General features: G+C 31.7%; 7 protein-coding genes across 8 annotated transcripts in view; 5 read left to right on the top strand and 2 right to left on the bottom strand.

Moving 5' to 3' along the window:
- Positions 1-2,388, top strand: part of LOC135960771 (uncharacterized) — a 10,973-nt gene extending 8,585 nt beyond the window's left edge. The window contains exon 4 of the mRNA XM_065512155.1: positions 1,839-2,388. Within this exon, the coding sequence (XP_065368227.1) occupies positions 1,839-2,373 (535 nt within the window). The 3' untranslated portion in view covers positions 2,374-2,388. The remainder of the gene's footprint in view (positions 1-1,838) is intronic.
- A 14,583-nt stretch (positions 2,389-16,971) lies between these two features.
- On the bottom strand, positions 16,972-18,519 carry calypso (ubiquitin carboxyl-terminal hydrolase calypso). The gene is made up of 2 exons (XM_065512534.1): positions 17,325-18,519; positions 16,972-17,263 (listed from the first exon to the last, which is right to left on the bottom strand). Exons 1-2 carry the CDS (start codon positions 18,426-18,428, stop codon positions 17,000-17,002), a joined length of 1,368 nt encoding a protein of 455 aa, XP_065368606.1. The 5' UTR covers positions 18,429-18,519; the 3' UTR covers positions 16,972-16,999.
- Positions 18,520-23,791: 5,272 nt separating this feature from the next.
- Positions 23,792-24,337, top strand: LOC135959877 (alpha-ketoglutarate dehydrogenase component 4). 2 transcript variants are annotated; one of them, XR_010576560.1, is made up of 2 exons: positions 23,792-24,009; positions 24,157-24,337. XR_010576560.1 is itself a non-coding variant. In XM_065510993.1 (2 exons), the coding sequence occupies exons 1-2, from the start codon at positions 23,896-23,898 to the stop codon at positions 24,256-24,258; spliced, it is 258 nt and encodes an 85-aa protein (XP_065367065.1). In that variant the 5' UTR covers positions 23,813-23,895; the 3' UTR covers positions 24,259-24,337. The 2 variants fall into 2 exon arrangements, 1 of the variants encoding a protein (XP_065367065.1); XM_065510993.1 differs by having other exon boundaries at positions 23,813-24,051.
- A 37,100-nt stretch (positions 24,338-61,437) lies between these two features.
- On the top strand, positions 61,438-62,502 carry LOC135961189 (chloride channel protein E-like). Its single transcript, XM_065512687.1, has one exon. The coding sequence runs from the start codon at positions 61,438-61,440 to the stop codon at positions 62,500-62,502; it is 1,065 nt and encodes a 354-aa protein (XP_065368759.1).
- A 5,656-nt stretch (positions 62,503-68,158) lies between these two features.
- LOC135962441 (uncharacterized) lies at positions 68,159-68,582 on the top strand. The gene has a single exon (XM_065514368.1). It carries the CDS (start codon positions 68,354-68,356, stop codon positions 68,546-68,548), a length of 195 nt encoding a protein of 64 aa, XP_065370440.1. The 5' UTR covers positions 68,159-68,353; the 3' UTR covers positions 68,549-68,582.
- A 145-nt stretch (positions 68,583-68,727) lies between these two features.
- Positions 68,728-78,807, top strand: Lipt1 (Lipoyltransferase 1). Its single transcript, XM_065514366.1, has 4 exons — positions 68,728-70,017; positions 74,188-74,295; positions 74,360-74,716; positions 78,412-78,807. The coding sequence occupies exons 1-4, from the start codon at positions 69,403-69,405 to the stop codon at positions 78,574-78,576; spliced, it is 1,245 nt and encodes a 414-aa protein (XP_065370438.1). The 5' UTR covers positions 68,728-69,402; the 3' UTR covers positions 78,577-78,807.
- Positions 78,808-83,643: 4,836 nt separating this feature from the next.
- Shark (SH2 ankyrin repeat kinase) lies at positions 83,644-123,810 on the bottom strand. Its single transcript, XM_065514371.1, has 7 exons — positions 123,571-123,810; positions 123,007-123,497; positions 122,411-122,944; positions 91,023-91,777; positions 90,278-90,948; positions 90,051-90,222; positions 83,644-84,226 (listed from the first exon to the last, which is right to left on the bottom strand). The coding sequence occupies exons 1-7, from the start codon at positions 123,644-123,646 to the stop codon at positions 83,902-83,904; spliced, it is 3,024 nt and encodes a 1,007-aa protein (XP_065370443.1). The 5' UTR covers positions 123,647-123,810; the 3' UTR covers positions 83,644-83,901.
- Between the last annotated feature and the right edge of the window lie 20,369 nt (positions 123,811-144,179).

Here is a 144,179-nt window from a genome sequence, read left to right as displayed (position 1 = left end):
TCCCAGGCTATTTTAACGGCTTGGAATAAATCATGAAAATTTCCGATCCTTATTTCGGCAAATTTCACGTTTTATTTTCATATTAACATTATCCCTCAAGTTCTCAATAGGATTTTTATTGGGAGATTCAGGAGTTCAATGAATAACTTGAATTTTATTGCTCTGTAGCGAAGTCTTACAAATTTTGGAGGTGCGCTTAGGATCTTTATCCTGTTGGAAGCTCCCTTTAAGTGGCATCTCTTCACTGGCATAAGGCAACATTACATCTTTCATTATATCACGGTAAATGAAATGATCCATAATCCCATTAATTTTATGAATTGGCCCAATTCCTTGACCAGAAAAGACACCCCAGACCATTACATTGCCTTCTCCAAGTTTAGTTGTTCCTTTGCAATACTTAGGATTCAGTCTTTCTCCTTTTATTCCATCGGAACTTTTTAAGTTGTATTTGGATTAATCAGTGAACAGTACTGTCTTCCATTTTTGGACACTCTAGTCGATGTGCGCTTTGGCAAACTTCAGTCTAGCTTTCTTGTTCTTAGCTGATATAATGGGTTTTTTTGCTGGTCGACAACTGAATAATCCGACTTCTACTGCTTTTCAACGGATTGTTATTTCGCTAACGCATAATCATAAACTTGTTCATACTTGACTAGATTATGCTGTAGGATATTTTTGAATTACTCTTTTGATCAAGGAATCATAATATCGTGTTTTATTTCGCGGACGTCCTCCAGAATGCACCGTTGATATGAGACCAGTCTGCAAAAACTTTGAAATGAGCTTGAAAAAAAATGATCTGTTAATTGAATAATATCATGTCGTGATAAATCCGTCTTCCGGTCTTCAATAACTTTAATCTTAAATTCACTGGCGTACGTTTTCCATCCCATTGTTTTTATTGCAATAAACTGCATAAAACTTAAATTATACACACTACGTCTTTCTTTATTTTTATCTTCTGGAATTTTTAAATCCATTCGTTGTCAGTCCCGTCAATTCACAATGCACATATACAGTAGCGTAGTCAAATTTTTAAACATCTTATAAGGGGGTGCTTTTGTTTTGTCCGTTGCGTTTTGTGGTTTTATATGATTTATCATTTTAAATTAATTGATCATAAAATTATTTTTTACTAAATGAATGTTATATGAACATTAACAATATAAGTTAATAAAATATATGCAAATCAGAATTCAAAAAAGCATTTTTTATCAAAAAAATTATGTTTTGAAAAATTCTATTGAGGGGGTGCTTTAGTTATGGCCAATACTGTATGTTTTGAAGTATGAATTTCTATATGGTAAAACAATTGAGATATACATATGTAATTTAGTAAAGCAGTAAAATATTAAAACAAAATTAACGAAAATATGATTCAACATTTTTTCAACTTCTGGCGCTACTGTCTAGAAAACGAAACGTCCAATTGATAAACCCATTTGTATTGGAGGAGAGCAGATTGTCAGTTTCAGAAAAAACTTCGATTTTCCAAATTCTGAAGATACCTATTTTCATAATTTTGTCCACCTAGATTTTGATTTGGAACCACAGTGCATTGGCTACCCTCAAATATGAACTTAATGTGCGAAAGCTTTAAAATATGATCAAATTATTTTCTGTAAACACCTTAAACAAACTGATCAATATCATTATTATAAATATGTATATTTACTACCAGTTTCTATATCCCATGGGAATACTTTGAATGAACATTTTAAATAAATTTTGTTTTTGTTACAACAACAAAACACGTTAAATTTCCACCCAAAGTATGTACTTGCTTGAGAAACAGGAGCTTAATTTTTTTAAATTTTACAATTTCTTTTTTTCAGTTATATCTATTGCGAAAAAGTTGGTGATGATGTACATGCACTTCTCATGAAATGTTCAAACGGTTTTTACGATGTTAATCTTAATAAGTGTGTCACACAACAACCGGAAGGATGTGATGCTAATTCGAGTTCACCAGTGGAGTCAACTACTGTACCAGTCGAGTCAACTACTGTACGAGTCGAGCCAACTACTGTACCAGTCGAGTCATCTACTGTACCAGTCGAATCAACTACTATATCTGTCGAGTCAACTACTGTACCAGTCCAGTCAACTACTGTACCAGTCGAGTCAACTACTGTACCAGTCCAGTCAACTACTGTACCAGTCGAATCAACTACTATATCTGTCGAGTCAACTACTATACCAGTCGAGTCAACTACTATACCAGTCGAGTCAACTACTGTACCAGTCCAGTCAACTACTGTACCAGTCGAATCAACTACTATACCAGTCGAATCAACTACTATACCTGTCGAGTCAACTAGTATACCAGTCGAGTCAACTACAGTACCAGTCGAATCAACTAACAAATAAATATTGTTACCTTTTAAAAACGTTGGTTTATTTCCTTTAAATAAAACTGATTATTTTAAATTGCAATAAAAGCGCCAAGTAGTTTTAAATGTGATGTCTTCACAAATCGCAAATTTTTTCAAACGAAAACCATACAGGTCAGAATGTAGTGTTAGCATCAAATCGTGACCTTTTAATAACATAAAGTTTAATGAAACTCCATTCACGTTGGCGGCTACATCCCAAACCAATCGAACTTTATTTCGATTTGAAAGATACCAAGTAACTCCATTAGAGTGTCCAAAAAACCGGCAAATGAAAAACCAGTTTCCGGTTTAACCGAAAAAGTGTGTTTTTGAAAAAACCGTTTTTGATTATTGTCTTTTAAAAAAGCCGGTTAAACGGTTTCGGTTTTTGACTACAAAAAAACCGGTAAACCGGTTTATATTAAATTTTTATTTAATATGAAGTAGGGCTCCTTAAATTTATTTTTATTTGTGGACGCTAATAGGAAATGTGTTAAGAATTGTGTACTAATGCCATGTTTCCACGGCAGTCTGAATTACCTAATTCGCGTTTTGAATTACGATTGCGACAACATTCGTAATTCAGTTTGACATTTATTTATTTCTTCTTCTTGTTTTTTTCTTCTGTTTACATGTTTTGTTTTTTTATTTTTTTTGTTTGTTTGGTGTGAATTTTAAATTTGTAATTTGGCAATGGATAAAAAAGGTAAGTAAAAACATAAAATTGTAGCATTATTAATTAAACAAATATAATTTAATTATTATTTTCATTATTAGAAAAAAGAAAAAGTGCAAGCAAGTGGGACCAGGGCAGCGATCGGGCTTTATTAGAGGTGTGGACTGAAAAAATGGCAGAGCTGCTTGGCTTTAACTTTAATCAGACTTTTTATTTCTTTTAATTTATTTATTTAATACAAAAATCTTTTTCTTTATTTTGTTTTGTTTTGACATTTTTGTTTGGACAGCTGATTTTGATACATAAATAATCGATAAAAATTAGAGATGACAGTCATTCGTTCGTAATTCAAACTGAATTACGTACGAACAAGGTAATTCGCACTTGAAATTTTGTATGGCGAATCATGTAATTCAGTTCGTAATTGGGGGTTGAATGACGAATGAGAGCGTGAATGACGAATAATGCCGTCGTGTAAACATGGTATAAATCTTCGGAAATTTAACATTTTATATCTTTTACAAAATATTGTCAAATACTATAATTTTCTATAAAATAAATCAATATTTTTAAAAATGGTATCAAAGTTTTTCATAAATATATTGGAATGAGCTTTTGAACATACATATATTTCATTAAAACCGGTTAACCGTCTTACAAAAACCGGTTTGTCAAAAAACCGAAAAGTTAAAAAAAACCGAAACCGGTGGAATTTACAAAGATGAAAAAACCGGTTGCCCGGTTTTCGGTTTTGGATACTCTAAACGCCATTTGTTTTATTAACTTTTTTTTACCAACTCATCTCATTTGTTGTGTAATAATTGGAATATGCTCAGGATTAGCCTTTTTCTCAAGGCATTAAACTCGTTTCATTGGCATTGGAAAAGTGTTTGGTACTTTTGTTATGTCTTCTTTCCAAATCTCTCGTTTAGTGGATGTTTGAAGTAAGAATTTGGCACGTTTTTCTTCTGGTGAGGATAAATCGTACTTTCGTCCAACGTATCTTTAATTTTTCCATAGGGTAACAATTGAAGCATCATCCAAAAATACAAAAATTTCTACGGAAACATCTTATTTTTATACCCATCACCATGAGTGGCAAGGGTAAATATAAGTTTGTCATTCCGTTTGTAATTTCTACATTTTTCATTTGCGACCCCATAAAGTATATATATTCTGGATCGTTATAGATAGCGGAGTCGATATAGCCATGTCCGTCTGTGTGTTAAAATCAACTTTCCAAATCCCCTAAATAACTTACAAACATGATTGATACATCAAAATCTCCGGAATTCTTCCAGCTCGGTTGCTATTTAAAATCGAGAAAATTGGTCCACAAATGGCCGAGATATAAGCAAAAAACCCATGTATTTTGTTAGTGTTTCATGAAATCATGTACATATATAATAGCATAATAAAAAGAAAACAAAAGTTTAGTTGTGTGTATATATATATAATATATAATTTGAATTTAACGGTTTGCAACATTTATCATGTTTATCAACATTTCGGATAGACTTGATGGTCTTGTAAGCTACGCAGTTTCAGTTCAAAATCTTTGATATGCCCTAGAAGCATCTGGTTTAGAAGCTCATATAAACAATGCCTTACTTCTTCAAGAACTCGTAGACAAGTTACCAGCTTAGACAAAACTCAATTGGGCTATGTACATTAGACATGCCCTTAAAAGAAAGATAATTTTCTGTAGAAGCTTAGGTTTATTGAAAATGTTTAAAAAAAAGTATTCAAATATGAAATTTTTTTAAGATATCGGAAAAAGTACCATTATTTACCCAATCTTACAACTTTCAATCGATTTCCGGCACGTGTTCTAGCTATCCGTTTTCACTTAAATTTAGCAGTAGTTAGTTTTAGCTACTAACGAACGAAATAAGACCCATCCAAAGCAAATCTATTTTTTAAGGACATGTCTAATGTACATATATTGCATTTAAAGATGCCGACATATCAGTAGGCATCTTTAAATAAGGTCAGGCCATCAATTATTTCATACAAAACAAGTGGTAATGTACATGAACATGAGATCGAGAAACCAATAGAAATTCAATAATGTGTTACAGTAATTTGACTTACCTGCACAACCAACTTTGCACGATATTTTGAACAGGTAAGATAAAAATGCAGTTAACCTTAATACACTCACGTGCTCATTGATGCTGGTAAGTGCATTTAAGTTTACTGCCCAAAAAAGCAGCTAACGGAAAATAATTTACATGAAGCTTTGTGATTTTTCCGTCTAAACATAACGACAAATTTGTTATTTTAGCTACGTTTCAAATTATTAAGAAGTTGCAAACTTCTCATTTTTTCCAAATCGTATTTTCCTTATTTTGTTTTGATTTAATTTTGCATTAGGCAGCTAAATGGAATTTTTTTCATGAAAAGCAGTTATAGCTTCCAAAAGTATTATGCATTTATCTTAAATGTGCAGGTATAAACAATGCACTTAAATTAACGAATTTATATGGAGTTTGGTAAATAATTACACAAAGCACAAGTTTTGTGCACTTACATATATGCAAAATGCTCTTAAGTAAAAGGCAGGTAAGTCAAAACTACTGTATTATTATTATTATTTAACTTATCGACATTAAAGTTAGCTGATATGTATTTGAGTGAAGCTAGAGATAGATTTGAAGAAGTTTGTACCATAAGAAGTACACTTCCACTCGGAGACCTATAAGATCCATTGTGATACCTTTTAGAAATATAACTGGGTGTGAACTAGACGTGAATAGAAGAAAATAAATTGGAAAGAAAAGAATGAAGTAAGGTGATATACATAAAAAGAAATAAAGTGAAAACCCAGTCCAAAACGGACAGGAAATAAGTATAGACTTATAACACAGAATATATTCCACTGTTTCTAATTCCTCAATATCCTCGCACATCCTAGAAAAGCTCTGTGCGCCCATGTATCATTTACCAACTACACCAGAAGATCAACATATAGTAGTGGCATATAGGAAGTTTAATCTCCCAGTCCCTAATATAGTCCAGATCAGAATCCTGTCTGGCCAGTTCATCTTTTTTTTAAATAATTGTTTTTTTTTTAAAAAACAAACACAAACTGCGAAGCGTGTTGCTTGTCTGCATCTACACCCAGAGTCTCTGGCGGGAATCGAACCCGCAACCCTCAGATTAATAGTCCAGCACACTATCGACTAGTCTATCAGCGCACCCTGCTACCTTATTTCCCAGTATGTTACAGCGCAATCTGTGTAGTTCCAATAACGCATCTAAAGCCATCTAACAGTTCAACACTATGCTGGAGTGTACTATATGGCATTTCAAAACCCTCAGTGATGCCTGACTATCTACATAAATTGTCACTACAGACCTTTTTATGATGTGTGCCCTGTATCAAGACCGTGGCTTTCCAGATCGCTAGGATCTCTGCCTGGAAGACGCTACATTCGTCTGGGAGTCTTTATGACACTTTGATGTCCTCATCTACTACTCCGACTCCAGTGCCAGATTTAATTTTGCACCCATCAGTGAAAACTGCAGACCCTTCAAATAGCTGTCCAGATCCAACCCACTCGTCTCTACTCGTCCTAGGGATTCTAGCCTTACCAATTAGACCTACCTCGTACAAAATTTTTGTGTGACCTACCAGAGAAGAATCTAAGCTGTCAGACTTGCCACATAGTTCTCAATTGGCAGTAAGTTAAGGATTATATCCAATGCTGCCTGAGGTATGCTACCGATAGCCCCAGTTATGCCAATGGATGAACATTACTAAGCATCTTCTAACAACTACTTTTTCTCATTGACTCCCTCCAAACCGTGCAAACATAAGTAATAATGAACCTTACATCCGGTGTGCAAATCCATTTTACCATGCCTGGTCGTAGTCCTCAATTCTTACCAATAGAATTCCTGCATATGTAGTAGGCATTGAGATCGCATTTAAGCCTTTCCTTTGAGTATTCTTCTTCCATGATAATTTGTTATCAAATACCTGGATCCCTCTGATAAAGTCAGCTCAACGTCGTCTATTTCCGGCAAATTAAAACTCCCTACCCTAGTTTTCCTATTTTTATTGGGTTTACACCCAGCCCATTTGCCTTGGACAAGGTTTCGCTGATTGTCGAAAAAATCCTTCCCTTGATCAGAAAACGTCCTACGCATAGACAACTATCTTCCTACCTTTATATTCAAAGATCTGTAGAATATTTCAACGCTATTAACCGTAACAGGGGGGACAATACTCCTTATTGCAACACATAACTTTATGGTAGGTAGGCGTGCTGATCGTTGCTAATAAGTTGAGTATCTATATTGCTTCTAATATAATGATATATCAGTCGCTTAAGAGTCTTCAAAAGAAAAGACGACAGGCTGATAGGTCTAAAATCCTTTGACTTGGATGGATGGCTTAATGGATGGATGGCTTAATACATTTTTGTGCAAAAATTATAAGGAGAGTTATTAACTCAACATTTTAATTAAATTAAAAAATATTCCCATGACAGCCGCGAATACACCATAGTAAGTAAATTCCATTTAAAAATATATTTACATTGTTTTTCTTTTAAATTTTTTAAATTATTGCAAAAAGTATCTATTTTTTGAGTTAATACCATTTTTCTGAAAAAATGTGAACAATTTTACTATAAAAAGAGTCACATTTCGAATAAAACAAATTTTGTCAACGAAACAGTATCAACTCAAAATACAACCAAATTTTAATAAAACAATTTGATTATTTTGAACATGAATACGTTGATATTTTTACAGTAGATAGATATTGATGTTGTTAGTCGATTTCTTACAAAAAGTGAATAGGAATATGTCCATACACTGGACATATTCCTATAACCCACACTATTTTTTTTTTTTAAAAAAATTTTAAAAATTAAACAGGAACATATTTGGGGTGTTACAAATTTGTTTATTTAATTAGTTAAGACTTAACTTAAAATATTGTTTACAAAAAAAAATTCATTTGTACTTTATTTTTTTTTTTTACTTAATTTTCGAGATTAAGAGCCATTTTTAAGGGAATTTTCCTATAAACGCACTTTAATTTATGAGCCACTGTAGCATTATTAATAATGTGTGGATGCTCCTTTGTTATGGATTGTTTCAAAAATACGGTCTGGCATTGATTCCACTAATTTTTTAAGCAGATCGAAATCAATTTCCTCCCAGACTTGTTTAATTTTTAGTTTCAGCTCTGTCACAGTCATTATGCTTTCATTCTGGGCATTATTTACATAAACTTTACGGGCCATGTATCCCCACAAGTTCTCCATTGGTTTAAGTCCGGACTACAAGCCGGCCAGTCCAACAGAGGAATGCTATGTTCATTAAACCAAGATTTCGATTGCTTAGAAACTTCGATTGCAGCATTATCTTGTTGGAATATGCAACCTTCATCCATTTTTTTCATCCATAAATGATAGAAGAGCATCTTCCAACAGTTCGTTATAAATCGCACTATTCATTTTTGTCGGAACAAAACATATTTTCGTCTTGCCAACTGCAGAAAACGCTGCACAGTGGGGCAAAAGATAATTTTAGAAATAAATCTGGCATTTCTAAACAGCGACGCTATGGGGGCTCAAAGTAGGGTACCTTCGACATGTAAAATTTTTAAACACGTGCCATTTTTCCCATCTGATTTCAAAGAATTTTATATTTTTGGAAAGCGCTCGGCTAGATCTTGAAAAAATTTTTAGTATGGAAAAGTGCAATATTTTTGAAGGACGGAGTTTTAAAGTGGCATATTTTTGAATCTTATTGAGATATTGACTTGAAATTTTTTTTGTAAGACCAAAAATTAACTTATCTAAACAAAAAATATAGCTCGGAATAAATGTGGATCAAATTGTTCCTAATATTTGCAATCCTATTAAAATTTTGATATAAATTTTAGTTTTAGAAACTCATATGTAATAAAATATTTATTTATTAGCGAAACTCAATGAAATTTTCAGCGTTTTTTAAGTTTCTCATTCTAAATAACAAGATGTAAAAAAAATTTGTCAAAAGGTCAAAGGGAAACCCGCAATTCCTAAAAATTGGAGCGAAAATCCCAAAAATGGTATTTTTTATAATTTTGCCTATAGGGTCCACATTTCCTTCGGGGCTGGGAAAATACTTTAGGGATAAATAGGGAACACATCAGGGTTTCCAAAACTGCTTTCCGTTTTCTGATCCCAGCTTTGGGATTTTAGAACATGTGGCCCAAAGTTTAAATTTTGATAAAAAAAAATAGGTCAATTTCCAAAGGACGTAGGGCCAACATGTTCGAAAAATAGGACATGTTTTTTATACCAAAATGTTCTCCGTAAAGAAACTTTATAGAAAAACATAAAATTGTTATATTTTCTTAAAGAAAGATGTTTTTTAATAAAAAAAGAGTTAAGTCACCTTTTTATCCAAAAATATACTATTTTTGAATTTTTAAATTTGAAAATCAAGCTATCAAGTTGCTAATTTACTGACATCAATTAAAAAATCATTATCTAATAATGATGTTTTATAATGTAATATGTTTGAGTTTAAGTTTTGACTTTGTTCAATTTTATTTATAATATTTATTTAATTTATATCATAATTATTTAATTTATTTTATATTTAAATTTTTTAATGTAAACTATTTTTTTAAGTAGAAATTTATAACCGATTATGGCCAATAGGCTAGGCTGTTGAAAATAAATAATAATAAAAAAAATAGGTTATTTTTGGATTCGTAATCGATATTGCTCTAAAGTCTTTTGTATGTTATTGGTAATTTAGTTGTCTAACTAACAAAAAAAATTCGAGTCCATTCGGTCCAAAAGTGCGACCTATATTTTTAAAAAAGCGGAAAAAGGTATGGCAAAATTTCAATTTTGAAATGCCTATAACTAGGAAATTATAAGAGGTAAATAGGACATGTAAGCAACCTAGCCGAGCGCTTTCCAAAAATATAAAATTCTTTGAAATCGGATGGGAAACAAAAAAAGGGACGTGTTTAAAAATTTTACATGTCGAAGGTACCTTACTTTGCCCATAGCGTACCCCTGAAGCATTTGTAGGGCCCATTTTAATAACTTAAACTCTAATACTCCTTGGCTAAGCCCAATTCAAATTTTATCCCGACCGGACCAGCCGTTTATAAATTCCAGATTTATTTCCAAAAAATTTCGATTATGCCCCACTGTGCGCTGCCCAAACCATAACACTGCAACCACCGAAATTACGTTTTGACATCCGAACATCGTTTGATCTCAAATCGTGCCAATAGCATGAGTCAGGACCGTCTAAATTAATTTTTTTTTCCTCAGAGAAAATAACTTTTTTCCACTCATCTGTCCATTTAATATTTTTTCTTGCGAATTTTAGACGATTTTCTTTATGGTGCTTTTAAGCATTGGTTTACATTTCGGCTTTTTCCATTTTATGTTTTCATCGTTTCGTAAAATGTTTGCAACGTGTTTGGAAGTCACTGGGAGATTCAATTTATTCTTTATTTGTGTGGTATTAAATTTGTTGCGGGTTGCTTCTTGTTTTATTAAATTAAATTAAATTCTCTTCTTGTTAGTTTTGTATTTCCCTTTGTAGGTTTGCGAACTCCATAATGTTTACCTTTTTAATTTGAATCTTTTCTTGATCGGACAAAAAAGTTCCCTTGGGCATCTTTAAAAGTGATGGAATTTATTGATTCAAATATAAAAAGGTGCAGTAAATTGAGATTTTACTATTAGAAACGTACCTTTGGTTGAAAAAAACTAGTTTATTTTTGGTAACTTTTTTAAAAACAAATTTCACGTCTGCGTTTATACGAATCTTCCACTTAAAATAGCACCAAGAACATTTGGTCGCATAATTAAGGCAAATAACAAGAATAAGAAAAAAAAACTTGTTTACTTTCAAAAAGTACCGTTATGTTGTCTCTCATTAAAAAAGTTAAATTTTGCTTTTGGATGAGAACAACAAAGATATAACAAAAATACAGAAACAAATTAAGTGCGTTTATAGGAGTATGCACCAGTGTATTTGCTGAAACAAAAGAACAAAGCATGTCGAGTTTCAATAAAATCGGTCACACCCACCACCCATGAAACCCATACATAGGTAAGAATTTTTTGATATTTCGTTTATCATTCGACAGCAAATTTTAAGTTTTCATCCTGTTTCGAAAACTTCCGAAAACATAATCGAAAGAAGACTCTTCCACCTCTCATTTTATTAAAACACTAGCTGACCCGGTGCGCTTCGCCACCCCAATTAGAAGAAAGAAATAGTACTATCAAGTCTCACTTTGTGAATCTAATTGTAAATGTCTAATTTCATATTTCTGGGTCCATTATTATAGAAAATGCAAAATGTGTTCCTAATTTTAAATTTTTAGGTTTATTATTATAAAATATTCAAAAAGTACCATTGCAATAAGGAAATAGTACCATTGATTATCAAGTTTGAATTTTAGATTTGTATATCATTTCCTATATTATCAACTAATTTTGTTTCTATAATACTTAAGATTTAATAAATTATCACAAAACCGAAACCGATCGGTTTTTAATTTTTTAAAACCGAAACCGCGGCTTTGGAAACTCTAGGTCCATTATTATAGGAAATCCAAAAAAGTACCCTTAGAATATATAAAAAGTACCAAAAATCCCCCACTCACTCGGGTCCATATAAGCTTAATTTCATGGCTTTAGGTTCATTGGTGTAGAAATTACAAAAAGTACCATTCGAATAAAGAAAAAGTACCAAAAAGTCTCCCCTAGAATTCTAACTCACTTAGGACCATGTATGTTTAATTTCATGTTTTTAAGTCCATTGCTATAGAAAATTAAAAAAAAAGTACCATTAGAACAAATAAGAGGTACCATGAGGTATCCGCTTGAATTTTCAGTCACTTAGGACCATATACGCTTAATTTCATATTTCTAGGTCCATTATGTTATAGAAAATTCAAAAAGTACCATTAGAATATAGAAAAAGTACCAAAAAGCACCCACTTGTAGTTGCTCACCCACTCGGGTCCGTATAACCTTTATTTAATGTTTCTAGGTTCATTGGTGAAGAAATTACAAAAAGTACCATTTGAATAAAGAATAAGTACCAAAAAGTCTCCCCCTAGACTTCTTACTCACTTAGGACCATATATGTTTAATTTCGTATTTCTAAGTTCATTGTTATAGAAAATTCAAAAAATTCAAAAATTCAAAGTACTAAAAAGTATACACTTGTGGTTTTCCAGTCACTCGGGTTCATATAAGCTTTATTTCATGATTCTAGGTTCATTGGTGAAGAAATTACAAAAAGTACCATTCGAATAAAGAAAAAGTACCAAAAAGTCTCCCCTTAGAATTCTCACTCACTTAGGACCATATATGTTTAATTTCATGTTTATAAGTCCATTGCTATAGAAAATTAAAAAAAAGTACCATTAGAATAAACAAAAGGTACCATGAGGTATCCGCTTGAATTTTCAATCACTTAGGACCATATACGCTTAATTTCATATTTCTAGGTCCATTATATTATAGAAAATTCAAAAAGTACCATTAGAATATAGAAAAAGTACCAAAAAGCACCCACTTGTAGTTTCCCACTCACTCGGTTCCATATAAGCTTTATTTCATGTTTCTAGGTTAATTGGTGAAGAAATTACAAAAAGTACCAATCGAATAAAGAAAAAGTACCACAAAGTCTCCCCATAGAATTCTCACTTACTTAGGACCATATATGCTTAATTTCATGTTTCTAAGTCCATAGTTATAGAAAATTCAAAAAAGTACTATTAGAATAAACAAAAAGTACCAAAAAGTCTCCCCCTAGAATTCTCACTCACTTAGGACCATATATGCTTAACTTCATATTTCTATGTTCATTATTACAGAAAATTCAAAAAGTACCATTCGAATATAGAAAAAGTACAAAAAGCATTCACTTGTAGATTCCCACTCACTCCGGTCTTAATTTCATGTTTTTAGGTTCATTGGTGAAGAAATTACAAAAAGTACCATTCGAATAAAGAAAAAGTAAAAAAAGTCTCCCCCTAGAATTCTTACTCACTTAGGACCATATATGCTTAATTTCATGTCTCTAAGTCCATTGTTAAAGAAAATTCAAAAAAGTACCATTAGAATATAGAAAAAGGACCAAAAAGCCCACACTTGTGGTTTCCCACTCACTCGGTTCCATATAAGCTTTATTTCATGTTTCTAGGTTCATTGGTGAAGAAATTACAAAAAGTACCAATCGAATAAAGAAAAAGTACCAAAAAGTCTCCCCCTAGAATTATCACTTACCTAGGACCATATATGCTTAATTTCATGTTTCTAAGTCCATAGTTATAGAAAATTCAAAAAGTACCATTAGAATAAAGAAAAAGTACCAAAAAGTCTCCCCCTAGAATTCTCACTCACTTATGACCATATATGCTTAATTTCATGTTTCTAAGTCCATAGTTATAGAAAATTCAAAAAAGTACCATTAGAATATAGAAAAAGTACCAAAAAACCCACACTTGTGGTTTTCCACTCACTCGGTTTATATATAAGCTTTATTTCATGTTTCTAGGTTCATTGGTGAAGAAATTACAAAAAGTACCATTCCAATAAAGAAAAAGTACCAAAAAGTCTCCCCCTAGAATTCTCACTCACTTAGGACCATATATGTTTAATTTCATGTTTCTAAGTCCATTATTATAGAAATTTCAAAAAAGTACCATTAGATGAACAAAAAAGTACCTATAGTTCAGTTGACACATTTTGGTACCTAAATATTATCCCCTATTCCTAACACTAACTTCACTCAAATACATATCAGCTAACTTTAATGTCGATAACTGAAATAATTTAAAATTTTAAAAAAGTACCATTAGGAGAAAAGTACAAATTTCCCTTTTCTTACTTGAACACCCCTCAAGTTTGAAATTTAAAAATATTCCATTTTGCCAAAATTGTTTATGCTACAGGCATGTATCAAAATATTAAAATCTGTGTTAATGTGCCCAAGAATAAATATGTTTTAAAAAAAGTACCAAACTGTTTACCCGGATTTGGCCCAATATACACCTTGGTACTCGAGTTCCAAATAACACCCTGTTAGTTAATTTTTGTATGAATCCAGGAACCAACGTTAAAAAAAATTATCAAAATTGGCTTAATAATTTCAAATATAATGTATTTTCCCGATTTTATCCCCTTTTTGGTACCTTTTTTATCGCCATTGAGGTGGTACAATTTCATTCAAATAAATTTCTGTAACGTGGTGGGAGCTCATAATAAAATATTTGTATGTCTATGTCAAATTATAGAAAAACATATTTTATGAAAAAGTACCAAAAATTATCACAATTTTTATCCCTTAAAGGTTCGAATTTCCAAAAAGTACCAAACTTATATTTTTTATTTTTTCTTAATTAAAGAATACGATTTAAAATTTGTTTCTATGTTTATTGGTTTAAAAGATACATAGGGTGCAAAAAAAGTACCAAAATACAGTTTTTACCCGTTTTCTCCCCTAAAAGTTTCGAATTTCCAAAAAGTACGAAACACCTGTCAGCTTATTTTTTAAATGGAGTAACATGCTATTTTAAGTTTTTTTGTATCTTTATTAGTTTTGAAGATATAAGGTTACCGAATTTACCCGTTTTTACCCCCTAAACGTTCGAATTTCCAAAAATCCCTTCTTATCGGATCGTTTTGGGGAGGGAGGAACCCACAGTTAAAATTTCGTGATTCTAGCTTCAGCCGTTTGGGCTGTGCGATGATGAATCAGTCAGTCAGTCAGTCATTCAGTCAGTCAGTCAGTCAGTCAGTAACGTTACTCTTTTATATATATAGATTAGCTTGGTAGAAAGTGGGGCTACATTATTTTTTCCTCATGGAAAATCAAAAATTAAATAATTTTTAGAGGCTTATAGTTTTGCATATCTTAACGGTTTATGATATCTCCATTTTATTTTTTTTATTTATGGTGAAATGCTATATTTTTCAAAAATGTTAAAGGTAAATGGTATTATCGGGAATATTATAAATGAAATAATGTCGTGAAAATTATACATGAAATAATGAACGTGAAATAATGTCGTGAAAATATAAGTAAATTTTTGCTTAACACCCTTGCATGGACTTTACTTAAGTTTTTTAAAAATAATTTATTATTTTTTTCTTTAAAAATTTCTCTACAATACTGCATCATTTGATTTTTGAAATTGAGTGGTCGAAAAATAGGGTTTGTGTCACCAACGTTTTTCTGTGGTGCATCTCGGTCAGATAGACAAATTTGTCCATTTTGCCATCGATAAAATGCAAATTGCATACTTCGGCACTCAATATGCAGCTCCAAATCATAAACAAAATATAAGATTTTTGGGACAAAGTAATAAATTTGTTAGTAAACCACCGTAAAGCGCATTTTTATTGATAGTTGCCATTATTTTAAGCATTTAATCACTGACGGAAGTAAAATTATTGTACATGGATCAGACTACATGCTGTTGCCGAATTCTATTATAAAAACACAAAAGCCACTGTTACGCATGGAGTAGGCTCTGTTATAGTTTGGGCTACATATTGAGTGCCGGAGTATGCAATTTGCATTTTATCGATGGCAAAATGGACAAATTTGTCTATCTCAACATAGACAAATTTGTCCAAAATATAGAGCAAAGTGCGAAATAGTGGGTACAGAAAACATCTTTTCCTTTTATCAAGACTACGATCCATAGCTCACATCAGGTGTGGCAAATATTTGGTTGATCCATAACTGTCCCAAACTTATAGAAACTCATGCACAGAACCCAGACTTTAATGCAATTAAAGGAGAGTCCAGCAAGGAGAGTCCATCAAATAAAATTTAACACGTTAGTTCAGATAAAAGAGTCCTTACTGGAAGCATGGACCCCAATAGAGCCGGAAGTATGCCAAAATATGGTAAAATCAATTCAAAAGCGATTACAGGTCATTCGAGACAACAAAGGATATGCAACTAAATATTTATCGCCTTGAATACCTATTTTACTCTGTCCAATTTTGTGTTTGGCGCAAGAAATTGTGTTATTTTGATTTTTATGCAAAACTTTACATTTTAAATTATGCAATTTTTAGTTTTTGTTATTTTATAAAGATATAAATATGTGGAGTGTAAATAGAAGCGAAAAAAACAATTTTTTTGGTACATCCTTTTATGTTTAGAGCACATTTATATCACTGTATATACGAAATTCATGTCACCAAATTTTATAAAAAAAAGTTTTTTTTTCTTTTCACTCAACCGTCCAAATAATTGCTCTTAAGTCCCGGTACACACTGTGAAACATTTGCTTCAAAACATTTTTAAATTCTCCTTTGAAACTGCATTCGTGGCCACACAGTGCAGTTTTTGCTTTTCAGTTTTTAACATTTCTGTACAGAACGAATATGAACGAATAAATGTGGATGACATACTCAACAAAAACTTCATGTACATGAAACAGAGTACCCTTTGCAAAGGAAATCCTTTCTTCAACAATCTCAAATGTTTTACAGCAAATGTTTCACAGTATGGATGGAGACTAAGTAATCTGCACAATTTTTCATCAAAAACAATTGAAAGCAGTACTGGCCAAAGTTTATTTAAAAATGTTGGAGCAATATAACAATTTGGAATCTGAATAAATTCCTGCCACGTTTCTTATGGTAATTTTCCATATAAACATTTTACAATTCTTTTCTGAAGTATTTTAGTTTGATTTACTTTTTTTTACATGAACACGAGTTTGTCCTAATTAAAATTTACAGTAATATACAAAATATCAACAATAAAGTCCTAACTAAAATATCATCATAAAAAGTAAAAAAATACCAATTGCCAATGATTATATGTTAATAAACAGAATGCAACACTCAAATAGTAGAGTACATATGTAGTTAGTATATCATTAAACTTGAAAAACTCTTCTTAGAAGATATTTATAAATATGTATTTATTTACGTTTTTTACATTTATTTCGACCTTTTCTTCGCCGCCCTGGTGTTTTTGGTGATTTTCCATTCTTTTGTTTGGGTGCAACTGCATTGTTATTAGACGTTTGTTTGCTAATGCGATTAACCGCACTTTGACCACCAATTTTCTTTGAAGGCAGCAAATGCTGACTGACCAACTCTCCCAATACTCCCTGATGAGCCAACATAGAAAGAAATGTACATATAAATTCATCATAATTATGTGTACGTCGACAGTCGTCCACCTATTGAAAAAAATGTTTTAAATAATATCAAGATGAAAAGTGTTGAACAAATAAAACCAACCTTAAACATGTAGCGTCGATCATTTTCATCATTTAAATGTTGTTCATTAATTGCAATTTCAGAATCAAGATTTTTCAACAGAGACTGTAAATCTCTTACGGTGAAGGCGTTCGAAGCATCCAAAAGAGGTGAAGGCGAAACACTACGTTGTTGTTGGTTTAACTGTGAAGATGATGTAGATGAAGACGATGATTGATCTGTTCCGTTCTCTTCAGATTTTAATGTGGTCAAAGCTCCACTGTCTGAGGCATTAGCAACAGCTTCATTGGCCTTCAGAAGTTTTTGTAAGGTTCCAGAAACTATGGCCTGATTGGTGCGCAACATTTTCAATTTGTGCGTTATAGCTATGCGACGATCTGGAACTACGGCCATTAAATTGAAACGAATGTCTTGTTCGCCGGTGGCAATACCAAGTCGTTCTGCCATAACACGTCTGAATTTGTCCGTCCAATCCTCACATTCCTCCCAGCCACCATGATCCATTGGATACGGCTTCAAACCATCCAATTCAAATAGGTGACCATTTATAGGAACAAAACTTACAAAATGAAAAGCTTCTCCGGTAAATCGTCCCGTAGATACACCTGAACCAGCATTTCTTTCCAATAGTCGTCTGGCCTGAGGCATAGCGTGTGAATTGTGTGCACATGCGAGCTCTGGTGTATTGCCAATAGCCCAGCCCTTATTTTCGGGAGACATGCCTTTGGTGTGACTTTTAAGTCGGCTTAAAGTGTCTCCCAAGTGTAAGTCTGCCTCACTGCAATTCAAAAGTACCGATAGTAATGCATGAGTAGCGCAGCTGTTTGGAACAACTTGCTGAGCAAAGAATATATTTGCTACAGCTTCATCGTCTTTTACAAAGATTTCAGCTGTGGTTTCTACAATTTTTCTGCGTGCTCTTCTTTCCTCTATCCAACGGAATAGAAAAATGAATCCATATACTGGACCCTCTATAGGTTTTTGAAGATCATATACTTCCTCAACTTGTACTCCATGAACACCGAAATCCTCAAGCAATAGTGTGAAAAGTCCTGGGTCTGATTCTAATTCCAACCAACCTTCAGTAAGACGATTAATGTCTACAGGCATTTTATTAGCCGACATAATAAATAAAATATTTTATTTTAAACCTAATTTTTTATAACTAAATTGCATTATTTCGGTGAATAGTAAACAAAAAAATATGAGATGCTTTTATTATATTTGTTTTTGAAAATTATTGCCATATGTTTGTTCAGAAATTATATATGTATATGAAAGCTGAATGTTTTTTTAAGATTAAAAAAAGGTGGCAATTTCGTTCACAAAGTTTAAACAAGTGTTGCCACTTAATGTGTAATTACAATTTTGTATTTGTATTACAATTTTGAATAAATAATAAATAAAGAAATAATAGCGCATATTCAGAAATTATAACTAATTGTTATAATTGTGATTGTTTTCAATAATACGCGACAAATTTAAAGTTTTTTACTATTTATTTTTTACTATTTTATTTTTTACTATTTCATTGACATTTTATTAGTGGCGACACTGAAATAGTGGAGATGACATTAAAATCATCGGAAGATGTTAGGTGGAACAACATGAGCAAGGAACATACTGTATTCTTTCAATTACGAAATCAGTATTCATGGTACTATAAATTAACTTACAAATAGGATTGTAATCTACTTACAAATAGGATTGTAATCTACATTCATTACATTCTAATTTGCAAGTCTTTATAGGCGTATCATCAAGTTCGCTTAGAACTCCGCTTTTAATGTAAATTAAATTGTAATGACACCTAATGATATTGTGGTTTACATTCTAAGCGAGAGCACACCGATTACCTGGCGTTTACACATGCAAGTAACAATAAAAGTAATTGAACACATTTATACGTTTGCACTAACGCAATCACTATGCATGTGTAAATTTACACAATTGTGTGCAAAAGTATGAATGTGTTGAGTTTTTGCAACTGTTGCATGTGTAAACGCTAGCTTAGACAGCCTATAACTTATGTCAAATCTAAGTGGGAAAATATGCGAAAGAATCATCAATGACTGCAACGAAATATAGCTTATAGGGTTCTTACACCAGCGCACATCTAACATCAATTTGCAAAGATGTTAACATCTTCCCATAAGAAATATACAGAGCAAAAAAGCGTCATCTTTCATCATCTTCACAAGATGTTCCTATCTCATTTTGTTCCAATCATCATCTTTCGATAATTTTAGTGCAGTCACGAGCAAAATTGGGATTCTAATGCACGCGTGCATAGGCCAAAAAATTCTGCTGACGCTTTGTTGATACACCTACACTATAAGCTTGTGTGTATTAGTGTGTCTGTGTTTTACTGAAATGACCACTTGTTTGTTGCTTTGTTACGATCTCTGAGATCAAAATCGAATCAGTTGCTGTTTAGCATTTGTAGAAGCAAGTTTATGTTGCGGATTTTTTTATGTTTATGATTTTCTCTCTTTTATTACAGTCAGTGCAGTCAGTCATCTCTCTGCTGCTTAACGCACACAAATATACTCATGGTGGTATGTGTTTGCCCATGACTGTTTTAGTGTCATCACTAAAAGAATGACATTTGTTTATATGTATAAAAAAATTAAACGTCACAAAATGAGCGGGACTGAACAAAGTAATAAAGTCATTGTCCATAATAACATCAAGCAGATCTATATATTGTTTTAATAATTGATTTTGCTCTTCAAGTGCAATTATTAATCCGATAATTGAAGAATTTTCCATTTTATTTTTTTTCATTAATTATAAGCAGATTTTATGTATTTAAAATGAAAGATGAGAGATGATACAAGTGTAAACAACTTTTTTCATTTTCATCATCTTCCACTCATTCCTCTAAGATGACGCTTATAGGGTTTTTACACTAGCACACATCTAACATCTACCATCAATTTGCAAAGATGTTAACATCTTCCCATAAGAATTGCACAGGACTGAGTGCTAACATCTTTCTACATCTTTAAAAAATGTTCCTATCTCATTTCGTTCCACCTAACATCTTTCGATTATTTTAGTGTCACCACTAATAAAATGGCGCTAGTGTAAAAACCCTATTAGTGTAAAAAGGCTATAAAAACCCTATTACAAAGTGTTCTTATCTCATTTCGTTGCACCTAACATCTTTCGATTATTTTAGTGTCACCACTTTAAATGGCATTTAAATTAAAAAAAAGTATTAAAATGAGGGGACATTTCATTTGTTTGAAATGTGTTTATGAAATTATTTTCTTATTTAATTTTATAGTACAAAAAAGAAAACCAGTCTAAATTCATTTTGTTTCATTCAAAACAATAGGATTTTTAATATTTTGACAATTTTGCTGATGGTAGATGTTCCAAGTGTGAACAAATTTTTCAATTTTATTATTTGATCACATGTGCCAAAACATTTTCTACAAGATCTAATCAGGTGACAGTTTTTTAATCCTTTATGTTTACATACTCTGCTTGTCAAAAATTTAGGTTATGTTGGCAGGAGCTGTCAAAGTTTGCCATTTGTTTTTGTGGTTTTTAGGTTTGTTGTGGTATTCACAACAACAAACATTAGTGAATTGGACTGCTTGAGCCACTAAACAAATGAAGAAAAAAATAATCAGTTGTGCTATCGACAACACCTTATAGTGAATTCGCTATGAAATGAACGTTTGGCTTGGTTTTGTAAGCAGCTGTTTTTGACAAGCTCAGTATAGTTTTACACAAACAAAATAAGGTATCGTCGGGAGCAAGGCGAATTCATATAAGGTGTCCTCATTAGCCAAGGCGAATCTAATAAGGTGACCTCACGAGAACAGCTGATTACAGAACTAACACGCGATAATGTCAAACTGCATATATAAAAAATATTCGCCGGAACGCCATTATGTCAAACTCCATATATAAAAAATAAGTGAATTCGCCTGTATTTATTTCAATTCGCCACAGCTGTCACCTTGTTAAATACGCCTTGTCATTAGCCTAGCTGATCATCAGCTGTTTTATGCGAACTGTCAAACTTTATGTTTGTGTTGGTGCGCGCCATATATATGTGCAAGGCGTATTTAACAAGGTGACAGCAGTGGCGAATTGAAATAAATACAGGCGAATTCACTTATTTTTTATATATAGAGTTTAACATACGGGCGTACGGGCGAATATTTTTTATATATATGTAGTTTGACATTTGTGCGTGCTATTTCTATAATCAGCTGTGCTGCCGATGGCACCTTATTAAATGCACCTTGTATATGTGTGTGTTTTTAATGCGTCCACTATTTTCAATTTCTTCTGTCTCTCCACGCGTTGAAGCAAAATAAATATACAGTGAGTGTCACTCAAAATCGTACAAGATATTTTTTTAAATATTATGAAATTATACAGGCAATAATAGGTGATTATCGCTGCGTTTACACATGCAAGTAGATTGATGAAAGTTGATAATACGTATTATTATCGAAAATGTCGAAAATACATCGAAATGTCTACAAGTTGCTTGAGCGTTTACACATGCAAGTAAAAGTTCATTTTGTAACCTAGCGTTTACACATGCAAGTAACAGTTCGAAAAACACAATACATACATACTTTTGCACTAACACAATCACACATGCAGCCACTTGCAGCTCACTGCCTACTGAATTTAGGTGGACAGTGATTTTCGACACTTTCATACAAGTGATGACAAATAGAGTTGCCAATAAATAGCTTTTAAAAAATTTATCAGAAGGTGGTAAAATAATAATTATATTTTTAACTTATTTTATGTATTTTTGTAAAAGAAAATAGTACAAATGACCACTAATGCTTATCGTTTTCGTAAAAATAGCAATTTCATTAGTTTTAATAAATAAAATTGTTACTAAATCTATAAAAATTGTTAACCTAACATTTTCCCCAGAAATTTTTATATTTGAATATCATGGTAACACTTTATTGTTATGAATAAAAATAATAAAATTTGGTTTCAAGCCGCAAATGGACTTAAAAATAACAAATGCTGATATATAAAAGGTTTATTTATCGAATTAGCTGTAATATTCTTATATTTGTGGCATTTTGAAGACATCATTCTCCTTCGCTAACATTTACGCTGCGTTTACACATGCAAGTAGATTGATGAAAGTTGATAATACGTATTATTATCGAAAATGTCGAAAATACATCGAAATGTCTACAAGTTGCTTGAGCGTTTACACATGCAAGTAAAAGTTCATTTTGTAAATGTTAGCGAAGGAGAATGATGTCTTCAAAATGCCACAAATATAAGAATATTACAGCTAATTCGATAAATAAACCTTTTATATATCAGCATTTGTTATTTTTAAGTCCATTTGCGGCTTGAAACCAAATTTTATTATTTTTATTCATAACAATAAAGTGTTACCATGATATTCAAATATAAAAATTTCTGGGGAAAATGTTAGGTTAACAATTTTTATAGATATTAGTAACAATTTTATTTATTAAAACTAATGAAATTGCTATTTTTACGAAAACGATAAGCATTAGTGGTCATTTGTACTATTTTCTTTTACAAAAATACATAAAATAAGTTAAAAATATAATTATTATTTTACCACCTTCTGATAAATTTTTTAAAAGCTATTTATTGGCAACTCTATTTGTCATCACTTGTATGAAAGTGTCGAAAATCACTGTCCACCTAAATTCAGTAGGCAGTGAGCTGCAAGTGGCTGCATGTGTGATTGTGTTAGTGCAAAAGTATGTATGTATTGTGTTTTTCGAACTGTTACTTGCATGTGTAAACGCTAGGTATATAAAAAATTAAAAGTCATTTTATTAATTGGAACAAAAAATATGTATTTCAGCAAAAAAGTAAACAAAGCCTCAATTCCTTAAAAAAATATTGATGAAAATTAAAGAACATCACAAAATTCATATTTCACTTAAATTCGTACACTTATATTAAATTACAAAACTTTTAAAATTAAAAAAAAAGTTAATATTAAAAATCCTAATACTTTGTAGGGTATCCTTTGCTATTTTTTAGTGCCTGTAGGATTTTAAATGAAGTGTTGATATTCTGGGCACTGACAGTGTTACCCAATTTTTTTATTTGTAGATAACTTGGGGGTTACACGATCAAGTTTTGCCTTTCAAGTTTTAATACACTCACACTTTTTTACTAATACACTCACACTTTTAAGAATTGAAACGAACTTGCATTCAATTTCACATTCAAGTTGGTGTTCAATTTTTCATTCAAGAAAACAGCTGATTACATTTTTATGTCCAATTTGTACTAAAATTGTTTTCAAGTTGCGCGCTGCCTACGTCACCGCTTTCAATTTTTATAAATTTTGACAAACAGTATATGTAAAAGACTATCAAGAAAAACTTGATCGTGTGGCTGCAGTGTAAGTGTGCCCGTCAGCTATTCTTTCTTCGAAATCGCAGGATTTTGTGAGAAAATCGATTAATTGCCAACACTGATTAAAACTGACAGTCATCTGTTTCAATAAAAAATATATATGTAATTTATTTTAGAAAACTTTCGATTTCTTCTATATTATTACATATCGTTAAATTAATTTTTAAGAAAGAATATCATGGTATTTCGTACATTAATTGCTCAAGTTGGAGCTAAACGGGTTCCATTAATTAAATTCCGTAAAGGCGGTTATGAGACGAGTGCCGTCACAGGCTCAACTGGAACAAATCAGGCGAGTTATTATGTTCATCCAAGTTCAGTGGTCAAAGAAAATGTAATCGCACTAATCTAACAAACATTCATCATTGAATACTTATTACGAATTGTTAACAACAAAAGTGTACTATTTTAATGAAATGTTTACTATTTGACTCAACAGAATTCTAACGCTATTGAGGATTGGGAATTGCCTCCGCGTTTTGCCAGAAAGCCTATTAGTCCCGAAGAAATGGAATATATAAACCGTGGTGGTCCCGCTTAATCTATTTGGTGAAAGCGAACTTGAACACATCAATTAAAATTATAATATCGAAGTAAATAAATTTATGACAAAACTTTAATTTTTGAACTTTTTATTGTTCTTGTTACGCAATATTTGGGAAAATATTTATATTGTTTTAAAGATGAACACATATAAACACAAGAATATATCGATATGTGACCTGCAGAAAATGTCAATAGTAAAACTGTACTGACTTACTATTGACCAGTACTAGTTACTTAGTATACCCCAGACAATGCTGGGGATTGCGAATGATGATTTGGAAAATATACGAAGATGGTGTAATATTAATTATATTATGTTGAATGTCCTTGGTGACATTCCGCTTGTTTCATATTTGTGGTCTTTGGGATTTTATATTGACAAAGAATTGTCCTTTAGTCAACACATTAATTGTATGACTCATCGAGTTTTACTTACATTACAATACTTTTTACTTGTATCACTTGTAACAGTGACCATAGTTTTTTAAAAAAATGTATTGCAGTGATGTAAAGTGTACCCTGATAAATATTTACAAGTGGTCATTTTCAAAGATTAAACATTAAATATAAAATTATTCGCAAATTAAATGAAATGTCGATATCGTATGTAGAGTTTTGCGACTAAGTGTATATGTTTTCTATAAGTGTAAATATGTATTAATTATGTTTAAAATAATAAAAATATAAAATTTAAGAATTAGCTATTTTACTATCTTCGTGTCTTAATATATCTTATTTTTTAAGCTGTCAAAAAACAAACTTTACAAAATAACGTTACACTACCCCAAGAAAAGGAGAACTAGGGAAATAATAATTAGTAGCTGCAGGAGGGACATCAACACATAAAATAAACATTAAAGCACATTTTAATATTATTTAGTAAATTGACAATTCAGTTAAATATTAAGGAATGTCTACGTTACGTATATGTTAAAATATAGATATGTTTTGTATTGTTAACAAAAAAACAGTACAAAGCATAGTAGAAAAATAGAAGGTAGTTTCATTCTCTTATTATTTTTTAAAATTCTACGTCTGACATGCTTAAGGATTTTGACGTTTTCGTTAAAATAGTAATACCATATTAATTAAAAATTTCCCCATATATTCTTTGAAGTTTGTGAAAAAATTAATACATAATTTTCATTAATTTGAAAAAATTTTACCCCAATTAATCAAATACCAATAGATGATGAAGAACAAATTGAGGCAAATAACTTTTGATCGTATTTTATACTTATGTATATTTATATGATTATTTTTATAGATTACAGAATGTCAATAAACTGAGCATAATCATAACACCCAAATCAGTACGCAAGTGTACTTTTTATCACACTTTGTACCATGATAAAAATATAGAAGGTAGTTTCAATCAAAATTTTTTTTTTCAAATAAGGTTTTTTGAAGTTTCCTTATTTTGTGAGCATTATAAAAAGCGTTGCCACATTCCTAAAAATGATTTTTATTTTAGAGAAATTTTTTACAAAAAATGTTTAATTTATAATTTAGTATTTAAATAAAAATGTATTAAGTATGTTGTGTTGGAAGTTAATGATTCAATTCCTAACATTCGCTTACTTATAATTAAAACACGTTGACTATTTTTATAGGTATATTAAGTAAGAATTTTTTCATTTTTTTATTACTATGAACATATTTTGTATCTTTTAAATGGCGGTTTAAAACCCGAATTCGAAAATATGTTCTCCCAAGATAAAACTTTTTAAAATTTTTTTTATCCAAATTTACATTAGTTGAATTTAAAAAATTTAACATATAATTTTCATTAAATTTTAAAAAAAAATTTAATTTGAACGTTCCAAAAGGCTTAAAAAACTGGTGTTTGGTTTGTATAATCCACCCTCTGACAATAAATTTGTATATGTATAATTTTCATCTTTTCCTTCCGATGTTCTGAATCCAAATTCGGTAAGACCCATTTTTGAAATAATGTAACCGGCAAAATTTTCGAAACCGTCAAATTCTATATCATTTAATTTATAAATATTGTCCAAAAACTGCTCAGTTTATTGACATTCTGTAATCTATAAAAATAATCATATAAATATACATAAGTATAAAATACGATCAAAAGTTATTTGCCTCAATTTGTTCTTCATCATCTATTGGTATTTGATTAATTGGGGTAAAAATTTTTCAAATTAATGAAAATTATGTATTAATTTTTTCACAAACTTCAAAGAATATATGGGAAAATTTTTAATTAATATGGTATTACTATTTTAACGAAAACGTCAAAATCCTTAAGCATGTCAGAAGTAGAATTTTAAAAAATAATGAGAGAATGAAACTACCTTCTATTTTTCTACTATGATTAAAACAGTGCAATTGAAAAAATCAGTACATACATGTACTGTTAAAAATATATAAGCTGGACGTCAACTTCTGCGGCTGCCTTGCGGGTTCCACTCAATAGCAGTTCTAGCAATATCTGAGCTTGGCTTTCGTATGGTGTGACCTATCCAGTTCCATTTTCTCCTTTGTATTTCATCGGTTATAGGTAACAGGTTCGTTAGATGCCATAATCTGCTGTTTGATATAGTTTGTGGCCAAAAAAACTCTAAGGATTCATCTAAGGCATTTGTTTGTAAAAACTTGAAGGGCATTCATATCACGGGGGGCAGCATTCCACGTTTCGCAGCCATAAAGTAATGTAGATCGAACATTTGAGTTAAATAGATTCAGTTTGACACGGCGAGAGAGAATTCGAGTGTTTCATATCTTATTGAGTTGGCCATAGTCTTGCGACGACCTTTTTATTCGATTGGCAATATCTGCACCTGAGCCACCAGATGTTGTGATAATAGCTCCAAGACAACAGAATGAATCAACCGACATCTGTGTTAATTTGCATCACTTTAGTTTTGCCAATATTTATCTTGAGACCAGCGCACTTAGCAAGTTCTGTGAGTCGTTGTAGTTTGATGGTCATATCAGAGTACCGACGAGAAAGATATTGCAGATCATCTAACCGATCCCGAAGTGCCCATCCGATCCCTCTATTATCTGACATATCCTGGGTCATAACAATAGCTTTGTTCAATAGCTAAAAGTTGTTACTAGTTAGTAACAATTGTTACTGGAAAAGCGTTCATTAACTCAAAAAACTTGCAAGCAGAGAAAAAATCAAGAGCGTATAAATTTTAGAGAGTGTTCTCATGTTGCAAACTATTACAAGTTATATTTTGAACTCGTAATAGTTAGCAGCTTATATTTCAAATGTTTTGTGTTATTGTTTATTTATTTACAATTTTATTTTTGTGGTGAAAAAATGTCGAAAAAACGAATTTTCAATAAAATTTAAAAAAATTTGAGTATTTATACATTTTAAAAAGAATTAAATAAGAAAATTGTATGTATAAAACAATTGTTACTGGAAAAGCGTTCATTTACTTTTTACTATTTTTGAGAATTTAAGAGAGTAATTTTGTAAATTTTGATTTTATTCTCTCGTTGCAAGTATTTACTGGGAAAGTAAATGAACAGACCTAATATCTAACACAATATTAAATAACAGTGGTGACATCACACAACCTTGTAGTACCCCTGTATCAATTTTTCTAAGCTTTCCTTTGTGCTGAATGCGACAGCTTGCATTAATGTACATACTCTTAATGAGCCGAATAATTTTTTGTGGGACTCCTTTATATTCAAGGGCTTTCCAAATCACATTATGATTGAGAGTATCGAATGCTTTCTCGAAGTCAATGAATATGAGATATAGAGGCGATCGCCTTTCGACAGACTGTTTGTTCCACTATGATTCTAAGTGGGTTATTATTTTGTTCACCATGCTGAGTAGGGTGATACCTTGCCAGTTGTTACCAATAGTTAAATCTCATTTTTTCGGTAGAGTTACTATTATTCCATCTTTAAGTTCTTCGATAATATCTTATACTAAGGGACAAAGGATTTGTGCACTTGTAGAAAAATCTATTTTGAGGAGTTCTGGAGATATGTTATTATTTCCAGGGTTTTTGTTGTTTTTGAGAGACTTGATTACGCATTCAATATCAAATAACGAAGGTGTGGTGGTGGATATATTTAATACGTTCTTCTTGGGGGAGGGCATTAAGAATAATCTTTGGATGTTTTAAGTATACCATCGTCATTTCTTATTGGTCTTCCAGCTACGCTTGGATTGTTCATGATCCATACAGAATCTTCCTTGGTATCTCCATTCCCTCAAAATCAGGTAACCGATCTTATTTTTTAAAATTAAATTTTAATTTCCAATTTCCAATTCCAATTCTTCCATAATCATCAAAAGTATTACAATGTGGGCTTTTATGTTTTCAAATTTTAATTTTCTACGTCGATCTGTTAAAAGAGTTTTGTATAAAGAGAAGCTTCGTTCTACAATGTTCTCAACGTTCTCAACCTCCGTCGATGTAGAATCTACATGTGCAAATTTAAATTTGAGAATTTCATTCGAGGATAAACATTTTACATATTCATCTTTTGGAAATGTATTTTATTTCCAAAAACTGCTGATATTCGGGATTTCTTTTTAATATTGCCTCAAATTTCTTTTTATATTGTTGCATAGTCCGTCAAAAACAGTTAGTGCTCTCTGAAATTAATAATCCCGCAGTTTGCAATTTTTTCAAATAAACAAAAATGTATTTTAGAAATTCAAGTTGAGAACTTAGTTCGGAGTTTTTAAATATTTTTTTGGCTTGCACAATTGACTGTCAAGTTCTAAAACAACGGCTTTAACTTCTTCAAGATGTTCAGCGTAGTACATTGCTGCTTCTAACCAAGTACCCCAATGAGTTGGGCATGGAGGCGGTGGAAATCCCAGATTAGGATACATTTTTAGAAACAGTTGTTTTCTCCATGGTGCCTGGTAAACATATGTTTTTAACAAAACTTTCTAAAAACATATAGTCGCATTAAATAGCACTATTTACCTTTAAGAAAATATTTTTAACACTGGAAATCAATTTATTGACTTTTTCAAAGTTTGTTCATTCATACATTGCCTTTAGAGAAGATATTCCACTCAATATATACATATGCAGCTGCATCCGTTACTATAAGTAACACTTTCATATTTTATGCCGAAATACTAGGGTATTCAATCGATTAACCGTTAATCGGTTAACCGATTAATTTTGGACGGTTAACTGTTCGAATAATTTAAAATTGCCGATTTTCAAATAACAAATAAACCGATTAATTTGTGTCGATTAACCGATTAACCGAAATTCCTTTTTTTTGCACTTTAACACATTTTTGAATTTATTTTTCCGTTTCAATTCAAATACAAATTTCAAATTAAAATTACATACATATTTTTTCGAACATCCAAGAATCGTGTTTAGTGAGTATAATAACTGACATATTTAATTTACATGTATTTCAAACTTTGTTTGTATTTACATGTATAGACGAAACTTTTTTTGAAATTAGTCTTTTATCAGAAATTAACGAAACTATTAAAAGTATTCAAAATCTAAAACAATCCAAAAAGGACTCCAATGGTATAACGAACGATTTTATATGCTTAGAAAAAACTAAAAAAAGAACTTTTATATTGAATATTCTTTATCATGCTTTCTATTTCTCCAACATCTACAATCAGCGAGATAGTTTTTCCAAGTCAAGTTTTATTAAATCTAAAGAAAAAAACGTTTAAAAGGCAAACATTTAAATTATATTCTTTTTTTAAAAGATTATTTCAGAAAATCTCACTAAAATCCTATAAAACTCACATGTGTATACAAAAAGGATCTAAAATACCACATTTGCTATTATTTTTTGGTTGAATTGTTATGTTTTGTTTGTTTTTTTTTATGTTTTTGTACACAAAATTCGTGGTTGTATTTTCAATTTGAAATTAAAATAGATATTATTCGGTTAATCGAATAATTTTAAATTAACCGATTTTTAACCGAATAAATCTAAACCCCGATTAATTATTTGCTCGATTAACCGATTAAACCAGAAACCCGATTAATTGAATAGCCTACTAAATACAGAAAATTAATATCAAATCTAAACTCTATTTCTTTTCTACTTTACCATCAGGCCACAATATTTGTAGCGAATCATTACAAAATGCTGCAATAAATGCTCCATCTGCCGTTTCAAATACTTGCATGTTCAATAAATGAGATTTATTGTCTTTTAAATCTTCTAAGAATCCAAAAATAAAATTTGCAACATATCTCTGTTCGCTTTCATCTACAGAAATCCATATACAGTAGCCCAAGAAAGTCTACATACAGGAAAAATTATTATGTTACTTTAATTTAAAGCAGTTTTTTTAGTTTATAATAATAAATGTATTATGTCGATTTTAGCAAAAAAAAATTCAAATAACTCCCAAAAGTTCACCGTTATTAGAGTTATTGATTCTGAGTAAAATAACGAAAAATTTATTCTCGGTCACGCCTACTTTTGGGTGGGCGGGACTATTAAGTTTCATAATATTTTGAACATTAAAGCCAAAAAAACCAAAAAAAAAAATTCGTTATTTGACTCAGTATCAAAAAATTTAATAACGGTGAAATTTTGGAAGTGATAGGAAATGTTGCTAAACCCGACTTAAGTGATGTTGTTTTTAGTGTGAAGTGTGAATTTATTTTTTTAACAAATATATTTCACTACTTTTAACTTACAAATACAGCTTTCAACGAAAGAAATTTAATTTGAATTCCTGTATGTAGACTTTATTGGGCTACTGTATATGTCTTTGGCTGCTTCACGAATTTTTTCTATAGATTCCCAATACAATTCCGGTATGTATTTCTGACGAATGGAAGTTTCAGACGGAACCGACATTTGAGAATATTTCTCAATAAAATTTTTAAAATTCGGACAACTAACTACTAACTTTTTAAAAGGTATATTGGATTCTGTGGACGGTTCTCTTGTTTAGAAGACGCCAATTGGTGTTTCTCACATCTTATATGTTGATCCACATTAAACTTTTTCGAACTATTTATTTTGCAGCAGCATATATTCCAAAAGAGCCCGTTTTCTTAAATTTTTTTTAACTTTTTTATTTCTATTTTTAACAGCCTACTATGATTTCACCCTATAAGAACAGTGACAGTCATTTGATGCATCATCTGATGGGTAGTGCTGATGGGTTTATACATCAGTAGTTCCCATCATTTTATTAAGGGCAATATGACAAAACTGATGTAAATATTCGTGTACGTGTGACATGTTTTCTCTTTCTAACTATAGTTTTCTCTTTCCAACTTGTGCCGTTTAATGTATGTGTTGGTAAATAAATTGCTAGTGTGTTAGTTTCCATCAGCCATTTCTTGTAGGGTAGTTAATAGTACTTAACTACCCTACAATAGTTTTTAACTGCCCTAAAAATGGGAATTTTAAACAAAAATCCCCAAAATAGGAATAAAGCAAAAAAGCACCAACATTGAAAAAGAAGCAAAAAACAGCATGTTTCATAAAAAAACAGCAAAAAAGCATTTTAGTCTTCTCTGATCATAATACAATTTCATCGTTTAAACAAAACGATTTTTTTGACTTACGGTCGGTATTCAAAATTTGTTTAAAACAATTCAAAAACTTTTTATTTTCATACGTATTGGGTATGTATTTATAAATACAAATAAGGCAAACAAAAATGTCAAGAAAATATAAAATAAAAATAAAGTTTGCAGAAAAATATCAATCAACAAAGAAATAAAATATTTGTAATACTATTGTGTAAATAAGAAATGTTTTTTCGAAACGATTTCTTGATATACCGAATGAATTCAATAATATTTTAAATTTGAAAAGTATTAATACTCAGTATTGTCGTCTAAGATATTCCGAATTAAATTTTACCGATTATTTTCGTTAAAAATAGCCGGTAGATAACGACATGTATCGGTAGTTTAACGACAAATAAAATGTTTTAGTTAAGCCATAACGATAATTGTTTAAGCTGTTCTTTGAAAGTACGATTGGTCAACCTGTTGTTGGAGTTTTAAATATAAACATTAACATGCCTTAATTATCCTTTTAAGATAAATTTGGATATAGATTACACAGTACACAGTGGGGCAGAATCAACATTTTTTGGAAATAAATCTGGCATTTCCAAACGGCTGGTCCGATCGGTATAAAATTTGACGTGGGAGTAGACAAAGAGTATTCGAGTTATTAAAATGGGTCCTACAAATGATCCAGGGCGGCTCAATGTAGGGTAACTTCGACATGTACAATTTTTAAACATGTGCAATTTTTTTGTTTCCATCCGATTTATGTTATAGGCATTTCAAAATTGAAATTTTGCCATATCTTGGTCCGCTTTTTTTAAAATATGGGCCTTTTCGGAAATGCATCACTGCGCTGCATTTGATGCGCATCTGTGATTAGTTTGCGATGCTGATGCTGATGCGCCATTTTGGTGATGCTTGTTTGATGGGTTTTTGCGCATCATCTGTTTCACTGTTGCTTTTTAGAACACAAGACATTTGCAGTGCTGGCAACTTTTGCATTTTAGAATGTACTGCGCATCAGATGCGGCGCAGTGATGCATTTCCGAAAAGGCCCTATTTGTCGTACTTTTGGACCGAATGGACTCTAATTTTTTTTTGTTAGTTAGACAATTAAATTACCAATAACATACAAAAGATTTCAGAGCAATATCAATTATGCATCCAAAAATAAACGATTTTCAATTTAAATATTAAAAAAATAGTAGATTTTTGCTGTTTTTTGGGCGAAAAGGTGACTCTTTCGGTCCAAAAGTGCCACCTATATTTTTAAAAAAGCGCATATTTAAACATTTTACATGTCGAAGGTACCCTACTTTGAGCCCCCCATGACCAGCCGTTTAGATTGCCAGATTTATTTCTAAAAAAATTTGATTGTTCCAAACTGTGCAGTGCAACATTGTTCAAGTCGTTGATTTGGGACTCAATTCTGACAATTGCACTTGAAAGTAGCCCAAAAAATAAGAACTTCTGCATGATTAGTTTTGTCAAGTTGGCTGCATTAATAATTTAATGGCCATACGAATTTTTTTGCTCATGGTGGATTTTTATCATACGAAATATCTCTTTTATGTTTGAAGCAAAGTTGTAGATATTGAATAGGAGAAAAAGCGGAACGTACCTACCCGAAAAAAGTCCATGCTGTGAATAAAAAATCGCAAAAATGCCCTTTATTAATTTTTTTCCACCATTTTTCACCTTTTTTTGTTCAATAACTGGATTACAAATCCACAAATATGCTGTTTTTTTTCTTTATAAACTTAACTTTCCAAGAAAATAAAAATTCCGATTCATATTACAGCTACTCTTACACAGAAAATATGAGACTTTTATTGGTTATCTATGCATGGAAACAAAATTTAGAACATTTTCAATTATTGTCAATTTCCATCCTCGTTGAAGTGGACGTTTGTGATTCCGATGATCTTGTTTTCTTCGTAGGTTGTTCTTATTCATGTTGTGAGTCTGTATGATCATCCGAGTTAGACCTAATTTTCAAGGGCATTTTTTCTTTAGTGTATCCACCAATTTCAGTGTCATCTTCGTCTTTGTTGCTTTTATCTTTAAACTGCATAATTTTAGAAATCCACAAATAAACCTCTGCAAGCAATGGAGAGAGGTGGAACCTGCAAAAACTTATCAAGGTGGAAATGCATGAAATGTAATTTTAACGTCATTCAAAATAATAAAGCAACTTGTCCATTCGTGCCTTTATGTCATCTCGCTGTACACGGTTCTTTCCTAAAACGCCTTCTATGACTTGTTTCAATATTCCCATGTACGTAGGTGGTTATAATGGTTCGAAAGGATATTTTTAAATGATTAGCTTTTCATTAATTTTCGTATATACGGTCCATTCAGAGTACCTGTTTGAAATAAAAAAAAACATTGCGAAAAAATTATTGGTAATGCGAATATATCGAAGTGAACAAATTTAGATATAACAATATTTAAATACGTACCTTTTCTAATTTTAGCTTCACTCAGTTTTGGAAAGATGGATTTCAAACAGTCATAGACGTCTTCAATATTATTGACTACCACTTTAACGAATTTCCCAGCTATTCCTAATTTCATGTGGAGCGATGGCAACAAAATAGTTGGCTAGTTCTTGCTTTCCAATCTTTACATTGATATTGATTCCCTGCGTATCGCGAATCCCAATCACAAAGGAGGCAGAAGTATTTTGAAAACCGCCCTTTAATATACAGTGGTTGGCAAAACAAATATTCCATATGTACCCCAAATTTTAAAATATATTTTTAAAATAAATTTTTTTTTTATATAAAATAACTGACAAAAAAACAACATAATTAATTATATTCTGAAAAAAGGGAACAAAATTAAAAATATTCACTATTTCGCTACTGACAAAACAATGGAAACTTTTAAACTTCTGCAAGAAAGAAGTGTAAAACGAAAATAATATTTAAAAGAACGATGTAAAAAGCATCCTGTTTACAGTTATTTAATTTTATTTTTAAATTCTGGTAATTTTTCACAATTTCTTTTTCTAAGTTTTTCGCATAATTGCTTTTTTTCAAAGTTAACGAAAATGGCTAAAGTTAAGAATTGTGAAGACTTAAAAAATAAAATAATTAACGATTTTAAAGCTGGTTTAAAACAAAAAAGTATCAGTGACAAATATTCAATAAATAAATCAGCAGTTTCAAAAATTATAAAGAAATTTCGTGAGACCGTTTCTGTAAAAACTCAACATTTAGGTGGAAGACCTCGTAAGACTACTCCTAGACAAGACCAGTTCTGCTCGTCTACAATTTGCCAGAGATCATTTAAACTGGTCGATACAGAAATGGAATACTGTCCTCTTTTCCGACGAATCCAAATACAATTTAAGAGGTAGTGATGGGAGAACATTTGTAAGACGATCAAAGGGAAAAAAGATTTGATCAAAGTACACAAATAAGACTGTAAAGTTTGGCGGCGGCAATATTATGGTATGGGGATGTTTTTCAGGGCAAGGTATGGGCCCAATTCATATTATAAAAGATAGTATAGTATACAGAACCATATTAAACGATGTTATGTATCCATACGCTGAGGCAAATATGCCCCTAGTTTGGGTATTCCAACACGACAACGACCCGAAACACACTAAGGGATACCCAACAAAATATTGAGTTATTGCAAAGTTTAGACCATATTTGTTAAAATAATACCTAAGTTTCCATTGTTTTTTTAATGCCGTAATAAAGAAATCTTTTAATTTTGTTTTCTCATTTTTAGAATTTAATTAATTGTCCTTTGTTTTTTGTTAAATTAAGTTAATAAAAGTATACAAATAAAATACTACAAAAATGTTAAAACTTTTTAAAAAATTATTTCAGATTTTTGGCCACTAATGAAATATTTGGAAAAGTTTCCATTGTTTTTTCAACCACTGTATTAACTTGTATTATGTTGACAACCTTTAGATTACAACAAATCATCCATTTGTGTACATTGTATTTGATTTTCCCCAAAATTTCGTCCAATGTTTCATACGTTGCCTTCATAGTTGTACTGAATCCCAATGGTTTTTTGTTTGTTTTGGGCAACAGCACAGCCTTCAAACTTGAAACTGAACCGTCGATGAATAAACACAAGTCGCCAGCGATATAATCCATTCAAATTTTGTTCACTAAACCTGGGATATCATGGCAGTAAGTGAACGTATTTGCTTCGTCAACGTAATAAAATTTCAGAAATTCAGCTTGCTTTTTCGGTATTCTGAATTTTTTTTGTGATAGTCCCATCTTAGCCACCATATAATCCATTTCGATTTGTGTTAGCGGTTGTGGTGCATTATTTTCAATATCGGGTGTCCAATCTGCATCATTCATATTGGTGGGATTGGTGTAAACTGTTTCGGCTTGAAAGGACACAGTATCCACAATCGGCTCTAAGTCCATATTTTAAAATTTTACAGGAGAGACAAAAAACATTCAAAAATTTTTTCCGTAAATATTTTTCGTAATTCTCTAAACGCAATTTTGTCATTCCGTTTGTAATTTATAGATTGTGTCAAAAACAAAAAAAAATATTTTTTAAGCCGAATTTTTTCATCAAAAACACCAAAACTGTGCTAAAGTCCAATTTTTCAAATGCAAATATTGCACTTTTTTTAATGCCATTTTGTAACCAATACTCCAAATTAACTAAGTCAGCTTTTTGTTTTTGGTAAATATTAAATTCCGTTTGACAACACGCAGTCAAAGACATTGCATTATAATCACTTAATAAATTTTGTTGAAAAGCCTGTATTGCTTTCAAAGTTTCAGTTGCATGTTTAAATAATTTCGCGAGTTATAAAGAAGAAAGTGAAAATGGGGAACAATAATATAAGTAAGTAAGTAAGGTTTTTTGTTAAAAAATGTGATAAAAATGTTTAGCTTGCTTGAAATAAAGCCACTTTTTTAACATAACCTTAAGAGTGCTGCGACTGTTTTCAAAATGTAACTTCGTGGAAGCTTTTAAAATTTCGTCAAAGCTCGGCAGTTAAAATGCAAACAGAAATGAATATATTGAAATGTTATAAACCCATTTTCATTTATATTCAATAGCCATCTTTAGCCGTTTTCGAATAATACTATATTTTTTAGGTTATTGTTTGAAATTTGGCTTAATGAAAATTTTAAAAAAGAAAAATTTTATGTCGTTTTCAAACATGTAGTGGACAAAATTGAAGTTAACAAATTTTCAGATGAAGTGGAGAAGCATATGACCCAAACAATGCATTTTTAATATCCTACACCACCATAGTGGGGAGGGTATTATGCGTTTGTGCAGATGTTTGTAATGTACAAGAATATTAGTCTAAGACCCACCTTAATATGGTACATATAATTTTTTCTGCCCAAGGACGAAGCCTATTGAAACTGGCTGAAATCGGTCCATTATTTCACCTAGCCCCCATACAAATGTCCTCCCGTAATTGGACTTCATCAGTCATAAATGTTTAATTTATATAGGTATCTACACAAATTTAGCTCCAAATAAGTTTTATATATACGGAATTCAGGTCACCTAATTTTATGATGATCGGTCCTAAATTAGTCATAGCTCCCGCTTCCGAAAATCACTTTAACGTGCATAAATCACTTAAAATTGTTGGTATACACATAAAATTCAACTCTAATAAATAAATTAATCACACGACCTAATTTCATGACGATCGGCCCATAATTTCTCATAACTCCCATATAACCCATTTCCGAAAATCACTCACGAATATAGATTATTGAAATTTTAAAAGAAAAATTATAAAAGCAAATGAGACTCTTACCAAAGTTTCTTTGCAATCTATTTTACTGCATATTGCTGACAAATTTTTTGAGATGCAAAAATACGCTGTAATGGAGGCGGAGAAGACAGATTTTTTAAGCTCCGAATTAATATTAAGCTGTACCTTAGATCCATTAATTTCCACATCATTTTTATATAGGCGCTTACAAAATCAGAAAAGTTCCACACTTCCACCTGAAGTAATTCACTATACCCACCAAGACGATGAAATTAATGAAAGTTAAGAGGACCTTTTTGATTTAAATTTACAAAATGAATTAGATTTAAGCAATTACTAAAAGTTTTAGTATAATTAAAATAAATTAATGTATTAAGTTTGCATTAATGATTGCAAAAGGGTTAATTTTTGGTCGTTAGTGGGTTAAATTCCATATTTTTTAATAGAATTATTCTTACTTATGAAATTCTTTAAGGTTTTGGTTTGAATACCATGATTTTGTAGTAGTCATTAATTTTGCACAGAAAAAGTAGTCATTTAACCTATAGTGCGTTGGTTGATCCATTTAATGGATTATGACGCTAAAATTGAATACATTAAAGGCAATGAAAATCATATTGCAGACTTTTTAAGTCATATCGATGTTAATGGAAAAGGAAACCATTTTTGGGGCGAAAGGATGCGTTAATGCAAGGGAAGATCTGTCACATGATGATGACTCTTCTTCATTGGAGGTAGATACAATACACTCTCAAGATGATCACTTGGGTGATGACTTCTCTATTTTGGACACAGTTGTTAATAGATTTAAAACACAGATAATAATAAAAGACAATAAGACTCAGGAAGCGGTACAATTGTTCGGTAAAAACAGAATATACATATATAAATAGGGCAGATTTGAACTCTCGAAATATCGTTAATATACTGTATAATCATTCGTGTAGCAATCTTCTCGGAGGTTGACGAAAGAACTTATTATCAGTTCCAGAATGCAATCTAGAAAACTTTTCAAAACAGGCCTGATTTTAAGTTTGTAAAATGCTTTAATTTTGCGAAGGATATAGTGGATCAGGAGGTCATTCGGGAATGGTTCCGACTTATGAAGGAATCAAATACAAACAACAATACTATTTTTCTACAATTAAATGTACTCCTTTCGAAGTTGAACAACATAATTGAATGTATGTAGGTCATTGAAAAAGCGAAATAAGAACCGCGAAAATTATATAGAACATAGACAAGAGGGATACATTAAAAATTACAGGAGTGTACGACATGAAGAAAACCAAAATTCAGGCTTCATACCAATACCGATAACACTAAGACAAATCCTATTAATGATGACGATGATATTGACTTTGAATATTTGTTCAAACGCTTAGAAAATCTCAAAAGACGCTTTAGAAACTGAAACGGCCCAAATTTGAAAAATACAAATTCAATAATAAAACCGTATGGTATTCAAATTATTCGATTTTTATCTTGTTCGAATAAAACGAATAATTCGAATAAGAGATTTTAACTTGTTCGAATAATTCAATCACACGTTTAAAATTAATAAAATTATTTAAATTTGTTTAAAACAGTACCCTGTAGGAAATCAAACTAATTTATAAGTAACTTAAAACTGGTTTTTTAATAAGCACATCTAGTTGATTAAGTGACTATTTTCCTTGTCGCCGACACATTATTTTAACATAGGCATGTCATAGGCGGTAGTCAATTGGCCATCTCTGCATGACTTTTAAATTGACTACAAATTACTTATTTTTCAACCAATTTGTAGTGAATTAGAATATAGTTAATTAAATATTTGTTTATACGAAATTATTTAAAAACCACTTTTTTTAAAATTCAATTATAAACAGTTTTATTTATGTTAATTTTTGGAAAAATATATTACTATAATAAAAAATACAAAATTAAGGTATACCTTTATAAGGTGTTTGATGAGATTAAATTAATAAAATCAAGTACATTTCATGACTTAAAAGTAGGAATGAAAACAAGTATAATGAAAAATAATGAAAATTTGTACTGGTGGAAAATTTGGTATAAAAATATTGAAATTATTTAGTTTTTTTTTCAACACAAACGTTATGAAAATGACGTTTTTTAATAATAGCTAAGGCGTTGCGTAATTCCTTATCTGGGTCTTCACAGAGAGGACGAATCGCATCCATCAATGCATCAAAAACTTTTTCATAATCCTTCAAGCGTTTTTTGCCATGAGTGCCATCAATATTTATAGCGAGAATCAATTGCAAAGATAGAATAGTTGTTAAAGTTTTTGGCAGTTTCCCTTTCAGCGATAATTTCATGGCATTAGTCTGTTAAAAAAAAGAAAATTTTGAAAAATTATAAAATTATGAAAGAATAAGAATAATACTCACGTAAATTTGCTGATTTTCCTCAATTATGGAGTCATTGAGCGTTTTCAACTCCTCGAGGGTGTTTATTGGGAAAACAGACTTAATTGCTATGTTGCTTTTTTCTTGTCTAACAAGGCTTTCGGTTACCACTTTTTGGGTAGACAATGCTGCCATTATAGTCTCATTCTGAGTTTGGATTATCTCCTTAAGCTCTTTAATTTGGTCTTGAAATATAAATGTTTATATAAAAACCGTGATATTTTTATAGACAATAAATTTTTTCTTACCTGTAATTTCAGAAAATTTGGCAAGGCGCCTTATTGTCATTTTCTTTTCCGTTATCTGTTGGAATATAATATAAGTAAATATGCATATTTTTATGATTGTACAAGATACTTACCAATAGTGCTCAGACAAATGCGCTTCATAATTGGTATATTTTTTAAGATTTCTCTTTTAATATTTTATAATTTTTGTTTTTATTTATATATTTTTGTTTTTTGTTTATATATTTTTGTTTTTTATTTATTTCTATTAGATATATGTATATTTATTATTTTATTTCTTTTATATTTAATTATGTATATAGTCATATTGTTAGCATATAAAACGTTTTTATATTCTTAAATTTTAATAGCACCCGTGCAATAATGGAAGCAAAACTATTTTTTCACCTCTAGGTAAACCAACGAGCTTGCATTCAATTTTATTTTCTTCAAATATTTCTTCATCGCCTAGGCAGCTCGGATCAACAACACATGTTCCCAAAATCGAAAAGGAATCAAATGGCTCACTGAAATAGCTTTCGATTGCTTTAAATTTTTTTCCTACAATAAACCCAGTCTCAATAAAACCTGTTATTAAAATAGGAACAAATGGGTGAATGGCACATAAATTATTAGGAGCTTTTTTGGAAAAGAAGTATTGTTTCGTTGTAAGACTCACTATTTCATCACGTTTTCGATTATACATTACTTCCTTTTCTTTAATAATCATATTTTCAAATTTCAAATTATTGGATATTTGTTGCAAAATTTTTGATGGTTTTTTTACATACTTCTTTAAAGTTTGAAGATAGTTTTCAAACGGTTCAATAAGAACTGCCTGAACTCAGATGCCTTCCAATGAAATATTTCATCTAATCCTCTGGGAGTGCGAGAAAATTCCTTTGGAATATATTTTTTAAGGTCATTCAAATAATCAGAAATTTCGTTTTTAGTACCTTCAGTTATTTTAAAAATACATTTATTTGTAATCATAAAATTTTTTTTGATGGTGTCCTAAATATTTTCTGCATGCAAAATCACTGTCAGAAATAAGCACCCCTGATTTCGCAGAATAAGTTAAAACGCCATCAACTTTTTCTGCAATTTGATTGCATTTTGTGCATCCATGGCGACTGGTGTGGCTTACGATGCCACACGCGAAAGCTCTTGCCGGGGTATCACAAATTATTGCCCTAATTTTCAATGCAATAGCTTGTTCCCCGAATTTTAGTCCATTACTCATCAAACTGTATAGTTCGTGAATAAACTCTTGGAGGAATTCTTCAATATTGTTAGGTTTACTTCGGCCTACAAAAACTCCTACCAGAAAAACAGACAAGCTTGTAATATTGACGACCTTCATCAAAATTGGCCATAATTGCATTTTTGAGCTTTTGAACAATGGAAGGCCGTCAATATTAATGTCAACCAATATTTCGTCACAATCTTTCAATAAATGCGAAACCCTTTCTAATTGTTTGGAAATTCCAAAATGGGAATATAACCCAGGGGAGATTTGAGAAACGATTAAACAATCACTTTTCTTGCAAAATGCATTAGCACTTAATGGCACATCTATCCCTTCTCCTTTTAAAATTGCCAAGAGTTCATCAAAACTTTTACGCGATGGCTTATTTCTATGATACCACTCTCCTAATTGTTCACGTAAGGTTTTCTTTTTGGCATTACTAAAATAATTAATTTCCACATCTTCACAAAAATTAGTTTCACTTGAATCTTCTACCACTTCCATTATTGCAGGATCACTTTTTTCAGAATTTTTTTTTCTTAATTTCTGTAAATATTTTTCTTTTTCTGCTTTTAATTTTCGCATTAAGTGCCTTTTACTATACATTTTTTTAATTAACTATTTTATATGTAACAATATCACTTTTATGAATTTTATAACAAACTTTTAGTATTTAATAGGTTTTTTTCGTTATTTTTATTAAAATTGAGCACTACCTAAAAGACGTTGTTGGCTTTATTGACATTTGATTTCATGACATGCTTCTTTTGTTTTCATTTTGTTTTTATTTTTTTTATTTTCTTATTTTGCTTTTATTTATTTCTTATGTTTATTTCTAAGCAATACGTTTGGTTGATATCTGCATGAGATTTAAACCAATTTGTAGTCACTTGAAAAATAGTTAATTTATAATTAGCGTTTTTAACAACCGACTATTTTATTTCCTACAGGGTAAAGAATGAGGTTTTGATGTAAGTTTTTTTTAATATTTCATTGTTAAAGAAAAACAAAAAATAACGTTAAAGTTAACAATACAAGTATTAATAATGTTAAAAAACATTCGAAAACAAAGGCCATCATTAAATTTTCATCAGAAATATTCTGATCAGATTCCCCCCAGAACAATCTTTCCATTTTGGAGCTATGCTCTAAAAAATTTGAGCTAGTTGGAAATGATCCTGAATTCAAGTACAATATAAAAGTATTTAGAATAAGAACTTTTTTATGTCGTTCATTAATTCTGGGTTTAAAATAAGAAACTAATTCTTTACTTAAATTGGCCAAGTTTGGATAGGTCTGGGGGGTGTACAGTGGTACACAGTTCACAGCTTATTTCGTGCATATGATTTTTTATAAATTATTTCGTTATATTTTTATAATTATCATACATATTAAAAAGTCCCCTTTTACAATGCAGAAATTGAAAGGCAGACATTTTTCTCATTCTATTTTGAACTAACCTAAACCTGTGTAAAACACACTCTACCTCTTCCACTCCTCGCCCACAAACTTCGTCTGTCTGCCTTTCAATTTCTGCATTGTAAAAGGGGACAAAAAGAACACTGACAAATATTTGAAAATATGGTATTATTATTTTTTTTTATTTAGAAAAAAATTAAAAACAATTCATTTATTAAAAATATTTAACATAAAAACAAAATTTCAAGAAAAATAACCTCACAGCTTATTTCGTGCACATATTAAATTACTAAATTAATTTATTACAAACAGTAAATTTAAACAATTTTATTCATATTTTAAAGAAAATTAATATTTTGTGGGATATCCCTTTTGTTTTAAAACTGATTTAAGTCTAGATTGGATAGAGTTAACCAGTTTTTGTGTATATTCCGTCGTTATCTTCTGCCATTCATGTTGGAGTGCATTTTTTAAGTCCTACTTATTATTTATCTGATGTTTTCTAATATTTCTCTCAAGAAAACTCCACAAATTCTCAATAACATTGATATTTGGTGGTTACATGGGAGTTTTAAAGATGTGGGTATAGTTACAAATAAGCCATGTTCGTACAAGTTGCGACGTATGCTTTGAGTCATTGTCCTGTTAAATCCAAAAATCGTCTCATATACCCAATTTCTCAGCACTTTGCAATAAATTATATTTCAATAAGTACGCTTAAGTGAGTAAAATTTTTCTTTACACGCTTTTGCATTAAGTTATCTTTCCGGATCATATACAAATTCTATATAGTCCAAAGAAATTTTTTTTTTACAAAAGAATACGTATTATTTTTGGGAAAAAACGTAAAAAATACGGTCATTTTTACAAATTCCAAATTTGGATGCGTATATCTTTTTATAGGGAAGAGATAACTGTTAGCAAGTTGCTTTTATTTTATTTAGCCCGCCAAGTCTAAAAAACCATAAAAAGATCGAGCAAAATTAAAAAAATAAATCAATAATCGTCAATTTAAAAAAAAATCGTCAAGACAAAAATATGTTAAAAATACCAAAAACGTTTTTTTATTAACTTTTTAACCCCCATTTTCTCAATATCTGGTTATCGTTTTTCGTAACGATAAACCTCCAATTAACACTTTTTCTGTAAGAGAACTGTCAGTTTATCGTCACGATAAAAAATAACCAGAGATTGAGAAAATGGGGGTAAATATTTTTATTTTATTTACATGTAAATAAAGTTATTATTTTATAAAAAAAATAATAAATTTAATTTTGGTATTATGTGACTTTACTCTGGTACATTTCTGTGTGACATTTTTTTAATCTTATTTTAGATTATTATATTTAAATAAGTGGAAAACCAACGTATTTTTTATATAAAATTTATTTATTAAAAAATATTTAATTTAAGGAAATTTGTTTGCACGTCTCAGTATATTTTTCGACTAACAATTATTTCAAATATATAAAAAACTAGTGTATAAATAGTATGGTATTCAAATTATTCGATTTTTATCTTGTTCGAATAAAACAAATAATTCGAATAAGAGATTTTAACTTGTTCGAATAATTCAATCACACGTTTAAAATTAATCCGGTAGCATTTACTAATGTTAGTTATTCAAGTTTTTCTGTTCTTATTTATTTGCAAATAAAATATCTAAATTTGTACTGCATACTTTAGGGAGCTTTTAAATTTCGAATCGAATAAAAAAAAAATCAGCCAAATCGCTCCAGTCGTTCTCACGTGATGCCATTACATATATGGACCATTTAATTTTTATATATGGGGGATTTCATGTCAAGTGAACCAACTTTTGAAATCGATGTCTTCCGATCGGGATGAAATTTGCACCAAGGTTAGCTCTATTGGATAGTAACTCAGACACAATTTTTCAACAACATCGGTCGAGAACTCTCTGAGTTATAGGGGGTAAAATTTTGACAATTTGGTCAAACAGGGGTTTTTTCTTATCCATGTAACTTATTACCTATTGTTCTTAGCAAAATGTGTCCCAAATAGTATAGATAGCTATTTCTTCGATCTTTCGAAAAAAAATATTTAAAAAAAAAAATAAAAAATTTTTAATATTTTTTTTCCGAAATCAAAAACTTTTTTGACTTTTTTTTAAAATACGCTATTTTTTTTTATTTTTTTTTTTTCTTAAAATAAAGTTTAGATATTTTCCTTGAACACCTACTTGGTCGCTTAGTGGGATGCGAGTGGGATATCTATCAAAATAAATATTTTGTAACTCAAAACATAAAATTTTTGACTTTTTTTGCAAAATCAAAAACTTTGTTGACTTTTTTTTTTCAAAATGGACCCTTTTTTTATCTTTTTTTTTAGGTCAAACAAAAGCTTAGATATTATCCTTGAAGACCCTTTTGGTCGCTTAGTGGGATGCGAGTGGGATATCTATCAAAATAAATATTTTTTAACTCAAGACTTACAATTTTTGACTTTTTTTTTTGCAAATACGATTTTTTTTCCAAATGGGCCCTTTTTTTAAAATTTTTTTTGTAGTCAAAAGAAAGCTTAGGTCCATTCCTTTAAGATATGTTTAGTCCCTTAGTGGGATGCGAGTAGGATATCTATCAAAATAAATATTTTGTAACGCAAGACATACAATTTTTTAATTTTTTTTTGCAAAATCAAAATTTTTTTCCAATATGGGCCCTTTTTTAATTTTTTTTTTTTGCTCAAAAGAAAGCTTAGGTCCATTCCTTTAAGATATTTTTAGTCCCTTAGTGGGATGCGAGTGGGATATCTATCAAAATAAATATTTTGTAACGCAAGACATACAATTTTTTAATTTTTTTTTGCAAAATCGAAATTTTTTTCCAATATGGGACTTTTTTTTAAAAATTTTTTTTGCTCAAAAGAAAGCTTAGGTCTTTTCCTTTAAGACCTATTTTGTCACTTAGGAAGATGTGAGTAGGATATCTATTAAAATAAAAATGTTGTAACTCAAGACATTCAATTATTGACTTTTTTTTTGCAAATTCGAATTTTTTTTCAAAATGGGCCCTTTTTTAAAAATTTTTTTTTAGTCAAAAGAAAGCTTAGGTCCATTCCTTTAAGATATTTTAGGTCCCTTAGTGGGATACGAGTGGGATATCTATCAAAATAAATATTTTGTAACTCAAGATATACAATTTTTGATTTTTTGGCAAAATCAAAAACTTTTTTGACTTTTTTTTAAAATGGGCCCTTTTTGTAATTTTTTTTTTTGCTATAAAGAAAGCTTAGGCCTATTCCTTTAAGATGGTTTTGATCGCTTAGTGGGATGCGAGTGGGATATATATCAAAATAAATGTTTTGTAACTCAAGACATACAATTTTTGTGTTAAAACATTTATTTTGATAGATATCCCACTCGCATCCCACTAAGGGACTAAAAATATCTTAAAGGAATGGACCTAGGCTTTCTTTTGAGCAAAAAAAAAAATTAAAAAAGGGCCCATATTGGAAAAAAATTTTGATTTTGCAAAAAAAAATTAAAAAATTGTATGTCTTGCGTTACAAAATATTTATTTTGATAGATATCCTACTCGCATCCCACTAAGGGACTAAAAATATCTTAAAGGAATGGACCTAAGCTTTCTTTTGACTACAAAAAAATTTTAAAAAAAGGGCCCATTTGGAAAAAAAATCGTATTTGCAAAAAAAAAAGTCAAAAATTGTAAGTCTTGAGTTAAAAAATATTTATTTTGATAGATATCCCACTCGCATCCCACTAAGCGACCAAAAGGGTCTTCAAGGATAATATCTAAGCTTTTGTTTGACCTAAAAAAAAAGATTAAAAAAGGGTCCATTTTGAAAAAAAAAAGTCAACAAAGTTTTTGATTTTGCAAAAAAAGTCAAAAATTTTATGTTTTGAGTTACAAAATATTTATTTTGATAGATATCCCACTCGCATCCCACTAAGCGACCAAGTAGGTGTTCAAGGAAAATATCTAAACTTTATTTTAAGAAAAAAAAAAAAATAAAAAAAAATAGCGTATTTTAAAAAAAAGTCAAAAAAGTTTTTGATTTCGGAAAAAAAATATTAAAAATTTTTTATTTTTTTTTTTAAATATTTTTTTTCGAAAGATCGAAGAAATAGCTATCTATACTATTTGGAACACATTTTGCTAAGAACAATAGGTAATAAGTTACATGGATAAGAAAAAACCCCTGTTTGACCAAATTGTCAAAATTTTACCCCCTATAACTCAGAGAGTTCTCGACCGATGTAGTTGAAAAATTGTGTCTGAGTTACTATCCAATAGAGCTAACCTTGGTGCAAATTTCATCCCGATCGGAAGACATCGATTTCAAAAGTTGGTTCACTTGACATGAAATCCCCCATATATAGATATCAAATTCAAACACAAACAAAATATGTACAAGAGAGTGTTTACAGTGAACAACAAAATATATTACAAAACTCCCTCTCAATTAGATAATTTTAACAAATCTCTAATTGCAACAAAATTAAATTTTTATAACGCTTTTGTAAATACATCAGCAACTTGATTCTTTGTGGAAATATGTTGAATACTAAGATGACCCTTTAATACGTGATCTCGAATGAAATGATGCTTAATGTCAATGTGTTTTGACCTTTTAGATTCAGCATTTTTGGCCATAGCAATGCACCCAGCGTTATCCTCATAAAGTAAGATTGGTTGTTCAGTTGTTGTAACCTTCATGTCATCTAAAATGCCTTTCAACCATAAGCCTTCAGAGGTATCCAAGCTTATATCCACATACTCAGCCTCGCTTGATGAAGTAGCTACTGTTGTTTGTTTTTACTACATCAAGATACTGGACATCCATACACATAATAAATATATCCACTGGTTGATTTTCGGTCATCTGTATTAGAAGCCCAATCAGCATCTACGTAACCAACTAGAATATCTTCACTTTTAAAAGTTTTGTCAAATTTTAATTGGTTCTTTAACTTGGTTCCTTTTATGTATCTTAGGATTCGTTTAAGAGTTGACCAATGTATTTCACCAAAATTTTCTTGATACCGACACATGTATCCCACAGCGTAGCAGATATCAGGACGTACGCACAGCATCAGATACATCAAACTTCCTAAGAGTTCTCGACAAGGTTTTTCACAAATTTATTTTTCATTACGTGTTAATTGAAGGCCTTTTTCCATTGGAGTATCACAAACGTTACAATCTGTCACAGCATACTTCGATAAAATTTTATCAATACTCTATGTTTGGCTCAGGTACATTTGTCCATCTTCAATATTGTAATCAATTTTTATGGCAAGATAATATTTCAGTTTACCACAGTCAGACATTTCGAAAACTTCAGATAGCTTTTTCTTAACACGTTCAATATCATCTAAATCATTTCCAGCAATTAAAACGTCATCCACGTAAAGTAATAGCAGTATTACTTTATTATTAAAACATTTTGTATAGAGGCAGTAATCATGTTGTGACCTTGTGAAACAAAGACTTTCAAGAACCATATTTATCTTTTGATTTCAACATCTTGGACTTTGTTTCAATCCGTAAAAGAATTCATTAACTTTAAGGCCATTCCAGATTTCACGTTCATACCTTCTGGAATTTCCATGTAAATGTCCTAAATGTAAAACATATAGCTTCTTTTAACACCAACAGCTAATACAATACGCAATTTGTTTAACTTTGCCACAGGAGAATAGGTTTCATCATAATCAATGCCAAATTTTTGCAGGAAACATTTTGCAACTAATCTTGCTTTAAAACGAACAGGGTTTCCACTAGAATCTGATTTGATCAGAACTGGGGTTAGTATTTGGTTCATATATTATATCCACCGAAACAACACCACTATCACCTTCCCCCTCTTGTTGATTTAATTCTTCATCTTCATTATCAAAGGCATTTGCATCATCACTGTTAAGACGTTCTATAACTTTTATTTCTGATGCATTATTATTAATGAGCTTAAATGGAAAGTTTGATTCATTGAATTTGCAATCACGAGAGAGGGTTTCTCATTAAACCACATTTCCGCTGGAGTTTTATTATTTGTTAAAGCTTTTGTAGTAGTTCTATTTAATAAATAATTGCTTGTAAATACTGCTTCGCCCAACAGTGACTTCATTGCGCCAGCTTCAATCATAATAGCGCGAACTTTTTCAAATATTGTTCTAGTGAACATCTCTTCCACACCATTTTGTTGAGGTGTATAAGCCATGGTCTGAACAATTTGAATTCCTTTGTTTTTACAATACGCGAGAATTTCATTCGACTTATATTCTCGGCCTTGATCTACTGTTAATATAGAAATATTAATACCAAACTTAGCTTTAACATGAGCATAATATTCTTTGAATTTGTCGAAAACCTCAGACTTGTTCTTTATTAAGTACACATGTGCAAAATGGGTATAGTCGTCAATGAACGTAACAAAGTAATTGAAACCATTATAAGTTGTAGGAATAATACGCCCACATACATCTGAATGAATATGCTCAATGGGACGTGTGGCTCTTGAACGAGTTCCATCAAATGGGTCGCGACATTGTCTACTTTGTGTACAAACTTCGCAAAAATCTATTGGTAGTTGATTTGGTATCCCTATTCCCATGTTATGTTTAACTAAGTCTCCATACGTTTGTTTACTAATGTGACCCAACCATCGGTGCAATAGTACTCCCAATTCAACTTTAGATAAATTTGATACTGACCTTGAAAGCTTTCCCCCATATGCATAAACAGTTTATAAATTTATCAAAGGTTTATGAAACAGATTTTGTATGGAAATTTTGTTTTATAAACCTTTGATAAATTTATAAACTGTTTATGCATATGGGGGTTTATTATACCCTTCAGCTTCGTGAGAAGGGTATATATAAGTTTGTCATTCCGTTTGTAATTTCTACATTTTTCATTTCCGACCCTATAAAGTATACATATTCTGGATCCTTATAGATAGCGGAGTCGATTAAGCCATGTCCGTCTGTCTGTCTGTCTGTCTGTCTGTCTGTCCGTCTGTCTGTCTGTTGAAATCAATTTTCTGAAGGCCCCAGATATCTCCGGGATCCAAATCTTCAACAATTCTGTCAGACATACTTTCGAGAATTTTGCTATTTAAAATCAGCAAAATCCGTCCATAAATAACGGAGATATGAGCAAAAATCCGAGACAACCTCTGAAAATTTCATCAAAAAACACAATGTATTGCATGCTTTGACAAAAAACAACAAAACGTATGGTTGGATGTGCAAGCTATGCGTATTTTGTTTTTTTTTGTGTTTTGTTTCTTTTGGCGTTGTTGTTGTTTTTTATACAACTAAACGTTTGTTTGGTTGTGTGTTGGTTTTTTTGACAAAAAAACAACAAAACGTATGTTTGGATGTGCGTATTTTGTTTTTTTTTTGTGTTTTGTTTCTTTTGGCGTTGTTGTTGTTTTTTATACAACTAAACTTTTGTTTGGTTGTGTGTTGGTTTTTTTGACAAAAAATCAACAAATCGTATGTTTGAATGTGCATGTTTTGCGTATTTTGTTTTTCTTTTGTGTTTTGTTTCTTTTGGCGTTGTTGCTGTTTTTTATACAATTAAACGTATGTTTGGATGTGTGTTGGTTTCATTGCCTTGCGTATTTTGTTTTTGTTTTTTCTTTTGGTATTCTGTTTCGTTTGGCGTTGTTGTTGTTTTTTGTGTTCTTGATAAATTTAGGATGCTGTACGCTGAAAGTGGGCAATGTACATACATACCTACAGTCAGCGTCAAAAGAAAGTGTACAACTTGTTTTTACATTTAAAACGTTTTATTTACATATTAAAAAACAATTTTTTCTCCAGTTCTAGTATATTTAACAAAACACTTAATTGTTCTCTTGCAATATATAAACAAAAATCTAAGCTATTTCAACTGCAACAAAAACAGTAACAACAAAACCAAAAATACTTCATTTTTAACGCGTCAAAAGAAAGTGTACAGTTTAGGGAAATTAGATGAAAAAACGTGTTTAGTATTTTATTTGACATCTTTTGGGTTTTAAAACAGTTTCAAGCCTCCTTGGCATTGTTTCTACCAATTTTGATGTCACCGATGTTGGGATGTTGAACCACTCTTCCTGCAGGATTTCGTGTAGAGAGTCATTGCTGGTAATATTTCATTTTCTGATCTGTCTGTCCAAATGCTACCACAGATGTTCAATGGGATTAATGTTCGGTGACTGAGGGGGTTGTTCCAGTTGTTTCGGTGTATGATACAACAATCATTCTTTAACAAGTTAAGAAGTATGCTTCGGATAGTTGTCCTGTTGGAAGATCCAGGTTCGGTCTAGATTTAATTTTCTAATGATGGGTTCCATATTTTCTATAAGAATGTTTAGGTAATCGGTTTTGCTCATCAAACTATCAATAAATATGAGTTTTCCCATGCCACTTGCCGCCATACACCCCCACACCATCACCTAACCACCACCATGCTTTACGGTGGATAGTAAATTTTTTGGTCGAACTCTTGATTTTTGCTTCTCCAAATTTTACTCCTTTTTTTACTTCCGAAAATCTCAAACTTGCTTTCGTCCGTAAACAGCACATTATTCCAAAACAATTTTCTTGGTTTTTATACCTGTTTGCGAATTCTCGAAGTCGCTCTTTATTTCGTTTGGAAATGTGGGGTTATTCTCTCGGAACTCCACCATATAGAGCATTTGGGTGTAGCGCTCGGCGAACCGTACTATTACTAACTCTCACTTCAGACGAATCTGTTAATTCTTCGCATAATTTTACTGCACTTACTGTGAATACTTTCTTCACTGCTCTCACAATCGATCGTATTTCCAGGTTGTTAAGGCGTTTTGGTGTTCCGGCACGTTGCTGATCTTCTAAAATTCTAAATTTTTTTGTTTGTCTATAATTTTTTTTACAGTATTATGGCTTCCTCCTATTATAGAGGAGATTTCACGTGACGATTTGCCTTTATTTTTAAATTTTATGACTTACTTTCTTGTTTAAATTGCAGTTTGTTTTCCCATTTTGGTTTTAAAGTTCTCGCGATCAAACAAGAAAAGCTACTAACTTAAAATCTCATGAGACTAGCAGCAAGATCCACAAAAAATTATAATCTAGGCAAAAATAAAGAATAACAATATATTTTTTTATGTAGCTAGAAAAATCTTATTGCAATTCTAAATGTGTACACTTTTTTCTGACGCGTTAAAAATGGAGTATTTTTGGTTTTGTTGTTACTGTTTTTGTTGCAGTTGAAATAGTTTAGTTTTTTGTTTATATATTGCAAGAGAACAATTAAGTGTTTTTTTAAATATACTAGAACTGGAGAAAAAATTGTTTTTTAATATGTAAATAAAACGTTTTAAATGTAAAAACAAGTTGTACACTTTCTTTTGACGCTGACTGTATATACTTATTATAAAAAATAATAATGCATCCACAACAAAGGTGAAGGGTATATAAGATTCCGCATAGCCGAATATAGCACTCTTACTTGTTTTTAATTCAAATAAGTTACCAATTCTTTTTGCAGTTGCTATGATATTTCCATTCTTTTCTAAATTAGCTACAATCTTTTTAAAATTGACTTTGATATTCTCGAAAATTGGGACTGAATAACACATTTTTCAAGTTTAAATTGACATTATTGTTGCTTAAGCCTTGAATTTCTCCAATTTTTTTAACTACCACAAATTCTCCATCTTTTGCAACACTTATATAACGGGGCTCATTTATTTTTGAAAATATTTTATCATCATTTACAAAATGATCGGTTGCACCCGAATCGAATGCAAAATGTACATACTTTTTGCTGAAAAAAGTCGAAAAGTCGACTTTTTGGTCGCATAAAAGTCGAACAATCGATTATGTTATCTCAAAAGTCGAATAGTCGATAAAAGTCGAATAGTCGATAAAAGTCGAAAATAGTCGATAAAAGTCGAATAGTCGATAAAAGTCGACTTTTTAGATTGTTAAAAAAAATATTTAATTGCAACATTATACTAAAACTATTGCAATTTGGTACACTTGCATTTTTTGCAGTGTATGCTAATATAAATAATAAATAAATGTTTATAAATTAAAGCTTTTTTCTACACAACATTCTTCTAACTATTAAAATAAAAATAAAATACCAAAAGTCGAAAATTCGAAAAGTCGACCTTTTAAAAAACGAAAAAAGTCGAAGGTTCGAAAAGTCGACTTTTAAAAAAACGGAAAAAGTCGAAAAGTCGCCTTTTTGTTTCAGCTATAGAACCCTAGTACATATACACCGTTGTTGCTACTTTGATGTTTATTTGAATCAGCCATAAAACTAACACTTGTACCAACAGCAGCCTTTGCTTCTTTAACGCGGCAATCCTTTTTCTTATGACATTTTCCGTTAAACTTAGCCTTCTTCTTTCATGAACTAATAGCTGTAACCTTTTTTTCTACAATTTCTGACTGTCTCTACTTCTTTTTGGATTCTTCAGTTAATAAACGTTGCTTCACAATAGATAAACTTAGCTCTTCTGATGGTAGATTTTTCGGCGGATTTCAATTGGCATATTAAGGAGTCAAATTTTAATAAATGGTTTACCATATCATCTCCATTACAAAACCTTAATTTGGCAAGCTCCTTTCTTACTAACGTTTGATTTTGGGCTGATTTCTTTTCAAACGTAGAACATAGTGATTCCCACATTTCCTTTGCAGTCTTATCTCTTACATATTCAATATAATCATCTATATATATAAAAGAGTAACGTTACTGACTGACTGACTGACTGACTGACTGACTGATTCATCATCGCACAGCCCAAACGGCTGAAGCTAGAATCACGAAATTTTAACTGTGGGTTCCTCCCTCCCCAAAACGATCCGATAAGAAGGGATTTTTGGAAATTCGAACGTTTAGGGGGTAAAAAAGGGTAAATTCGGTAACCTTATATCTTCAAAACTAATAAAGATACAAAAAAACTTAAAATAGCATGTTACTCCATTTAAAAAATAAGCTGACAGGTGTTTCGTACTTTTTGGAAATTCGAAACTTTTTGGGGAGAAAACGGGTAAAAACTGTATTTTGGTACTTTTTTTGCACCCTATGTATCTTTTAAACCAATAAACATAGAAACAAATTTTAAATCGTATTCTTTAATTAACAAAAAATAAAAAATATAAGTTTGGTACTTTTTGGAAATTCGAACCTTTAAGGGATAAAAATTGTGTTAATTTTTGGTACTTTTTCATAAAATATGTTTTTCTATAATTTGACATAGACATACGAATATTTTATTATGAGCTCCCACCACGTTACAGAAATTTATTTTAATGAAATTGTACCACCTCAATGGGGATAAAAAAGGTACCAAAAAGGGGATAAAATCGGGAAAATACATTATATTTGAAATTATTAATCCAATTTTGATAATTTTTTTTATCGTTGGTTCCTGGATTCATACAAAAATTAACTAACAGCGTGTTATTTGGAACTCGAGTACCAAGGTGTATATTGGGCCAAATCCGGGTAAACAGTTTGGTACTTTTTTTAAAACATATTTATTCTTGGGCACATTAACACAGATTTTAATATTTTGATACATGCCTATAGCATAAACAATTTTGGCAAAATGGAATATTTTTAAATTTCAAACTTGAGGGGTGTTCAAGTAAGAAAAGGGAAATTGGTACTTTTCTCCTAATGGTACTTTTTTAAAATTTTAAATTATTTCAGTTATCGACATTAAAGTTAGCTGATATGTATCTGAGTGAAGTTAGTGTTAGGAATAGGGGATAATATTTAGGTACCAAAATGTGTGAACTGTACTATAGGTACTTTTTTGTTCATCTAATGGTACTTTTTTGAAATTTCTATAATAATGGACTTAGAAACATGAAATTAAACATATATGGTCCTAAGTGAGTGAGAATTCTAGCGGTAGACTTTTTGGTACTTTTTCTTTATTGGAATGGTACTTTTTGTAATTTCTTCACCAATGAACCTAGAAACATGAAATAAAGCTTATATATAAACCGAGTGAGTGGAAAACCACAAGTGTGGGTTTTTTGGTACTTTTTCTATATTCTAATGGTACTTTTTTGAATTTTCTATAACTATGGACTTAGAAACATGAAATTAAGCATATATGGTCATAAGTGAGTGAGAATTCTAGGGGGAGACTTTTTGGTACTTTTTCTTTATTCGATTGGTACTTTTTGTAATTTCTTCACCAATGAACCTAAAAACATGAAATTAAGACCGGAGTGAGTGGGAATCTACAAGTGACTGCTTTTTGGTACTTTTTCTATATTCGAATGGTACTTTTTGAATTTTCTGTAATAATGGACATAGAAATATGAAGTTAAGCATATATGGTCCTAAGTGAGTGAGAATTCTAGGGGGAGACTTTTTGGTACTTTTTGTTTATTCTAATAGTACTTTTTTGAATTTTCTATAACAATGAACTTAGAAACATGAAATTAAGCATATATGCTCCTAAGTAAGTGAGAATTCTATGGGGAGACTTTGTGGTACTTTTTCTTTATTCGATTGGTACTTTTTGTAATTTCTTCACCAATGAACCTAGAAACATGAAATAAAGCTTATATGGAACCGAGTGAGTGGGAAACTACAAGTGGGTGCTTTTTGGTACTTTTTCTATATTCTAATGGTACTTTTTGAATTTTCTATAATATAATGGACCTAAATATGAAACTAAGCGTATATGGTCCTAAGTGATTGAAAATTCAAGCGGATACCACATGGTACTTTTTGTTTATTCTAATGGTACTTTTTTTAATTTTCTATAGCAATGAACTTAAAAACATGAAATTAAGCATACATGGTCCTAAGTGAGTTAGAATTCTAGGGGAGACTTTTTGGTACTTTTTCTTTATTCGAATGGTACTTTTTGTAATTTCTACACCAATGAACCTAAAGCCATGAAATTAAGCTTATATGGACCCGAGTGAGTGGGAAACCACAAGTGGGGGATTTTTGGTACTTTTTATATATTCTAATGGTACTTTTTTTGAATTTCCTATAATAATGGACCTAGACTTTCCAAAAAATCGAAGAATTTCAAAACCGCGGTTTCGGTTTTAAAAAATTAAAAATCGATCGGTTTCGGTTTTGTGATAATTTATTAAATCTTAAGTATTATAGAAACAAAATTAGTTGATAATATAGGAAATGATATACAAATCTAAAATTCAAGCTTGACGGGTTATGGTTTAGTGAATGCGAATTTAAAAGTGATAATCAATGGTTCTATTTCCTTATTGCAATGGTACTTTTTGAATATTTTATAATAATAAACATAAAAATTTAAAATTAGGAACACATTTTGCATTTTCTATAATAATGGACCCAGAAATATGAAATTAGACATTTACAATTAGATTCACAAAGTGAGACTTGATAGTACTATTTCTTTCTTCTAATTGGGGTGGCGAAGCGCACCGGGTCAGCTAGTCATGAATAAAAGAGACTAAAACATCTTGGGCTTTTGCATCCATTTTCAAAAATTCACTGAGACTAGCAGCTTTTACACAACCTACGGATGAAAGATGCCTCTCCACCCGGAACTTCCAATTATCAAAATTGGAACCAGAAAACAGTGCAATACCAGTTGAATTTTCCGTGGGACCCATAACCTCTTATTTTAGATTATTATATTTAAACAAGTGGAAAACCAACGTATTTTTTGTATAAAATTTATTTATTAAAAAATATTTAATTTACGTCTCAGTATTTTTTTTCGACTAGCAATTATTTCAAATACAGTTTGTCAAAAAATTCTTTGCATATAGAGAAAAAATAACAAAATTTCAAAGAAAACATTGATTACTAATATAAATAATCAACTTCTTTATTATTTTCAACACATTTTTATATATATATTCTGGATCCTTATATGAAATCAATTTTCTGAAGACCCAAGATATCTTCTGGATCCAAATCTTCAATAACATGACAGACATGCTTTCGAGAATTTTGCTATTTAAAATCATCAAAATCGGTCCACAAATGGCTGAGATATGAGGAAAAAACCAAGACAAGCTCGATTTGTCTGGATTACTAAGACAATATGTATATCTAATGATAGATATTTTAAAGACATTTGCAACGACGCACAGAGGGTTGAAATGCACCAAAAGTGGCGATTAATTCAAAAGCTGAACTTTATCTGTTTCAGGCATGTTTGGTATTGGGTTAAAGTGCATTAAATAATACATCACAAACTGCTAAAATTACAGTTGTGAGTAACTTACTTTATTGGCAGTGAGCGGTCAAGTCAAATAATTTTTACAAATTTTGCGTGCTGTGGTTAAAATTGAAAATTGTGATATTTCGAGAGCTTATATTTTTTGTTAAATCTGTTAAAAGTAGAAATATTCAAATGGAACCATCAACTTCAGGTATTTGAGAACATAAATAAATAAGTTTTGTTTAGATAAATGTTTTGAAAATATTTTTTAAGATTTTTTTAAAGTTCTCCATTATTGGGGTTTTTTCGATATCTAGATTGAGTTTAAAATAAAATCAGGGCGAGATCGGGTAAATTCCATTAAATGCTCTTAAAATATGAACTTTCAGCTTCTATACACAAAAAAAAAATCGTGCGGGTTTATTGAGGTTTTTTACTTATTTAAGTTATAGTGAAAGAACGAACTACTCTTGCTAAAAAAAATATTCTGATACAAAATAGGTTAAAACATTTTTTTCTTACATTTTTTTTAAAGTTGTGTTTTTATGTATTTATGATTGTTCATTACAAAAATTTATAATATTGTCTTTTGTGGCTTTTTTTTAAAAAAAATTTGTACATTTATAAAATTTTGTGAAAAACAAAAATTAGATTTTTAATTAAATTTATGCTAATGTAAATACATATAATAAATTTATGTTTGGAATTTTTTAATAGCATATTAAGTATGCTTTTATTTCCAATTTAATTCATTAATTTATCGCTTTCCATTCCAAAGTTACAACATAAATTGTGAACTAAGGTCTTTTTTTCCAAAAAAAAACAATAATGCGCTTAACGGGTTAAAATTTTTTTTTTAATTTTTTTTTATTTTAAATGCTGTGTTTTTATGTATTTATGATTATTCATTACGAAAAAATTATAATATTCTCTTTTGTGACTTTTTTAAAAAAATTTGTACATTTATAAAATTTTGTGTAAAACAAAAATTGGATTTTAAATTAAATTTATACTAATATAAATACATATAATAAATTTATAATTTTATTTTTTTAGTAGCACAAGAAGTATGCTTTAATTTCCAATTTTATTCATTAATTTATCACTTTCCATTCCAAAGTTATAGCATAAATTGTGAGCTAAGGTCTTTTTTCCAAAAAACAATAATGCATTTAACGGGTTAAAAAAAAAAATTTTTAAACTTTTTTTTTTCTAAAGTGCTGTGTTTTTATGGATTTAGGATTATTCAGTACTAAAAAATTATAATATTCTCTTTTATGACTTTTTTGAAAAAATTTGTAAATTTATACAATTTTGTGTAAAACAAAAATTGGATTTTAAATTAAATTTATACTAATATAAATACATACAATAAATTTATATTTTGAATTTTTTAATAGCTCATTAAGTATGCTTTAATTTCCAATTTTATTCAATAATTTATCGCTTTCCATTTCAAAGTTACAGCATAAATTTTAAAAAAAGGTATTTTTTTCCAAAAAAAAACAATAATGCGCTTAAAGGGTTAAATTTTTTTTTTTAACCTGTGTTTTTATGTGCTTATAATAACTCATCAATAAAAAAATATAATATTTTAAAACTACGGCTTCTATGAATTAATCGCCACTTTGGGTACCATTCAACCCACTGTGCGACGTATATAAGACCATACATAGTAAGTTGGACCTATAATGGGTCAAAAAAAAAAAATTTAAAATAACAATCGAAAAATTTTTTTTTCCAAAAAATTAAAAAAACAACTGGAAAAAAATTAAATTTTGTTTACCTTAAAATATTTAAAATTTTGAAGTATAATTTGGTGAAGGGTATATAAGATTCGGCACAGCCGAATATAGCACTCTTACTTGTTTATAAACATATGTTTATTAATATAATAGATAACAAACAAAATCAATTTCAATAAAACCAAGGCCAAGGTGCATTTAATAAGGTGCCATCGGCAGCACAGCTGATTACGCACGCACAAATGTCAAACTACATATATAAAAAATATTCGCCCGTACGCCCGTATGTCAAACTCTATATATAAAAAATAAGTGAATTCGCCTGTATTTATTACAATTCGCCACTGCTGTCACCTTGTTAAATACGCCTTGACCAAGGCGAATTTACTGTACAGGTGGCGTTAACAGCACAGCTGATCTACTATTTTTGTTCGCCTTGGGGGCAAACTTGTCAAAAATTGTTTACAAAACGAATTTATTTTATGTCAAAACTTGTTTTGTTTACCTTTTTAGCTCCAAAAAAAAGTTTATAAGATCTCTTAAAAGTACAACAAAACGGGTAGCTCCGGAGTTCATTCGATCAATCACAACCATATGCCACGTGCATACATTTGGAGCATTAGCGCTACCATTTTCACCGCAAACTGTGCTACCATTACAGGAGCTTCCAGGAGGCACCCTTATTTTATCAGTTTTTTCATTTGCTTTATTATCTTTGGATGTTTTTTCTGGACCATGCAATTGCTGATCGATGTCCTCGCAAATAAATATAGCGTTTATGTAAAATTAACGTTATTTTTATTGATTTTATTACATTTTTATTTTATTTTTTATTAAATTGATTTTATTTTTGTTTTTTTTTCACAAATTTTTGTTTGTTTTTTTGACACTTTTGTCCCCCAAGCAACAATAAAACACAATGTTGTTATTGCAATGTTGTACTTGTTGTAATATCAACGCCACCTGTACAGTAAATTCGCCTTGAATAAAACCATAATATATTTATAATAAAAATATTAAGTTTGTGATACATTTCTAGGGTTTTAGCTGCTAATATATTGTGTGTCCAACTTGAGCATCAATTACGGCTGCCCATTGAGTTAATTAGCTTAGGGATATCATATTCCAAGGGTATTTTGTCCCACTCTTCTTTAATTTATTCGTTTTGATTCTTTGGCGATATTTTTCCCACTTTTTTCTTTAAATGTACCCACAAATTTTCGATATGGTTAATATCAGGACTTCGGGTAGGGGTATCAATAACTTTTGTACAGTTACATAGTAACCACGACCAAATAAATAAGAGTTATGTTTGGGATCATTGTCTAGTAATATATGTATTAAAACTTGTTTGAATTTACCGGGTCAACAAAACCGAATTTCAGAATGATAGCGGTTAAATCGGTTTTTAAAACATCAAGATAAACTTATTTCGTCAATATTTTATCCAAAATCCTGATTACCCCTACTCCCTTACTGGATATACAACCCCAAACTTAACTGTAGGAATTAATTTTTTGTTTTCTAGAGCTGTCAGAGGTTTTTGCCAAACTTTTTGGATTCCATCATGACAGTACAACATTATTTTTGTCTCATCAGAAAAAATTTAGTCGTCCCAGCACTCTGGAGGGAGTGAAATGTGCTCTATAGAAAATCTTAATCGTTTCTCAATATTTTTGATTTAGAGCAGGGGTTTTTTCCTAGCCATTCCCGAAGAATATTTATGTTTTAGTAGCACATTTCGGAGTGTTTCATGTGATACTCTTAGCCCATAGTCATTTTCCACTTATTAAAATACAAAAAGTATAATCTTTTTCGGAATGCGATTTCCTGCCATTATTTTTATTTAAATATAAAGTCACTTGTAGAACTTAAAAAAAATATTTTTTAACTAAACGCTATGCAACCTCTTTCAAATGCGATAACATTCATAAAAAGGCCTATTTGCACAAAATTCGATTATATTTAACCAATTTTTTGTTTTCTTCACTCAGTATGCAAAGATTTTTTTGACACCATTCATATTGAAAAAACATATTTTTGTTTTCAGTCTCTGTCGGGCAGTTGCCGTGTAAACATCATTTTTCGTATTGTGAAATTGAGAAAGAGTGTTTATAACCGTTTTTAATTTTAATTTTTTGTTTCTCTCGTGAAAGAGAGAAAGAGATAATATATCATATTTCTTGATTATAGATTCTTATAAATACTAGTGTAATCTTATAGTAACCGCGTGAACCATGAACGGGGTTCACCCCCCGAATTACAACCGGTTTAGGGACCTTGATTCCCTGACTGGGAAGAGCAAAAACAATAAAAACAAACGCCCACGCCCCGAAGATTTTGTGCCTTTACCGGAAATTGTCGCAAATGATCAACAACTCCCACGTTACCTAATTGCTTCAGCTGTCTCTACTACAAATTCTGGCACTTGCGTCTTACAATGTATTCCAAGTGGAACGTGGACTTGACTTCATTAACAAGAATCGACTAGAAGTAACGGAAATGAGAAGTGGTGACCTCCTAATCAAAGTCCCAAACAACAAAATAGCAGAACAATATCTTAAAGCGAACTATATAGATTGTATTCCAGTCAAAATAAGTCTTCACAAAACTTTGAACTCCATCCAAGGACGTATTTTTTCGAGAAAAATCGTTCACATTGCCCAAGAGGAATTACTTGAATCGCTCAAATCGCAAAAGGTAATTGATGTGCGTAAAATAACGAAAATGGATGGCAAGGAGGTCGTATCGACAGGTGCAGCAATTATAACATTCGACCTAATTTATCGCCCCGAAGAACTAAAACTGGGTTGGGAGAGTGTTTCAGTTGATGAATACATTCCAAACCCAATGAAATGCCAAAACTGCCAGAAACTAGGTCATACCAGGAAGCGTTGCCGAAATATAGAAATATGTAAAGAATGCGGAACACCAACACCACATGATTCTTGTACCAGAAAATTTTGCGTAAATTGCCAACTTGATTCGCATACATCATATGATCCAAACTGTCCAACTTTTTGGAAACATAAGTCAGTAAATCATCTAAGAATATCAAGAAGATGCACAAATCGTGAAGCTTGGGATATCTACAACAATAATCCTATAACTAACACCCTCAAACCTGTTCCTAGAAGAGGCACTAATATACGAACATATGCACAAGTATTAAACGATCAACAGGCAAGCAACAACTTCTCAAATTCTACAACAACCATTCTACAGAACAAGTCAAAACACGTTGCATCAGAAAACGTTACAAATACTAACAACAAAAACGAAAATTCAACAAACAACACAACACACTCAACAAAAACCACAGTTTCTCCTTTGAAAATTAAAATCTCATCTACATCACTTAACAACAACGAAATTGATTCTCCCTCGAAACAAATTACAACACCAATGAACACAACAATTTTTTCTCAAGATAATCAAGCATCTTCCCCAACGTTAAATATTTCTGCAGAACAAAATAAAATACTCGAAACAACAACATCAGCTACTTACAAACAAAACAATGACGATATATTCTATAGAGATGACACTTTGATGAACGATAACTTCAGCTCAAATATAAATTTCGATGATGATTTAACTGAGGATATGATTGTCAGTGATATAAGTGAAGGTTTAGGACTGGCTTCTCCTCCTAGACAGGATTCCTGTAGCCCAAACTGTGAGACAACACCTACATCACAATTATTTAAGACTTTTCCCGATTTAAATGTAATCATTACACCGAAAACATTCAAAAAAACAAAAAATGTTATGAAAAGTGACGAAAAATAAATTAATAGAAACAATCATGGATAATGGACTTAATATTTCTATACTTCAGTGGAATATTCAGGGTTTCATTAATAACAAATACGCATTGGAACTACTCGTCGCTTCACATAAACCAAACATAATCGCTTTACAAGAGACCCACATAATAGACAAGAATAGACATCTTTTACATCTGCCAGGTTACAAGGTATTTCACCACAACAAGGACAATTCCTACGCGAAATCTGGAATTGCCATATTAGTTAAGAATAACACAAAAGTTACCCATCATATTACATCAAATGACGATCTTCTTTTCCAGCAAATAATTATTAAATACAATACGGAGATTCACATAACTAACATATATAGAGAATGCGATTTAAGATTGACATCTGCCATGGTTGAGAGGATTAGTATAGCTGGTGGCGTTCACCATATTTTGTTGGGCGATCTAAATTCGCAGAATACTTTATGGGGTTTGAACACCAACACGCCAAATGGGAAAATTTGGGAGGCTTTTGCTGATGATATGAATTTGGTAATTATGAACGACGGATCACCAACATTATTAAATACACGGAATACTCTGACTGCAGTTGACGTTACGATGGCTAGTGTGGACATTGCACCGACGCTAAAGTGGACTTGCTTATCCATGCCGGAAGTCAGTGACCATTTTCCCTTGAAGATTTCGAATAACGTAGATTTTGCCAGAAGGCAATTCATTCCCCGTTTTAATGATAAAAAGGCTAATTGATCTCTTTATGGGAATGTAATGTCTCGTTCAAACGAACTATTTCCAACATCGACGAATATTAATAAGGAAGCAGCTCAAATCAAACGTCTTATAAGGAAAGCTGCCAACGAAAGTATCCCATTAAGCCGAAACCCAAATGGTAAGAATAATCCAGTTTGGTTCAACACTACTATTTCTAAATTGATAAGTCAAAGACAAATCGCCTGGAGAAATTTTAAAAGATGTCGTAACCGTGCAAATATCTTGGAATATAGAAGGTCAAGTGCCAAAGTTAAAAAAGAGTGCAAAATTGCCAAAAAACGTACCTGGGAGAACTTTTTAAATTCCTTGAATCCGACAATGGATGTTCGATACCTATGGAGCAAGATAAATAATTTGAGGACAGATAAGATTAATTCTTTTGGCGCGATTTGTATCAACAATAACATCCACTCACATCCTCAAGAAATTGCTGGCAAATTTGCCGAGTTTTGGTCATCCATTAGTTCGGATTCGCAACTTAATGCAAATATTATAATATCTAAGAGAAATCTGGATATTGCAAACTTACCGCAGGACAATGAACAACTAACAGTATTGGCAAACAGTATTGGTACTTCTGAACTAGAGGAAATAATGAGAACTTTAAAAGGTTCGACTCCAGCTCGAGAAATTACCTATTCAATGGTAAAAATGGCACCGATGGAACTAAAATCTCGCCTCTGCAAACTATACGACAACATACTAATAAGTGGGGTGTTCCCACAGGATTGGAAGATTGCAATTTTAACACCTATTCCTAAGCCTGGTAAGGATGCTGGCCGGTTGGAAGGATACCGTCCAATATCTCTTCTACCAGTTCTCTCCAAGATTTTGGAAAAAATTTTGGCTAGAAGATTTTGGAAATACGCGATTCACAAAGTTTCCAAAATTCAGCACGCTTTTGTACCAAGACATGGTGTGCACAGTCTATGTCACAAAATGGAGGATACTTTAAGAGCGAATCTTAGTAAACATTCACATAGTCTGGTCATATCTGAAGACATCGAAAAGGCATTTGACAAAGTTGTCCTTACTTTTATAATTTTGGAAATGAACGAATGGGGCATCCCTAAATGCATTCTGGAACTGTTGAGATCATTTCTTATGAATCGAAAGATTACCGTTAAAGTGGATGGTTTTTTTTCATCAACATTTTCATTGGACAATGGGATTCCACAGGGATCACCATTGTCGGTCGTATTATACACCATTTATGCCAACTCCTTGGCAAGGGCTATTGAGGAAATTCCTGGAATGGATTACATTGGCATTTATGCAGATAATATCTTTGCGATTACTTCAGGTACCCATGATGACGTCTATACTAACTTGAATAATCTGGATCAAGCAGTCCACAATTGGGCAGTTGGCAGGGGTGCAGTGATACCAGCGGAGAAAACTGAAATCCTTCATGTCTGCAGGAAAAGGGCTTGCGTTGTTAACACCATAAATATTAGAAATTTGGATATTGTTATTACTGACCAGATGAGAATATTGGGCATTTTGTTTACAAGGAACTTATTATGGAACGTACATGTAAAATATATATCCTCCAAACTAGCCAAGATAAATAATCTCCTGAAATTAATTTGTTCTCGCTCAAAAGGTCCTCATATTGATACTGCCCTAGACATATGTCGGTCTTTGGTCACCGGAGTTATGCTTCATGGTATTACTATTTACGGGTGGACATCGAAAAGGAACGTGAGGAATCTGAACACTGCAATTAACAATTGTTATAGGACAGCATCGGGTTTATTGAGAGCAACCCCTTTGGAGCTACTAAGATACGAAGCCAGATATCATGATTTTCAAACCATGTTGGAAAAAAGTGCAATCAGTATGGCATCTAGATCGTTTACTATTCCAACAGATGGGCTTCATGACAGCTTTTGGAAACACCGTGAACGCCAAAACATCGGTATACAGTCAGCAATTTCACAAATCATTAAACTCTTGAATGAACACAATATTGTGTTGCCGGAAAAACCAAATTCTACTACTTATAACAATTCCCATGTTATGACAGATACAAGTTTGAGCATCTACAGTAAGAACAATATAAACCCCATCATATTCCGGAAGAATCTACAAGGGAAAATATCGTCTTTTGCACCAGAAATTATAATATATACTGATGGTTCTTTTCAAAATGGATCTACAACATACGGAATTGTTGAGCAAATAAATCCAACGAAATTTGTTACTATTGGGGAAGCTCGCTTACCTGATAATGTGGGAATTTTTTCGGCAGAACTGGCGGCAATTATGGCAGCCATTTCATATGCAAACAGCAGGAATATTAGGGCTATGATCTGTACGGATAGTCTTAGTGTAACTATGGCATTATCAAAAAACAACAACGGACAATATAATCACATTATGATGCAGATAAATGGAAATACGACGATATTAATTTTATGGATACCATCTCATATTGGTATATGTGGAAACGAAAGTGCAGACGCAGCTGCAAAAAATGCACACAATTTACCACATGTAACCGAAACTCCATGTATGCCTAGCGTAATTTACAACCAATATCGAGCTTCACATAGGCAACTTCATCCTTCTCGTTTAAGACCTAAATATAATATTGACATGTCAAGAAGCGAATGCATAATGCTAAGTCGCTTGCGAGTTGGCAGTACTAAATTCAACACTCAACACTACTATGATGACACATCCCCGAAAAAATGTGCTTTCTGCGACGTCATTCTTACTATCTCGCATATTTTTACGGAATGTGGAAACTCCAAAATTGATGAAACCCTGGATAAAATCATTGACTGCACTACGAACATAAATCTTCCGTCTATAAGAAGAAGTCTTCAGATACATGATATTCAAGATGTGTGAATAGTTCCATTATCCATGATTTTATATACATATAACTTGTTTGTTACTTTAAATCTTTAAATTTAGTTTTAATACATACATTTCATTTTTTTGTTATATTTATTTTTAACCTTTGATTTAATTAATGTCAATCTCCACTTAAACTTTTTGCTTTATAATTTTCTTTATTGTTATTTTAAATTTCTTCTTTCATAGGGTATAATTCCCGACGACATAATTTTTAAATTGAAAATTTTAATTTTTTTTTGTCCTCTGTCAGTATTTTTTATTTTTTTAAATTTTAAGTTAGATTTATCATTTACTTTCTACACATATTATTTTCCTTTTTTGTGCGCATATGGTCTAGTAACCCGGCGCCTTCCTGTATATTTTATAAATTTATTTATAAAGTATATTGTAAATAAATAAATAAATAAATATATTTTTGTTGTTGGTGTTGTAACGCGTTTGTCAATTTTAAATATGTTGGTGGAGTCAGATAGTCGAAGAGGTCCAATAACGGAATGTGTGAAAAAAAACAAAAATGTGATGAATTTATTCTTGGAATTCTTAAATGAAAATAAAATTTTTAAAATTCTTCCGGCTCGGTTGCTATTTAAAATCGGTCCACAAATGGCTGAGATATAAGGAAAAAACCAGGACAACCTCGATTTTTTACCTATATCTGGATTACTAAGTCATTAATATAGACAATATGGATAGATATTTCAAAGACCTTTGCAACGACGTATATAAGACCATAGTAAGTTGGACCTACAATGGGTCAAAATCGGAAAAATATTTGTAACCCTATTTTTTTCACCAAGTTTTTTTCGCTAAAAATTAAAAAAAAAAACAAACAAAAATTAAAAAAACAGTTCGAATTTTTTTTTTTCAAAAAAAGAAAAAAACAAAATAAATTTTGTTTACCTAAAAATATTTAAAATTTATATTTATTTTCTACATTTGAGGTGGCACCCAGTTAATGTCGGTGCAATTTAAAAACTACCTTCATTTTGACTATAGATGCAAAATAATTAAAAGCAGGTTTTTATTTTAAAGTTCATTTTAAAAAGAACCGACTTTAGTGTTTGACTATGATTATGGGTCAAGAATCTTGACTCAATACAAGAACAACAGTAATTTTTGTCTGTTTAATTCTTTCTAAACCGCCAAAAAAAAAACATTTTTTAAAACGAAATAGTTTTTTATTTGCACTTTCAAATATTTTACACACATAAAGCGGTAACAAAAACTCACTTTTTCGAATATAAAATTTTAACAAATTTAAAAATTTTTGTAAACAATTTTTTGACATTTCAAAAGGGAAAACATGAGTGAGAAAAAATAGTCAGCTGGCGTAATGCTGCCACCCAGAATGTTTTTTTGAAACATGGATGATTTGTTATGTACTTTTGTAATGAACACAGCCATGAACGAACTTCAATATAAACATTTTATAAAAATCATATAAAATTTTGTAAATTGTTATTTCTTTTATATTGAATATCTAACAAAATTATTATGTTAAGAACCATAGAGAAACAGAGCGGAAACTAGAAAAAAATTCAAAGAAAAATATTACTCAAAATAATAACACATACGAGTGTTGTTTTTGTTTTCACGTAGTTTTTTCTACTAATACATTATCACCACTTAGGCTTCTGACAACTGAGTTAGGTCTTTGACAGGAGTGTTTCCGCTCTATGTTAAGAACATTGTTTAAAAGCTCCCGTCAGTATTGTTTTAATTTTAAAGAAACACACATGTCTAAAAATTATTCTACTATTTTTAATAGATTTGAATTGAAGAAAAATTAATTGATTCAAGAACGAACATACATACATCTATCAATAAGAGGTACTGGGACTATAAGAACATGTAAATTTTTATTTTTATGTAAAACTGAAAATTGCTTAAGTTTTCACAATAGTGGTGAGTATTATGGTACTTTTTAACAGCAAATAGTATCAAAAAATAAAATCGTATCAACTTTTCCATCCCTGTGTAGTGACATTCTGGAGGAAAATTTTCATTCACTAAAGTTTCGTGATTCGATTCGGTTGTAACAAATATTTTGCGTATTTGTTATTCGTGTTTGTAGACAAAGAAGCAAAAAAGTTTGCATATATACATACATTCTTAACAAGATACTTTAAAAGGAAAATTATTAAAGCCAATAGAAAAGAAAACGATTTAGAGTGTTTTTAAGTGCATGTTAAACAGAAATTTAGAATTTTCGAAACCTTTTGGATGGGTTTTAGAGGAATGAATAAAAATTGGAGTAAGGATTGTTTGGGACTTCGTCTACGAGTCAGCGGACTACATCAAACGTGGAAGTGGTTACATCAAACCCCAGCTTTGCACGAATATTTGATCTCCGTCACAGCAGCTGACACTGCAGCATCGAAAAAGTGTGCGATCCATAAAAAGTGTAACGAGTGCTAAAGTCCAATATACCCAATTGAACCACGAAAATAAACATTTGAATATACTACACATATCAAAATTCGAACAAAAGAACTTAAAATCAAAAACATTTATGTGCCTTAAATAGATAATAAAAGTTTAAAAAATATATACATTCAGACACTAAAACACACGTTAATTAAAAAGAAAATACATAAATATTATTGTGACCTTAATAATTGTAAAGAATATCAATCCATTTGCTTACATTGGACTGATCACGCACACAGCCTAACAGTTTACAATTACTACCCCTTACCGCCTAGGCGATTATCTGAAAATATAAATTATCTGCTGTCTAAACATCTGTACTAAATTTTAAAGAATTACTTGACAACAAGGGAACAGAATTGCTCCGAAGATTTCGTCGTTTTCGTATACTCGTATTTAACATAGTATATAGAAATCAAAACAAATATAGGAAAAATACACAAATGTATTCAACATTGTTCTTTGTTTTGTTTTGATTTTTCTGATGTTTCTGTCTTCATATGAATATCTAAGCGAATTCTAGTCAAAAGACCACAAAACAATAAAGGCTAAAAAGCAAATTGCGTCAAAATTATATGTCCACCACCACACTGCCCAACAGTTGGAAGCGAGAAGCGAGTATAAACAATAAATAACCTACTAAGTGCAATACAACAAATTGTATTTTCAGTTTGTTTGACTATCAATTTATTTAATTGCACATACTTACGTCAGACGCAGCCAGTACGTAAACTGGAAGAAAAATACATCAGTTACTAACCTGTAAAGAAAACAGACGACAAAAATATATATTATTTTTAGAACAACAACTGTTTATATACTGTGCTCAACAATCGTCAGATATGTTGACATTCAGTGCAATTCGCAGTAGCAATTGTGCTCAATTGAGTACTATTTGCAGAATATTAGCAACATCGCAACGAAATCAATCTTCTTGCTTTACTTCTTCCTCATCGACAAGTACATCAAACGAAAGCGATCGTAACAGCAGCACCAGCAATAATGACGATGCAACCCGGAAGACGATAAAAGAAACTAAAGGCAGTTCTATAACGGATTCTGAGATTAAGAAATCTGTATTCATTTCGCAATCGTATGATATTTTCACGAATTTAGCATTAGAAGATTGGCTTTACAGGCATTTTGACTTTAATCGTCATCATGTTCTTTTGCTCTGGGCCAACGATCCTTGTGTTGTTATTGGACGTCATCAGAATCCTTTCACCGAGGCTAATGTTTCGAAACTTGTCGACAAGGGAATAACTTTGGCGCGCCGTAATAGTGGCGGTGGAGCTGTATATCACGATCGTGGTAATTTAAATTGTACATTTTTTACTCCACGAGAACGTTACAACCGTAAATACAATTTGAATATATTGACTCGTGCACTTTTCCGCGAATGGGCTATTAAAGCCGAAATAAACAAACGTGATGATATTATCATCAATGACAAGAAGGTAAGTTGAATAATGACACCATCATTGTATAAAAAATAAATACTGGAATCATTAATATTTTTATTTATTTATTTTGAATATCGAATAAAACTATTTTCATGCTATGAACACTGGTTTTTATTACATATGTACATCACCATAGTGGGTAGGGTATATTGGGTTAGTGCTGATGTTTGTAACGTGCAACAATATAAACCTTGTAAAGATAATTCGACAAAATTTGGTACAGGCTTTTCTATTGTCCCAAAGACAAAGCCTATTGGCTATTGAAAATAGTTAGCTCTCAAATATCTTAAGCATCACCAAATTTTGTGACGATCGGTCTATAATTAGTCATAGCTCCCATATAAGGCCCACATCCGAAAATCATTTTAACAAGTATAGATTTCTTAAAAATATTGGTATTCAAATAAAATTCAACACAAATAAGTTTCATATACATATATAGAAGACATGCCGCCTAATTTTATGGCGATTGGTCCAAAAACACACGATCATGACAGTATACGTTCGACTCTACTACCAAAGGGTAATAAAACCCTATACTCAGTTTGTCCATTTTGGAGAAAATTTTTTTTATTTTGTTGCATATCAATTATTTCTAATAACAGCATCAAATCTTTTGGGGATTGAATTTAACAAACTTTCGCATGTAGATCGGTAAATTGCATACCATATTTCCTGAATTTTCTGCCAAAGTTCTTCCTTGTTTTTCAATTTTTCAGGTCCGAGTTTGTCTTTTACTATTTTACATAGGATTAAAGTCGGCCATTCCATAACATGAATTTTGTTATATAAAAACCATTTTTTGGCAAGACCTGACGTGTGCTTAGAGCCATTTAACATTCTCCAAAATTTTTACATACAAGTGCTTATCCATATTTTCTTTAATCCAATAAATTGGACCACGCAATACCAAGAAAAGCATCCCCATATAATAATATTTCCCCAACCATGTTTAAACGTTTTTGGTTTTTGCCATTTTTTGGACGTCTAACCCATGTCTTATCATCTCTACCAATTAAATTAATGGTCGTTTCGTCCGTCCACTACACATTTTGCCACCTTTTTATATTTTCTGGCCCACACCAATCCTTATGATTGCTCCTGGTTTTAAATGAAATATTGGTAGTGATTCTATTGTAATGTCCGTCACTGTATATTTAAATTTTTTAAATTGCTTAAAATTTTTCATAATTCTAGATTTAAATAAGTAATAATGACTTACAAAAATTGTATTGTATCTGAAATTCGACAAATAACTAAAGAGAGTCATTCGATCACTTGAACGAATTAAAAAAAGGTACGGCTTGTGGGTATAATACAATTTGTTATAAATATAAAGTGAATAATTCATTTACTAAAGAATTATTTATTCATTTTAAAACCCGAATTAATGAACAACTTTAATAAGTTCTTAATACGTTTGTATTGTACCCAGCAAAAATTTTGTAAATTCTGGTAATGATTTGTACTTATTTCATGCGTTACAAAGTAATGAGTGGTACTTATTATTCTCCTTATTTCAAATAAATAATGAATTCAAGTACTTGAATTCAGGATCATGTCCAACTAGGTCAGATTTTTTAAAGCAAAACGGAAACTGAAGAGTTTGCTAGTCAATTGTTTTGTAGATTGTTCGGGAGGGAATCTTATCAGAATATTTCTGATGAAAATTTAATGATGGCCTTTGTTTTCGAATGTTTTTTAACATTATCAATATGTACTTGAATTGCTAACATTAACGTTATTTTTTGTTTTTCTTAAACAATAAAATATTAAAAAACTACATAAAAACTTCATTGTTTACTTTATTAGAACAATTTAAATTATTCGAAATTCGATTAATTTTAAACGTGTGATCGAATTATTCGAACAAGTAAAAATCTCTTATTCGAATTATTCGTTTTATTCGAACAAGAGAAAAATCGAATAATTTGAATACCCTAGTTGTTACATTTAACAGAAATTATTAGCAACTAATTTTTTGGGGGCAATTTTTGTTTTAAAGGATATAAAGTTATATGTCTGTCAAATTATTGTGTACCTCCAATAAGAATAATTTAAAATTTTTAATTTGATTTTTCAATTTTTTTTTTTAAATATTTGAATGAAAATTTTAAAGAGTCGTTTCAAACAAAAAAATTGTACCTATGTATACTTCGTATGTGATATTTCATAATTTATATGATTTCATGTTATTTTTGCAAATGTTTAAATATTTCGCTACATCAATGCATCTACATGAAAAATTAGTTTTTGTAATTTCAAATAATTTTAAATAAATAATAATAAATAATTTGAAATAACAAATACAAATTTTTCCTGAAGATGCTACACATTGATGTAGCGAAATATTGAAATAAAAATATTTTTATAACAAAAACCCTAAGCTTAAATAACACGGTGCTACGGTGTAAAAAACTTGGAAAACGACATAGCTTGGGTTATAGGTCTTGCTGAGTACACTACAAATTGTGCCTTAAAATTTCAGAAACACCCTCAAATTCAGAAGTTATTTTAAAAAATCGTTTTCAGTGATGTTCGTCGACTTATCGACATGTAGCTTAGTCCGACTTTAAATTTTTTAACTAGTTTGGAAAGAAAACTAATTACGCTATAGAATGGCGTGCAGTTTTTGATACATTTGTTAGTTATAAGTATTTGTTTTGTTAAGAATATCTAAAAGAAAAACAAAATTTATCAACTTTTGATTTTAGTCGCTTTTCATTGCTTATTCTGATATGAAAGCTTATAAAAATTTATACCAATACTAGCTGTCCCGGCAAACCTTGTTCTGCCATAGCTCACACAAAGTTTGAAGACTCCCACTATAATAGTACTCCACATATGCAATAATAAATTTTTACTTTGTATGGGAGGTGCCAGCCCATTGTTCCTATATAGGTCAATTGTGAATGTAAACCATCCAGGCACCCACTCAAACACACACAACAAATTTCATCGAAATCGGCCCAGCCGTTAAGGAAGAGTTCAGTTACTAATGAAAATTGTAAAAGTTATTCAACTTTTCATAAACACCTCTTTTAGTATTTTCTCCCCCAGCGCATATAAATAAAAAAAAAACAAAAAATATTAAAAAAAAATAAAAAATTGTACAATCTTTAATTTACGAGGTAAATTATTTAGCTATCCATAGTTGTTTGAAATTTAGAAATCTGTGAGTTGGAGGTACTAAAGTACTAAGACCTGCCCTAAAATAGTTTTTTCAAAATAATTAAAAATTTTGAGTGTGTTTCAAAATCTTTGAAAACGGTTTTAGTATGTCCTCACCTAGAACTACAACCTCCATTAGGTCGTTGTGGGTCCATCTGGAACTAATTTTACGCATTATCTAGGGTTTTTAATTTCCCGATCTTTTTGATTCGCGGGAATTAGTAAATTTCCCAAGTACCAGGAAATTCCCGAAATATATAATTATAATGTAAATTAAATTAAATATGCTGAAAATTATAAGTGCATCTACATAATGTCTTCATTTAATGTCTTAATTTAAAATATAAACATAAGTATCCCATAGACATGTACTGCTTCTAACGATGAATACATTATATACTATTTGTCTGAAATGTTCCATATATTTCATCATTCACATCTTCGTTTTTCACAAATAACTTTTCAAAAATAGTTTATTCACAAAATGAATATGATTTTGAATTTCCATTATACAATGTCTGCAAAACACACTCACTCTAAAGGAAATGTTTTTTTTAATAGGATCCCAATTTAGATGCCCGCGAGTGCATTCGATTCGAAAACTACTTTCTAAAGAGCAGAACAAAGAAAAATCACGGTTTAGAAATCCCGAGAAAAAACCTGTATAATACATATATGAAAATATTACAAAGTACTGGAATTAATTTGATTATATTATCATTCTACAATACATATCATTATCATCCTACATACATAGATAGTACTTAGTATTAAATTTTTTGTTTTGATATTGACTTTGAGAGATTTGATTTTTCTTTGTATTATAAAATTTGTTATCTGGTTGTATTTTGTTTTAATTCTATTTTATTACGTATTACCATGCTGTTGCTTTTTGACCTATAAACTTGTACATTTTTCCATTCATCTACATATCTGTAGACGATTTATTTAGATTGTTTAATATTAATAATGTTTTTATTTTTGATGTTGTAGATTTCTGGAACTGCGGCTAAATTGGGCCATCCGAATGCTTATCATCATTGCACTCTATTAGTGAGTGCTAATAAATTACATTTGGGAGAAGCTTTGGTTAAAGAAGATGTATGTATATAGCATGCAATTGAATTATTTGAATATTTGTTTAAAACTTTTTGGTTACCTTTAGGCAAATTATATTAGCAAGGCAACTGCTTCGGTACGTTCACCAATAAGAAATCTCTGCGATGTAAATCGCAGTGTTAATGTTCCACAATTGCTGTCTGCTGTGGGCTATGAGTTTTTGCGTACATCTGCGACTGAGCTGGAAGATGGTGGTAGCACTCAAACAATGAAACAACGTGGATTTCAATTGGTCAATCCGACAGAGAAATGGTTTCCTGGTATTGAAGAATTGCGCCAGGAATTTAGTTCATGGGATTGGGTTCTTGGTAAAACACCCAAGTTTACAGTAGAAAAGGATTTGGCACTTAAAGCGGACGATGAGAAACAATTAAAAATGAAACTTGCCGTTGAAGTCGATAAGGTACAAAATAAATATTCATTAGAGCGACTCACTTCGTATGGATAGGAAAAATAGTGATTTTGTTACAACAAAATTAAACCTTGGTTTTGGGTCTAGCCGTTCGTTTTTCGTTTTTTTGAAAATATTTTTATTTTTTCCCAAAACAACACATATATGTATAGTAAGGGATACCATTTATACGATTTTTCAAGGATTTTGTATGAAAATGTTTATAACTTTGAAAGTTTTATTTAATTTTATTATTCGTACTGTTCGCATGTTATCGGTAAAAATGGAATTTTGCAAAATGAATATATCGAGCCCTAACCGCGAAAATAACGTAAGCGCCAAAAATCAAATTTTATAGGAAAGATTTTTTTTTCGTTTTTTTTTTAAGTTGTGCGAAGGATTTCTTTGAAAATTAAAATGTAGTCTATTAATGGTATCATACATGCGATAAATGCATTTTTAAGTTAATTTTGTGAGCAACAAATTTGTTTTGGCGCTTACGTTATTTTTACCGTCTCTATTACAGGTAGCTGAGACTGAAGTGTGGTGCATACGATAAATACTTTAGAAAGAATAAATATTGTCTTAAGTTTCGAAAAAATATATTTTCTTATAGTATGCAGTATATTAAACATTTTTTATAAATCATAGTAAAGATTTAACCTAATATAGTTGGTGCTTAGGAAATTAAGGCACATCTTCTTCATATGTTTCGTTTAAGGCGTCTTTAATATTTTGGGAATATTTTAGGCCAATATATTCGTTATGAAAACATTGAGGAATACTATTTTTATTGCAAAAAGATTTTAGATCATTGAATTTATGTGAAAAATGTTTAATTCTGTGTTGTATGGCGGAGGAGGTACACGGACCGTATTTAATTCAATATTAATAGTCTTTTCCTCGCTATTATCAAAATATCCGTATTTAATTGTAATCACGGTTGTATCAAAAATTGCAGACCACATCGTGCTTAATTTTAATTTCTTTGGAAGAAGCAGAACAGAAAACATTTTCCAGTTTAGAAAATCAGAATGCTTTCTTGCACTTCGAATAACTGTAGGCCACTCACTAAGAGCCCATACAGTTCGGTTTCGAGTAAATGATTCTATTGAGCTGTGAATATAATCAACAGGCGTCATAGTATGACCTGATAGTTAGTAAGTAATTTTAATAGATTTAATGAATTTGGATGATTTAATGAAATGATAGCATTTTTAATTAACATGGCTTTATATGATTTTGTCCGGCAAAGCTACTGCAATATAAACTTAAATCATTCACAGTTTTCCGTTCATCTAAAATAAGGAGATATTTGTACGTTGCAGTACAAATTTCATCGTTACAAACAACATCGTTTGCCGTCTTTTTCACCCCATAACAAATACAATCCATAAACACTTAAATTGTAATACGAGTATTTTCTTGAATAAAACAGTGTAATACATTTACTATGAGGCATATTCAAAAGTTTTTGAAGGTCGAAACTAGCACATAAAAACAAATTATTTTCCGTCCTTTGTTTTTGTTCCTTCAAAAAAATTCTTAAACTTAAATTCTTCTGTTTGGATATGACTGCTGTCTAAATTTTTTCCTTGATCACATTTAGTACATCTATATATTTTGTATTTCAATTTCTTTTGATTTTCTCTCTAGTTCTTCGGCTACTCTTACTTTCATTTATTGCCCCTTTTTGCTTTTATGTCGTTTACGTTATTTTTGCGGTAAAGTAAAAAGGTGAGAGCCGCTTACGATATAATTGAATTTGCGTTATCTCTGTATATATAAACACTTAATTTTCATTATTTCGGGTGTTGATGCACACTACACTTTTCTATCGATTTTCATTAAAAAGTCAATTTCGAAAAAAACTGCTAAACTACTAAATTTATGTTGACTCAGTACGAATGAACTAATTAATATTATTTATACACTGTGGTGCAAAAATTAGAAAGTTTTATAAAAAACTAGCTGAACCCGGTCCGCGTTGCTGGCCCTTACAATAATTCTGTTTTATATTGCATATCGATTTGAATATACAGTGTCGGACAAAAAAAAGCACGGACTCCCCGACCTGACATTCATTATTTCGCCAGTCAGTTTCAATTAATTCGCTCATTGCGCTTGTTGACATCATAATTTTTTGGTACCAAAATTTCACGTTCCCAAGCCAATCCGAATTTTTGTAGTTGGTTGTAAGACTTGTGAATACCTTGTCGACAACGGATTGAATATTCATTTGCATTTCGCAGAAGTTTGGTATGTACCGGACTTGTTACACCAAATCATTCGCTTCAGAGTACACCACTGTGAATTAAAATTTTTAGAATGATGTTAAGCTACGAAATTAAAATTTGCATTGTTTGATCGCTGGGAATGAAAAAAAGCATTTACTTCTCGAATGAAAAAAAAAAATTTTGACAATTTTTTTTTTGATTTTTTTTTTAACTTTTTTTATTTGCAAAAGTTTGCCCACAATTACTGACCTTGATATCATTAGTATAGTGTCATTTTTTAAATTTTGATTTTACCACGCCACTCCGCCCACAGACCAAAAATCAAAAATTTGAATATTCACTGAAAATTTTATAAAAATCAAAATGTACATTTCTTTTTATATATAAGAATAAAAAACATTTTCGATAAACATAATATCTGGGTTTGAGAGATTAGATAATCTAAACGACTTAAATTTGCAATATAAGTTTCAAAAGACGCCTGATCTACTGAACTTCCACACATTACTGCGGTCATAAAAAACAAAATATTCAATATTCTTTTTTAACAAAATAAAAAATAATAATATTTCAACATCGAGAACGACTTCAACAATTTTTAAGAAATGAACAGAAAATTAACAATTGTTTTGAATCATGAAGCTGCAATTACAAATCTTAAACATTATTTCGATAAATCCTATGTTAAATTCACAAAAATCGCCCCTCTAAATGGGTATAAGTCTCAAGTGTAATATTTCAGCAATACAGAGTAATAAAATTTACTTCAATTCTTAAATAACCATCTGAAGACAAATAAAGTAAATTAATACAAAAAAGATTAAACTGAACAAAATCTCTGAATAAAGAAACGCGATATAACAAAAAATATTTTTGAAATTCAAGAAAATCCGGTGGTCGGTGGTCAGTGTTTTCTTTTTTATTTTTCGGCCAATCTTCATCCATATATTATCCAGGAAATAAATACACGTGTTTGAATCGGATTAACTACCAATTTTAATCTACAGTACTAAAAACATGTATAAATTTTGCAAAATTTGCATTTTTTTCTTGTCAAAACAAAAATTTTGAAATATGATGTATTGAAAGAACGAACTAGTACGAATATTGAAATGTACTTCGAAAATAATACACATTTTCATTAAAAATTTTCATTGAAAAATCTTAAAAATTATCGAATATCTCTATATTAAGGATAAACTTGGACATGGCAAATATAGCGTTGAATGTGGCTGGAAGAGATCTGTTGTTTTGGGCGAAATCCTAAAACAAACCATGGTTTATTTTGAGATGGGTAACAAAATTAATTTTTTTTTGTGTGTCGGCCTAATATACATATGTATTAAAAGATATCCTACAAATAATATTCACACATATCGCGGTTGACTAAATGGTGTAAAACGCCTACGCCAACCACGATAAGGGTGAATATCTTACACATATAACCGATTTTTGTGCTCTATTTTATAGGGGTTGATGTCTGAAATTACAATTACAATGCCTAGCGGTGAGCGTATACCAGTCGTTTCTCAATTACAAAACAAGCCGTACAACGAAAAAAATCTGAATGGAATTATTAAAGCCTTAAAATTGGTATCAACTGATAATGTTAAACAGGCCATTAATAGTATGTGAGAATTCAAATTGATTTAAGTTTCGAACATATTTTATCATCAATAAATACATTTTTAATCGTTACACTTTTTACGATCAATTGTTATATGCAAATAATGTTAGTTTTTTAAATATTTTTTTGTTAGTTCTTATCAATCATACTAAATATCAAATATAATTTTTATATTTTATAATACATTATTATTTTTTATTTAATATTCAAAATAAAATATATAAAATTTTGTAAGCGTACACATTAACGTTTTTTTTTTAAATTTTTAAGTAATAACAAATGTAAGTAAAATATCATTTCTGTTTAAAAAACGATCAGCCATTTTTGTTAAAATCGACTTTATTTTAAACTACCACTTATATTTTTTCCGCACCATTTGAAAATATAAAAATTAATAAAACAAAAAGTTTATTTTAAAATATTAAACTCAGTTCATGTTTAGATCTAAAGCGTTACTCAGAGACAAAAAACCTAAGTCTGTTGTCAAAAACCTAAGTCTTGCAACAACAAAATACATGTAATACAATGTATCATCCTCCATATTCTCCGGATTTATCCCCGAGCGACTATTTGTTGTTTCCAAACCTGAAGAAATTGTTGGAAACAAGAGTGACTCCTAAGATGAAATCATCGGTTTTGAAAACGACAAAGAAGGTACATTTGACTTATAAAATCCAATGTAATTTTTTCTTTAATTCTAGATCGATACCAATGTAATTTTTCTGTCGGTTTCAAAACCAATTCCGACAATAATTGGATTCTATTACATCCCCGCATCTCACAAAAATATTTGATGACCTTTACAAATCTTATTTTTTGTAAGGGATACAAAAAATTGCGGAATCGTTAGACAATGTGATAAGAGACTATGGTATGGTATTCAGGCAGCTGTCCAAAACCTTCGTCTCGTACAGCTCCAATAATCGTTCCCTTTGAGATACCTGAAGAAGAAAAATTCAAAATAAGAGACTATGTTGAAAAATAAACCTGTGTTTGATTCAAAGTGTTATTGACCCGCCCTCTTTTTTAAACAAATTCAGTTTAATTTGTCATATCGTCATCTTATTATTTCTTTGGCTCACATCCAAAAACTCCGTATTGAGAACAACGTCAAAGAAGTTTTTTTACTTAAAGTGTTCTCTAAAGGTACATAATTTTTTTTATTCTTAAGTAATTTATAGACCGCAATACTGTGTATTAACACTTTTCAAATTTAAAATATAATTGAAATAATTCGGTATTTCAAGAAATCGTTTCGAAAAAACTTTTATATTGTTTAAACCATAGGGTAACATAGAGACGAGGCGTCAAAAACCTTAGTCTGTTGTCAAAAACCTAACTCTTATAACAACAAAATACATGCTAGTCATGGTTTATGAATATGATACATGTTCAACTTGATGAAGAGACTATTGTTTATTAGGATGCAATAAAAAATACAATATTTTATATCGTTACGCATTATGAAAACTTAATAAATGTTTCATCATGATGTTTGGCCGCAATCCAATCTTTGTTTAGTATTGCAACGGTCACAGATATTACAAGATGGTTGATAAATTCATATTTAGACTCTTGAAAAAGGTGAAGCTTTTTTTGTTCGGTTTCTTGGCATCCTAATTTTTTTTGTTTTTTGACTTTCTAGAATGCTGAGTAAGGTATATTTTCCTTTCAAATTGCACGTTGAAGCATAACAAGTTTCATGTTATTTAAAAAACGAATACAGTGAATGTCACTTAAAATCGTACACCATCGTAGTCAAATTTTATTCATTAGTTTTAGAAAGTTGATGTTTTGGAAATATTTTAAAATGCTATTTTTATATTGTGTGTGCTATTACCTATCAGAAAATTGGGTATAATTTTAATTGCCCTTATCCACAAATAAAAAAATTGGGTAAGACTGTCAGTGCCCAGAATATCAACGCTTCATTTAAAATCGTAAATGCACTAAAAAATAGCAAATGATACCCTACAAAGTATTAGGATTATTTAATATTAACATTTTTTTTAATTTTTAAAGTTTTAATTATAGTTTAATATAATTGTACGAATTTAAGTAAATTATGAATTTTGTGATGTTCTTTAATTTTCATCAATATTTTTTTAACGAATTGAGGTTTTGTTAACTTTTTTGTTGAAATACATTTTGTTCCAATTAATAAAATGACTTTTAATCTAATATATAAAAATCTCGTGCCACAATGTTAGTGTTTGAACTCCTCCGAAACGGCTCAACCGATTTTTATGAAATTTTGTATGTATGTTTGGTAGGTATGAGAATAGGTCGTAAAGTATATTTCATACCGCTAGGTCATTAGGGTGACCCTATCCAGAATTTATTTTTACCATTTTTTGGCCAAAAGCTTTTTTTCGCATTTTATTTATTTGGCATTAAAAAATACCTATAACCCCAAATTTTCACCAACCGACCCTCACCCACCCGTTTTTTAGCCGAGATTTTAGTATTTTGTATGAGCAATATCCAAATATCAATATTTAACTATTTTTATGAAATTTTGTATATATTTTTGGTAGGTACGAGAATATTATATATCATACCGCTAGGACATTAGAATGTCCCTATCCACCCATTTTTTAAAATATTTTTCGCCAAAAAATTTTGTTTGTATTTCTCTTCATTTGGCATCAAAAATACCTATAATGCCAACTTCACTTAGAATACATTCGCTATTTTTTATTTAACAACCAAAATATTCACTAGAAATAATTTGTATGGCAGAACAACGTTTGCCGGATCAGCTAGTTTTTTATATAATCACCTATTACTGCCTGTATAATTTCATATTTAAAAACTGTATCTTTAGTTTAAATTTTATTATTTAATTTTTTGTTTGGTGTTTTATTTTGTTTACTTTTAAAACAAAAAATGGGATTTTATGAATGAATAAGGTAGCACGATTTTTCATAATTCCAGTAAACGTCAGAACGTTAATATGAGAAAGTGAGACTACCTTGTATTTTTGTATCATGGTTTAAGTTGTTAGTAATTAAAATAAAAAAAAACATAAAAAATTTAAAAATGTGTATATAAACTGCTTTTATTTAAAATAAAAAAAAAAATATTTTTATTTAAGTTTTTGTTTTTCCATAAAAAATTATATTGATGATGCGTTTTTTTTGTTTCAGAAAACAACAATTAAAAAAAACGTAAGCCACATATCTTAAAGTGTGCTTTAAAAAAATTATTTTTTTTTATAGATTTTTGGTAATTATTCGAACTTTTTTATATATATAATTTGAAAGTAAATTTTTTAATTAGGCTTAAGTTCATTTTTTTCTTATAATTTAGTCTAAAATTTTAGTATTCAGTGATATTCTTTGAATTATTACAAATAAATTATAATAAAAATGAACTTAAGCCTAATTAAAAAATTTACTTTCAAATTAATTATTTTTTTATATAAAATATATTTCCAGTGCAATTCAGATTTGAAAATTTTGTTTCAATATCTCAAGTAGTTTTCATTTTATATCATTTATTGCTTCTCCTATAAACTTATGAAAAGTGATGCTACGTTATTTTGCATTTTAGGTGACGATATATGGTAGTGAGTGAGAATTATACGGGGAGACTTTTTGGTACTTTTTTTATCCGAATGGTACGTTTTGTGTTTTCTTGAAATTAAGCATATATGTTCCTAAGTGAGTGAGAGACTAGAGACCCGCTAGAGACTTTGATTACATTTTCTTTACTCGAATGGTACTTTTTGTAATTTCTTCACCAATGAACAAAAAAAACATGAAATAAAGCTTATAAATTTAATAGGGTGGAATAGGACGATTAAATACAGTGCACTCGCGGTAACGTGAACACCGCCTAACGTTAATAAGCTTTTGTTTACATTGACTACTCTGTAACGTGAACAAACTCAGAAAGCTCTATAACATGAACAATTTTTTTCACTTCATTTGTTTTCTAAGCTGACTGAAACACTGAAATACATGCATTAAATTCGATTTTTAAAGTTTTGGGAATCTCCTTATATAAAAAATGTCTTTGTATCCTCTAAATTATTTTTTTTGTATGGCAACGAATGAGTAATTTTATTTCAATGTATATTTTCTCGTGATCTCGTTCTGTTCTGCATTTTAATCAATAATTTTTGTTTTATATTTTAATAATGAAAATAATAATAAAAGAATTTCACGTTCAAGCGTGTAAATTTTATATTTTTTCTATGAAATTCGACAATCACTGAACGTGAACGTGGAATTGTTCACATGAACTCCTTTGGTTTTAATTAGTTCACGTTACCGCGAGTGCACTGTATTTTGAAAATTATGTTTAAACGTTATTTGCTAATCAAATAATTTGGTAAGTTAAAATGTTTCATGGTACATAAATAACACATTTTTTAATTGTACATTGGTATACTTTTATTTTAATATAAAAATATCAGGCCTGTCACAGAATTCCATTCCGATCGAAAGTGGAATTAATTCCGTAATTTGCTTCTACACTAAAAGTAAAACGAAAATTTCTTTCGGAATGAAACCACTTACAGTTTTGAAAGTGGAATTGATATTTGTTTGTAATTATTTGTTTTTCTTAAAATTTTAATCAAATTCTGTACCAAAAACTTCACTTTTGTTTTAATATAAAAAACGCTATCAAATTAAAATCAGAAATACAGAATTATTAAATATTTTTGCAATTAATAAATTACACGGAATCTGAAGAACATAAAACGAAATCGATCGGAATAAAAACTAAGGAATTGAAACCATTCCGAACGAAATGTGTGACATGCCTGTATATTATAAAGACACCACAAACAAGTAAATAAATAACCTTAAATGGCTTCAATTTAACAATCTTTATTATAAAAATATCATTAAGAATGGAAGTTTGATCTATAATACTTATTGATAAAAGATTGAGTTTATCTTTTAGGAAAAAGTTTCCTATTTGACAAATTTACATAGACATACAAAAATAATCACTTACGATACATATTCATTCACACATCAATGCGAAAGTCAACATTAAATCATTAAATTTGTGTAAATTTAAATAAAAGTCACCACAAATAAGAAAATAACCTTAAAGGCTTCAATTTAACAATTTTTATTATAAAAATATAATTAAGAATGGAATTGTTATCTATAATACTTATTGATAAAACATTAATTGAGTTTATCTATTAGGAAATAGTTTCCTATTTGACACAATGAGATAGACATAACAAATAATCACTTACAATACTTATTCATTCACAAATCAATGCAAATGTCAACATTAAATCATTAAATTTGTGTGAATTCAAATAAAATTGCACTTTAAAATGTAGCTCAGTAATATAGCTGATACTAAGATATATTTTCTGTTTTTATTAACTCTAAAATATTTTGATAGTCGGGATCTCGGGCGAAGAAATCGGTCAAATAGCGAAATGTTGGACGATCCTTCGGTTTATAATTCCAACAGTTTAGCATAATTTCATAAATGTTATCTGGACAGAGAAGTGGTGTTGGCAAACGTTGGCCACGTTCAATTAGTTGAATTGCTTCTCTACCGAGTATATCTCCATAAGGTGGTTCTCCCAATGAAAACATTTCCCAAAGTGTGACACCAAACGACCAAACATCACTCGCATGAGAGAAAATACCATTGTTATAACTTTCTGGAGCGTACCTGTGCAAAAATTAAATTGATTACAATATATATAGACATGTGCCTTATGTATAGTCGATTGATTAAAAATACGTTTTACATCTCACGAAAATCAAACTTTTTAAATTAAAATTTTCTTTTAACTATTAGGTAGCTGGACTTTTTTAAAAACGTACAATTTTTATTTTGAATACCTCTGTTGTGAAACATGTATGGAGTTTTTGAACCATAATAACAAACAAGTAATAACTAAATTATTCATTGATTTAAATCCATTACAAAAAGGCTTAATGTTATTCTTTGGGCTTAATAGTCCGTTTAGATCTGTCCGAACAAAATCTAATTTTTAATGGGATTTTGCCATAATCTATTTAAATTATAAATTTGATCTATCCCTTTTTCACCATCTTAGTGATAGTGTAGCATGTCATCTCTACCACTAAGCAAACTATAGTGGTAAAAATAATAAATGCATGTTTATCTCAAGAATACTAAAAAAAAATTGTTTTTGTCAATCTTCTACTGTAGTGGTGTTCAAAATTGAAAATTTTTAATTTGACTGAGATTATAGTGTGTTGGACGCTCTTCCAACTTAGTAAAGCAAATAAATGTTCTATATTATGTATTTTTTGTATTACTGTTGCCTTTTCTTTGATTTTGTTAGTTATAATGCAATAGAGATGGGCGATCCCGGGATTTTTGAAGAACGTCGTTCTCAGTGAACGTGATTTATAAATAACTGTTCTTTTAAACAGTGACCGTGATCACGTTTTGTCTATGTTAAGCAAAATAACAATGTTAAGAAGAATACATTAGGTATAATTTTTCTAAAAAATTAAAAAACAACTTTGGAAAAAAAAAAAAATTTTGTTTACCTAAAAATATTTCAAATTTTTATTTTGAAGTATAATTTGGTGTAGGGTATATAAGATTCGGCACAGCCGAATATAGCTGTCTTACTTGTTAATCAGCCTTATCATGTAAGGCGTAGGCGTTTTACGACAACGACAGTTTCGTACTAGATTAATGAAACAGGTTGAATAATTTCTTTAATCTAGTACGAAACTGTCGTTGTCGTAAAACGACTACGCCTTACATGATAAGGCTGAATATTAATATTTACTGCTTTAAAAACATCGTTAAAGAAGATAGGAAAATAACAGAATTAAGCAAAGTCATATAACTATGAGGTGCGTTCCCACGACAATTGGATCTCCGTTCCGGAACGACCCGAATCATATCGACAGCTGTACAAACCAAGTTTTTTCCCCAGGTGAGCAAAACATGTCGGCAATTTTGCTCAAAATCCTTTTAATTATAGCCGGCGTTGAACAGAATCCAGGTCCCAGTATTTGGCTCTGTTCAATATGTCAACAACGCATAATGCGTAACACCACCTCAGTACAATGCACCGTTTGTAATAACTGGTGTCACCTGAAAAGGTGCTCAGGACTCACCAGTCACCGCGACTGGAACCCCAGCTTCGTAGGATCTTGTTGTAGTACGCAGCCTCAAAACCCCAGCACTACCCCCATAATTACGATCCCACAATCCCGTGTCCAAACTCCACCCCCCGGACAAAATTTTGTCCAATCCCCAACCCCCGGACACAGCAGACCCTGTTCAAATCAATGGACATGTTCTGTCTGTCAGGACGTAATTAGAAGGAATATAACATCAATTCAGTGCAACGGCTGTAAAAATTGGTGCCATATGAGAAGATGCTCTGGATTACGCTCGCACAAGGACTGGAGTAATAGCTTTTTAGCCCCCTGTTGCATAAACATACCCCCGGCGACAGTTGCCACCCCAGCCTCACCTGTGCAATTCACCCCGCACAGTGTTGTGCAGACACCCCAACATCTGCCTCTACTACAACAACAAACCCCGGCAAGAACTCCACCTCAACTGCCAAGTATATTAAATATACCACCCCATCAGCACCATACCCGGCGGCCTTTGCATATCGGGGATTCCCAAGTATCGTTTAAGATCATGCAGTTAAACTGTAATGGTCTTAGAAATAAGGTCGTGGAAATCACCAATTTTATGCATGTTAATAACATCCTCATTGCCGCCATTCAAGAAACGAAGCTAACCAGGGATTGTAGACTCTCGGCTTCCAGTGATTACAACATCATTCGGAAAGACAGGGAACGTGATCATGGTGGTGGCCTTGCTTTTATCATAAAGCGAAGCGTCAATTATACATTGACAGTACCACCCCCCTCCCCCTCTCCTGACCCCTACCTGGAAGTAATGAGCATCTCAATAAAAACTGGAGATATTGAGTTAGAAATTGTCAATGTATATAATCCACCCGTAAACAGCATTGGGACTAGTTATCATCCCAGCATAGCACACCTTTTGCAAGGAGATAACAGAATAATACTTGGTGATTTCAATGCTCATCACGAGAGTTGGTACTCCCAGCTACCAAACGATCCACGCGGTATTTCATTATCAGACCAGATAGACGACTCGGACTTCGCTGCAATTAACGAAGACCTCTCTACGAGAATAACTGCTCGATGTTCAAGCTCCCCAGACATCTCCATCGTCTGCATGTCGCTTCTTGCCCACACCACCTGGCAAGCCCAAACGGCATTAAACTCCGATCACATCCCTATCTTGATCACAGTAGAGAAGTCTAGCGACTTTGTGGAGCCAGATAAGCGCACGTTCGTTAACTACAACAAAGCTGACTGGCACAGCTTTACGAACTACATAGACGATACACTACGTCACTTGCCGCCCCCACATGTGCCAGAAGGGGTGAAGCAATCTTTAGAAAGATAGTCCTTCAGGCGGTAAGGCGCTTTATCCCCGCAGGAAGAATACCGAATATTAGACCAAATTTTCCATCACAGGCAGCACGATTGGCTCAAGAACGCGATCTCCTGCGTGCTAGCAATCCAGCTAATGAGCAAATTGAGCAGTTGACGGCTGAAATTGACTTTATCGTCGACGAATATCGCCGCAACAAATGGTTGGACCACCTGAATCATTGCTCAACTGACTCTAAATCGCTATGGTCTACTATCAAAAGTCTATCTGGAAACAATAATCGAAATCAAAACCTCGCTGCTATTACGTTTAATAACTTGCAACATACAGATGCCAAGAAATGCGCAACACAATTCTGCAGGCAATTTATTGAACACCCCGCCACGCAGAACCGGACCAAAAGGACTATAGTTCGGAGAACTAAGAATCTTACTCGAGATCCTCAGCCACGCTCCTTCACCTCCCGTGAAGTCGAGTTCATTATCTCCAAATCGAAACCTTCTAAAGCTCTAGGTCCGGATGGTATCTCAATGATAATGCTAAAGAAGCTCGGTAAAGTAGGTCTGGAATATCTCACCCACCTTCTGAATCTCTCGATTCACCATTTGGTGATTCCAGATATCTGGAAAGTGGCTCGAGTTATCCCAATTCTAATACCGGAAAAATCAGCTACCCTAGGAGAATCATACCGCCCCATCTCCTTATTGTCACCAATAGCAAAGATTTTAGAATCCCTACTATTACCCACTCTGAAAGAGCATTTCCCGCTCGCCACACATCAACATGGATTCAGGGAAGCGCATAGCACAACAACGGCTCTAACTCAGATAACCTCCCAGATCGCCAATGGCCTCAATCAGCAACGACCGTGTCAACGTACCATCGTCGCCGCACTGGATTTATCCAAGGCATTCGATACGGTCGATCACTCGATACTGATTAATGACATCGTGAACTCCACACTCCCAAATGATGTCAAACGCTGGATAGCCAACTATCTATGTGGAAGACATGCGTTTGTCGAGTTCAGAGGCCAGAAATCAAAATACCGCAAGATAAAGATGGGCGTGCCACAAGGAGGAGTACTATCACCGATGCTCTTCAACATATATCTTGCCAAGCTACCTGAACCCCCCCCCAAATGTCTCTATGGTGTCGTATGCAGATGATTGCACTATAATTTCATCAGGTGTCAACATCGACGACATAAGTGCCAAAATCACCCGATACCTGGCCACCATAACAGACTTTTTTCAGGAACGCAAACTCAGGTTATCTGCTCCGAAATCCTCGGTGTCCCTTTTCACCTCTTGGACTAAAGAAGTAAGGACGGCGCTCAACATCTCAGTCGAAGGTCGAACTATCCCCACGGTTCAAAACCCGAAAATTTTAGGGGTAGTCTTCGACAGCCTCCTTCACTTTTCAAGGCACGCAACCTACATCAACCAAAAGGTTAAAAATAGGAACAAGGTCCTTAAAGCTCTAGCTGGCACCTCTTGGGGCATGAACAAAGAGACGATTGTAGCGACATACAAGGCAATTGGTCGCTCTCTTCTCAACTATGCTGCCCCAGTATGGACCTCTTTCCTCAGTGACACCCAATGGCGAGGTTTACAAACGGCCCAAAATAATGCTCTCCGGATCGCAACCGGTTGTGTCAAGATGACGAATGTGGATCATCTACATGAGGAGACCAGGTTACTGTCGGTCAGACAACATAATGTGTTGTTGACTAGACAGTTCCTGTTGGCATGCCATCTGCCGAGTCACCCCAACCATCAGATTCTGATGCAGGATCCACTTCCCCGACACATCCGGATGGACTTTCGACACTTTCGCAGCGACATCCAAGACGTCATACCATCGGACGTCGACAGATTGTCTATTGCAAGTGCTCGGAAATTGTTGCATCAAACGGCGGTTACTGAAGCCATTAATGGCTACACATGCAACAGAGTCCTAAATGAACACCCCCCTGCGATATCGGATTGTGAGAGACAATTACCAAGGCATACAAGAACTATATTAGCACAATTAAGAGCCGGTTGGTGCAGTTTCCTCAACTGCTACCGAGAACGTATCGTTCCTGGCACTTTAAACCGTTGCCCCGCCTGTCATCAAAGTCCTCACGATACAATACATTTATTTAATTGTCCCACCAGGTCTACAAATTTGCGCCCCATAGACCTATGGTTAAGACCAACTGAGGTGGCGCAGTTTCTCCAGCTCCCACTTCCACCTACTGACATCAACACAAATAATTAAAATATTCACTCTTATAATTTCAGGAAAGAACAATCGGGTACAGTCGAACTGTTACAACAACAACAACAACTATGAGGTGGATTTTTATGAATTTATAAATAAAATTATGCGCCTAAAAGAAATTTTGTAAAAAAAACAGTTACTAAAACGAAAAACAAAATAGATCAACACTTGTTCTGTTTGGTGAATTTCATCATTTAATAATCTTTAACAGTATGTTAAAAACTATGAAAGAACGACTGTCAGTAACTGTTATTACCACTGAATGTTGAAAATATAAAAGTGATTTTTAAATAACGGTAATTAAATCACAGGTATGGAAATATCGCTCATCTCTATAATCCAGTATTGGTATCAAGTTTTTAATTAGTTAATAAAATATAATAAACTGTTAACTCAATCTTTCTTTAGTGTTGATTTTTTGTTTGCACTAGTAAAGAAAAAATATTTCTCTAAATAAATTTTATTGAACAATTTTTCAACTTAACTATAACAATAGTTTAGTGAGGCTGATATTTTTGCACTCACCACTAAACATCAAGTACAAATTTTCTACTACATATCACTATCTGTTAGTGGAAACTGAAAATTTGTGCACTATCCTCAACTATGACATATATTAGAGCGACTCACACCGTATTGCTATTTCGTAATAAAAACTCTTGATTTCTAGTTGATCTAATATACACACTTATAATAGTAATCAAAATTGTTAAATATATGCTTTTTTTTATGGTCCGGTCTATTCTACGTAGATAAAAATATAAAATATTTTATACAACAGTGTATTTACCATTTGATAGGCCATTTACCACCTTGACTGGCTTGATAACACTCATTGTCATTGCCTAATGCGCGTGATAAGCCAAAATCACTTATTTTAGCCTGATTACGAGAAGCAAGTAGAATATTTCGAGCTGCCAAATCACGATGAACAAAATGATGTTGTTCTAAATATTGCATACCTAAAATAATTTAATTTAGTACAGTTCTAAGGATATAGACAATTTAAATACATACCACAAGCAATTTGAGATGCCCATAATTTTAATTCATAATTTGGATTTATTTTGTCCCTGTGATCCAATATAAAGTGCAACATAGAACCAAGTGGAACTAATTCCTGAACCATCATTAATGTTTCGGATTTTGATATGCCGATTAACTGAACAATACAATGATGTTTAAGGCGTATCATTACGGAGGCCTCGCGTAAAAATTCTTGCTTATTGCTGCGACAATGTTCATCACGTAGAGTTTTAATGGCAACGTCACGACGTTTAACTTCCGCACCAGATTCAATATCTCTTTGTAGTAAAAATCCCTTATAAACAGAGCCAAATTCACCCTCCCCCACAATAGAATCAAGTATTAAACAATCTCGCGATATAAGATAATTTGGTTTTGCGACATCAACACCTGCGAGGGCACAAGCAGACTCTGCAACTTGTGTTGTTGTGGATAAGTTACTGGTTTGTCGGTTTAAATAGCGACCGATAGCACTTTCAGTTGATGTTGTAGATATTAGAGAATCAAGACGTTCCGGATGTTTGGAAAATTCTCGCAATTCAGCTGCAGAAGCTTCCAAAATATCTTTCGAAATGTATTCTACATCACCATCATTATGTTCCATGAATACTCTAATGTCAACCGTTGGTATGTATCCGTTGGCATTTGGTACAAGAAGTGAACTATGATCGATAAAAATAATAATAAAACATTACCATAAAACTATTACTATTACTATAAAACATTATTGTTGTACCTTTGGCAAATTTTATTGCTGCGTTCACGTTCAATAACTAAATCACTTTTAGTGAAATATTCAACTTCTTCATCAGTCTTTTTTTCAATTTCTAGATTTGAGCAAGTTGATGAGATTTTAGAACTGGCATCTTGAATTTCTTTCAGTATAGCATTTTTATCAATAGCTGAATTGTTTTTTGGGACGTTGTAAAATTCATCACTTCTCTCTGCGCTTGTGTTCAGACCTGAAAATTCTGTTGAAAATGATAGACCCTTTAATAAAGTCTCGGCTTGTTTCAATTGTTCTTCGTCGTTTAAGCCAATACTATTTTTATCTTCGACTGAATGAAACTTTTGCTTCTGTTTATTTTTACGCAATGTACTCATACTCTCCAATAGGCTTGATTTCTTAGGACTTCGTAGCCGTAAAGTGCTAAATACTGAGTTCGTGTGTTCTTTTGATTTCTTTTTTATATTGTTGTGATGATGAATTGTTGCTAGCGTTTGCGTGTGTTTTTGTGGCAAATTTTGAAGAATATTCTGTGAACCTTCATCAGTTGAACTTTGTATATTTTGTGGCACAAGTATGGCATCAGATGATTTCTTATGACTTGATCTCGGCATTGTAGAAAATAATGGCAAGGGTGGTTTTGGTTTTGGTACAACAGGATATTTGAGATTTACTGGCAAACCATCAGCAAATCGCATAAAATGCTCCACCAAGTGTTCCAACGATGGTAAAAACGGACCATCATCAATAAACAAATATTTCGACTGAAATTAAAAAATAAATACACATTTTAAGTGTAATTAAAAGTTATTATTTAGTCTTGATAAGCGTTAAATTTTGTTAGGTCAGTTTTATTAATTTTTTTAATTGTAATACAAATAAAACATAATATATACAACATTAATTCCACCGTACATCACCCAAAAATGTACACAGGTTCTTATGAAGACCTAGGCTCTTCAGATGTTGTTAATTTTTGACACACATGTAAAATTAGATCATTGCTATTTTTAAATTTTGATTTTATTTACCAATTGCGAATTAATAATTGAAAAAATCGACAAAGTGTATAAGTTTATTTATTCATATCTTGTAAATCTGTGTTCGGATTTTGTTGATTCAGGATCCATAAATATGATCTCTTTTAAAAGTGCATTCATAATGCAAATGCAATATTCTGATATACATATTTTTCATAAATTTCTACCCTTTTAATTTTAAATTTTTTTTAATATGTATGTATATTAAAATATTTAGTAAAAAAACGCAATTATAATTTTTTGGTTTGTATCATTCAGAATATACAAAATTCGACAAAGCATGTTAGAGTATGTATTCATGTCTTGTAAATCTGCAGACAGATTTTGTAGATTTGGGACCACATGAACGGTTTTTCTTAAATTGTGAAACTTTAATGGAATATTTTTAACACAATTGCATTCTTAATTCAACTCGCTTCTTTATAAAAAATATAGTTTTAATTAAATTTATTTATTTACAAAAAAAGAAAAAAAAAAAACAATTTTTTCATGAGAATAAGTGTGAAGTGCAGTGTTGTCACCCAGAAAATTATAAACTACACATGACCCATACCTAAATTACACATTCGACAAAAAATTACACATGTAAATAAATTTCCATGATCTATGAATTTGTCAAAAGGTGGTTCTTTTGTGAATACAAGATTTTTAAAATAGTACATTCATGAATTCAAAATGATAGTCACAGTGGACTCTGGGATGGTTGGAACAAATACGACCATTTTAGTGAAATTGTGGATTATTTTCACATGCGGTGTTATCGCTGGCTGCGATGGTCGTCCATAAGGGGCGAATTTAACAACACCAAAAAAGACACAAACATTTTTAAATAATTTGCAGCAATGTGCGGTGCGACACGGTGCGTTTATTTCTATTAAAAAAATTATTAAAATTAAATAAAAGAAATACAAATAATGTTCAACTACTTACCGCAGTGCTTTTCCCTTATGAACTGACTTTACTTTAAATTATTATTTTATTTGGACCACTAGTTATTTATGTGTATAACACATTAAAAATAACGGTACCAACTTAACGAAACAAAAGCACTGCAGTGAGATCAATGTAAAAAAGAACAACAACTAATACATAATCTTCACTAACAAATAGGTAAATAAGACAAATAAACAAAACATTAAGGCTGCTCACAGGACGCCATATAACTTCAAATAAATATTTTAAATGAATTACAAAATTATACAATGACAAATAATAAAGAGAATTAATAAAACAAATAATAAAATTTCAGCTCGCTTATGAGCCATTCGGCGACATCCCCACCCCCGTGGATCGGCTACGATTCACTACTCCAAATCAAGGACAGCAAGCTTGGAAACAGGTCGCTTTAGTATTCCTGTACTAGTACGTACATCAGCACGACGAATAACACCATCTCTACCTATAAACACCTCTTCCACTCTGCCTCGTTTCCAATCTCTACGGGACACGGCTGGATCGCAAATTAGAACCAAATCACCAATAGCAATAGGCTTCGTACGTTGACACCATTTGGAGCGTCTAGTCAACGTGGGCAAATATTCTTTTATCCACCTGTTCCAGAAATGATCACGTAGCTGACGGGAAATGCGCCACTGCTTTTTTAGTACAACAGACTGTTCTTCTTTTGCTCCGGCAGGAGTTTGTGTTGTATTAGGGCAACCCAACAAAAAATGATTAGGCGTTAGTGGTTCTTCATCTTCGTGGCTCAACGGCAAGTGTGTCAACGGACGGGAATTCACAATATTTTCCGCTTCAATCAGGAAACTTTGCAGTGTGTGTTCACGAGGGGCGGATTCTTTCACAGTTGACTGCAACACACGCTTTACACATTGGACCATCCGTTCCCATACACCACCTTCTGCAGGATTATGTGGACAATTAAACTGCCAGTCTATACCTTTAGATGTAAGTTCATCTTGAATTCGAGCCACATCAAATACTTCACTGAATCTCTTGGCAACTTTATCAGCACCAACAAAATTTGTACCATTATCGCTCCTCAGTCTTGTAGGCAAGCCACGTCGATTTATAAAATTGCGTATGGCAAGAATACACGCATCGGTTGACAAATCGAAAGCGACTTCCAAATTAATGGCTCTTATGGTCAGGCAAGTAAATAAGGCCACCCAGCGTTTTTCATGGCGACGACCAATGGTTACAATGAGTGGACCAAAATAGTCCAATCCAGTGTAGGAAAATGGACGAATATATGGCGTCAATCTGTCTTTTGGCAAAGAACCCATAAGTGGTGGCACCGGCAATGGACCACGAAATCTGCAAATAAAACAATTAGAAACACGCTTACGTAAAATTTTTCTAAGGCGGGGAATCCAAAATGATCTTCGAATTTCACAAACTGTAGCTTCAAAATTTTGATGTTTCATTTTTTCGTGTACATGGGCCACAAACAACTCGGTGACAGGATGAAACGACGGTAATATAATCGGACGCCTTATATCCAATGGTAACCAACTAGCTGCATCCACACGACCATAAACTCGAAGTAATGAATTTTCAGCCATATATGGAGTCAGGGCATACAACTCACTACTTTTGGGCAAAGTTCCTTCATTTTTAATAATTTCAATTTCAGCGCTAAATTTTTCTCGTTGGGCTTGACGGCAAAGACAAATGTCAGCACTTTTTAACTCTGCAGTAGTTAAACCATTTCCTTCTTCAGGACCAATCTTCTTTTGGCAACGATTTATAAAACGTAACACCCAGGCAATCGTACGTTTTAATTTCAAATATGATGAAAATCTATCGAATTCAAAAACAACAGGGGTATTTACCAGCAAAGCAAATTTGGGACGAAGTTCTTCAGTGTCTAGGCTACAAGTAGGTATTTCTTGTGTTTTTGGCCATTCATCTTCATATTCGTATAGAAATTTAGGTCCCGTAAACCAGCGGCAATCATCTGAAAAATTAACCTGGCTTTTCATTCTTGTAGTTTCATCGGCAACATTAAGATTTGTTGGCAGCCATCTCCAATCTGCTGGGCTAGTAGAATCAAGAATCTCAGTAATTCTATGGGCAACAAAGGGTTTATATCTTCGGCTTTCAGATCCAATCCAACTAACTACGGTGGTTGAATCACTCCAGCAAACGATTCTTGATACCTTAATGGAATGTTCCTTCAAAATTGTACCCATCAAACGAGTACCCAATACAGCAGCCTGAAGTTCGAGCCGAGGAATACTCATTGCTTTCAGAGGAGCACATCTAGTTTTTGCAGCTACAAAAGTCACTTCAATTTTATTATCAGCATTTATAGACCTCCAGTATGACACGGCACCAAATGCATCTTCACTAGCGTCGACAAAAACATGTAGTTCCAGGCGAGAAGGAACACCATTTCTAAAATAAAATCGAGGCACTTTAACATGGATGACATTTTGTAGCTCTTGGCGCCAATTATTCCACATCTCGTTTAATTCTCCGGGCAATGCATCATCCCATCGTATATTGTGTCTCCAAACTTCAAGCATCAGTAACTTTGCCGTTATCATGTAGTAGCTCAGGAAACCAAGTGGATCAAAAACGGACATAACCACACTTAAAAGCTCGCGTTTTGTTGGACACCTCATACCTTCTATAACATCAGCATTCACGTTGTGGAACTTCAAATTGAACCTGAAAGTATCATCTTTAGGTTGCCAATACATACCAAGTATCTTCTCTGATTGTAGCTGGTTGACATCGCTTGAAAAATTCACCGGACTTTCCACTGTACCTTTAAGAGCCACAATTACTTTAGAAGAGTTCGATGAAAAATTACGTAGTTCAAACCCAGCTGATTTATGAATGTCGCGCACTTGTTTGGCAATCTCAATGGCCCTTGCTTGCGTCGGAAAACTATCCACAAAATCATCTACATAATGATGATCAACAATCGACTTCACTGCACGAGGATATTTATCACTATAGCTTAGGGCATTTGTTTCTTTGACATAATGGGCTACACAAGGCGAGCAAGCAGCACCAAAAGTCATGACTAGCATTTCATAAGAATCAGGTGGTTCTCTAGTGTCTTCACGCCAAAGAAATCTTTGAGAGCATCTATCTTCAGGAGCTACAATAACTTGGTGAAACATTTCTTTGATGTCCCCACACACTGCTACAGCACCAACTCGAAAATTAAATAAAACGGATGGCAGAGGCTTATATTGCTGCGGGCCTTTTAGCAGTTTAGAATTCAGGGAAACACCTTCAACAGTTGCGGCAGCATCAAATACTAAACGAATTTTTCCTGGCTTATTAGGATTAATCACTCCAAAATGCGGAAGATACCAAGTCCTGGGGCACAAATCAGCAGCTTCAATAGGCGACAATTTACGTACATACCTCTTGGACAAATAATCCCTCATGATGGATTTGTAGGCAGCACCAAATTCAGGACTTCTATTCATCTTTCGCTCAATACCAACAAGTCTATTTAGAGCCATGGAGTAGCTATCAGGCAACACAACATCATCTTCACGCCACAAGAGCCGAGTTTGGAATCTACCATCAATCTTAACTGTAGTTTCGTTCATAATTTTCCGAGCCCGTAAGTCATCCTTTGATTCTATGACCGGCAATAACTTCACACCAAAATTCTCCGTTTCAAAATAATTTGCCACTAAGTCATAGAGTCTTTGCTCTGGCTGAACTGACAAAAGACACAAATTTTCGCTAGATTGCTTACCCATCATTTTCCCAAATACGACCCATCCTAATGGGGTGTTAGCAGCATATGGACCATTTTCATCCAGAGACACAATTTCATCAGGAAGTCCCAGATGAGAATGATCTAATCCAATCAGAACTTTGGGAACAACATCATTATATAATTTAATGGGCAAACCAGGATGGCGACTTAAATCCATATTGAAGCTTTGGGCCGGCAATTTTAAATTTGAAACTCCATAAACGTTTCGCAAGGCATATTTTCTCTGCTTACCAATTCCACTTATGTGCATATCAACCACTGTTGCCGTTTCTTGTGATGCCTTACCAGCATACCAATTCAAATTCAATTGACTTTGATGCCCCTGAAGACCAAGTTTCTTCACCAAGGAGCTGTCCACCATAGTAACCGATGAACCTTCATCCAACAACGCATAGGTTTCAATTTTGTTACTGGGACCATAAAGCACAATTGGCACCACTCGGAACAACAACACACCTTTATCTGCAGCTTTAGACACACAGCTAAGAACAGACTCATTTTCATTTGTGGAACCACTTGGAGCAGGCGACTCAGACGAAAGCGTATTATTTCCACCATCATTAATTTTGACATCATGTAATAATTTGTTATGTTTTCTTAGACAACCATCCACGGGACACGTCTTTCGATAACGGCAAAATCTACTCGAATGTCCACTACCCAGACACGAAAAACATAACCTCATTTTTTTCACTTCACTCCAACGATTAGGCACACTTAATGAACCAAATTTTCTACAATCAAATATTTTATGATTTGCCTGGCACATAGGGCATTCTTGTTGTTTACGTTGACCATCAGCAGCATGAAGGACAACTTTTCTTTTGGGTTCATTATTTTGACGATTTCCACTTGTAGTTTGCACCATTCTTACCAAATCAGCAACATCTTTGAGCCATTTGCTAAAATCCAAAATAGTTGGGTATGGTTTTATTGTTGAGGCACAGCGGGCCCACTCCATTCGTTTACTCATTGGAAGCTTTCCGACCAATTCTTCCATTAATGTTGGATTAGCTAAATGCTGTTGTCCATTAGCAGTTTCCAAAAAGGCGGCAAGATTCCGCACTTTAACAGCAAAGGGCACAAGCTTATCCACAGCACTTTCACTAATGGGCGAAATTTCTTTCACTTGTTGTAGCTGGCAACGAATAAGCATCTCTGGGCGACCATATTGAAAACACAATTGTTCCATAACCATACTCACGTTATCTGCATGGATCAGCAACGACTTCACACATTCACGGGCATCACCCTTCAAAGCTTTTTGGAGCCTTAAACAATTTTCAAAATTATTATAATTATAAACAGCAGTCGATTGATTAAAAGCCGTTGAGAACATGGGCCAATCTTCAGGCGAGCCACTAAAATCCGGTAAATCATAAATTTTTCGATGCATCAATAACGAACCACCATTTTGAGGCAATCGGAAATTTGGCGGCAACGGTTGACTTCCACACAAATTCGAAAAATTATTTTCATTGCAGCTTACCGAAGAAAATGGCGTACGACGTTCAGTGCAGTCAACGTTGGCTGAGGCAGAATTGTCAACGTTGACTTCGCTGGTACCCGTTACTGGCGGCGCCATATTGGATGGCTGTGGCATGGCGGCTGAAGAACTCGGCGTCGAATTAGCGTTTGTGGCAATCGACAACGCTCGCTGGGCATTTAACAACTGGGCCTGAAGAATGTTGATCTGACTTTGAAGGCCTTCCAATTTAAGCTGTGCAGAAGAGCTTAAATTATTTTCAGCAAAATTTTGTTGGTTATGTTGAACATTGGCAACTGTGGTAGCTATGGCATAAGTTGTTCCGGCGGCGGTGGAACTTGTAGGCACTCCGGCGACAGAAGGAGCAATTACAATTGGTTGATTTGTTGTGACGTCAATAGTACTTACGTTTTGTGGAGGCACTCCAGCGGCGGAGGGAGTCAAAGATGTTCCGGCGACATGGGAACTGGCAGGCAAAGAAGAAACTCCGGCGACCGATGGAGCCACTTGTTGAGAAACAATTTTTGTTCCGGCAGGCGAGGAACCACTACTAGGCTGGCTCATTGTTGACTGTAATCGCTGGCTTTTTCTTGCTGGGGAGCGATGCATTATGAACCACAAATAATCACAAGCGTTTCTCAAAGAGCACACAAAATCACAGCAAATAAGCACCAAAATGTTTTAAATATATTTTTATTTGTTCCGGCAGAAAGGGAACCACTTTAAAATATTTTTAAAAAATGTATTTTATGTTCCGGCAGGCAAGGAACCACTTTTGGAAATCTTCAAACAATTATTTTATGTTCCGGCAGGCAAGGAACCACTTTATTTATTTCCAAATTAATTTGTATTTGTTCCGGCAGACAAGGAACCACTTCGCACAAAAATCTGCAAACTTTGTTTTATTCCGGCAGACAAGGAACCACAAAAAATTTAGCAAATATCAGCTCAAAAAGTGCGAAATAAAATTTGTTATCGCTGGCTGCGATGGTCGTCCATAAGGGGCGAATTTAACAACACCAAAAAAGACACAAACATTTTTAAATAATTTGCAGCAATGTGCGGTGCGACACGGTGCGTTTATTTCTATTAAAAAAATTATTAAAATTAAATAAAAGAAATACAAATAATGTTCAACTACTTACCGCAGTGCTTTTCCCTTATGAACTGACTTTACTTTAAATTATTATTTTATTTGGACCACTAGTTATTTATGTGTATAACACATTAAAAATAACGGTACCAACTTAACGAAACAAAAGCACTGCAGTGAGATCAATGTAAAAAAGAACAACAACTAATACATAATCTTCACTAACAAATAGGTAAATAAGACAAATAAACAAAACATTAAGGCTGCTCACAGGACGCCATATAACTTCAAATAAATATTTTAAATGAATTACAAAATTATACAATGACAAATAATAAAGACAAATAATAAAACAAATAATAAAATTTCAGCTCGCTTATGAGCCATTCGGCGACATGCGGTGATTTTAATTTATCCAGGAATTGGATAACTAGGGGTATAAAAGCAAAGTCAGCAATCTGTATTTTTTTCGTGAAATTATCTAATTTAAAGGGGGGTCAGACGGCATGTATTGCTTGTGTTTTGTGCCATGTATTGGGACATTTTTCCATATGTAAACATATACATACCGTGTGATCCATATGAAACTTTATGTATGTAAAATACATGTGTATTACTCGTGACATTTTTGGCAATTAGAGCATGTTCTATTTTCGTGTGTATAACAGAGTTGTATTTTGAAATACAACACTGTGTGGGTGCAAAATAAAAAAAACAAAACAAAAAAGAGTAAAGAAAAATCATAACAAAATTAATTTCATTGCATTAAATATATATATTGTGATTTAAAAATGTTTTAAATAAATATATTGTTAAAAACAACAAACATATAAACTAATAGAGGTTATGTCACATGCAATTACATATGTACGTTTGAACGTGGAAATTATGAATCATATGTATAACGTGAATTTTGACATACACATGGAATTCCATATGTATTGAATACATGTCCCAATACACAAGCAATACATGCCGTCTGACCCCCCTATTAATGAATGATTGTGATCCGTCAATATGCCGATACCAAATAAGCACGTCATTTCTACAAATAGGTACAGTTCCGGACTTAAATATTCACACAGCATACAGATTTATCTTTAATCTTCCATATTTTTTAAACGAAGGCCAAAACTTTCGTACGGGTTTCAAAAAAATATTTATTTACATATAACTTATTGAAATATATGGAAAAACTAAACATAAGTTGGCACATTTCAGAAAAAAAATTTAATTAATGTTTCGAAGTTCGATTTTAAGGGGACAAAAATATTCACACAGTTTCTTATTTTTAATAGGAAAATAGTTTTTTTTTAATAGTTTAATATTTTGTGGAATAGCTTATGTTTTTAATGACTTTTTTTAATCGCCTTGGCATTGAATCGACCAACTTTTGGTGACGGCAGCTCCAATATTTTGCCATTCTTGTGACAGGATTTTTTTAAGTTGAGTCTTACTAATAATATGGTGCTTTCCTACACGTCCGCCCAATTTATCCCACAGATGATCTAAGGGATTCATGTCAGGTGATTATATTTTAAAAGAAAACCTACTACAATGCGCTCTAAAGTTAAACATGTCTATTTTCAACAGTTCAATGACCCCAAACACACAGCCCATGACGTTCGAATATGGATAGTGCATCATGTTCCCCACATTCTCCCGACTCCTCCGCAATCACCTGACATGAATTCCATAGAACATTTGTGGGATAAATTGGCCGAACGTGTAGGAAAGCACCATATTATTAGTAAGACTCAACTTAAAGAAGTCCTGTTACAAGAATGGCAAAATATTGGAGCTGACGTCACCAAAAATTGGTCGATTCAATGTCAAGACGATTAAAAGAAGTCATTACAAAGATAGGCTACTCCACAAAATATTAAACTATTAAAAAAAACTATTTTCCTATTAAAAATTAGAAACTGTGTGAATATTTGTGTCCCCTTAAAATCGAACTTCGAAACATTAGTTAAATTTTTTTTCTGAAATGTGCCAACTTATGTTTAGTTTTTCCATATATTTCAATAAGTTATATGTAAATAAATATTTTTTTGAAACCCGTACGAAAGTTGTGGCCTTCATTTAAAAAATATGGAAGATTAAAGATAAATCTGTATGCTGTGTGAATATTTAAGTCCGGCACTGTATATACGGTGTAAAATACCCTGCAGACAAATTTACCTAAACGGAAACTTGACAATAATTTCAAATCAATATCTACGGGTAAAAATTACCATAAGTAACTGTACTGATAGATATACTTTTCCAGTAAATACTTGTAACGCAAAAGTAAAGTAAAAAATTTATAGAATTTGTCTATCAAAAACTCAAAAATGTAAAAAAAACAGAGACATAACTGTTATAAGAAATATCTAAAAAAATTTAGCCATAACTGTTATATTGTAGACATAAATGTTTGTTTCTTTAAATAATAGTTATTCTCAATGAAAATAAGTTTTGCTTTTCAATAAGTGTTATTCATAATAAATATTTTTTTTCGTTGCTCATAACTTTTATTTTTGATTTTTATGTTTTTACGTTGCCTTAAGCTACGTTTCCGCATACACCGTAATTGGCACCGAAAACGAAAAAGTTCGTTTCAGAACATTTTTTCGGTGCAAATGTATGGAATTTCATTTTCGGTGCCGATTACGGTGTATGCGGAAACGTAGCTTTATAAGAGTTATTCATAATAAATATTTTTTTACGTTACTCATAACTTTTATTTTCTATTTATATTTTTTTACGTTGCCTAATAAGAGTTATTTATAATAAATATTTTTTTACGTTACTCATAACTTTTATTTTCGATTTAACTTCACCTGAAGTATCTCCACTTCAACCAATATCCGCTTTTCTGATTGACGAATCGACGTCATCGTTGTTCGGAACATCAATTAGAGAACTTGAAGAGGATTTATCTTCAGAAGATGACAAAGGCAATACATCGCGAGCAGCTACAGCTGAAATAGAGAGCTTTAAACCTATGAGACTGGACGTAGGAGCCGATTTGTTGCAATATTAGGAAGAGAAAAAGGATGCTTTTGCAATTTTTAAATAAATTGGTTCATATTGTCTATGTACTGCCGGCTAAACGGCTTTCTGTTGAAAGAGCATTTACTGCTTTGCGTATTTTGTTGGCTGAGAAAAGGTGCAACTTAGAGGAGAATGCGTTTGCTAAATCATTGATTGTGAAACAAAATTCTTCATAATTAAAAAACACTCAATAAAAAACATTTTTTGCGACTTTAAAGGTTAAATTTAAATATGTACTAATAAAATGCAACCAAGGTGGCGAAAGAAACTTCTTTTGAGTTATGAGCAACGAAAAAAATATATTCTTTAGAATAACTCTTATTATGCAACTTAAAAACATAAAAATTGAAAAAAAAGTTATGAGCAACGTAAAAAAATATAAATCGAAAATGAAAGTTATGAGCAACGTAAAAAAATATATATTATGAATAACTTTTATTAGGCAACGTAAAAAAATATAAATCGAAAATAAAAGTTATGAGCACCGAAAAAAAATATTTATTATGAATAACTCTTATTTGAAAACGTAAAAATTATTCATTGATTTATGCCTAACTTTTTCAGTCTCAAAAAATTTAATAACAGTTATTTTTGGTCTCTGAAAAAAACACATTTCCAGTAAAAACTTGTAAATAAACAAACTTATAATTTTTTTACCGTTTATATTTTAAAAATTTTAGTTGAAAATTAAAAAATAGTAAATAGTAAGTCAATTTTAATTTGCATTTAAAATAGGCATACAATAACATAGACACATAACAGTTGCAGCATTTCATACTGGATAATTCTTACAAGTAGAAAAAATAACTAGCAACAATTTGTAAAATATTTTTCTCTCAAAAATTCCTAAGCTTTTTTTTATTTTTTGAAAGTTTTTAGAGTAAATAAACGCTTTTCCAGTAATAATTTGTTATAATTCGTAAAAATGTGTAGTTATTGAACAAACTTTATATGAATAATATTTGTTTTATCGTCCTTGTTGAAATTAAATGTCTTTAATTTAAACAAAAATTTTACTAATTACTAATTTTAGACAAATCAAACTATCTCAAGCGTCTATTTGTTATCGTATTTATCTGCAAACCTCTAAGTTAATTTGGTTAAAACTTGTTTCATATCTTCATCTAATTCCAATATAATGAGTATCAAAACATATAATATAACTAGCTGTCCCGGCAAACGTTGCTATGCCAAAGCTCACACAAAGTTTGAGGACTCCCACTATAATAGTACTCTACATATGCAATAATAAATTTATACTTTGTATGGGAGGTGCCATTCCCATTGTTCCTATATAGGTCAATTGTGAATCTAAACTATCCATTGACCCACTCAAAACACACAACAAATTTCATCGAAATCGGTCCAGCCGTTAAGGAGGAGTTTAGTTACTAACACACGTACAGAAGAATTATATATATAAAGATAAATATGAATACCTTTAGAGGTACATATTTTTAAATATTTTAGTGTAAATGGAAGACATTTTTGATCCAGTGTTTTAACTCTTCTGCAACAGAGTGCTGGAGGACTGAAAGATACTTTAAAGTGTCACGACTAAATATTGATCATGTTTTATACTTTATCCGAATGTGGTGAGGTAAATTTAAAAGACCTGTCATGACCAGACCTCCTCTACGTAATTCTAGTGGAGGCTGGGCGAGAAACGATACTAAAAAAGGAAACCTGTTTGTTAGTCATGTAAAGAATGTATTTTCCCCAAACGAGTCAAACGACATAATAGAGTTACCACCTACATTACCCCATATTACTGCAGCTGAACCACTTCGTTTTGAGATTTCAGAGATTAACAAGGCTATTGTTGATTTAAACTCCAAAAAATCACCTGGTATTGATAAAATCAGTAACAAGATGTTCCTCGAGCTACCCCAAATTGCATTAAGAATAATCCTATTTATTTTTAATGCTATATTACTCCTTGAATATTATCCACCAGAATGGAAGGTTTCTTTACTTACAATGATACCTAAGCCGGGAAAAGATCACACTAAAGTAGAATCATATAGACCCATTAGCCTATTGTCAAATATATCAAAACTATTCGAAAAACTGTTAATGTACAAGTTAAAGCCGATAGTGAATCATTTTGATTATATTCCAACTCATCACTTCGGATTTCGAGAAAACATAACACCATAGAACAAACTCACAGGTTGGTAGAAATCATATCCAAGACATTTGAAGAAAAAAAAATATTGTTCAGCACTCTTCATCGACGTTTCGCAAGCCTTCAACAAAGTATGGCATGAAGGATTACACAGAGGAACAAAATTGACATTTTGGTTTGGTGCCGCGGAAAATGTTTTTGATAAAACATGTATGAGACATTTCATAGTCAAAACTATTTTTGTTTTTTTTGAGGAGCTCTTGTTTTTAAGATATCGCGGTTTTAATTTTTTTTGTTATTCTGTATTTTTTTCTCTTTTTGTTTGATTATTTCATAAATGGAGACTAAAATTAAAAACGCATTTTTGTACTGGTATTCTACGCAAAATTATCTTTTCTTTGACATCAATTTTCTTTATCTAAGTTTCATGATATATTGGAAATATCGCAAGGATGTTGAAAATTAACTTTTTTCAGTTTCATCCTTATAAGTTTGACCTATGGTAAAAGGGTTCAACATATTTTCACTATATACAATAAAACATATCAATAAACTAATTTATATAAAAATATTAAAAATTCGCTGAAGATATACTAAACTATTTGGCAAATAACTCAAAGTTTTACAATAGCTATGTTCAATAACTAAAAGTTGTTACTAGTTAGTAACAATTCTTACTGGAAAAGCGTTCATTAACTCAAAAAACTTGCAAGTAGAGAAAAATTCAAGAGCGTATAAATTTTAGAGAGTGGTCTCTCGTTGCAAACTATTACAAGTTCTATTTTGAACTCGTAATAGTTAGCAGCTTATATTTCATATGTTTTGTGTTATTGTTTATTTATTTTCAATTTTATTTTTGTGGTGAAAAAATATAAAAAAAAGAATTTTCAATAAAATTGAAGAAAATGTGTGTATTTATACATTTTAAAAGGAATAAAATATGAACATTGTGTGTATAAAACAATTGTTACTGGAAAAGCGTTCATTTACTTTTTACTATTTTTGAGATTTTAAGAGAGTAATTTTGTAAATTTTGATTTTATTCTCTCGTTGCAAGTATTTACTGGGAAAGTAAATGAACAGACCTAATATTTTTCATATGTATTTCGTATTAAAAATATTATACAAATGTTCGTAACTTGAATGTTTTACACCTGTTTATTTTTTTGATAAATATTATTTCATTATGGCTAGTATGATTAGATGCTGTGTTAAAGATCTTAATATGTTTTGTTACATTTGTGGCGAATATATGTTAAAAGATCAGCGAAAATCAATTACGTACACTGTTCTCCAATTGTATTTTGCTTAAAATACTAGTGTTTTTAATAAAAATTTTAAGATATTTTCACCAAAAACGCTGTAAATCACGTAAATACAAAATTCGCTATATTCTAAAAACGTCAAATGAAGAATTTATATTGCTGTAGTTAGATTCAAATGTGTATTAAGAAATAAGACTAATGACAACCTAAAAATTTATTTATAAAAAAATTGTTTTTTAGATGTAATATTTCGGGATATTATCTAAATATTTCATTAAATTTTTAACTAATTTTTCATTTTAATTAAAAACTATGTTCGCTATAATGCCTTGAATGTGCAGTGCTAAATTTTTATTTAAAATTTTCATAATGCACAATTTTATTAAGGATAAAGCTAAAAGAGTTGAAATTTGACAACTTTCCTGAAAGATCAGACAAATATGCCAAAATGCCCATTACAATTATTATACTCAAAAGAAGCATATGTTTACGTAGACTAGTCTCATGCTAAAAAAATTTCACATTCTTAATTGCATTACCCAAAATTTTGAAGAAAAATACCAAAAAATAGGGTATTCAATGAAAATATAAAAACCGCGATATTTCGAAAACGCGAGCTGACTGGAAAAAAACAAGTATACATAGTAATGAGGGTTCATCAACTTGTACAAAACGTAGTTCAAATCTCGGGCACCAAAATCTCTGTTCCGCAGTGATACCAGTAAACACACATAAGGTTCTAGAAAGTTCGTTCTTAAAGAGGGAGACTTCATAAGTTCACCACAGCCTATTGAAGCAGGCGTACCCCAAGGAAGTATACTGCGTCCCTTCCTATATTTGCTATATACTTGTGATATGCCTACATACAGTCGAACCCACATATCAACTTTTGCTGATGACACAGCTATACTAGCCATTCATGAAAACCCCCAAGAAGCATCTGTACTTTTACAGAAAGGTGGTTAAAACAATGGAGAATAAAAGTAAACGGGCAAAAATGTATACATCTCACTTTCACATTGCGTAGAGAATCGTGCCCTCCAATTCTAATAAATAATCATTTAATACCTCAGATACGAAATTGACTCAAATGAAGTTAAAATTACTACAAATTTACTGGCTAATTGGTAAAAACTCGAGATTGAGTTTAGATTGCAAACTTTTGCTGTACAGCTCAATAATAAAACCCATATGGTGCTATGGAATTCAATTATGGGGCACGGCCTCAGCTTCTAATATTGAAAAAATTCAAAGATTCCAAAATAAAATATTAGGAATGATAACAGCAGCGCCTTGGTATGTGAGAAATATTATCATTCATAAGGACCTAGGTGTCTTCCTTCTCTGCGATGGGTAGCCATGCTGGCAGGTATACCCATACCAGAGGACTCATGGTGAGCACGAACCAAGAACTACCCTTCCCTTTGTCAGGTAGCGTCTGTATATCCCCTATCAGAAGGTTTTCCCTTTCATTGAGATTGGGCCTTCTTGACAGAACATGTCCGTTTTTGGACCCTTTGGGTCCTCTGTCCCTTACAGAGTCCAAAATCCACCAGCGTCTATTTGGTGTGAATATCCGAATCTGTACCGACAGTAAGCCTGCTATCAAATCTCTATCTGGCGTCTACTCGACATCCAGATTGGTACATGAATGCCGGGTATCTCTTAATGAGATGGCGAGACATTCTAACCTGGAGTTATTCTGGGTGCCTGGTCACTCTGGTGTACCTGGCAATGCTATTGCGGATGAACTGGCCAAAAGAGGCTCACGTTTACAAATTGATGAGATCGATAATTTGGTCGGTTCACCGCTATCTTGCTGTAAGTCAATCATACAGTGTAAATTATTTGAGTCTGCTCAGCTCAGATGGTCTAATTTGACAAATTGCTCGATATCGAGACTCACTTGGACTCACCGTTTTTGACCATCACAGGTCAATATACCTCACGGTGTTACCACGGACTAGGTTACGAGCTCTGATATCAGTGCTCACGGGGCACTGCTTGATTGGCATGCTAGCAGACTGAATACTCCATATAATGACTTCTGTAGGAGTTGCCATGATGAAGACGAGGATGAGACGGTTGAACATCTCCTCTGTCTCTGGATATCAGGAAGAAGGATTCGTTCATTCGTGCGACAGGTTGGTTCGGCACTGAACCCAGTTCTGACATGTGAAGGACCTCTTGAGGTCCTGAGCATGATCCTCTAGGGTATCACAAAGGGACCAATTCATGGACCCAAGTGAGCTGGTTGATACTAGCTGCCTTTTTAACCTAACCTAGGTGTCTTCCTGGTGAAAAATTAAATAAAAAAACAAGCGGAGTCATATTTGAAAAAGTTAAAAGTTCACCCTAACCCACTTGCACGAACATTAATGAGAAGTAATGGCTACATCCGACTAAGAAGAAGGAATCCAATAGACCTGCGCTGATGATAGGATATATAAATTAAACATAATTTTTCGTCCAACTGTGGTGGGACGTAAATAAAAATTAATATTTAGATTTAAGATTTGAACAAATTATTGATAGTTCACATTATTTTGTGAAGATACAATAAATAAAATATGAAAAAAAAAAATTATGAATGCAATATTCTTGTGTATTTATATAATATTAAGATGACTAATAACCAGGGAAACCAAAATATGCAAATGCATGTTTTTTCTGGTGAGTCTAATGAGCACATGGATAAGATATTTACACGTTTCAGAACTATATAAGAATTTTGGCATCGATTTGTTAGTGCATATTTTTGCATATTTTACCCTTAAATTCATATTTTTGCATATATTTGTTTTAAGAGCATATTTATGTCATATTTTTGCGTTTTTAGAGCATATTTTACTGTTTAATAGCATATTTTGATTTTATCAAAAACAAATTTTCTCTTACTTATTTTTCGCTGTTGTGAAATTGAAAAATAGATGGCTTTTCACCAAAAACAAACATTTTTTTTTTTAATTAAAAAAAAAATAAAAATTTTAATAATAGCGCCATCTAAATATCAAATTTTAGTTCCAATTCAAACATAACCATTCTAAGTGTTAAAGAAATATTGTCTTTTAAATTTGCTCCTATAACATCAGTTGATGTCGAAAGAACATTTTCTATGTATAAAAATGTTTTCAGATCCAATAGACAACGATTTTTATTTGAAAATTTAAGCCAATATTTTGTAATTTATTGCAATAATAACCTAAATTGGAAAAAAGTGACTATATATTTATATAAAATATCATCAAAAAATACCTCTCGAGGCCTTTTCATAACTTAAGTTCCTATTGTTTTTATGTTGTATTTATTTTTTGTTAGTTATACTTGTTTTAGTTTTTGATATTTTTGTTTATTTTATGTTACTTTACCTTTTTAGAAATGAATTCTATTGATTTTTTTAAATAAAAGTATATTTTTTGGTTAAAAATTATATAAAAGTTTTGTATTTTTAAGAGCATATTTTTTAAATTTTAAGAGCATATTTTAAAGTTTTTACTGCATATTTAAAGCGCTTAAAACGCTTTTTTTAGAGCATATTTCCGGTTTCCCTGCTAATAACCTATCACGAATCAAATTTTGTCACTTTTCAAAATTCGATAATCGTAAATTAAATCGTGAGATTTTCAAAATTAGATAATTAACAAGCATACCTAAATAAAAGCGGCAAGCGTTTTCTAGCTTTGCAATTGCAAAATCCGATTTTGACAGTGCGTTTAATAGTGAGAATGTATGGGTAACATATTATTTATATGTATTGGTTTTCAAACCAATTTCACCACACTCCTCAAACACAGAGTTGTAAAAAAGCGTCCTTAAAAATTTTAACAAAATTTTATTAGTGCTACTATTTTATATATTAATCTTTTATTTATATAATTTTAATATCATGTAAATAAATAAATAAACACACTCTTTCACAGGCAGATAATCACCCTTATCGTGGTTGGCGTAAACGTCTTACGACTACGACAGTTTCGTACTAGATTAAAGATAAAATGCAAACTGTTTCACTTCCAATGTAATTGGAAGTGAATTGAAATGATCGTAAAGGGTTGCTGAACAATCTTCTTCTAACATAGCACATGCAGTTACTATGTCTTCATCAGGTTTCATGTTGGTGTCAACTAGTCTTGATAAAACATCAACGCATCCAAATTCTTTGGTGTTAACGTATTCAATTTTGAAATCGTACATCATAAGTGTTAACGCCCAACGTTGAAGTCTATTTGCAGCATATGCTGGAATTCCAGATTTTCTACCAAAAATCGTTAAAAGTGGTTTGTGATCAGTACACAATGATGAAACGATGAAACTTCTTTACGGCAAAAATCAATGCAAGTCCCTCTTTCTCTATTTGAGAATAGTTTTTCTCTGCTGGTGTAAGTGTGCGTGAGGCATGAGCAATGACTTTCTCTGACTTATCTGGATATATGTGAGATATGATTGCGCCAATACCTTTACCTGATGCATCTGCTGCAACCTTGATTGGTAATTCTGGTTTATAATGTGTTAGCAGCAAATCTGAGTTTAAAAAATCTTTGAATTTTTGGAATCTGCTGTGACTTCCGTTTGTAAATATGCATCCGAAAGATCAATATGAGTATATAAACAAATATTTGCCATTTTTGCATATATATCTTCTGGGCGGTGAAGAGGGTACTTACGAGGTTCCAAACTATCATTCAATCCAGTTGAATAATCCCCACATATCCGAATTTTTCCATTTGGCTTTTTTAAAGCAACTATGGGTGCTGCCCAATCTGAGAAATCGACAGGTGAAATTATTCCCAATGAATGTAAACGATTAATTTCATCTTCGATTAGTGGAAGCATGGCGTATGCTACAAGTCGTTTTGCTCGAAAAATTGGATTGACATCTTTCTTGAGGTGTAACTGAACTTTAAATTTCGTACATTTTGCTGGAGTATCTTGAAATATATCAGCAAAATCTTGCCTTATTTTATTTAAGACAACATATTGTGTTGAGCGGTTGTTCCCATATGCGAAAAACATCACATAAATCTGTACCAAATATTAAAAGCGTATCAGTTTCTACAACGGAAAAACTACATTATTGTACTTCACCTTTTAGCCTTACTTGACAATCAAACTCGGCTAAAAGTTTGATTTTGTTGTTGGATGCACTTGTTACTAGCGATTATTGAAACATTTTCCTGGTTTACCCATATCTGTCCAAAGAGATTTTCCAATCATTGAGATATCTGATGCGGTGTCAATTTGAAGTTTGACATCAAAACCAGGATTATTTTTATTCAAGGGCAATAGTTGAATATTGACGTTGACATATTTACGCCTTGATGCGTGCGAAATTTTGTTGATTCGAACAACATTTGATTGTGGAGAGCCTGATTTGCTCTTGTGATTCTTGCTTTTCTTCTTATATGTGAATTTATTTTGAGATGAACTATTTTTACCGATGGTCTTGCAGTATCCTTCTTTATGACCAACAACATTACATTGACTGCACTTGTGATTGATGAAATTGCAATACTTGGAGTAATGCATTGACCGCAATTCCAACATGGTGTTTTTGGAATGTTGCTGCTAATATCTTGTTCGGGTTTTTGAAATTTTGATTTAGATTTGTGTTGACAGATGTTGTATTATCCTCAACCATAGCAGCATCATGTTTTAAATTCATCATTCTCTGAGCTGTTGTTACCAATTTGTTGACTGTCTGACTTGAATCATCTTCCAAAATTGATAAAGACTTCATTCGAATCTCCATATCTGAATGTGATTGTAATCCACACACAAAAACTAAACACTTGAATTGATCTGCATTCATTTCTGTCAATTTAAATTGTTCACATGATTCATTTATGCGAGCTGCGTAGGACACTAAATCTTCTTGAGGTTTTTTTACTGTTTGAAGACACTTATACCGCAAACTAAACAGAGATTCTTGCACACCAAACATGTTCTTTAGAATCTTGATAGTTTCAGCAAACGAAATATCCCTCACATTTTTGGGAAGAATGTAAGCAGCATATTTACCATAAGCGATAGTGTTTAATTTTCTTATTAAAAGTCTTACTCGAGCTGCGTCATCCAAATCTTTACCATCCACTAAGAATATATCTTCATGACGGCTGTACCAAACATTAAATGTAATTGAATTTGTTGGGTCAAAAGAGAATTCAGAAATTGAACTTGATAATTTGTCCATCAATTGTTCTTGAGTGTTTGAAACTCCAACGGACAATCTTGCTAGGATTTCTCCTTGCTTCTGAAGTAATTCCAAAATCTTAGGATCTGTTGCCATCATCCTCGTCGCCACAAATATGTTATGGTTTAAATATTTAGAAATAATTATTTACAAAAGAAAATATAAGTTTATTTAATTTAGAAGTTAAAACAAGAATGAAAATATTTTCATACAAATACAAAATATTAAAAGTAAATTTCAATGAAGAAATGTTCCTAATATAAATTATTGAACAAGTAAAATTATTCCAAGTGATTATATTACAATAGTTTGTTTCATTGTTATTCAAATATTTAGCATACTGATTTCTCAAATTCGGACAGGAAGAGAGAATATGGTGTACATTGTTGATTAATCCGCAACGAATGCAGGTATTGGAAACATTTTTATTCAAGAGGTGTATATGTGTATTGATAGTATGTCCCATTCGTAATCTTGAATAAATTTTGATGTTTTTACCAACATTTGTTGGGTAAGTTGGTGGTTTATAGTTTGGGTTTATTTGGGAATAGTGAGTGTGGTGATAATCTCTCAGTTTGTTATTTTTTTGAATTTTTAGCTCATTTATAATTAAATTTTTTAGGTCAACTTTTTCTACTAGAGGATTTTTTATGATTGGTGCTAAGCATCCTTCTTTTGCAGCTAAGTCAGCAAAATCGATGCTATTTTTATTTTATTGTTATGGCTGATTAAGAGGTCTCTGATTTTATTCACTGAACGCCAATTATTATTGGATTGATTTTTTATTGAAGTTATAACAGATAGGCTATCGGAAAATATTATAGTTTTTTTTGGATTCACTTACTATATAAATTGCTTGAAATATTCCAGCTGATTCAGCAGTAAAGATAGAGGAAAAACTATTTAATGATTTGACACTAAGGGTATTGCCATTTTGATCAACAACAGCATATGCCACATTATGGTTGTCCTTTGATGCATCTGTGTAAATGTATTGGTAATTGGTTCCACCAAATGTTGTTTTAAGTTCTTGGTATAGCTGTAAATACATTTCATTTGATGTATTTTGTTTTTTGAAAGATGAGAGTGAAATATAACAAGAATTGTCATCGAACAGCCATACAGGATGTTTTATATTGTATGTTGAAAGCTTGTCTCTATAGTTGATTATGTTGTTGTTGATAATTCTATATATTGATGATTGAACTTTTGGATTTTTTTTAGATCGCATAATTGAAGTAACATCAGAGTCTATAACGAAATTGTTGTACGAAAGAATTTTAGGAAGAAGTCTGTTAAATGATTAAACAATTTTTTGTTCCAACGATGGAAGTCCAGAATAACAAGAAGGGAAGGCTCTCTCTTTTTGTACAACAACAACCTCTCCTCACATACAAGTAGCATGATATAAAAAAAATTACAAGGTAGTTTCATTTATATTTTTTTGACAATAAAGGGGATTTTTGAAGTTTATTTTATTTGTAAATATTCAGTGAAGCGTTGCCACATTTAGAAAAATGTTACAATACTTCGAGAAATTTTCAATGTAATATGTGTAGTGTGTAACAGTTCACAATACTGCAATTTATATTTAAAATAGATTAAAAACGGATTAATCTAAGACGTGTGCCTTTATATCACATAGGACATGACAATTAAGAGCTGCCCGAAGATAGTGATACCTTTTTCAATCAGACTTTAAAAAAATGGATGTTTTTAAATTTATCAGAGAAATTCTAACGTTGCCTCAATTGTTCCATCAAAAGGATTTTGTGGTCGACTTTCTTTTATAAAACTAGCATGTGCTACAAAAGTGTTACTGCAGTCTTTACTGGAACTACTTTCTGTGTTGGCTAGAGATTTGAGAGAAGACTTTTACCCCTATTTTCAACGTGTCCTGGATAGATTAATATGTTTGCTCAATAGTCATGATGCTAATCAATTAGAGTGGACTTTTAGTGTGTTTCGCAACGTTAGAATTCCTCTGATAAATTTAAAATTAGCCATTTTTTTAAAGTCTGATTGAAAAAGGTATCACTATCTTCGGGCAGCTCTTAATTGTCATGGCCTATGTGATATAAAGGCACACGTCTTAGATTAATCCGTTTTTTATTTATTTTAAATATAAATTACAGTATTGTGAACTGTTACATATTTCATTGAAAATTTCTCGGAGTATTGTAACCTTTTTCTAAATGTGGCAACGCTTCACTGAATATTTACAAATAAAATAAACTTCAAAAATCCCCTTTCTTGTCAATAAAATATAAATGAAACTACCTTGTAATTTTTTTATATCATGGTTGCGCCTCTAGTTGTACCCTATGCTGTAAGGCATGTACAATTTTAATGAAGTCTGATGGTCAGATGGCCCATAGGCAAAAATTGATTTTTTATAAATCTTTCATGGAATGAATGATATATAAAAACAAACGACCATTTCATACATAACTGCGATTTTCTTTGATATAATAAATATATACTAATAAATGTCCGTCTGTCTGTCTATTTATTTGATTGTTTGCTGAAAATGATTGGATAACATACAAAGTAAATTGTAATTTTCGAATATTAGCAGAACTATAATTGTGATTCTCAAACTTTATATGAATAAATTTCTTATCACTGCATGAAGTTTAACCAAAAATGGGACGGGTGAGAACAGGGGGTGTTGCACCTCCCATACAAAGTAAAAAGTTATTTTAAAATATCTTGAGAATTATATTTGTGGAAGTCTTGGAAGTTTGGCTGATAATGGGTGGTATTGGATTAGTGGGCGTGGTACCTCCCACACAATGTACATTTTAATATCGGATATCTTCACGAATTAATTTTTTATCACTATAAGTTGTTTGTCTGAAAATGGTCGAGGTTGGATTAGTAGACGTGGCACCTATGGTGCATAGCAAATAGTTTTCGAATATCTGAAGAACTATAAATGAGAAAATCTACAACTTTTATACGAATCCAGGAAATTTATCTTAGTCCCGGTCCACACTGTGAAACATTTGCTGCAAAACATTTGAGTTTGTTGATGAAAGGGGAAAAGGAATGAAATAGGGAACTTTGTTTCATGTACATGAAGTTTTTGTTGAGTATGTCATCCACATTTATTCGTTCGTATTCGTACTGTACAGAAATGTCAAAAACTGAAAAGCAAAAACTTCACTGTGTGAACACGAATGCAGTTTCAAAAGAGAATTTAAAAATGTTTTGCAGCAAATGTTTCACAGTGTGGACCGGCACTTATGAAGACTTAAAGAAAATTTTATTTAATTACTATGATGTGGCAAAAAACAAATTGTCTGAAAGAATAAAATTTCGAAAAATTACTCAATCAGTACCGCAATTCTGTAACTTTTTATGCTTTAATACCGATGTCGTTAAGTAACGAAAAATATCGGTTGCTTTAACGAATTTAATATTCACTATTTGAAGTTAACGATATCTCTCGGTAATACATTTTAACGACGAATATAGTTAAAAATATAAATGTCAATATTTTTAAAATTAAAAAATCATAAAAATATTCACTATTTTTTCGTGTTTGCAGATAAATTCGTAGTAGTGTGAATAAATAATCACATTTATATATAAAAATCAAGCATCAGCTCACCCAAATATGTTCGCGAAACCTACTGAAAACAAATGAATAAGAGAAATAAAAAATAAAAGTAATCCAATGTAATACATATGTCTATGCTACCACAAGTTATCATTGATTCAGAATTTAGATATGTGTTGTTATAAGGACAGTCGACAAATTCCAACGAATTTCCTTCTTAGAATACGGTCTTGTATATGTTTATACTCGTATCACATCGCCAAATATGGTTTAAAATGCTCACTAGGAAATTTGAATATAGGGATAAACATTATACACTCCAGAAATGTGTTAATTATGGATATTATGCCCCAAATTAAAGTTGATCTTAAAATTCGAATACTATTTTTTTTTGTATAATAAATATTTTATTTATTTTTCTTCAATTTATTAACCAAGCCTTAGGGGCCATTAATGGCTAATAAAAGCTACTCAATAAAATAATTAAATATATTAACTTTTAACAAAAATAGTATAAATAAAAATAGTTAAAAACAAGTAATTACAAAATTATTAACATTTTTTTTCTTTTATGCAAACATTTAAATAAATATAAATGTATATATAATTTAATAAAAAAAATAAAAAATATAGTTATCAGACCCTTTTTTTAAATCATTATATAATAATAAAACAAAAAAATTATAATGCATGAAAGTGCATATCTTTTAAATTTTGAGGAATAGTTAAAGAGAAGGAGAAAAAATTATAAATCATGTGTAATTACATAATTCATTAGTTTTCTTCGAAAGGCATAAGGCGAAGATGAGAAACATCTTAGATCCCTAGGTAGTGTATTCCATATTCTTGATAATCTTATCTGGAATGATCTTTCAAATATTGCGGAATGAAAAAGTGGATATACAAATTGAGGGTTCCTATCAGAGTTTATCATATGAAAGTTGTCTACTATATAATCAGGGAAACCGTTTACAAAAATCTTGTAAAAAAATATTAATAACCTTATAGCTACATAATTATGAAATGAACATCGAAGGAATCTGTCCACAAAGGGAGTTACATGGTGACGTATTCCCAAATGAAAAACAAATCTCACGATTCTATTGAAAATTATTTTAAATGTAGCAAATTCACGACCCGTAGTACCAGAAAATACTTCTATACAATACAAAATATGTGGCATCAATAAAGCATTAGCGACACGCATTCTAATAGAAAATGGAAGATATATATCAAGTGAATATAACCTTCTCAAAAAAAATGATATTCTGGAAGAAATGCTGTTAATATGAGCTTTAAAATTTAAGTGATCATCAATCAAGACACCGAGACATTTCATCCTATTTACAAATTCAATACATGTGTCATCAAGTGTAATATCCATATCATCAATTCGGAAACCAAATCCCATTAATTTAGTCTTTCTTGAATTAAGTTTAAATCCATTTTCAGAAGACCATGTTAAAACTCTACTAATAAAATATTTTCTAAAATTAATAATAAAATTGGTCAATTCACAAGGTCCCTTATCATGTCATATTGTCCTAATATTTCACAGTGGTATGTATTGCTTTTCAAAATAAATATAATTGGTCAATTCAAGGTCTCATAATGTCCTAATATTTCATAGTGGTTTTTATTGCTTTTCAAGCATAAAAATGTCCTAAAATAATACTACTATCGGTAAATTCACAAAGTCTCTTATCAGTCATATTGTCATAATGTCCTAATATATCACGACTCAGCGGCTCGGCTTAACCGACTTTTAGGCATTCGGCGCAGGTCTCTGCTTGTTGGTTACGAAAACACAATAAAAATAGCATACAAAGTAGTATTATTTTAGGATATTTTTTGCTTGAAAAGCAATAAAAACCATTGTGAACTATTAGGACATTATGACAATATGACATGATAAGAGACCTTGTGAATTGACCATATGTATGCTATGTTTATTGTGTTATCGTAACCAGCCAGCAGAGACCTGCGCCGAATGCCTAAGAGTCGGTTAAGCCGAGCCGCCGAGACGAGATATGTTAGGACATTATGACAATATGACTGATAAGAGACCTTGTGAATTGACCAAATATATGTCCAAATTTATCTTAAAAAGATAATTAAAGCATGTTTTTTATAATTAAAACTCAAATCAGTCCGTATCTAACAAACACAAAAAAGTTGACCAACCGTACTTTCAAAAAACAACTTATTTCGAATATTTATGTTACAAAACTAACTCCTAAACAATTATCGTTATGGCTTAACTAGAACATTTTATTTGTCGATAACCTACCGACAAATTTCGTCATCTACCGACTATTTTAACGAAAATAATCGGTAAAATTTAATTCGGAATATCTCTTAACGATAAATATTGTTAGCTAACGAATTTTGATTACTTAACGACAAAATTTTGTCGTCAAAAAGTTACAGAATTGCGGTACAGAAGACGAATCAATTACTAGTTTTGCTATGCGACTCAATCATGCGACAGGTAATTGTTAAGAAAAATGAGAAGTAAAAGGGAGGCAATATATTAAAAATTTAAATTTCCGAATTTTTTAATTTTTTTCTTTACAACACATCTCCTGAAAATTTCGAATCGAATCGCTCCAGCCGTTCTCACGTGATGCCATTACATATATGGACCATTTCATTTTTATATACATATGTATATCCTCCTCGGTGCAGCGCAGCCTATTGTACATTTTCCAAAAAAAAAAAGATTTTTCGCCACACTAAAAAAATTTTATTTACATTTGTGATAAGTTGTTCGTATATCACGTTTTCTTGAGCACTGATTTTTTTAAGTTGTATTGCTAGACCCTTATTTTAGCATTTTTTTTACATGTTCAGCCTGCTGCACATTTGCAACCTATTACGAAAAAAATGCCAAGTAAATTTACAGAGCAACAAAAAATACAATATGAAACCGTAATCTGATTTTTTCAGTCGGATTCCAATGAACCGCTATGTCTTCTCAAAGTTAAGAAAAAAATTGTCATGAAATAGTTTTTATTAATATACTTTTTTCATACAACTGAAATTAATCACCCTTATTCTACTTGGCGTCGTCGACATCGTCGTCAATATTGAGTCAAAAAATGGTACAGTGGTGGCCACCAATTTAAGACAAATACTTGAATTTTTTTCATCAACTGAATTTTAAGTGCGATAGAGCCAAAATTAAAGGACCTCTAAGGGTATGAAATTTATTATTAATGTTTCTAGTTTCTGAAAAATGTTTGGAAAAATTGGTAAAACATATATGGACAAAGATATGTGGAAAAACGTTCACCCACCTCAGCGAACATCCGCTGTTAATAACATGATATGACCGAAACTAATGGAACTAAAAATACGAAATTTGGTCCGAATATTTTATAATAATAAAAATATAATGATATAAATGTGAGAAAATATGTTTATTTAAAAAAAAATTTTTTTGGTCAAGTTGTAGAAACATTTTATGTGTTCGTGGTGAATATGTATGAATTAACACAGTCGAATAAAACTCACTTGTGTGTTAAAACAGTCCTCATGCATACATATTTGTGGAAATATTTGAAAAAATAATTGCCAATCACGTGGAATTTAGCAAACAATTTTTGTCTTAAATTCCTGGCCACCACTGTATGTGTTTCTCCGAAATCGATAACAATTGGTAACTTTTGACAGAATTTTATACTTTTATAAGTCGGGTTAAAGTACAAAACGCTGTCAAAAGTTACCAATTGTTATCGATATCGGCGTAACATCTACCATTTTTTGACTCAATATTGACGAGTATGTCGACGACGCATATTTACGAACGACGAATATTTAAAAAATAATCGAAATAATAATAAAAAATATTTTGTAGGTAATATATTCGTATTTCAAGGTAGATTTTTTTAGAAATTATGTTTATTTTTAGAAGAACAAGTTGTAATTATCAAAATCCAAAAATAATTACAAAAACAAGAAAAATACCAAAGAAAAATAAACAGGAACTATTTACTTTGTCCCATTTATACAATCCCATCCATTTTGAGGCAAGCAGTTGACAATGGTACCGAAGTAAATCCCGCTAAGTTTTGCGACTTTCACAATGATAGTTCACCAGATATTCCATAATAACTATTAACTTTGTATGGGAAGAGCCCACTTAAAATTTCATATAAAAAATAGTCTATTGATCGTTTCAAATTTATAAGAATATATGGTCAAAATTTCAAGAGGATCGGACCAGTGGTTTAGCCTCCTATAAGGTACAAACAAACAATTAAACAGACATAAATATGGAAAAACACAAAATTCCTTATTTTACCCGTTTTTACCTTCCTGAAGGTAGACTTTGGAAAATGTACTTTCTAAATACATATTTTTGTGACTATAGTGAGCTAAATTAAAGATGTTTTCCTTGTAAACAAGTCCAAGTTGGGAAAAATGGTATAGCCTTTTGATGCTTCCAAGTAATAATCTATCTATGTTCGAAATTTCAATAAAATCGGTTCAGCCGTTTGGTATTTATTGTTTAATAACTAAAGGTACCAATTTTACCGGTTTTCCACCTGTTTGTCCCTTTCTGGTCCAAGGATTGAAAAAAGAGACAGCCTATTTACGTTTCCCAGTAAGGATCTATCTACGTTCAAAATTTCAATAACATCGTTTCAGCAGTTTAGGCGGGATGCACAAACAAACCAACAAACATACTTACAAAGAATATTTTTGTAATTTTACGATTTGTTGGTAGGTAAAACTATTTTTTTTACATATTGAAAATCTATACAAACCTCAGCCGTTTAATTATCGCCATGATCCATATAGGTCTGCCCCAATGTGCAATGTTCCGACGAAGAATAATGGGAGGTTGGAAACAGGTAGTTGTAAGCACCATTTGATTATTTTTTGCAGTATTTTGATGATAGTTTTTAGAGTCTTGTTTCGGAAAACAGCAATATGTATGCTTTGGAAAATAACTTTGAACTCAACTCCTTCAGAGTACAAAAGGTTTGTTGGTGCTCATATTGTCGCGGGGTTTAAAGTTTTAAAGTTTCCAGCTATCACACAAATTTTTAAATTCCGGAATAACATACATTTTGTTAACAATATGTCAGTTACCGAGGAGGAAAAAAAGATTAGCTTTGGAAAGTTTAACCAGTACTTGACGTTGTGTTAAAAAGGTGTAAATTGATTCCTAAGGCTATAAAATGAAGCATCGACAAACAAATGATTCCATTTTCAGGAACGACAACCTTAAAGCAGTACGTAAAAGGCAAACCAAATCCAGTAGGATTGAAAAACTTTGTATTAGCGTCACCTGATGGATTAGTTTTGGACTTCTTTATATACCAAGGAGCAAACACATGGCCTGATGGCAAGCCTAATAAACATTTAGGGATTGGAGGTACTGTTGTACAAAAACTTGCTGCAGATATAAATGAAGATACGGAAGTATTCATTGATAAGTATTTTACTTCGATAAATATACTAGATTGCCTGTTGGAAAAAAAGCATATTTGCCACAGGGACTATTTAATTGAACAGAGTGCCCAAGGAACTTGTTTCTAAATTATCCAAGGACAAAACGTTGCTAAAAAAAGGCAGAGGCAGCTACGAAACGTTCGTCAGAAGATGACAAAATGTGTGTTATTAAGTCGATGGATAGCCGCTCGGAACTAATAGCCACATCAATTGGATCACTCCCCATCCAATCCGACAATGAGAGCATTGTCGTATGCAACTCCTGTGTAATGTATACAAAAGGCAAATAAGCTTGCGGAGAAAACAAAAAAATTGATGGACTTATTAGACTTTAAATTGTATATCGCGAAATGTTGCAGAAGCTTCTCATACAAATAAAAGACAATATTCTCCAGAGTTGGAAGATGAACCACCACAACAAATAGCATTTACCCATATGCGTCGTTACTGATAAAAATAAACTTATGCGTTGTCGTAAAGAGGGATGCAAACGAAAAACACGTTTTAAGTGTATGTCCTGTTTCATGGAGTTTCATTCCTAATCAATCAATTTTCATCCTGGAGTATAATTATTTTCATGAATTTTAAAATAAAAATGTCTAAATAAATAAGTTTTTTTCTTTCATTTGGTCACGAATGTCCTGCAACATCAGTTTCTCAGAATCTTTCGTCCTTTAACAAATTGTTTATTATATTGTTTCTTTTTTCATAAATTATACAAAAAAAAATAAAACAATTGACTAGATAGTTTGGTTATTGACTTACATAAGTTAACTAATAATAGTAGAAAATAACAACCAAAGTAACATATTAATAGGATGCAGTTTTAAGATATAATCTTGAAGATTATAGGACTCAGCGTTGCATTTTTTTGCTCGCAACTGTATATAAATTTTCTAGACAATTGTCAAAATTTGGGTGAATTCCAAAATGTATGTATGCAATGCAACCTTAAAAAGTCGAGCGATTCTTAACGCAACCGTGCAAACTTTGATGTTTCATATCGCAAAATGTATGAAAAAGTAAAAACAGCCAGTATGATATGTTCTTTTTAAAATTTAAACTACGCGTTTACATGCTTTGTCTTAATAAAGATATGACTGCATTGCATACATACATTTTGGAATTCACCCTTTATCTGAGTCAAAAAATATTTCATTTGGCACTGCAAATTTATAAAATTGCTTTTCCATAGGTACATTGTAAATTAAAATAATGCTTTGCTACCATATGGCACACGTTATCAATATTAATTTGAATCTTGACTAACAGCAGACAATGCTTTATACTAGGTTTTATCAGGGTATCACAATGGATCCCATAGTGGAAGTGTAATTTACAGTACACAACTCTTCTAAACTAAACTAATATGATGTAAGTCGGATTTCTGAATAATTTTTCAAGTACATATACTTACCGATTGTGATATAATAAAATTTTTAGCAACATTATCGAAGAGCAATGTAAGAACGTAGCCTGAACCGGCACTTTTTCTTTCCGAAAATCGTACTAAAAAACAACCAGATGTGTCGAAATTTTGATCTGCCTTAGATTCATCAACCTCAGCAGATCCTGTGGAGGAATCTAACCTTTCTTTTTGCATTTTTGTTGAAAAACACTTTAAAACATTTACCGCCTCATCTCTTGTCAAAGTACCGTGGTACCACTGTGATCTGATCGTATTCGCTGGTCCCAATTTATAAGCCTCTAGAAATGAAACAACTTCTCTATGATTGGCTTCTTTAGCCAAATCAATTGGAAATTCACCCATAGATGTTCGTGGTAACAGAGGTGCTTTAACGGCCAACAACTCCTCGACTGCTTCCAAATTGCCATGTTTTGCCGCTTCGTGCAATGGCACATATCCATTTTTTATGTTCCGTCCTTGAATATTAGCATTCGCTACGATTAGTGTTCGTATGAATGATGCTGGCTGATGGCGACAGGCATACTATATAGAAGGAATGTAAATTAGTAAATTACAAAGCGTACAAAACATGTTTGTTTACTTACATGTAATGGCATATAGTTGTCAGTATCCATACAATTTACACTTACTCCTGCATTGAGTAACAAATTTAACATTGTTTGGTCGCCATGTAAAGCGGCCAAATGCATTGCAGTCTGACCATGCTGATTTTTTGCATCTACGTTCCGATAACCGCACTTTAAAAGTTCCGATACTACTACGTGATTATTGTTCATTACTGCACGATGCAAAAGGTTCGTACTGCCATGACTTCGTGTGTCATTTGGAGGAAGATCCTTTCGTATGTGTTTTGTAAGTTTTGTAACTAAACCATTCGCAGCTTGTTGATAAAATTCAACCAACATATCTAAACCGTGAAGAATTTTGACTTTATCTTCAATCGAGAAGAAGGCATCTTCGCCATGACGTCTTATTTGATAATGACACACCTCGCCCTGATACAATAACGTCAGTACAAAATCACCAGCAGCAGTGTTACTTTCCCGTACTAAAAATGTTCCATCCTCAGAGACCTCTGTATGGTGTTTTATTATAAATTAACGTACATATATAATATTAAACAATTATGTACAAATTTACTAACGTACCACTTCTTATAAGTTCCTCGGCATATTCACGAGAAACCTTTCCATGAAACCAAGTAAGATGTTCATCTCGATTCATAATCAATTGCTTGCCTTTACAATAATGGTATAATTTAACATATAATAATGTATTCACTAATTAAATAGTGATTACTAAAACGAATTTACACATAAAGAATATATAAATCAAACAAATTAAAAGAAAAAAACACAAAAATGAACACAATACGATCACTGCTAAGAGTTCGGTGTCACCTAAATAAAATACGGCGTAATTAATTATTTCATATTATGTGTGCCAGTGTTGCCAGATTGGGGAATTGTGTCTCAAATAAAATTTGAAATGCCCAATTTTGGACCTTTTTTTGGGAAAAAAAGTAAAAAATTATGGACCTTTTTACATGTTCCGACTTTGAATGCGTGTAACTTTCCAAATTATATCGCAAATATAGCTGATATTTAAAAAAAATTGGACTCTCTGTAGGCCAGTCATATTTAAAAAACGAAAGAAAATCGAGCAAAATTAACAAAAATATAAACTCAAATATTTTTTATTTTTTTTTTATTTATTTCCATAACAGCTGTAAGCCCAAAGGGCCAAATAGCTGCAGAATTAATCCATATTTTTACACGAATATACATACAGTAGCCCAATAAAGTCTACATACAGGAATTCAAATTAAATTTCTTTCGTTGAAAGCTGTATTTGTAAGTTAAAAGTAATTATATTTGTTAAAAAAATAAATTCACACTAAAAAAAATTAAAACAACATCACTTAAGTCGGGTTTAGTAACATTTCCTATCACGTCCAAAATTTTACCGTTATCAGAATTTTTGATTCTGAGTCAAATAACGATTTTTTTTTTTTTGGTTTTTTGGCTTTTATGTTCAAAATATTATGAAACTTAATAGCCATGCCCACCCAAAAGTAGGTGTGACCGAGAATAAATTTTTTCGATATTTTGCTCAGAATCAATAACTCTAATAACGGTGAACTTTTGGGCGTTATTTGAATTTTTTTTTTGGTAAAATCGACATAAGACATGTACTATTATATATCTCATAAAAAACTAAAAAAAACAACTTTAAATTAAAGTAACATAATAATTTTTCCTGTATGTAGACTTTCTTGGGCTACTGTATATATATATTTAAATGAATTTATATACATACATATAAAAAATAACTTAACATTTTTTCAATACAAACACAACTGAGAAGAAAGAAGAGTGATGATTTGCAGCAACATTAATGAAAGGATTTGATAATTTATATACAATAAAATGATTTCATTCAAACTTCAATAGCCATCTTGAAAATATTTTCAAATTGCGCCACACTATGGGAGAATCTTCTTTCAGTATACGGAATAATCGAGTTCCATATTCTCGCCACTTTCATAATAAAAGATCTGTGCATAATAAGAGTATAATGTATTGGGTAGATTATCGTACTCGATATTGTTGAACCTCCAAAAACAAATTTATTAGCCAAGTATGACGGGCAATTTCTTTTCATGATTTTAAAAAACAATATGATCTGGCGGGAACTTATGTAATCTTATATTAAATATCTCCTGAACTAAAAAAGATAAGCTACATATGAAAGCATATTTTTTGTAGATTTTCTCAGGGACAATTTACATATTAAATTTCAGCTTATTCGGATCATAAATGAATCACTTCAGGGGCCACTTACTGGTCTCGGTCAAGATGTATGTATTAACAAGGTGCAGCGTAACTACACAATTACAGCAATACAAGAACAATAGCTGTTGTTGTTGTAGCAGCTGTGTTTGCTGAGTTGACAGACCTTGGCCGAGTGAACTCGGGTCATTCCGGTGCATAGAACCGGCTGTCGTGGGAATGACGAACAATAGTTATTTTTGTTTGTGTAAAACCGTGTAACTGTCAAAAAAAAAATTCACAAAAACTCACTTTTATAAATGGAATAGTTTTTTTTAACACTTTTAAATATTTTTTTAAATCTATATATATAAAAGAGTAACGTTACTGACTGAATGACTGACTGATTCATCACGAAATTTTAACTGTGGGTTCCTCCCTCCCCAAAACGATCCGATAAGAAGGGATTTTTGGAAATTCGAACGTTTAGGGGGTAAAAAAGGATAAAAACGGTTAAATTCGGTAACCTTATATCTTCAAAACTAATAAAGATACAAAAAAACTTAAAATAGCATGTTACTCCATTTAGAAAATAAGCTGACAGGTGTTTCGTACTTTTTGGAAATTCGAAAGTTTTAGGGGAGAAAACGGGTAAAAACTGTATTTTGGTACTTTTTTTGCACCCTATGTATCTTTTAAACCAATAAACAGAAACAAATTTTAAATCATATTCTTTAACTAACAAAAAATAAAAAATATAAGTTTGGTACTTTTTGGAAATTCGAACCCTTAAGGGATAAAAATTGTGTTTATTTTTGGTACTTTTTCATAAAATATGTTTTTCTATAATTTGACATAGACATCGAACATTTTATTATGAGCTCCCACCACAATACAGACATTTATTTGAATTAAATTTTACCAAAGCAATGTGGATAAAAAAGGTACCAAAAAGGGGATAAAATCGGGAAAATACATTTTATTGAAATTATTAAGCCAATGTTGATAATTTTTTAACATTGGTTCCTGGATGCGTACAAAAATTAACTAACAGGGTGTGCCAAGGTGTATATTGGGCCAAAACCGGGTAAACAGTTTGGTACTTTTTTTAAAACATATTTTTTCTTGGGCACATTAAGACAGATTTTAATATTTTGAGACATGTCTGTAGCATAAACAATTTTGGCAAAATGGAATATTTTTAAAGTTCGAACTTGAGGGGTGTTCAAGGAAGAAAAGGGAAATTGGTACTTTTCTCCTAATGGTACTTTTTTTAATATTTTTAAAATATTTCACTTATCGACATTAAAGTTAGCTGATATGTATCTGAGTGAAGTTTGTGTTAGGAATAGGGTACAATATTTAGGTACCAAAATGTGAGAACTGAACTATAGGTACTTTTTTATTCATCTAATGGTACTTTTTGAATTTTATATGACAATGGACTTAGAAACATGAAATTAAGCATATATGGTCCTAAGTGAGTGTGAATTTTAGGGGTAGACTTTTTGGTACTTTTTCTTTAATCGAATGGTACTTTTTGTAATTTCTTCACCAATGAACCTAGAAACTTGAAATAAAGCTTACATGGGCCAGAGTTGGTGGACATCTACAAGTGACTGCTTTTTGGTACTTTTTCTATATTATAATGGTACTTTTTGAATTTTCTATAATAATGGACCTAGAAATATGTAATTAAGCGTATATGGTCCTATTTGAGTAAAAATTCAAGCGGATACTTAATGGTACTTTTTCTTTATTATAATGGTACTTCTTTTAATTTTGTATAACAATGGACTTAGAAACATGAAATTAAGCATACTCGGTCCTAAGTCAGTGAGAATTGTAGGGGAGACTTTTTGGTACTTTTTCTTTATTCGAATGGTACTTTTTGTAATTTCTTCACCAATGATCCTAGACACATGAAATAAAGCTTATATGGACCGGAGTGAGTGGGAATCCACAAGTGCCTGATTTTTGGTACTTTTTATATATTGTAGCGGTAATTTTTTGAATTTTATGTAATAATGGACATAAAAATATGAAATTATTCGTATATGTTCTAAAGTAAGTGAGAATTCTAGGGGAGACTTTTTGGTACTTTTTCTTTATTCTAATGGTACTTTTTTGAATTTTCTATAACAATGAACTTAGAAACATGATATTTAGCATATATGGTCCTAAGTGAGTGAGAATTCTAGAGATAGACTTTTTGGTACTTTTTCTTTATTCGACTTTTTGTAATTTCTTCATCAATTAACCTAAAACCATGAAATTAAGCTTATATGGGAGTGAGTTGGAAACCACAAGTGGTGGCTTTTTGGTACTTTTTATATATTCTAATGGTACTTTTTGAATTTTCTGCAATAATGGACATAGAAATATGAAATTAGGCGTCTATGGTCCCAATTGAGTGAAAATTCAAGGCCATACTTCTTGGTACTTTTCCTTTGTTCTCATAGGTACTTTTTTGAATTTACTATAATAACGGACCTAGAGTTTCCAAAAAACCGAAGAATTTCAAAACCGCGGTTTCGTTTTTTTTCGGTTTTGTGATAATTTTTAAATATTAATTGTTATAGAAACAAAATTAGTTGATAATATAGGAAAGGCTATACAAATTTAAAATTCAAACTTGACGGGTTTAGTGGTAACTTTCTTTTGCATTTTCTATAATAATGGACCCAGAAATATGAAATTAGACATTTACAATCAGATTCACAAAGGGAGACTTAATAGTACTATTTCAATCTTCTAATTGGGGTGGCGAAGCGCACCGGGTCAGCTAGTATAAAATAATCTTTTTAATCTTATAACAAATTTAAAAATGTTTGTAAACAAGTTTTTGACAAGGTGGCGCACAGTGGGAAATATCACCAATCTAGCTTATAAAAAATCGTATCTTTTAAACTATTGATCTGAGGAGTAAGATACATATATATGAAGCGATTGTAGCTAAAACAGTGATCTTTAAATATATTGTATTTGTAGATACCCTGTTTCATTACAGGGTGCACCAAAAGGAAGGTTTTAGTGGAAATTACAATTTTTCTTGATATTAAATAAAGTTCAACAAAATAAATCAGAATTTTTTGTTAAATAAAACCCAACAAAAAATTTTTTATATGTTAACTAGCTTATCCGGCAAACGTTGTTCTGCCATACATATTATTTCTACACCATTTCCAATTGTATTTCAGAAGTTTCTAATTGTATTTCAGAAATTTCCAATTGAATTTCAGAAATTTCTAATTATATTTCAGAAAATTCCAATTCAATTTCAGAAATCTCCATTTATATTTCAGAAATTTCCATTTATATTTCAGAAATTTCCAATTATATTTCAGAAATTTCTAATTATATTTCAGAATTTTCCAATTATATTTCAGAATTTTCCATTTATATTTCAGAAATTTCTAATTGTATTTCAGAAATTTCCAATTGTATTTCAGAATTTTCCAATTGTATTTCAGAAATTTCCATTTGTATTTCAGAATTTTTATTTTATACTTAAAAAGTTTCCATTTGTATTTCAGAATTTTCCAATTGTATTTCAGAAATATCCATTTGTATTTCAGAAAATTCTAATAGCAATACCAATGAATATTTCTGAAATACAAATAGAAAATTCTGAAATACAATTGGAAAATTCTGAAATACAATTAGAAACATTTTAAATATAAATTAAAAATTCTGAAATACAAATGGAAATTTCTGAAATACAATTGGAAAATTCTGAAATACAATTAGAAAATTCTGAAATACAATTAGAAAGTTCTGAAATATAATTGGAATATTCTGAAATATAATTAGAAAATTCTGAAATATAATTAGAAATTTCTGAAATATAATTGGAAATTTCTGAAATATAAATGGAAATTTCTGAAATATAAATGGAAATTTCTGAAATTGAATTGGAATTTTCTGAAATATAATTAGAAATTTCTGAAATTCAATTGGAAATTTCTGAAATACAATTAGAAACTTCTGAAATGCAATTGGAAATGGTGTAGTGAATATTTTGGTTGTTAAATAAAAAATAATGAATGTATTCTAAGTGAATTTGGCATTATAGGTATTTTTGATGCCAAATGAAGAGAAATAATACAAACAAAATTTTTTTTGCGAAAAATATTTAAAAAATGGGTGGATAGGGACATCCTAATGACCTAGCGGTATGAAATATAATATTCTCGTACCTACCAAAAATATGTACAAAATTTCATAAAAATAGGTAAATATTGACATTTGGATATTGCTCATACAAAATACTTAAATATCGGCTAAGAAACGGGTGGGTGAGGGTCGGTAGAAGAAAACTTGAGGTTATAGGTATTTTTTAATGTCAAATAAATAAAATGCGAAAAAAAACTTTTGGTCAAAAAATTGTAAAATTAAATTTTGGATAGGGTGACCTAGCGGTATGAAATATACTTTACGACCTATTCTCATACCTACCAAACATACATACAAAATTTCATAAAAATCGGTTGAGCCGTTTCGGAGGATTTCAAACACTAACATTGTGACACGAGATTTTTATATATTAGATTAAATCATAGCAATAGCTTTTTGCAATAAAAATTTTTAAAAAATTAATTTTCATTGAAAAAAACCTCTTGTTTTTGATGGGGTTTTGCGCCATCACAAGTTATATTTATTTAACCCTATTTATTAGTGTGGGTCGAAACGCATTCTACGGAAAATTCTATGAAATTTTCCCCAAGAAACCATAGATCTTAAATCAAATCCTATCTTGCGCATTTCGAATTTTATCCAAAAAAAAAAAAAACTATTAAAAAAATATATGGGGCATTTCATGTCAAGTGAACCAACTTTTGAAATCGATGTCTTCCGATCGGGATGAAATTTGCACCAAGGTTAGCTCTATTGGATAGTAACTCAGACACAATTTTTCAACAACATCGGTCGAGAACTCTCTGAGTTATAGGGGGTAAAATTTTGACAATTTGGTCAAACAGGGGTTTTTTCTTATCCATGTAACTTATTACCTATTGTTCTTAGCAAAATGTGTCCCAAATAGTATAGATAGCTATTTCTTCGATCTTTCGAAAAAAAATATTTAAAAAAAAAAATAAAAAATTTTTAATATTTTTTTTCCGAAATCAAAAACTTTTTTGACTTTTTTTTTAAATTTTTTCTCTTTCTCTTTTTTTTTTTTTTTTTTTTTTTCTTAAAATAAAGTTTAGATATTTTCCTTGAACACCTACTTGGTCGCTTAGTGGGATGCGAGTGGGATATCTATCAAAATAAATATTTTGTAACTCAAAACATAAAATTTTTGACTTTTTTTGCAAAATCAAAAACTTTGTTGACTTTTTTTTTTCAAAATGGACCCTTTTTTAATCTTTTTTTTTAGGTCAAACAAAAGCTTAGATATTATCCTTGAAGACCCTTTTGGTCGCTTAGTGGGATGCGAGTGGGATATCTATCAAAATAAATATTTTTTAACTCAAGACTTACAATTTTTGACTTTTTTTTTTGCAAATACGATTTTTTTTCCAAATGGGCCCTTTTTTTAAAATTTTTTTTGTAGTCAAAAGAAAGCTTAGGTCCATTCCTTTAAGATATTTTTAGTCCCTTAGTGGGATGCGAGTGGGATATCTATCAAAATAAATATTTTGTAACGCAAGACATACAATTTTTTAATTTTTTTTTGCAAAATCAAAATTTTTTTCCAATATGGGCCCTTTTTTAATTTTTTTTTTGCTCAAAAGAAAGCCTAGGTCCATTCCTTTAAGATATTTTTAGTCCCTTAGTGGGATGCGAGTGGGATATCTATCAAAATAAATATTTTGTAACAATTTTTTAATTTTTTTTTGCAAAATCGAAATTTTTTTCCAATATGGGACTTTTTTTTAAAAATTTTTTTTTGCTCAAAAGAAAGCTTAGGTCTTTTCCTTTAAGACCTATTTTGTCACTTAGGAAGATGTGAGTAGGATATCTATTAAAATAAAAATGTTGTAACTCAAGACATTCAATTATTGACTTTTTTTTTGCAAATTCGAATTTTTTTTCAAAATGGGCCCTTTTTTTAAAATTTTTTTTTTAGTCAAAAGAAAGCTTAGGTCCATTCCTTTAAGATATTTTAGGTCCCTTAGTGGGATACGAGTGGGATATCTATCAAAATAAATATTTTGTAACTCAAGATATACAATTTTTGATTTTTTGGCAAAATCAAAAACTTTTTTGACTTTTTTTTAAAATGGGCCCTTTTTGTAATTTTTTTTTTTACTATAAAGAAAGCTTAGGCCTATTCCTTTAAGATGGTTTTGATCGCTTAGTGGGATGCGAGTGGGATATATATCAAAATAAATGTTTTGTAACTCAAGACATACAATTTTTGTGTTAAAATATTTATTTTGATAGATATCCCACTCGCATCCCACTAAGGGACTAAAAATATCTTAAAGGAATGGACCTAAGCTTTCTTTTGACTACAAAAAAAATTTTAAAAAAAGGGCCCATTTGGAAAAAAAATCGTATTTGCAAAAAAAAAAGTCAAAAATTGTAAGTCTTGAGTTAAAAAATATTTATTTTGATAGATATCCCACTCGCATCCCACTAAGCGACCAAAAGGGTCTTCAAGGATAATATCTAAGCTTTTGTTTGACCTAAAAAAAAAGATTAAAAAAGGGTCCATTTTGTAAAAAAAAGTCAACAAAGTTTTTGATTTTGCAAAAAAAGTCAAAAATTTTATGTTTTGAGTTACAAAATATTTATTTTGATAGATATCCCACTCGCATCCCACTAAGCGACCAAGTAGGTGTTCAAGGAAAATATCTTAACTTTATTTTAAGAAAAAAAAAAAAAAAAAAAAAAAAGAGAAAAAATTTAAAAAAAAAAAAAAAGTTTTTGATTTCGGAAAAAAAATATTAAAAATTTTTTATTTTTTTTTTAAATATTTTTTTTCGAAAGATCGAAGAAATAGCTATCTATACTATTTGGGACACATTTTGCTAAGAACAATAGGTAATAAGTTACATGGATAAGAAAAAACCCCTGTTTGACCAAATTGTCAAAATTTTACCCCCTATAACTCAGAGAGTTCTCGACCGATGTTGTTGAAAAATTGTGTCTGAGTTACTATCCAATAGAGCTAACCTTGGTGCAAATTTCATCCCGATCGGAAGACATCGATTTCAAAAGTTGGTTCACTTGACATGAAATTCCCCATATATATACTGAAATATCATTGAATAAAAGTCGAAATGAGCAAGATAGGATTTCTTTTTAGACCTATGGTTTCTTGAGGAAACTTTCTTAGAATTTTTCGTAGATTGCGTTTCTGATATACGATTTTTTACTTTTTTATAGTCCATACAATTCGACCCGGCCTAAATATCTCAATTTTAAGCGCACCATACACTATCAAAATACTCATCAAGCACTATGGTAGTTTTAGTGAAAATGTGTTTGTATGTGTGACACCGACAACGCTTGATGGAAAATCAAAAACATTTTGATATTTAGCATGCTTGATGTCACTTTTTGATAGTGTATGGTGCAAGGCGAATTCATACAAGGTGCTATCAGTTCTACAAATACAACAATTGGTCTGAACAAACGTCAAAAAACAAAAATTAAACAAATAAGTATTAAAACTTAATGTAATGTAGATAATTGTATAGTGAGAGCTTTACTTATTTATTTAAAAAATAAATATTTTGTTAATACGATTAGAATATGTAGATATTTAAATATAAAAACTAGCTTTGACAACTGTTAGAACCAAAAAGCGAAAAAAAAAATCATCAGCTGTTTGACTGACTCCACCTTGTATAAATTCGCCTTGGTATGGTGTTTTTTCATCAATCACGAAGTCATTTACAAAAATATTTCAATGTGTGAGGTTGATGAGTGTGTCGGATGAAGAGAATAATTTTTTATATTATATATTTCACTTATTATTTTTGTTTTTTTCTTTATTCTCAACATGTTCTCGTTATTGCAATTAAAGTTGCATCCTATATTCACATTTTTAAATACATTTTAGTGCAAATAAAAATTAAATATAATTCCCGCTATTGGTGTTAACACCACAACACAAAGTATACTTGTGACCACAAAATCAAAAATAAAATGAAGATTGACGAGTCATCAATCAAGTGTACATCAAAGCATCAAATTACACGTACACGAAAGTGACATCAAGCATTTTGATAATGTATGGTGCCCTTTAAACACTGTTTTGGTACTAGTTATTTGAAGCCTGGTCCTATTGTGGTGAAATTAAGGACGGCTACACCAATATCCCTAATGGTTGAGTATCCCAACTAGGGTTCTATAGCTGAAACAAAAAGTCGACTTTTCGACCTTTCGACTTTTTCCATTTTTTAAAAGTCGACTTTTCGAACTTTCGACTTTTTTCGTTTTTTAAAAAGTCGACTTTTCGAACTTCGACTTTTTAGTTAAATCGACTTTTCGATTTTTTTAGACTTCGACTTTTTCAACTTTTTACCATTTCTTGTAAAAAATATATAGTTTCTACATTTATTGATGCGCCTTTTGCAATGTTTAGCGATAAAAATAAAATTTATCAAGGCGATAATAGTTAGAAGAATGTTGGAAGAATTTTGTGTAGAAAAAAGCTTAATTTTATAAACATTTATTTATTATTTATATTAGCATACACTACAAAAAATGCAAGTGTACCAAATTGCAATAGTTTTAGTTTAATGTTGAAATTAAATATTTTTTAACAATCTAAAATGTCGACTTTTATCGACTATTCGACTTTTTTCCGACCAAAAAGTCGACTTCGACTTTTTCAGCAAAAAGTCGATTGTTCGAACATTCGACTTATAGAACCCTAATCCCAACAATATGATTATATTTATTAATTATATATTTATATAATTAAATGTATTATACAAGAAATTAAACGTATTTACAAATGTAAATAGTGCCACGGTTCATAGAAAAATATTGGTGCCAGAGCCAGAGGGTTAAACAATTGCTTAAAATTATACTTTGTGGCAGGCAATTTTTTGTCCAGACTTACTTTATTAGGTCTAGTTTCAAATTCAAAAATTAGTTTGGCGGCAATTAGGGGTACTTTTTTCTAATCCCTTTTCACATTAAGAAATTTTGACAAAAATATACTTTTATATATTTAATTGCAAAAGGTATTACTAAAATCATTTTCACTACAACAAATCATGTCCTCGTAATCTTTAGGACTTGTTTTATCCAAAAATAAAGTGTAGGTTCAATAGCACAATAAAACTTTTGATAATTCATTGGGTGAAACATGAAACCAAAATCCCCCATGAACGTACTACTTATTCATTGCATACATTTACGGTCCTGTATTTTCATAATTAACATATCAATCGAAAAATGTTGCATGCATTTTTTAGTAGCAACTATCATAGAATTATTCTATGCTATAGGTTTATAAATTTAAAAAAAAAAAAATATTTTTTATAAGCTAGATTGGTAATTTTTCCCACAGTGTGGCGTTACGCTGCCATCTGGTTAAATATGCCTTGGGCTCGGTGTCGCTTAAGAAGCTAAACAACTGTAAATCAACACCTCAGCTCATTCCTTGTGAAATTTCGTTGCGATATATCCAATAGTTCCACTAGAATTACATAGATTCCACTAGAATTACGTAACAGGTCTTTTTAATTTTTTTGTAGCTCACCATAGAGATTAATTTGAGTACTGGGTGGCATCTAAGTTCTCCAGATATTTATTAATTGAGTCAGTTTTGCGTTTGTGAAGAAGCACACTGAGGCGTTTGCACCCTTTTCTAAGCTCCGTTTTAAGTTGAGGGGATCTGCTAATAACTGTTCAATGTCTGCAGAATAGAGTCTATTGTATCTTATTTGTTGGGTTATTTGAGTGGCGTGTTCAACAGCAAGTTTTAAGTTTTGTTCAAAATTTTTGAGTGAGATATCAATATCTTCTGGTGTTCTTAGCGATATACATATTTTCTGTACTGTGTGTGCTAATATATTTTCTATATTTCAACCAATTTATTTTCGTGCTAGATATTGCAGAGTGACAAGTCGGGGATACTATTTATAGGGGGTTCAATAGAGTAACGAAGGTGGATGAGTGATCCGAGGATAATTCTAATGAAGATTTAACCTGCATTAGTTCCATTGGTAAATTTTTTGTAACTGCAAAATCAATGACATCGGGTATTTTGCTTCAATTTAGAAATTGTATTAAACAAAGCGCGACCTTTCGGGGTTACAAGTCTTGATCCCCAGTAAGTATGCTTAGCATTATAATCGCCAGCTGCCAGGAATCGGGGTCCTAGTGATTCGTAAAAATGTTCATATTTGTTTTCAGTAATCGAAAACCTTGGAGGTGAATATATCGACGACATTAATAGGTTTCTGTAGCAATCATCCAAACAGATTGTCGTAGCTTGAAGATAATCTTCACAAATATCACACATTGAATGGTGTTTGATACGGGTTTTAATTAAAATTCCAGAGCCTCCACATGCTCTATCTCTTGGATCATTTGTGCCATAAAAAACATATCCATTTATCTTAAATAAACTTCTAGACGTCAAATGGGTTTCCGAAACTAACATTATATCAACTTCATGACTTTTAAGAAAATACTCGAGTTCGTTTTTATGTTGGCGAATGCCGTTAGCGTTCCAAAAACATATTCTTAGGCAGTTCATGGTCTGTTAAGCACAGCCTGCAATAACATTGATTACATCTTAAGCATTTCTTGCATCATGTTACTCATTGAGCATGTAAAGTTATTTACCGATTGCACAAGAGTTTCTATTGTAGATTCTAGTCTGGTAAAATTGAAAATTGGCGTTTGCTCTCTTACCTCTGAGTTCATATTTTGGTTTTGTGATTGACGGACTTGCGTCTGAGTTTGGTTGTTTCTTTGTTGTCGTATGTCTGTTGCAACGGGGGGTAGTTCATATTGATGTTATTTAATGGCTGAGCGGGGAAAATCTTCGGTTTCTGGCTTTGTGATTTTTTAACAATTGAGTAGACAGGACAACCCCTGTAGTTTGCTCTGTGGTTACCTCCGCAATTGCTGCATTTATTATTTTAGGATCATCTTTGGATTTGTTACATTGGAATGTGTTATGCAACTCCCCGCAAATAACACATACTGGTGGCAAATTGCAATATGCCTTGGTGTGCCCATATTCTTGGCAATTTGTACATTGGACGGGGCCAAATCGTTTATGTGGTTCTTCTACCGATGCAATAAGTACTTCAGGTTATATATGGGATGTGTTTAATTTTTTTTCAGGTTTATGTCACCGGGTTCAAGTTCAACACGAAAGAGTGGTTGGGGTTTTTTTCGCGATTTCTAATGTTTATCACATTTTTTGTCTTAAAACCTTTATCTTCTAAGCTTTGCTTTATTTCGAGTGGTTCAACATTACAGTCAATACCCTTTATTAACACTTGTAGACCCTTGCTTCCTTTCAGCTGACAAGTGTAAAAACTTTTATTTTGAGTTTCAAAATCTGTTACAACCTTTCTATAATCGTTTTCACTATTGACGTGTATTTTAGTTTCATGAATCGTGCCTTTCTTGATTGGGATAACTTAAAAGAGTTCTCTCCTATTAATAAGATCAGGCTCTGAACCAGTGAATTTGAATTATTTTCTCTCAAGTAAATAGGGGGTGGTTTTGTAGAGGTAATTTTATTTACTGGTTCATCTGTTTCACATTCCAGAATAGAAAAACGATTTTCATTGTTTAGTCTAGCAGGTTCACTATCCTTATATAATTTAGCCAATTGCGAATTTCTTTCAATTGCAATAACAAAATTTTCTAATTCAGGAGGCAAACTACACAATAAAAATATTGAAAGTAATTCACTAGGAATATTTACATCAGCATCCTTCAAATTAACAGCTATTGAACAAAATGTGAATAAATGAACCTTTCTTGCAAGATCCTTAGCTCTGTAAATGTTTTCCAATTTACACCAAGCTTTTTTGCACTTATACAGTCTTTAAGATGAATCAGTTCAGTTGTCTTCACTGCCAAAGTTATAGATGAAGATCAAGAATTTACATTAAACTTAAATTATAAATTGTACGAGGTATTTCTAACCAGTTACCTAGTTTTTCCATACGACCTCAGAATATATAAAACACAATGGGGCCTATTCCTGTTCTCACTTTCACCATTCACCGTATTTTTGGAAGCATAATTACAACAATATTATGTAATTTCCTCAGCGTTTCTAATTATAAATGTTTACATGAGATTTTTTTAAAATTTATTGTTGTAATTATGCTTCCAAAAATAGGGAGAATGGTGAAACTGAGAACAGGAATAGTCATGAATGTTTTTTCCTACTGTAGTGTAGCACTTCTACTTTAAACATTTAATAGTATTTTTTCTAATCAAATTACTTCTGAATTTCTGTTAAATTTTTTCTTTATAAAAAATATTTTGTTCGTAAGAGATCTTTTAAAAAAAAAATAAAAATAAATTTTTATATAAAAAGAAAACCTCTACAATTTGGTGACCCCGATCAAAAAGAAAAATCATGCCGTTGACGCCACGAGAACAAGATGTACAAATTTCTCATTCTGCAAATGAGAATCCACAGACTTCTGGCCTACAACAACAATCTTCTCAACATTCAAATATTTCAAATAATGAAGAATTATCACATCCGACAATTTGTGCTGCACGTATTGCAAAGTTACCTCCTTTTTGGCGTGAAGAACCAGAAATTTGGTTTCTACAGGTTGATTCCACTTTTAATTGAAATGGAATTACTCAAGATTCTACGAAATATGAATATCTCTTAAGTCATCTTGATCCATCTGTTTTATTTGCTGTAAAAGACATTATTATGAATCCGCCCCCTGAAGCAAGATATTTAGCTATGAAAACAAGTGTCGCTGGCTGCGACCTGAGCCTATATGTTGAGGACAGCGAATTTAACCAGTCCCAAATAAATGAACCACAAATTTACAATTAATGATGCATATACTTGAGCAACCGTTTATTTCTAAAAAAAGAACTTATTACAAAAAAATAACTTATAAATATATTAAGCGACTTACCGCAGTCTTTATCCCCAACAAACTAAATTTTGATTCTAAAGCCAGTTATTACTGAGCCTACAAATTTCTTTTTGTTTATGTACTATTACAACAGTTCATTTCCAAATAAATAAACTGAACGAAAATACTGCAGTATAATTTAGGGACAAAAAGTGCGATTAGTTCGTAAACAAATATGAACAAAAGGGAATACAAAACAATATAAAAAATCCTAACGGACAAATGAACCAAACAACAATGATCATACAATTGGTAAATAAGACAATTTAAGTAAACATTAAGGTAGCTCACAAACAATAAATATAAACAAACCGAAATAATTAAAATTAATAAAAATAAAAATCGTAATAAATTTAAATAAATAAATATATGAGCCATCGGCGACATTCCCACCCCCGTGGATCGGCAACGATTCACTACTCCAAATCAAGGACTGCTAGTTTGGAAACTGGGCGTTTAAGTATTCCACTACTTGTTTGGACATCAGCTCTTCGGATTACACCATCACTGCCAGGAAACACATTTACGACACGACCTCTCTTCCAATCTCGGCGGGAAACAGCTGGATCACAAATTAGTACAAGATCTCCCGGGGCCACAGGCTTCGTATGTTCGCACCATTTGGACCGTCTTGTAAGTGTGGGCAAATATTCCACAATCCATCTTTTCCAAAAATGATCTCGAGCAATTCGCCACTGCTTCTTCAGTACCACTGGCTTTATAATTTCAATACCTTCTGGCGTTTGAGCCGTATTTGCAGAACCCAACAAGAAATATTTAGGCGTCAATGGTTCTTCGTCTTCCGGACTGACAGGCAAGTGAGTCAATGGGCGAGAGTTCACGATGTTTTCGGCTTCAATTAAAAAACTTTGCAAGGTGTGCTCTTTTGGGGCGACTTCTTTTAGGGTTACTCTTAAAACCTTTTTAACACATTGAACTATTCGCTCCCATATTCCACCTTCTGCAGGATTATGTGGACAATTAAACTGCCATTCAATGTCCCTTGTGGACAACTCATCTTCAATTTTAACCAGATCAAATACTTCATCAAATCGCTGGGCTTCTTGGTTAACTCCAACAAAATTCTTTCCGTTATCACTCCGAATCTTCAACGGGGTGCCACGACGATTTATAAAATTCCGTATAGCCAAAATACACAAATCAGTAGATAGATCATAGGCCACTTCTAAATGTACAGCTCTGATTGTAAGGCACGTAAACAGGGCAACCCAACGTTTTTCATGGCGTCTACCAACAGTCACATTTTATGGGCCAAAATAGTCAACACCAGTATAAGTAAATGGCCGGACATATGGAGTTAGTCTATCACTTGGCAACGATCCCATAAAAGGAGCTACTGGAACAGCACGACGAATCTTACAAATGTTGCAATTTGAATCTTTTTCTTATTTCGCCTATGGTAGCCTCAAAATTTTGATGTCTCATTTTATTATGCACATGGGCAACAAATAGTTGTGTAAAGCGGTGACAGGACGACAAAATAATGGGGTGCCTGGCATCTAAAGGCAACCAACTTGCACCATTAATACGACCGCTCACTCGAAGTAAATTATTTTCATCAAAATAAGGCGAAAGGGAAAATAACTCGTTGTCCTTTTTTAAAGAACCATCAGATTTTAAAACGTTAATTTCAAAGGCGAAACATTCTTCTTGGGACAGACGACACAGACTAGTTTCAGCAACCCTTAACTCTTCAGCACACAGGCATCTCGAACCATTACATTTATCATATTTTCGGCAGCGATTGATAAATCTCAGAACCCAAGCCATTGTTCGTTTAAGCCTGAGAAATGAAGAAAAACGATGAAAATCAATAACTAAATTTGTACTAACCAGCATGACAAATTTGGGGTGTAGTTCTTCTTCACACAAATCATCAGATTTCTCAGAATTCTTATTCGGCCAGTCAGCTTCGTTTTCATACAAAAATTGTGGCCCTTGGAACCAACGTGTTTCAATGGAAAAATCAACTTTATTTTCAGCTCTTGTAGTATCATCGGCAACATTGAGAACTGTAGGCAACCATCTCCAAACATCTTCACTGGCATTAACAAAAATATGCAGCTCTAACTCCAAGGGCAAACCATTTCCAAAATAAAATCGTGGAACCTTTACATGGACAACATTTCTTAGCTCTTGGCGCCATTTATTCCACATCGCTTGTAATGACGCAACAATGGGCAACATCTCGTCCCAAAGTACACTATGTCTCCTGAGCATTTCAAAACCAGCAACTTTATGTATTTCCTTCACATAATGGGCAATACAGGGCGAACAGGCAGCTCCAAACGTCATCACAAGCATATCATACACTTCCGGTGGACCACTAGCATCATCTCGCCACAAGAACCTCTGCGAACACCTGTCTTCCTCAGCAACAACAACTTGATGAAACATTTCCTTTATGTCCCCACAAACAGCTACGGAACCGATTCTAAAATTAAATAAAACTGATGGCAACGGTTTGTACTGCTGAGGGCCTTTCAATAACTTTGAATTCAACGAGACACCTTCCACCTTTGCTGCTGCATCGAACACCATACGAATCTTCCCTGGCTTATTAGGGTTTACGACACCAAAGTGGGGCAAGTACCACGTTCTCGGATGAAATGTATCAACTTCACTCAATAATAATTTGCGTACATACCGCTTCTGCAAATATTCACTCATTAATTGTTTATAGGCCGCCCCAAATTCAGGATTATTTTTCATTTTTCTTTCCATTCCAAAAAATCTATTAAGGGCCATGGAATAGCTATCCGGCAGGACTACGTCATCATTACACCATAGTAGTCTGGATTCAAATCTTCCGGCAACCCTCTTCGTCGAATTTCTCAATATCTCTCGTGCACATAATTCATCTCTTGACTCAATCACTGGTAGAGCCTTAACACCAACATTTTCAGTTTCAAAATAATTTGCCACCAAATTATTTAAATTATCGAACTGTGTCAGCAAACATGTTTGTGTTCCAGGGCGACCTCCTTTCACGTTTCCAAAAACAACCCATCCAAGAGGAGTATTGGCAGCATATGGACCAGCATCTTCCAAAGGGACTATTTCATCGGGCAATCCTAAATGGCAATGGTCCAATCCAATTAGTACCTTTGGATCCACACATTCATATGAGTTTAAAGGCACACCATGATTCATTACTAAATCCGCATTAAAACTCTGACTAGGCAACTTCAAATTCGAGACACCATACACATTTTTCAAAGCATATTTCCTCTTCTTATTAACACCGCTCACATGAAGATCCACCACCATAACTGGTTCTTGTGCCGATTTACCACCATACCAACTCAAATTCAATTGACTTTGTCGACCATGCATTCCAAGCTGTCTCACTAAAGAGCTATCCATCATCGTGACCGAAGAACCTTCATCTAGGAGTGCATAAGTTTCAATAGCACAATTTGGTCCATAAAGAACCACTTGGAGCACTCTGAACAACAAATCACTTCTTTCACTAGCACTGGAAACACAACTAAGCACTGGTTCGACTGTTGAAGCTCTCTCTGTTGGCGGCACATTTACGGATCGTTCACTTGGTTCATTAGGTTTAGTTTCATGCAGTAATTTATTGTGATTTCTTTGGCACTTTTCCATTGGACACTGCTTACGCCGACGACAATCTTTACTTGAATGACCACCACTGAGACACGAAAAACATAACTTCAATCTCTTCACTTCACTCCATCTATTAGGCACACTCAATTCTAAAAATTTCTTACAATCAAAAATTTTATGTGGGCCAACACAATAAAAACATTTTAACTGACGTTCTGGGCCATCAGAAACATATAAAACCACTTTTCGTTTTGGATCACTGCTAGATCTATTGCCACTTGAACTGCTTATTTGCACACTTCTTACCAAATTTGCAACACGCTGGTACTAAAATCCAAAATAGTCGGCAACTGAGGTAACGTTGAAGCAAACTGGGCCCAATCCAAACGTTTGCTCATTGGAAGCTTCTGTACTAACTCCTCCATGAGTGTTGGATTCGACAAATGTTGATAACCATTGGCAGATTCCAAAAATGCTGCTAAATTTCTGACCTTAATGGAATACGGCACCAATTTATCGATCGCGTTTTCTGCTATGGGCTGAACTTCCTTCATCTGTTGCAATTGACATCGAATAAGCAACTCTGGGCGATATTGTAGCTTTAATTGCTCTATAACTGTTGGCACATTATTTGGGTGGATGAGCAACGACTTCACGTACTCTCTGGCTTCACCTTTCAAAACCTTCTGCAATCTCAAACAATTTTCAAAATTATTGTACGAATATGCCGCTGTCGAATGTTCAAGGGCAGACAAAAACATTGGCCAGTCCTCGGGAGTACCACAAAATTCGGGCAGATCATAAAGTTTGCGTTGTACTGGCATGGGCACTGTAGCAGGGGAAACAATAAGAGGCTGAGATGTCATCAACTGGTCTGACTGACTAACATAGGAATATGGCGTTGGATTCCGGCGATCAACCATGTTCTCAGGGCCACCGCTAATACTTTGGATGACTGGCGCATTATGTCCAATAACATTCGGCGTATTTAAATTTTGATTTGCTCTTAAAGCACGTTGAGCGTTTGCCAATTGAGCTTGCAGGATATCAATTTGTCGTTGCAGGTTCTCATTATCAGACGATATGGTTTGTGGTGGCTGGGTTCTCACATTAGGACCGGGCACTAACGGCGGCAGACTAAAGGGCTCTTCACTTGTTGAACTGAAAATGTTTTGCGTTGATACAGCAGGTGTAGGTTCTCTAGGGGCACTTATAGAGGCACTAGTTACCGTTGTTCCGAGGGCAACAGAACTGACATTTTGTACCGACGGCATTTGAGAAACATTTGCTGAACTATTTGTTCCGGCAGGCGTGGAACTATTCACATTTTGGCTAGTTGCTGTCTGCAAACGAGAGCTTTTTCTAGATGGCGACCGTTGCATCTTGAATCACAAATATTTTCAAAGGGCACACAAATTCACAAATATTTAACAGCAACACACTCCAAATATTTTACAAAAAATTAATTTGTTCCGGCAGGCTTGGGGCTTCACAAAAATTCACAACTTAATTGCTATTCACTGCAGATTAAAATTTAATTGCTCCGGCAGCCAAGGAACCACACAATTTATCACAAATAAAAAACACAATTTGTTCCAGCAGGACAGGTTACAATACACACAAATTCAGCTTAAAGTTTTACTCGTTCCGGCGTGTAAGGAACCACAAAAATTTCATACTTTAGTTTAAACACTTGTACCGGCAGGCATGGGACGGCTTCACAATTATTTCTATTTGTTCCGGCAGCTTGGAACCACAAATTCACATAAAGTACAAGTAAAATGTTCCGGCAGGCAAGGAACCACAAGATCGCTCAAAAAATTGCGAAATAAAATTTGTCGCTGGCTGCGACCTGAGCCTATATGTTGAGGACAGCTAATTTAACCAGTCCCAAATAAATGAACCACAAATTTACAATTAATGATGCATATACTTGAGCAACCGTTTATTTCTAAAAAAAGAACTTATTACAAAAAAATAACCTATAAATATATTAAGCGACTTACCGCAGTCTTTATCCCCAACAAACTAAATTTTAATTCTAAAGTCAGTTATTACTGAGCCTACAAATTTCTTTTTGTTTATGTACTATTACAACAGTTCATTTCCAAATAAATAAACTGAACGAAAATACTGCAGTATAATTTAGGGACAAAAAGTGCGATTAGTTCGTAAACAAATATGAACAAAAGGGAATACAAAACAATATAAAAAATCCTAACGGACAAATGAACCAAACAACAATGATCATACAATTGGTAAATAAGACAATTTAAGTAAACATTAAGGTAGCTCACAAACAATAAATATAAACAAACCGAAATAATTAAAATTAATAAA

The sequence above is a fragment of the Calliphora vicina genome, chromosome 5 (assembly GCF_958450345.1).
Source record: "Calliphora vicina chromosome 5, idCalVici1.1, whole genome shotgun sequence".
In the NCBI taxonomy this organism is placed as follows: domain Eukaryota; kingdom Metazoa; phylum Arthropoda; class Insecta; order Diptera; family Calliphoridae; genus Calliphora; species Calliphora vicina.
The sequence above is the reverse complement of the archived record's forward strand: the minus strand, read 5'-3'. Positions and strand labels throughout refer to the sequence as shown.

Coding starts and splice junctions, on each gene's coding strand:
- calypso (XM_065512534.1), bottom strand. CDS start 18,428: ATGTCGGCTAATAAAATGCCTGTAGACATTAATCGTCTTACTGAAGGT. Junction 17,264..17,324: donor ATCGACGCTACATGTTTAAG/GTTGGTTTTATT, acceptor TTTTTTCAATAG/GTGGACGACTGTCGACGTAC.
- LOC135959877 (XM_065510993.1), top strand. CDS start 23,896: ATGGTATTTCGTACATTAATTGCTCAAGTTGGAGCTAAACGGGTTCCA. Junction 24,052..24,156: donor GTTCAGTGGTCAAAGAAAAT/GTAATCGCACTA, acceptor TTGACTCAACAG/AATTCTAACGCTATTGAGGA.
- LOC135961189 (XM_065512687.1), top strand. CDS start 61,438: ATGGATGGCAAGGAGGTCGTATCGACAGGTGCAGCAATTATAACATTC.
- LOC135962441 (XM_065514368.1), top strand. CDS start 68,354: ATGGGTTTTAGAGGAATGAATAAAAATTGGAGTAAGGATTGTTTGGGA.
- Lipt1 (XM_065514366.1), top strand. CDS start 69,403: ATGTTGACATTCAGTGCAATTCGCAGTAGCAATTGTGCTCAATTGAGT. Junction 70,018..74,187: donor TTATCATCAATGACAAGAAG/GTAAGTTGAATA, acceptor TTGATGTTGTAG/ATTTCTGGAACTGCGGCTAA. Junction 74,296..74,359: donor AAGCTTTGGTTAAAGAAGAT/GTATGTATATAG, acceptor GGTTACCTTTAG/GCAAATTATATTAGCAAGGC.
- Shark (XM_065514371.1), bottom strand. CDS start 123,646: ATGAATCGAGATGAACATCTTACTTGGTTTCATGGAAAGGTTTCTCGT. Junction 91,778..122,410: donor ATTTTATTATATCACAATCG/GTAAGTATATGT, acceptor TTTTAATTTCAG/TCGAAATATTTGTTTATTGA. Junction 90,949..91,022: donor AGCAATAAAATTTGCCAAAG/GTACAACAATAA, acceptor TATCGATCATAG/TTCACTTCTTGTACCAAATG.